The sequence below is a fragment of the Leptonotus elevatus genome, chromosome 1, assembly GCF_054856555.1.
Source record: "Leptonotus elevatus isolate MCC_2025b chromosome 1, RoL_Lele_1.0, whole genome shotgun sequence".
Lineage (NCBI taxonomy): Eukaryota > Metazoa > Chordata > Actinopteri > Syngnathiformes > Syngnathidae > Leptonotus > Leptonotus elevatus.
In genome coordinates this window covers 46491843-46635015 of record NC_141239.1, presented here as the reverse complement: position 1 = coordinate 46635015, position 143173 = coordinate 46491843, and the positions used below count along the sequence as shown (strand labels likewise).

At 39.0% G+C, this 143173-nt stretch overlaps 11 protein-coding genes across 19 annotated transcripts in view; 7 read left to right on the top strand and 4 right to left on the bottom strand.

Moving 5' to 3' along the window:
* usp7 (ubiquitin specific peptidase 7 (herpes virus-associated)) overlaps positions 1-21870 on the top strand; it is a 32339-nt gene extending 10469 nt beyond the window's left edge. For 3 of the 4 annotated variants that reach the window (XM_086058446.1, XM_086058618.1, XM_086058533.1), the window contains exons 8-31: positions 5971-6025; positions 6114-6194; positions 6443-6533; positions 6795-6877; positions 7644-7753; positions 9459-9636; positions 10126-10270; positions 10386-10516; positions 15598-15732; positions 16157-16258; positions 16332-16437; positions 16672-16764; positions 16837-16904; positions 17079-17179; positions 17267-17420; positions 17638-17705; positions 17968-18076; positions 18637-18714; positions 18800-18900; positions 19179-19278; positions 19362-19481; positions 19564-19635; positions 19729-19819; positions 20835-21870. In XM_086058446.1, coding sequence (XP_085914572.1) covers positions 5971-6025; positions 6114-6194; positions 6443-6533; positions 6795-6877; positions 7644-7753; positions 9459-9636; positions 10126-10270; positions 10386-10516; positions 15598-15732; positions 16157-16258; positions 16332-16437; positions 16672-16764; positions 16837-16904; positions 17079-17179; positions 17267-17420; positions 17638-17705; positions 17968-18076; positions 18637-18714; positions 18800-18900; positions 19179-19278; positions 19362-19481; positions 19564-19635; positions 19729-19819; positions 20835-20941 — 2479 coding nt within the window. In that variant the 3' untranslated portion in view covers positions 20942-21870. The remainder of the gene's footprint in view (positions 1-5970; positions 6026-6113; positions 6195-6442; positions 6534-6794; positions 6878-7643; positions 7754-9458; positions 9637-10125; positions 10271-10385; positions 10517-15597; positions 15733-16156; positions 16259-16331; positions 16438-16671; positions 16765-16836; positions 16905-17078; positions 17180-17266; positions 17421-17637; positions 17706-17967; positions 18077-18636; positions 18715-18799; positions 18901-19178; positions 19279-19361; positions 19482-19563; positions 19636-19728; positions 19820-20834) is intronic. The other variant, XM_086058363.1, reaches the window with a different exon arrangement.
* A 1539-nt stretch (positions 21871-23409) lies between these two features.
* litafd (LITAF domain containing) lies at positions 23410-33004 on the bottom strand. The gene is made up of 5 exons (XM_086058233.1): positions 32882-33004; positions 27149-27192; positions 26988-27062; positions 25539-25734; positions 23410-24213 (listed from the first exon to the last, which is right to left on the bottom strand). Exons 2-5 carry the CDS (start codon positions 27186-27188, stop codon positions 24093-24095), a joined length of 432 nt encoding a protein of 143 aa, XP_085914359.1. The 5' UTR covers positions 27189-27192; positions 32882-33004; the 3' UTR covers positions 23410-24092.
* A 9104-nt stretch (positions 33005-42108) lies between these two features.
* On the bottom strand, positions 42109-48785 carry slc2a6 (solute carrier family 2 member 6). Of its 3 annotated transcripts, none has more exons than XM_086081618.1 (9): positions 48671-48785; positions 47223-47293; positions 46641-46912; positions 45731-45827; positions 45142-45241; positions 44824-45017; positions 44491-44666; positions 44081-44373; positions 42109-43025 (listed from the first exon to the last, which is right to left on the bottom strand). In XM_086081618.1, the coding sequence occupies exons 2-9, from the start codon at positions 47274-47276 to the stop codon at positions 42700-42702; spliced, it is 1512 nt and encodes a 503-aa protein (XP_085937744.1). In that variant the 5' UTR covers positions 47277-47293; positions 48671-48785; the 3' UTR covers positions 42109-42699. The 3 variants fall into 3 exon arrangements, with proteins under 3 accessions (XP_085937744.1, XP_085937745.1, XP_085937743.1); XM_086081619.1 differs by having other exon boundaries at positions 46641-46872; positions 48671-48707; XM_086081617.1 differs by lacking the exon at positions 48671-48785 and having other exon boundaries at positions 47223-47971.
* A 2462-nt stretch (positions 48786-51247) lies between these two features.
* clcn7 (Cl-/H+ antiporter 7) lies at positions 51248-68262 on the top strand. The gene is made up of 25 exons (XM_086058110.1): positions 51248-51486; positions 53398-53475; positions 54714-54779; positions 54974-55039; positions 55134-55266; positions 55396-55505; positions 55579-55659; positions 55756-55818; positions 58968-59051; positions 59155-59248; positions 59657-59721; positions 60057-60173; positions 61417-61471; positions 61572-61632; positions 62159-62300; positions 63517-63610; positions 63694-63866; positions 63990-64041; positions 64142-64269; positions 64413-64498; positions 64585-64720; positions 65585-65644; positions 65728-65904; positions 65979-66059; positions 67122-68262. The coding sequence occupies exons 1-25, from the start codon at positions 51373-51375 to the stop codon at positions 67206-67208; spliced, it is 2403 nt and encodes an 800-aa protein (XP_085914236.1). The 5' UTR covers positions 51248-51372; the 3' UTR covers positions 67209-68262.
* A 587-nt stretch (positions 68263-68849) lies between these two features.
* LOC147182521 (rho GDP-dissociation inhibitor 2-like) lies at positions 68850-89466 on the top strand. 2 transcript variants are annotated; one of them, XM_086057909.1, is made up of 8 exons: positions 68850-68938; positions 71059-71178; positions 73491-73664; positions 81161-81334; positions 82148-82231; positions 86124-86200; positions 86963-87026; positions 87649-89466. In XM_086057909.1, the coding sequence occupies exons 2-8, from the start codon at positions 71136-71138 to the stop codon at positions 87846-87848; spliced, it is 816 nt and encodes a 271-aa protein (XP_085914035.1). In that variant the 5' UTR covers positions 68850-68938; positions 71059-71135; the 3' UTR covers positions 87849-89466. The 2 variants fall into 2 exon arrangements, with proteins under 2 accessions (XP_085914035.1, XP_085914122.1); XM_086057996.1 differs by lacking the exon at positions 73491-73664.
* Positions 89467-92094: 2628 nt separating this feature from the next.
* rpusd1 (RNA pseudouridine synthase domain containing 1) lies at positions 92095-95710 on the top strand. 3 transcript variants are annotated; one of them, XM_086080828.1, is made up of 6 exons: positions 92095-92179; positions 92799-92938; positions 93024-93147; positions 93771-93873; positions 94459-94560; positions 94657-95710. In XM_086080828.1, exons 2-6 carry the CDS (start codon positions 92853-92855, stop codon positions 95061-95063), a joined length of 822 nt encoding a protein of 273 aa, XP_085936954.1. In that variant the 5' UTR covers positions 92095-92179; positions 92799-92852; the 3' UTR covers positions 95064-95710. The 3 variants fall into 3 exon arrangements, with proteins under 3 accessions (XP_085936954.1, XP_085936937.1, XP_085936944.1); XM_086080811.1 differs by having other exon boundaries at positions 92738-92938; XM_086080818.1 differs by lacking the exon at positions 92095-92179 and having other exon boundaries at positions 92818-92954.
* Positions 95711-95786: 76 nt separating this feature from the next.
* Positions 95787-99607, top strand: slc25a17 (solute carrier family 25 member 17). Its single transcript, XM_086080021.1, has 10 exons — positions 95787-95832; positions 95906-95993; positions 96318-96378; positions 96474-96540; positions 96718-96869; positions 97261-97377; positions 97454-97602; positions 98252-98347; positions 99020-99105; positions 99300-99607. Exons 2-10 carry the CDS (start codon positions 95937-95939, stop codon positions 99451-99453), a joined length of 939 nt encoding a protein of 312 aa, XP_085936147.1. The 5' UTR covers positions 95787-95832; positions 95906-95936; the 3' UTR covers positions 99454-99607.
* Positions 99608-101710: 2103 nt separating this feature from the next.
* Positions 101711-109643, top strand: znf598 (zinc finger protein 598). The gene is made up of 12 exons (XM_086057792.1): positions 101711-102076; positions 102640-102752; positions 102900-103029; positions 104192-104403; positions 104482-104699; positions 104781-104871; positions 105006-105193; positions 105339-105417; positions 105500-106323; positions 106414-106579; positions 106663-106810; positions 108000-109643. Exons 1-12 carry the CDS (start codon positions 101903-101905, stop codon positions 108381-108383), a joined length of 2727 nt encoding a protein of 908 aa, XP_085913918.1. The 5' UTR covers positions 101711-101902; the 3' UTR covers positions 108384-109643.
* Positions 109644-110212: 569 nt separating this feature from the next.
* Positions 110213-121274, bottom strand: syngr3a (synaptogyrin 3a). The gene is made up of 4 exons (XM_086057664.1): positions 121057-121274; positions 119355-119589; positions 118990-119135; positions 110213-115817 (listed from the first exon to the last, which is right to left on the bottom strand). Exons 1-4 carry the CDS (start codon positions 121156-121158, stop codon positions 115605-115607), a joined length of 696 nt encoding a protein of 231 aa, XP_085913790.1. The 5' UTR covers positions 121159-121274; the 3' UTR covers positions 110213-115604.
* A 1215-nt stretch (positions 121275-122489) lies between these two features.
* On the bottom strand, positions 122490-125803 carry gfer (growth factor, augmenter of liver regeneration (ERV1 homolog, S. cerevisiae)). The gene is made up of 3 exons (XM_086079300.1): positions 125403-125803; positions 124547-124746; positions 122490-123267 (listed from the first exon to the last, which is right to left on the bottom strand). The coding sequence occupies exons 1-3, from the start codon at positions 125610-125612 to the stop codon at positions 123105-123107; spliced, it is 573 nt and encodes a 190-aa protein (XP_085935426.1). The 5' UTR covers positions 125613-125803; the 3' UTR covers positions 122490-123104.
* Positions 125804-127673: 1870 nt separating this feature from the next.
* Positions 127674-130999, top strand: drg2 (developmentally regulated GTP binding protein 2). The gene is made up of 14 exons (XM_086077270.1): positions 127674-127820; positions 127949-128041; positions 128281-128441; positions 128819-128908; positions 128992-129052; positions 129156-129246; positions 129335-129407; positions 129531-129621; positions 129696-129793; positions 129882-129958; positions 130030-130118; positions 130207-130265; positions 130352-130405; positions 130656-130999. The coding sequence occupies exons 2-14, from the start codon at positions 127978-127980 to the stop codon at positions 130740-130742; spliced, it is 1095 nt and encodes a 364-aa protein (XP_085933396.1). The 5' UTR covers positions 127674-127820; positions 127949-127977; the 3' UTR covers positions 130743-130999.
* The last annotated feature ends 12174 nt before the right edge of the window (positions 131000-143173 follow it).

Sequence of the window (143173 nt, the reverse complement as noted above, 5' to 3'; positions counted from 1 at the left end):
ATTATATGCATTCTCCACCAATGCCCAGATGAGTACAGAGCCCTGACTTTTTAACTGCAACTACATCTATCAGCTTGTACATTATCTTCCCTCTAAACTTGGGGTATGTAAACTTAAGAGCACAACCGTTTAAATGTACAAAAGCAAACTGTCTCTTGATGACACAAAAATGCTTTGAATTGTCACCAAAATTCACATGCACATCTCTACTCATGTCAACTCCAAACTCTTGGTTGGCCCCCGATGTTGACATTTACATTTAACGTTTTCGGGGCCAAGCGGTTACAATGGAACCATCTTTTAGAACCACCTCCAAGGTAATCTTAAAGCACCGATCGTCTGGGGCAGAGTGGGGCCGTGTCCTCACTGTCATCTGATGAGTTTACAGCGATGCAGCGAGCAATTCCCCGCGAGCGAGGGAGAGGCGTCGCCAAAGTCATAAAAATAAACAATCAACATAATAGTGTTTTACAACAATGCTGAACTATATTTACAAATTAATATGTACTAGTGGGTGAATTTTAATGGTTATGGTTAAAAATAAAAAAATAAAATCACAAGCGCACGTCGCTCGCCGGGTCGTGTGTTCTCATTCACTTGAATGAGAGCTTTAGCCACAGCTCGGAGCCTTGTCACTTCCCTAGCCCACTGTCATGTCGGTACCAGATGAGATCGGGCTGCCAGATCGTATCGGGGTCGCCTACCGAACACGTCACGCTACAAGATTATCCGGTTGACGACGTCAAACATTAGAAAGGAAATATTAAAGATGTAACTTAAATGTACGGACTGAAATTTAAAAAAAAAACTAAACAAACCTAAGAATATAAAAGCAAGATATTTTGATATAAAAGTCTCATCACACCAGTTGACCACCGCTCTCATCTGTGCAGCTTGGAAGTATTCCCTAAAATTTGGTAAAGCCATTCCTCCTTTGTCTTTCCTCGCCTGAACTAACTCTTGGTTTTTGGTTAATCCATACAAATTTTGAAATAACTGTTCCAATTTCGAAACGGTTTGGCAGGAATATTAATGGGCAAGGCTTGAAATAAAGGATTCTCGGGATTATGTTAATTTTTATTACCTAACCCTAGAGCTATAATCTAATCCAAGAATTTCCCACCTCGCAATATCATTCCTAATGTCTTCGTCCACCTTGTTATAATTTACATCATATAGTTCGTCCATTTCTTTCGTTAAAGTGACCCCAAGATATTTAAATTCTTTGGCTCCCCACTTTAAGCTTTAGTTGAGTGATACTTAAATGTCAACATTTGTGTATTCTTTGAATTAAGTTTGTAGCCAGAATAGAAACCATATAATTGCAAATTCTTAATCAGTTTTGGTAAACATGAGTTTGGATCCTCCAAGTAACAAATAACGTCATCAGCAAAGAGACCCACCATGTGTTCCCCTCCGCCAATCCGTATCCCTTTCAGCTCCTTGCCTTGTCTAATTAGTTGTGCCAGGGATTCAATAAAGATCGCAAAAAGGGTTGGTGAAAGACAGCAACCCTGTCTAGTAGACCGCTGTAGCTGTATGGTGTCAGTCAGACTGACGTTTATCTTTATGCGCGCAGTAGGTTTTTCGTATAGTGCTGTAAACACATCTGAGTGCCTTGTCATTTAATCCAAACATCTCTAAAACCTGAAATAAGAAAGTCCAATTAACACTATCAAAAGCCTTTTCGGCATCAAGGCTTATCAGTGCTGCAGTTCAATTGTTACGCACAATATAGTCAATAATATGTATCGTTCTCCTTATATTGTCATGGGTTTGGCGCCCCTTAATAAATCCCGTCTGTTCCGCATCAATAATATCACCCATAATATGTTCAAATCGTTTAGCAATAATCAAAGTATATATCTTACAGTTCACATTTAGTACTGAGATTGGTCTGTATCCCGAGCATGTTTCGGTATCTTTACCCTTGGGATTAATTGATACCAAAGCCTCATTCAGATGGGTGGGTGGTATTACCCCATGTTCAAGAGTATAGTTAAATGAGGATTCAAGTAAGGGTACAAGTTGTGCCTCAAATTTCTTATACCATTCAGAAAGCAGAGTTTTTTAATGGCCTTCTCTATTTCTAATCTAGAAATAGGTTATGTCAAAAGCCTATTCTGTGTCGTTCCTATTGAAGGAAGATCTAGTGTGTCAAGGAAAGATTCCATCTGGTCAGTAGTTGTTGACTCAGGTTGACTGTATAGCTCTTTAAAATAATTACAGAAAATAGTTTTGATTTCCCTCAGATCATATGTCCTATTATTGGTTTTTGGATCCCTAATTTTGCAAATCATCCTGTCTGCTTGTTTTGTTTCGTTTTAGTCTCCTGGCCAATAGCTTTGTAGCTTTTGATCCAGGTTCATAATAAGATTGTCTCAAAAACCTAAGTTTCTTTTCCACCTCCATACTATACATTCTATCCAAATTGTCCCTACATTCCTGAATTTTAGACAAAAGCTCAGATCACGAGTGTTTTTGTGTTGTTGTTAAGTATCAAGTAACCTTCCCCTTTCCCTCTTAAAATATTTTCTGTTTCTTAAGAGCTGTCGTTCGAGCTATATTTACAAGCTATATTTACCTCACGACAGCTTTAAGAGCATCCCACAAAATATTAGAATCGACCTTACTATTATCATTCTCTTCTAAATTTATATCAATAGCTTTTTGGGCTTATTCCACAAATGACTTAATGTTTAACAGTCCAATGTTCAGTCTCCATAATGTATTCCGCTTTTCTAATTTTAACTCAACTACAAGGTGCATTTCACATCATCTGATCTAATAAGTCAGCCACACCAATTTCGCACAGCTGTATTCTATACAAATCACTCATAACAGTAAAAAAATATATATATTCTAGCATAACTCTTATTGGGTGCTGAATAGTGGGTGTAGTCTTTCCTGGAAGGGTGTGGCTCCTTCCATCCATCAACAATACCAAATTCTCTCTGTATGGGTTTAAGGCATTTAGTAACATTAGTGGAATTTCTTCTTTTGTTAGTCGTATCTCGTTTGCTATTCATCACCATGTTGAAATCACCCCCACATATCAGCATTCCCTCCATCTCCAAAATAATCCTGTCAAACAATGTCTTAAAAAATCTAATGCCAGTCATTGGCGGAGCATATACATGAACTATATCACAGTTGTATTTTCCAATCTTCCTACCACAATACTAAATCTTCCCTCTTTATCACATTTTTTTTTTTAAATTAAAAATAAATAAATCTGACTCAAGTTAGAGATGAGCATAGTCACACCTCTTCGACAACCTTGTTGACAAATGCTATAGAATACATACTGGTAACCAAACTTTCTCAGTCAAACTTTTTCCGTTTTTCATTTTCCTGTTCAGACAACCTCATGCCTGAGGACCCAGCCCCCCCCCCCCCCTGTTTGTAAATAAACCCGGTGTCCTTTAAAAAACATTACATTTCAGAAAATAAAATGAAATTAAAAGAGAAAAAAATTATATAAAGTAATAATGTAAAATATTTTTCCCATTCCCTTTTTAATTAAAATAAATAAATAATAACAATAAACAAATAGACTAGCAAAATTATAGTATTCAAGCTTAGAATATGTATCGCCATCAGTACAAACACTAGCCCCATAAGCCACCCACAGTTATAACCCAACATATAAACACCAATAATAAAGGAACAATGGCTGTTGATTGCGTCTGAACTCGGTGAGCTTCTCCTTGGCCTGTTGTGCTGTTGTATCCCGCGTGTCAGACCGCTTCCATGAAAACGCCTCCTTCAAACCCTTTAAGAGCAGCTGCGGTGTTCTCCCTCGTAGTTCTCCTCTCCCTTGCAGTTGTAGTCACCTCGATGCCACATTTGGTCAAATCCATGGCCGCCTCATCCACACTTTCGTAGATTCAAAGTCCTGTATCCCAGTACATTCGCATCTTCGTGTACGGCGTTTGAAAGCGAACAACCTTTTCCTTCAATGCTTCTTTTATCGGGCCATATGCCTTCTGCTTTCCCATGACGTCCGCCGTGTAATCGTTGTCAAAGTAAACCCGCCTGCCGTTGACATCAATCTTTTTCCGCCATGCTTCCTTGAGGACCATTTCCTTAATATAGAACTGTAGGAAGATCGAGAAGCAGTTGATGTATTTGGCTTGGGTCCAAGTGCTCGATGCGCCCGCTGTATCTGGAACTCCATGTAATGCGGCAAAACGAGATTCTTTTTAAGTAAAGCACTCACAAAATCAATCATCAATGTTCCTTCTGCCTCCTCCGGCACCCCGTAAATTCGAAGATTATTCCTTCTAGAGCGGCCTTCCAAATCAACAATTTTCTTTTGCATGTCAGCCTTTTCTTTCACCACCGTAAGCAGCGTGTTCTTCATTGATTGGCAAACCGACTATGCGAGACTGCGCTTCAGCGATGTTAGCGTTATGGCTCTGCAGCTCTCTCAAAACTTTATTCTTGAATTCGACGAGGTCGTCTTTCATCGCCCGCTTAACATCAGTCTTAAAGTTGATGAGGTTTTGTTTCAAGTCGGCTTGGAAATCCTTAAACTCCTGGGAGAGAAGCTTTGAAGCATTACATCTTGAGTAGCCATGTTAGCTTCCGCCACGTTAGCCTCATTATCCTCTTCGTCGTCACCGCTGAGTTCGCTGTTTTCACGTACTTGACTTGGCTTCTTTCCAACATTATGACTCCGATTCTGTTTCCCTCATTTCATATTCTTCTTGAGCCAACAATAATGACAATTTGACTTAATTGGAGGTACTTTAGTAAACCGACAGTCAGGAGCTTGCAGTTACACGTCCATCTTGTTCGGTTACGCGGAAGTCTCTTAAATGACATCTTTAATATTTTCTTTCCAATCTTTTGACATCAACCGGATAATTAAAGCCAATCCTGTAGCGTGACTTCATCGGTAGGCGACCCCGATCATATCTGGTACCGACAGCGGTTTTGGCTTTGGCGGCCTCCAGAAGGCTTCGGATGCTGGAGTGTAAAAGACGTCGAGCTGTTGACTCGGAGAGGAGGCCAAATGAATGACACCGAGCTCTCCATTTAGAATTAACTTCGTGTGCTGGTTGTGAAGTCATGATCCCAATACTTCATCCATGGTGGTCCATATGAAATTGTAGATATGGTTCAATGTTTATATGAAAATGTTTGTACCGTGTATATATCGTGTGTTTTTGTTTTGATGCTGGCCAGCTGGCAAACGAGTGTCTTGTTGGTTTAAACCCGTAAATAGCTTTTTCGTCTATATGTGAAAATTTCTGTGCATTAGATGGTCCCTGCAAAAACGGTGGCAGAGACTTGCCACTCATGAAATGTTATGGCAAAATCTGTGAGTGTGCAAGCTTGGACAGTTCGATTGATCCCACCCTTATCCTGCCACGCGCTGAAATGCAACGGAGGCCGGGAAAGTGGCTATAGTTTCTTCTGTAATAAAACGCTACACTATGTTCTCAGAAAAACATGGTTTACATGAAACTTTAGACAAACCAAAGTTTGGTTTGTCTAAAGGTAACTTTAGGCAAACCAAAGTTTGGTTTGTCTAAAGGTAACTTTAGGCAAACTCAAGTTTGTTACTTTTGGTAACTGCCATTACCAGTACTGCTAGTACTGTGTGGCAGTGTGGTACTAGCAGTCTTTGTATTTATTTTTAATTTTTTCACAACTGGCCAAATGAGCATCAGTGTCCATTGTATACTTATTAAATTACGCTACATCGGGTTCTTTCTGTTTGTTAACAGACTAATAACTGTATGTCAAGTAGTAAGCTACTATTAATACATCTACGCAGTATTTTGCAAATGTTTTTCTCAGCAAAACTAAACCTGTACTTTATGTCTGCTCTTGCAGTGTGTCATTGTTCACATGAATGAATGGAGGGTGGGGCTTCAAACCAGAGGGAATTCTGTGTCCTAATCTGTACCAACTGTATCCTAACAGCTCCGTTGTTTTGTGCTTCCATTTGTTTTGCAGGTGGGAAACTCTAGATAGCTTCATGCAACATGATGTTCAAGAGCTCTGCAGGGTGGTGAGTTCTCTCAAAACAACTGTGGTAAATATCTGTGTGTATGTGTTTTGTTGCTGGGAATGAATATTCTGGTTTATGTGCATTTCAGCTCCTTGACAATGTGGAGAACAAAATGAAAGGCACTTGTGTTGAGGGAACCATCCCTAAACTCTTCAGGGGAAAGATGGTGGTATGTTTTCTCTCTGCGTCATTTTCTTTAACAGTCTTCTTGTTTGCAGTTTAGTATTGGTTAAACAATTTTGCCAATTGCCTTGAGAGTATGAACTACTTTGACAGTAATTAGGTGCTAGCAATATGTATGGGAAAAAAAGATGTTAAAGGAATATGAAGTCTTCCAAATAACCGTATTCGTGGTTGCAGAAAATTGGGCTTCTAGGCCGTTACGGTTTCATAAATTATGTATGTGTGTTTCTGCAGTCATACATTCAGTGCAAGCATGTGGACTACCGATCAGAGCGGATAGAGGATTACTATGACATCCAGCTTAGTATAAAAGGAAAGAAGAACAGTGAGTATGAGCATACCAACCTCTGGGCTTTTTTTTTTTTTTTAACTGGAAAAACGGTGTACCAAGATGTCATGGCTTTTCCAGTCATACCTGTTATTCCGTAATTAAATACAAAGTAAATGGTGACAGCAACCTAACCCTAGTCATTGTCGATCTGTGTTATTTTTAAAATCACCAAAATTGATCTCTTGATTTTTAATCTCACCACTGCTTCATGAATGGTTTCATGTCTAATCTCATGAACTCTCCTCCTTTCTCCAGTATTTGAGTCATTTAAGGATTATGTTGCAACTGAACAGTTGGATGGAGACAACAAATATGATGCTGGAGAGCATGGCTTGCAGGTAAGGTTTAATTGTCACTTGACCACAATCATTTATTCCCAGCTATGTCCTTTGCAAATTAGTTAATCCATGCACTACTTGAGCCCAGTGTTTCCCAACATCTAATATGGCACAAATTTTACATTATAATTTTTTATTTTTTTATTGGATACAATAAAAAACTGCGGCTAATACAAAGGTGCGGTTTATCCATCAGATCACAATGAGGCGCACTATAAAAGAAGCGCAAAAGTGTCAGGCAGAGCAAAACGAACCAAGTGAGCCCAAATACAGTAGGAGAGACAGAACGAGAGTGAGACAATTTGCACCATCATTATGGAAAATAAAGTAGCGGGAACCTGGTGCGGTAACATAAAAACAACCTGCGGCTTAGTCGGGTGCGGCTTATATGTGTAGTATTCCCCAAATTTAGCTAGCACGGTTTATAGTCAGGTGCGCCTTGGAGTCCAGAAATTATTGTATGTACCTTCTGCCATTTAGTGGATGAACATTTCATAGTTCTGCCAGTCACTATATTTAAATGCCATAGATAGGATAACAAAGATGAATTACTTGTGGTTAATACAATTTTCGGACGTATTAAGTGAAATTGGATAATTTCCTGTGGCACACCCGATGATCTCTCACAGCACACTCGGCTGCTGCACAGTGGTTGGGAATAGCTGCTCTGGCCTAATAAGGGCATCCTACAATCTGTCATGTGAGCATTCAAGTCAAAATTCAGAATGTGAGGTCCTTACCAGGTGCTTGCTTGTTTGGTCTGTAGGAAGCTGAAAAAGGAGTGAAGTTTCTCACTTTCCCACCAATCCTTCACCTGCAGCTGATGAGGTTCATGTATGATCCGCAGACTGACCAAAACATCAAGATTAATGACAGGTACAACATTTAGAAGAGACATGTTTACCTGTTTATCTCACACCATTTTATTATGGTTTTTTTTGTTTGCTTTTTTGTACTTGACATATTCTTTGTGTACATTACAATACGTTACACAGCTCACGTGAGCCACTAGATAACAGTGACACATTTTCATTTTATTTAATGCAGATCAGCACATTTGTAGTAGTAGCAGCAGCATCACTTCACTTCATTGTGGAGCAAGATGCTGCCCTAATGATTATTGTAACAATCCACTGTGACACTAGCTAAGCATACATTTGTTTTGTTTTGTTTTTTTGGCAGTTTTTTTTTATTTTGCTTTTTCCCAGCTTGTGAGCCATGAGTCATTCTTGTGATTACCTTGAAACCATAGAGCAGGGTCTATGGATTAAATTTATTTCAGGGCTCTAGACTTGGTCCAATTTGGGCACCCATGTATCCGTGCAAACGGCTTTTAAAGGGGTGGGGAAGGAATATTTTAAGGTTGGATTATGCTTGACGCGTGAGCGCTCCGTATGAAAATGAGACATACGGAGTCTGGCAAGCACACGTTTTGCTGCCCTCAACCTCCACACGGCTTGCCCCCGCTGTGGTCGATATTCTCCCAGACTATAGGCGGCAGTGAAGAGTCTCTGCGGCATATGATACACACTTCACCATCACAATAGATGTCGAAAACATCACATCAACCACCCCCAAAATGGTGTTTGCTTGTCCACCATGTTTTTCCGCGCAGACCATCCGCGTAGTTTACACATTCTCGTAAGTGTGCGGTGCAGAAAATGTAGGAAAAGCGGATGCCGCGTGGAGGCAGCTTTTGCATTTTACCACGTGGAGCCATGCGAAGCTCGCGGACACGTCAAGCATAAACCATGCTTTACTGACAATCTATACATCTGTTCCAAATGTTTCGGACCAGAATCTGTTATACAAATTTGTTCTCTCTCAACATGTTATTTATTGTTCATTTTATGTTATTTCAATGTTCAATATTCTTGACAATAACAAGTAGGGGGGGTGTAAATTGCATAGTACCAGGTGATTTGATCCGTATCTCGATCAGTGTCACGATTTGATTCGGTACAGATTAATCTCGATACGAATCTACGGTGGGGGGGGGGGGGGGGGGTGATTTTGTTTTTTGTACTCAAAGTTAGAAAATACTCATCAGCGAACTTGTGCATTTGCACTATAAAATTTGTATGAAAATGTATGTATTTATCTGATACTTCAGGCTTATTTAAATAAAATATTAAGGCTTAATTTCCATTAATATAACTTAGTTCCATGCTTAAAGTGCAAACCCAAACCCTAAGTAAGACGTTTTGTTGAATATTTCCATAAAAAATTGATATTGAAACATCGATTTGGCCGCAAATTGAATCGATACGAGAATTGCACACTTTAATAATAAAAAATAATAAATTGGGTGCAACCAGTTCAAAAAGATCATCTAGAGCCCTGTATTTGGCCCAGGCAATCATCAAAGTTGCCCATCTCTTCTTCACAGTGTTGACATAATCAAGAATGCAAAGCCTTTGAGGCACAGTTTAACTTTCGTCAAGCCTGCCTTTGTTGTCTTGATAGTAGACTCTTGTTTATTACTTTGTTGATCTTTTAAGCTCTGCTTTTCCTTTCTGTGGTGTTCTGTTTTTCTTCTGGTAATATTCCTAACGTGTCAGTATACTTTTGTCTTCCATAGATTTGAGTTTCCAGATCAATTACCTCTTGATGAGTTTCTTCAGAAGCCAGACTCCAAGGACCCGGCCAACTACATCCTCCACGCCGTGCTCGTGCACAGTGGGGACAACCATGGCGGTCACTATGTCGTCTATCTTAACCCCAAAGGAGACGGCAAAGTCAGTGTCAAGGAACCAATAGTGAGGACATTTTTATTATTTACATTTCACCGAAAATTCTGTGATTTTTGTATTTGTGTGTGAATTGTTAGTGGCTAATGTATCTGCTGTATTGTTTGATGATGAATTTCCACTATTTGAGATGCAGTTAAACAGAGTTTGGCATTCTGTCAACATTGACGGAAGGTCCTCAATCTGTTAATAGAGGAGACGGCCGTTTTGTTGCTGATTGATGAGAAACTTGGAAAAATATATATTTTTTTATAAATGAGATAGTTGCTTGAGATGCCCATAATTGAAACTACTCCTCAATAAAAGCAACTTTGCTTGCAAATTCTTATGCTTTGTCACCAGCAGAATATCACTGACAGAACATCAGCCACAGCATGATTTGTAACAAATTTTGAAAACATCTGGTAGTCACTTAACATATGTAAAATGGGTGCCTTAAATGCTCTGTGCTCTCTTCTTCCTACCCACCCTCCCTGGCTGTTCTTTGCTCTGCTGCAGTGGTGCAAGTTTGATGATGATGTGGTGTCACGCTGCACCAAGGAAGAGGCCATTGAGCACAACTATGGTGGACACGACGATGACCTCTCTGTTCGCCACTGCACCAACGCATACATGTTGGTCTACATACGGGAGTCCAAGCTGAGTATGTAACACAGAATTTATGGAGTTCAGCCATTTCCCATGCCCCTTGGACGGATGCATAAGAAAAAGAGAAAGTAATGGGTTTAGCCAACACACCCTTTTTCCGTTTGTCCTAGGTGAGGTGCTTCTACCGATGACTGATGTGGACATACCCCAGCAGCTGGTGGAGCGACTGCAGGAGGAAAAGAGGGTCGAGGCACAGAAGAGGAAGGAGCGTCAAGAGGCTCACCTCTACATGCAAGTTCAGGTGGGAAAGCAAGAGAAGTCTTCACATGGTTGTATTATAGACATGTCATCTGTCACCAGTCACCTTTTAATGGCTCATGTTTGTTTGGCCTCAACTGTCAACATGTCTTTCTCATTTGAGCTGCTTATCGTTCACTTTGAATTAGAAACTAAATTGTGCTATAGGATGTGTTGACACCATTTTACCTGAAAGGCACCTATTGATGCTAGTTAGCTAATAGTTAGCATTGTTGTTATTAATAGTGGTTCGTGCACATGCTTGCTTGTTTTGGTTTCGGATGGCGAGCTCAAGGTCATGCCATCATTACAAAAGGGCTGGTTTATAGGGTGGATTTGAATGAGTTGTTTGCTTTGAACTAGGGATGCACCGAAATGAAAATGTTTGGCCGAAAACCGAAAAATTATTTTTAACTTTCGTTGCATTTATTATATTTAATAAAAAATTATAATATTATTATTAAAATATGTATTTTTAGCACTGGCATTTTAACAAAGCACAATATAAATTTAAATATGCCCACACCGCAGACATGTTGGCTAATGGTACATTAAACATCAAACGAGGGTTGAGTATTTCCTGGTGGTGCGATTGCACTTTATAGTCAATGTAGTTCACGGAGGCAAGCGCCGGGCAGCGCACTTAAAATCGGCACATTCACATATTCACCAACGTTTAAAAATATATAAATACATTTGTTTGCACCAGCTAATCGACTTCAGGAACGGACTGCAAAGTCACACACAGCGTACTGTACAGGTCTGTCGCCACCCGGAGATAGCGGTAAGTATTTCCGCGTTTAAAACTGATAGCAATATTGCTAGCATTAGCTAAAGTATTTAGCACGGCCGGTGGAAGCGTTCGAGAGGCTCTTAAAAAAAGGGGGGGGAAGGCGCTGCATGAGAGTGGCTCACCTGTACTGCAGTACACGGCAGTTCTGTCTTTGTTCAACCCGCTTAAATGTTGTACACCAAGCGCCGCCCCTCTCCTCCGGTGTGCGCAATGACCCCAGGAGCTGCTGCAACCAGCTGGTGCAAACTCACAGTGAAAAGCCAGCAAGAGGAGAGGCGGACACTCAGCCCCCGGGTTCGCTGTTTTATTCAAACAGACGCTTGCTTCCTTGCAGCGTTTTTTTTGCTTGCGTCACCACAACCTATTTCGGCCATATTCTTTCGGCTTTAATTTTATTTCGGCCGAATGCCAAATATTCGGCGCATCACTACTTTGAACATGTTGCCTTTAAGCTGTGTGAAAAGCGCAAACAAATGATCAGGTGTTTTATGTACGTGTAGTAGTAGTCACCTGAGACCTTTTGTTTAGGGACATTTTTCTCAAACTTTTTAAGGATTTCACTAGTTTCAATATGTTGGAGTTTGCACACCCCTAAGAAACATAAAAACAAAGCATTTAAGGCAAGGCAATATTATTTCTATAGTAAATTTCATACACAAGGCAACTCAATGTGCTTTACACAAGAAAAAACACAACACCTACAAGCATCAGCAAACAGTTCACAACATTCAGAAGCGAAGCAGAGAAAATAAAAGTATCTTACAAAAATTGCACCAAAAAAACCCATTAACAATTCGGCATGGGACAAGATCTCGTACAACGAGATCTCGCGGGATTACAACGCTTGCTGGGTTTTTTGCTTGTTGAATAGGGATGGGAATTGAAAACCGGTTCTTGTTGGAAAAACGATTCCCAGTGTTTAAATTCTTTGGCATTGTTTGCTAAATGCCCTAGAAACATGGCGCCTAACATACGAAAGTTTGACATTTTACAGGAAGAGAAAATCACGGGGCAACTTGATATTTTGATCTTTGTGTTAATCACTAAAATTAGGGTTTTCCCGATCACACTTATTTGGGCCCCGAGTCGGTCACCTCATTTTGAGATCGGCCAATTCCGAGTCCCGATCCGATACTTAAGTATTTTATTAACCCATTAAGGCCGAGACCACGTGACCGAGCTTCTACTGTTAAAGCCAGGAGCGCATGACCGCGCTTCTCCCTTTAAACCTGGGAGAGTGGATATGTCATTTTGTTTTGACCAATCAATTAATGCCGACAAGTCCTCCGAGGTGTGCCCCCATCGACTCACGGATCATTAATCACATTCCAAATCGAACGCCCGTAAGGTGAGGTGAAGAACAAGAATATAGGTCGGCGCAGGCGCGGAGACGTTCAACTGGTTAGAGCTGCTCGCTCGCTGCGGCCCGGCCGGGTGCAAATAGCACAGGAGGCCAGCGTGAGGGAAGGCCATGCGTCACGTCTCCCGGCCTGCTTACCGACCTTCGCCCCTCCACATACACACGCACACACAGATTCAAACGAGAGCCAGAGCTTCCCTTAATGAACACTCATCATGTTCTGTTGATTTCCCTTTACTTCCAAGTGTAAGGTTGTCCACGCTTCTCGTGTGTCATTATCCAATCCATTCCACTTAATCATGTCGAAAACGTCCTTATTAGTAATGATCACTGTCTGCTGCTAGTAACAATTAGTTAGCTGTGGCCGCGGTCCAGCTAACAGCAGAAAGTCCCAAGCTATATTATCTAATAACAGTTCCTGGTTGTCCGTGGATGATGATACTAATTTAATTGGCAATACTAATCCTCCACCCATGTTGAATTGTAGGAAACAGCATGATGAGTAGAGAGAGCAAGTGTGGAGCTGTGAGTGTAGACAGTGAGAGTCTAAAAATCATATAGAATTCAATATGGATTTAATATTATGAATATGAAACATGTCAGTCAAGGTGCATCATTTTAGACTAATTTAACCAGAGCATAATGAGCAGAAAGTGGAGATATTTATACACAAATTTAAGGCGGAGTTATAGCACGTCATACACAAGGAAACTTGGTCTGCTTTATATGAATAAAAGTACAATATTTTAAAGCAAAACAAAACTCAAAAGAACTAAAAGACACATACAAAGTACGGAAATAAACGTTTACATTTTCGAGATAACTAAAATTAGTAAATAAAACTTAGTGTAAGAAAAATAATTTGGGGTTAAAAACTTTGAAAGATCTCAATCATAGATAGGCATGGTGAAAAGCATAGTTTTTAACCCAAAATGAAAAATATTCACACTTTAATCTATCTTTCATATTTAATTTAGAAGTCATTGAGTAATATTTTCCTTCTAGTCACATATGCACCGAAATGTAACATGTGACTTCAGAAGTATTTGGGAGCAAACGGTTACTGTGCTTTGAGCCAAATTCATGTCATTGGCCTTTCTGTTGATCAGTTAATATTTAATGTATCTTAATTGAAAATGATAGACTCACTTTATGACAACACAGTTACCTTTTTTTGCATACAGTTTTTCGTACACTGTAGACAATGTGTACATATATATATTTTTGGTTACTTTTATAAAAATGCTTCATGTGTTTGTGTACCATATTAAAATACTGACGGAAATAACACTTCAAGTGTAATGATGACTTTAAATTTTACACAGTATTGTATTCCTTTTATATCTGTGCATCTCTTAGGGCAGGGGAGGGCAAACAACCCCCCCCTCGCCCCTTCCATGAAACCTAGTGGACGCCTCTGATCAGTGCCATATGCAAATTTAGCTGTGCCAACGCGTGCTACTGGTTGGTGGGCTGGTACTCTATTCGCGGACGTGTTAGGAGTTGGATTCATGTGTCTTGCTTTCACAAATTATGCAAATTAAGCTGTGCGAACGCCCCCTCCCGATTGGTGGACTTTTTTCACGCTCGCTCATGTTTGGCTGCTGTCCTCTGCTTCCTCGAGCGTCAGTGTTTACAATCAGAGCAGAAACCCGTCAAACTCGTTTTTTTCCATCTCATAACGCCCGAGTAGCGAGGTTGGAAGAGGTAGAAATATTTTGGGGAAATGAGGGGAGACTGAATTTCTACTGTCGCCACAAATGTCAACTTTATGCTTCACGTTTCAAGCGTGATTCAATTAAAGACAAAATAAAAAGTTATGTTACTCAAAACAGCTTTGTATATTCAGACGTGTCAGTAATCTCCCTTCCAAGCACTCTCTCCCGCCCGCGCAGAGCGCATATCAAGCTTTTTTCTAAAATATGAATCGGATGCGTGAAGATGAGCGTTCACAGTGCAGACTCATCACACACATATCCGATTTATATCCACATACGAAAGAGGCCCAGGTCGGGTGTGAAAAAATCGGAATTGAGCTGCAGTGTGAACGCAGCCTAAGTCAGGTGTTCAGGTGGCAATATAATTGTGAGGGTCTCAATGTCGCCATTTTCAGACGAATTTGTATAGTTGTATGAAATAACTCAGCTTTGAGCATTTATAGCTTATACTAGTTTTACATTATAGAAGACAAGTCTGACGTGCTGGAGTTAAAGTGAATGTTGCTCTCAAAAGTGTTAACAGGTCAGAATGAGTGTCGCTGACATGGTGACTGTATTAGCTGTCAGTTCAACTTAGAACTTTTGATGTTCAAAAGGGTCTTGTCAGACTGTGTAAGCGAGCCGTCTGCTGTGGACAGTCAACCGCTCTGTTTGTCATCATTCATGCTACAGAAACTTAAGAAAGGAAAGGAAAGCATTGCCCTCTGATCATCATCATCACTTTAATAGAACTGTTAGCAGAATTAAAAGCTGCTTTTTACACAACCATTTTTTACATTCCAAATTCTTATATCCCCAGAAAGTGTAGTAAAAGTACAGTATTACTACTTCACCATTGTGGTTTGTTGTTCCCCATCCAGTGATTTTAAGATCAATAACATATTTGGATGAAATGTTAAGCAGTCAATTATTCATTTATGAAGTTATAGTGTGCTTCATTTCACAAGTTGACAGCAAGTCAAGAGAATACTGTGCAGATGTGTGTATTTGACCTTAAACCTTTGTGAAAGTTTGGCACTTAGTTGTTTTCAATCTGGATTCTTGTTAAAAGCGGCAGGTTTTATATGTATGCCAAGTGCTATGCAGTCCATTGGTAATGGCCCAAGGAAGCGCATGAACCACACTTAGTTCATCTACTGACTTTTGTCGGTCTGTGAACGCTTTGTAATCTGTGTACATTGTATTCATCCTGTAGCTTTCCCCCACGTGTACAGATGGTGACAGAGGACCAGTTCTGTGGTCATCAGGGGAATGACATGTATGATGAGGAGAAGGTGAAGTACACAGTCTTCAAAGTCCTGAAGAGCTCCACGCTGCAAGAGTTTGTCCAGAACCTCTCCCAGACCATGGTGAGGAATACTCTCAGACCAGGAGGCCAAGCTGCAATTTTTATCACTCTATTTCGTGTTGCACTGCAGAAATGCAGGCATACCAATATGCATCACTATGAAGCATGTGAGCTCACTCCTGTCTGTAATGAATCTCAACATTGTTTTGGTGTACTGGGAAAATGAGAGAGTGCTCTCAGACATAAAATGGACCTTTATCTATTATACATTACACCAGCAAGCAAGATAAATCGTCTTTTATGGAGTGCACGACTCAAACAAATTGTGCCCGTTCACACAGTGAAAAGAAGACATGCTGCTATCAGATGGCTGCACACACACAAAGATGCCGCTGTTTAGTCAACAGTCTAATCCGTTTGCATTACACCTGCACTTACGTCACGTTTTCCAATTGCACTATGAATGTAAACTGATGTGCTTGCAGGGTTTCCCACAGGAGCAGATGAGGTTGTGGCCCATGCAAGCCCGCAGCAACGGAACGAAGCGGCCCGCTATGCTCGACTACGAGGCAGACTGCAACAAATCGGTGAGTGATTGGGAGGGTCTGCTTTTCTGTATCGTTGATTGCGGCTTGTCATTTACTTGGCATTTTCTTTCAGATGATTGGCTTGAGTGACAATGAGAACCCGTGGACAATTTTTCTGGAGACGGTGGATCCCGAACTGGCAGCCAGTGGGGCCACGCTACCCAAGTTTGACAAAGATCGTAAGTTTCGGTCTCACGTTTTCACTTTTAATGTGTTCGCATTCAATTTGGATCTATCTTTTAATGACCAGAAGTATGAGGTTCCTGTCTTGGGTCCTGAGCCTGAAGTTTGGCATAAGCTGAATTTAGACAATATGGATTGTTCTGTGTTGAACTCGCTTGACCTCCATGATGAAAGACAATATCGTCACTCAGCATTGTTTTATGAACCTCTCGTCTGTCTCGTCCTTTCAGGTGATGTCATGTTGTTCTTGAAGATGTATGACCCTAAAACACGAAGCTTAAATTATTGTGGACATATCTACACGCCTATATCCTGCAAAATAAGTAAGTAGCAGCCTCATTTGGAAAACTCTGCATGCTGCATCTAAAAGTGTGTTATGTATTTCTGCTCTCCAGGAGACCTGCTACCAGTCATGTGCGAGCGAGCAGGCTTCCAGCAGGAAACTAGTCTTATCCTCTATGAGGTGATGTATTTCCGTAGCACGCACTTGTCGGCACAGTCCATCCTCTTTCTCACTTTGCTCCGTTTTGTACCAGCGGTCTCTGACATTTAGCACATTGTTTTCTCACAAATGTAACACAGCAAGCAGCACGTCTTCCAAAGCACTACATGTCCCACAATGCCTTGTTCTTTACAGGAAGTTAAGCCCAATCTAACGGAGCGAATTCAGGACTACGACGTCTCTCTGGACAAGGCCCTGGATGAACTCATGGATGGGGACATCATTGTCTTCCAGAAGTAAGCAGCGTTGTAAAATGCTACGTTGTGAACCAGATAAAGAAAGCCACACGTTCTTGACGCGTCCATTTTCCTTCACTTACGCAGGGACGACCCAGAGAACGACAGCAGCGAGCTCCCGACGGCCAAGGAATATTTCCGGGACCTCTACTACCGAGTAGATGTCATCTTTTGTGACAAGACCATCCACAATGACCCGGGCTTTGCGGTCACGCTCTCCAACCGCATGAACTATTTCCAGGTAGAGCACTGCTGAGAAAGTGGGAGGGAGGGAGACAACAGCTGGTTATTTTGAGTGACTTCAAATCAATTGTTGTGGTGCGGCGAGGCAGAATTCAGACAGTGGGCCTGTCATTGCTGTTGTGGAAGTGGAATATAAACAAACGCTTTGTTTAACAAAGTGATGATGGTGTGCTACCTGCTAGCAGTAATTCGCATGTGATGTTTTTGTGTGTCAGGTGGCAAAGACGGTGGCCCAGAGGTTGAACACTGATCCCATGCTGCTGCAGTTCTTTAAGTCACAGGGGTAGGAGGCTCGTCTCTCGCACACACACGCACACACGTGCACGCATGCGCATCATAATAATAAGCGGCCTTGCATGTGCTGTCATTGACACGGTTGACTTTGATGACATGACATCGAAATGTTGCATAACCTGTCCCCCCCCACCTTATTTTGTTGTCTCCCCTCTTCCTCCCACCTCTTTCTGCACTTTCCTCCATCGCCGCCGCCCTCTGCCTCGCCCTTTTCTCCATCCTCCCCCCCTGCCTGGTGGTGTGGTGGCCAGGTACAGGGACGGTCCAGGGAATCCGCTCAAACACAACTATGAGGGAACGCTGCGGGACCTGCTGCAATTCTTTAAGCCTCGGCAGCCCAAGAAACTCTACTATCAGCAGGTGACAATTTAGTGCGTTTGGGGGTCTTGCTCAATTTGAATGCTTGCAGACCAGATTAGTATCCTCATCCTCTTTGGCATCGTACAAATTGGATGCAGCTTTGTTATAAAGATATGTCCATAAAATGAGCTACCTTTCAACACTTTCTTTGCTCGGCATAGAGGGGGTTGAAGATCAGTTACCCGCCGTGCCTGCACAAAACATCAAAGTCAAAGTCCTCAAATCGAAAACGAGGCGATGAGATTCCACTGTACATCATATCTAAAAATAGACGTGCAAATTCCATTTTTAACCGGCGTGGGCACTTTTTTCTGGGAGTCCTTCAAATAGACCTGATGTGATGTGATTGCACAAAAATGGGGTCACGAGTAATGGGTCCATTGTTGCATACAGTAATTACTTATAAGGGCCACGAGATGGTGACAAAGCCTCACATGAGCTTTTGGCCCAGAAAAGTGCACATTTTCCATTGAAAGGTGCAATCAGTTCGCACGCACACACACACCCCACTTGTCTTACATAATATTCATGAAATGAATGTCCCCCTCCCACACATGCAGTTGAAAATGAAGATCACCGACTTTGAAAACAGGAGGAGCTTTAAATCCATATGGCTCAACAGCCAGTTCAGAGAGGAGGTAAGCAAGCACGCACGCACGCACGCGCACACATGAACACGCCGGCCGATGCATGATGTGAAGCGTACAGCCTTGCTCTCCGCAGGAGATCACCCTCTACCCTGACAAACACGGCTGTGTGCGCGACCTGTTGGATGAATGTAAAAAGGCAGTGGAGCTGTCGGAAAAAGGCTCTGAGAAGCTCAGGTATGTCCACTCACCCCGTCACGAGTGTACAAGCGTGTGCGTGTGTGTGCGTGTGTGTGTGTGTGTGTGTGTGTGTGTGTGTGTGTGTGTGTGTGTGTGTGTGTGTGTGTGTGTGTGTGTGTGTGTGTGTGTGTGTGTGTGTGTGTGTGTGTGTGTGTGTGTGTGTGTGTGTGTGTGTGTGTGTGTGCGTGTGTGTGTGTGTGTGTGCCGTTTTCCTGTGCTCGGACCCCGTTTGCTGTGATGCGCATTAATCCACCCTCCCTTCGTCCTCCCTGCAGGCTGTTAGAGATAGTAAGCTATAAAATCATCGTGGTGCACCAGGACGACGAGCTTCTAGAATGTTTATCTCCGGCTGCCAGTCGCACCTTCAGAATAGAGGTGTGTATGTGGAGTCCGTTTGTTTTTGTGCACCACAAATGCCCACGTCTAACGCACTCCATGGATTGCTTTTGGCCATCCAGGAGATTCCTGTGGATCAGGTAGATCTGGACAAGGACAGCGAACTGCTCATCCCCGTGGCTCATTTCCACAAGGAAGTCTTCGGCACGTTTGGGATCCCCTTCTTGCTCAAAATCAAACAGGTTGGTTGCTGTCTGGTGTTTTGGTTGTGTGTGTGTGTGCGCCATCGTCCATTTTCGTTTCATGCGTCTGCCCTCGCGACAGGGTGAGTCTTTTCGGGAGGTGATGAGGAGGATCCAGACCATGTTGGACATCCAAGAGAAAGAATTTGAGAAGGTACGACCATCTCCCTTTGAGCTACTCAAATGGCATGCCAAATATTTTCTGCTAGTTATACGTGACATGTTCCTTCCATTCTCCATGCTGCAGTTCAAGTTTGCTATTGTGATGATGGGCCGACATCAGTACATCACTGAAGACGAGTACGAGGTCAACCTGAAGGACTTTGAACCACAGCCAGGTATTGACTCATGTTGGGGCGTTTCCCTCACAGAAACACATTTTAATGCTATTTTGTTTAAAGGGACTGCAACATGAAAAATCTACTTTTTGGAGCTTTTTAGCCATGTTAAAATGCTAATTCCTCACCAAAAACATGACCACAAGTTGTGTTTTCCTCCATTCGCCCCTGTATGAGAAATTCTAGGTTATTCTGCTCTCCAAGCACCAGCCCCTCCCTACTTGAGAAAACGAGCTGTTGGCACAGTTTGACGTCATTGCGTGCGCACGGCCACTTTTTTTTATTTTTTATTTTTTATTTTTTTTAATAAACCTCCCTCCATGGGATAATGACAAAAGTAGCCTTTAATCAAACATTCTGTCCAAATGAATTCAAAGCAATCAATTATTCTTCACATTTGCAATGCCAAAGTGCAATTAAATGACAATTGGCTGTCTTCAAATCCATTGGCTGACACTGGTGTATACTACAAGTAAAACATTTACGCTGATGAATTTAAATGAAGGGCTGGTGTAGTGGAAAGTGCGCTCGACCCCTTAAGCAGCAGGGTGCGGGTGCGTGACCTGCTCTGGTGCATTTTGTTTTTCTCTTCCTTTCCTCTAACCTCTCTGCCCCCCTCTTCCACGATTTCTTGTGGCAATGACCCGTTTATTTTCAAATGTTTATTCAAGAATTGATGGCTTGCGTGACCAAACGCAGAAATCGAACAGTCTGCGAAATTTAGAGTCCATTTTAAAAATCGTCTTAAAACCTATCTGTATGTTTCATGGGCGTTGCGCGAGAGGGGCGAGGCGGGGGTTTTACTGGACCGAGCGTTTGACACCCGTAGCCAGCGAAATAACTCATATTTCATAAGAAATGACATTGCGATTGTGTCAAAGGTAAGATTTCATCATTATATGCCTATAGTTAACAGTGGAAGGGCTTAAAATACCATGGTGGAGTCCCTTTGAATCATGAAAAACTGCTGGCGCCCCACTGACAAAGGTGTGTCTCTCTTCTCTCGTGTGTGCAGGAAACATGTCGCACCCGCGCCCCTGGCTGGGCTTGGATCATTTCAACAAAGCTCCAAAGAGAGGTCGCTATACCTACCTGGAGAAAGCAATCAAAATTCACAACTAAAGCAGCCCGTCCTTCCTCCTCCTTCTCCTTCCGCTTCCTCCCTGCCTACTTTACACCATAACTGACTGTAACCAAGCTCACGTGTGCGCGCGTGTGGAAGTGTGCGCTTGAGTGTGTGTGCGCGCGTGTGTATGTGGGCGCTCGTACGCGTGCTCATCACTTTCAGCCTGGACACAAGCAAGCTCCGCACTGGCTCTTGTCTTCAGCCCATCTTGCTGCAGCTGATGGATTCTCCTTCAACTCTCAACATAAACTGCAACTACAACTTCCTGTTTTGTTTTTTTTTCCTTATTTTGTCTAGGGTATTTTTTTTTATTATTTTTTTTGCCACTCCCCTCTTTAATTACATGTTGTCCCCCCCCCCCCTCCCCTCCCTCTCTGGCTTCTCTTAACTGTTGACTGCCTGTGTTGTTGCCGGGAAGTGGCGAAAATGAAATTGGATTTTAATACGGGGAGAATTGTGACAGGATACAATATTATACTATAATGTATATATCTATATAAATATACATAAAGTTCTAGACTTCATTTTGCCCTCCTCTGCTTCACTTTTTTTTCCTCAGTATTTTTATTTTTTTTGGGTGGGTTGGTTTTAAATGAGGACTTGCTGCTGTGAGGAGTGTTGAGTAAAAAGTACGTTTGTGAGAACTAACTGGCAGGGAGGATGAATTTCTCCACAACAAAACAGTTGTGGCACCTGTTGGCATCCATCTTTTCATGCAGCTCAAGTGTGCTTCTTACATTTTCTGCTCTCGCCCTTTTAGTGCAACAACAGATTAAGTATTTCCACGTTTTACGCACAGTTGTCTGTTTTGTTGGGAGACTTCCTTTTTTTTTTTTTGTCTTTCTGCAGAACTTGTATTAATGATGTAGTAATAAGAATCCACTGCAAATGTTTAAAGAAAAAAATAAAATGGCGTTAAAAATGAGGAAGATAGTTGTCTGTATTTCATCTTGCACGCTGGCACTTGGCGGCAGAGAGCTCAGGACTGGAAAATGGTTGTCAGTATGGATTTTTTTGGGGTGAAACGCAGTCCCTGGGTTTGGCTTGTTTGTTGGCCGCTTCCTCAGTCATTCCTCTCGTGGAGCACCAAAGCAACTCTGGTTTCTCGCTATCCATCCAACCTTTTCTCCCATCTGCTGGGAGTATAAGTGTGTCCCTCTGGTGGTTGGGAGCAGGAAGTGCACTGTGCTTGTGTGGTGGGGAGCTGCCGACTTGAAGAGTTGGCACATTTGAGGATTGTGTAAAGGACAAAAACCAGCATTGTAAGAAACACTTAAATCCCCAATGATTTTTTTTTTAAGCACGGATGAAATGCTTATCAGTGCTTAGTGTGGCTCTGTAAAGACAACATTTAAGAATTGTATATTTAAAAATATGAACATGTAAAATTTAAAGAAACACTTGCCTTTGTTGTGGGGTACAGAAGGAGACAGTTGTTCATATTTCTTGTGTGTAGGTTTTTCTTTTATTTTTTTCTTTGCGTTCCTGATGTACGATTTGACAATTATTTTATGTTACATTTGCATTTGTTTTCCAAACTAACGCCATCGGTTTTGTCTTGTCTCAAAAGTGCAGTACAAAAATGACCTACAGAATCGCGTCTTTCCCCCCCCACCCCAATTGAAAATCCTCAGTGTAGCAGCAGTGTACGACAACTATTCCTGTATATTGCCTTTTTGCTGGAAAATGTATGTTGAATAAAATTTTCTACAAAAGACTTTGCTTCTGCGGTCCAGTTGTATTTTAAAAATGTGCAGAATTTCACAAGTTACTTCATGTTAAAGATTAGATAGCTCTTAATATGAAAAAAATACACTGAGCTGTCGTACAAATGCGATTATGCCATCTAGTGGTGGAAAAATGACCAACACAAATCAATATCACCTCGCTTTTTACAGTACAGAACATCTGTTTCATTTAAAACTAAATTTTGTCAATTATGACATTACTGTATCAATAACTAAAAGATGCAGCCATATTTGTTTCCACTTTTTATGTTAAGAGTATGAAAACTTTTCATTCATCACTTTTGTTGTACATTTAGAACAGATATAAAATTTGCAATTAATGCTGAGTTAACTATTGAAGTCATGCGATTAATTACGATTAAAAAATGTAAGCGCCTGACAGCCCCAATAATAATATAATTGGGCATTTCATGTGCCCACATAAAAGTGTAGGTCTGCGGGTTGGTTTCATTTTATTTAATAAGAAAAAATATTTATCACACGTGATTATGTTGAAGCCAAGAGGTAAGTGGAGTCTACCCCCAAGTGCAAGTCTTAAAGGACAAAAAAAAGTGACTTAATTCATTATAGACATGTTTAATCAGCCAAGTAATTAGCAATCAGTTTTTTCCCCTAACTAATATTGGAATCCACATTGACCTAAAAAACAATGCACATTGGTCGAGCCAAAATCAATATGAAAAACAAAATAAAATAAAACGTGACACACATGCATATCATTTGTATAGGCTTTTTTTATTTGACAAATATGGTTATGAAATAATTAGTACATGAGAGACATCTTACTGTGGGGTTCATGCAAGAGATTTATTTATTTATTTTCCTATTTATTAAGAGTATGTTTCATAACTTTAATTTTTCAAAAAGGTCGAAGAAAATAAGCATATTTTTCATATATGCAATGTGATTCGTGCGAAAACATGAAAGGAAACAAGTGTTATTGCTTTCATTTTCATCAGAAGGAAAGTTATTTTACATGTAGCTGGTGGGTTCAAACTCGCTGCTGTACATGACATCTTTATTTGGCATGAATTCCTTCATAAACGGAGATATACACTCATTGAATAGTTGTCTCTATTGCATTGTGGCGCACTGGCACAAACACGACCGCTTTTCAATATCACGGTTGATCCCTTAAAACACTCAATAGGTTTAAACGTATGTACAAGCCTTTAACTGTGTATATAATAATCAACGGTTATTGGTTGTTGTTTATGTAAACAGAAGAAAGAAGAGCATGAGAGGAGATGAATGGGATTGGCCCATTTCGTTTTAACATGGAATATAGAAATAAGTGACTTTGTTGTTGTCAATTGTGTGTGTGTGGTGGTGGTGGTGGGGGGTGGGGGGGGGGTCTTATTTTCCACCTCTGTGTGCGCGCGTGTGTGCGGGGCGGGCCTCAGTCACAGCATTTCCTCTTCTCCACGTGCAGAAGTCTATTACAACGGGGGCACGTGTGGTGCGCATCCTTGAATTTTTTGAGGAACAGGGGAAGAAAGCACAAGCAGCACACCCCCAACCTGTAACACGCACACGCACATGCATTGGTTGGAGCCCGTGGGGAAAAAACAACCAATCGGAGAGAGCAGACGCGATGGATGACGTGCACTCCCCAGGCGGATTCGATTTTCTATAGCGACCATTGTTGATCAATACTTTTTAATTAACTCATTCATTGCCATTGACGGCTATAGACGTCAAAAATGCATTTGAACTATTTCTGTTAGTTTCACTTTTGTTAACAAGAGTATGAAAACCTAAAACAAACAAAAAATATTGTACATTTAGAACAGATATAAAATGTGTAATTAATTGTGAGTTAACTATTGAACTCATGCGATTAATTACAATTAAAACATTTAATTGTCTGACACCCCTAATTTTTAATAATCTTTTCTTCTTTCTTTTTTTTAACTCATTCACTGCCATTGAAGGCTATCTATAGAAGTCAAAAATTAATTTGAACTATTTCTATTAGTTTAACATATTTTCCACTTTTGTTAACAAGAGTATGAAAACCTAGAAAACAAATGTATTGTACATTTACAACAGATATAACATTTGTGATTAATTGTGAGTTAACTATTGAAGTCATGCAGTTAATTACCATCAAAAATGTAAATCTCTTGACACGATTTAAAAAAGAAAAGAAAAGATTATTAAAAATGAGGGGCGTCAGGCAATTAAAATTTTTAATCGTAATCAATCGCATTACTTTACTAGTTAACTCACGATTAATCACAAATGTTATATCTGTTCTAAATGTACAATATTTTTTTCCTTGGTTTTCATACTCTAATGTGAAACTAATAGAAATAGTTCAAATGAATTTTTGACGTCTATAGCCGTCAATGGCAGTGAATGAGTTCATTACATGACTTCACTAGTTCACTCAAGATTAATCACGAATTTCTTATGTTGTAAATGTACAATATACATTTTTTAGGTTTTCATACTTTTGTTAACAAAAGTGGAAAAAATTGCGAAACTAATAGAAATAGTTCAAATGAATTTTTGACGTCTATAGCCGTCATTGGCAGTGAATGAGTTAAGATGCATTGTGGTATACACGAGGGCATTATGCAGGTGTATACATATTTGAATAGTACTACTGAATGGCCAACTGATTCGTGGATAGAGAGTGATTCTGAACACGTATAAGAGCGTTTTGCGTCTGTTGGGATGCGAAGTAGCCCGTGCAAAATAATCTTGTTTCATTGGTGTGTGTGTGTGTGTGTGTGTGTGTGTGTGTGTGTGTGTGTGTGTGTGTGTGTGTGTGTGTGTGTGTGTGTGTGTGTGTGTGTGTGTGTGTGTGTGTGTGTTTGAGTGTGCAGCTGTCGCTCACCCGAGGCAGATGAACAACAGAGCCATGAGCCAGGCATACGTTCCCGCCTTGTAAGTGACGTTGGTCATAACTTGCTGCTGGCAGGAGGGGCACGTGGTCATGCCAGAAGTATAACCCAGCGCCGTGTCGTAGCTAGTGTACTTCTTCTTGCCATCGTCGAAGCCTGCGCTTATGCCAGGGGATCCACTCGTGTGCACTGATGGAGAGGACCGACCAGTTAAATCATTAATAAATGATAGCATAGCATACACATATATATATATATATATATATATATATATATATATATATATATATATATATATATATATATATATATATATATATATATATATGTTAAAGATGTCAAACGATTATATTTTTTAAATCAGATGAACTCATTCACTGTCATAAATTCATTTTAAAAAAGATTATTGAAAATTAGGGGCGACAGGCAATTACATTTTTTTTATCGTAATTAATCGCATGACTTTAATAGTTAACTCAAAACGTAAAGAATAAAAAAAATCAAACAAATAGTTAACTCACGATTAATCGCAAATTTGATATCTGTTGTAAATGTACAATGAAAAAAATTATAGTATTTCATACTCTTGTTAACAAAAGTGGAAAAAAATGTTAAACTAATAGAAATAGTTCAAATCAATTTCCGACGTTTATAGCCGTCAATAGCAGTGAATGAATAAAAAGAAAAGAAAAGATTATTAAAAATTAGGGGTGTCAGGTGATTAAAATTTAAATCAGGTTAACTCATTCACTGCCATAAATTCATTTAAAAAAGATGATTAAAAATTAGGGGCGACAGGCAATTAAATTAAATTAAATTAAATGTTTTAATTGTAATTCATCGTATGACTTCACTAGTTAACTCACGATTAATCGCAAATTTGATATCTGTTCTAAATGTACAATGAAAAAAATTCTAGGATTTCATACTCTTGTTAACAAAAGTGGAAAGAAATGTTAAACTAATAGAAATAGTTCAAATGAATTTTTGACGTCTATAGCCGTCGATGGCAGTGAATGAGTTAATCACATCTTAGAATTGTTATTTATCACGATTAATCGCTTAATTAAAAAGGCTTTTTATCAAAAAGATCACCTGTTATGTTAATTAGCTTCTACATTTAATGTCTTCAAAAAATGGACCCACTGCACACGCTTTTTGAATCAGTTAATCACTTGCATAATTTAAAATGGGGGGAAAAAATGACTTCAATAATAAATAATAATAAATATTCTAAATGTGATACGCAAACATTTATTAAATGCTTTACTTGAATGCAAGTAGTTATGTTTATTGCTCAAACACAATCTGCGCTTCTTTAACCTTACCATCCGTTGTTAACATTAACAGTGTGATCAATTTGCGTTAATACATGATTAATGCGATCTTTTTTTGTGATTCGTGAATTACTTCATGCTTTGACAGCACATATGTGTGGTTACCTGGTACAGTCTCTGTGCCAACAGGGTTGAAGGGAGTATGGACATTGTAGACTTTCACCGGTCCCGGAGGATCCACTAAAGCATAAAAGAAACGGAGCACTGATGAGAAACGCAAAGGAGGACGATGACGACGGCAACGATGGTGTTGATGCTCAACATACCTGGGATGGTGTAAGGAGGAGGACTTTTAATGTTTGACATGATTCTACAAGAGAAGAGATGAGAATAATCAGTCTTTCATTTTCATACATGTTTTAGTGCTCATGCCGCTGCGGGCGCATAGCGTGCATGTTTGCTGCCAGCAGCCTGGACGAGTGCGTGGGCCGGGCGTGGCCCCCGATTGGCCTGCTTCCTTTTGGGTGTGGCTAGCTATCGGCACGCTGATCAATTAGCTTTAATTGCAGTTTTGTCTTTTGTTTCTTTTGCATACAAAAAACAACCGGCGCCGCACAAGGAAACTGATAAAGGTCATCATTGCGCATTTTGCAGACTGTCAATTTAATTGTTTTCATAAAGCACTCAACCCTAAACCACAAAAGTGGTCCTGGCCATGTTATTAATGATCAGACAGGCCCTTAAATGATTGAAAAGGACTTTTAGAGTTAAATAGTCACATTTATGTTTTTATCATTAACTCATTCACTGCCATTGACGGCTATAGACGTCAGAAATTTCAACTATTTCTATTAGTTTAACATTTTTTCTACTTTTGTTAACAAGAGTATGAAAACCTATATTTTGTCATTGTACATTTAGAACAGATATAAAATGTGTGATTAATTGTGAGTTAACTAGTGAAGTCATGCGATTAATTATGATTTAAAAAAATTATTCGCCTGACGCGATTTAAAGATTATTAAAAATTCGGGGCGTCAGGCGAAATAAAAAAAAAAAATCATAATTAATCGCATGACTTCACTAGTTAACTCACAATTAATCACACATTTTATATCTGTTCTAAATGTACAATAACAAAATATAGGTTTTCAGACTCTTGTTAACAAAAGTAGAAAGATTACATTTTTTAATTGTAATTAATCGCATGACTTCAATAGTTAACTCACGAATAATCACACATTTTATATCTGTATTAAAAAAATAATTCTAGGTTTTCATACTTTTGTTAACAAAAGTGGATATATTTTTTTAAACTAATAGAAATAGTCAAAAAGAATTTTTGACGTCTAAAGCCGTCAATGGCAGTGAATGAGTTAATTCATACATACTGTAGATGTCATCGACATTATAAATAATAATATATTTTTTTTATTAGAGACAAAATATTAAATGAAAAAAACCCAGCATAACTCTAAATATGAAATATGGTTAAGAGATTGATGAAGTTATACTTGTAAATTGGGGATTCACTTAAATAAGCACACGCTGATCTTTTGTCACCAAGTTATTCGTTCTAGCATTTACATTGATGGGTTGTTTTCATCAAACACTCTCCATTAACACACACACAATCACTCATTGTCGAGTACAGTGTCTTGGATGCTCGACACGAGACAGAGCGGATGACGCTTTACTTTACCCTGGCTTCACATGCACACACATTTAATACACACATCATCTGGTAAAAGAATGTGGCTGAACGACATGATTGTCACAGACGGAAGGGTGTGCCATATGCCAAATGCCTGTGACGAATGTGCTGGCTTAAATGCGTGCAGGATTTGATTTCAATGTTCTGATCTCACGGGCCATAATGACTGGTAAACTGACAAACAATTCATTCATAGGTTGATATCGGTATATATGTATTTCCGTAGCAGAATATGAACTGATGGTGTTTACATGCAAGACGGGGTTTTCTTGTCTTTCTTTGTGTGGCAAAATCCTTGAGCATCCCAACTTTAGTAAGTGGCCATTATTCTTCATGTGGACATTTCTGCTGCTGCACAAAAAGAAAATGCGAGTACAGAAATAGAAGGAAAGCTGGTTCACCCTCTTAACTCATTCACTGCCATTGACGGCTATAGACGTCAAAAATTAATTTGAACTATTTTTATTAGTTTAACATTTTTTCCACTTTTGTTAACATGAGTATGAAAAGCTAGATTTATTTATTTATTTTACATTTAGAACAGGTATGAAATTTGTGATTAATCGTGACTTAACTAAGATTAAAAATTGTAATCGCCTGACACCCCTAATTTTCACGATCACGATTAATCACTAATTTTGTATCTGTTCTAAACGTACACAAAAAAATGCTAGGTTTTCATACTCTTAGCAAAAGTGGATTTTTTTTTTAAATAATAGAAATAGTTTAAATGAATTTTTGACGTCTATAGCCGTCAATGGCAGTGAATGAGTCAAAATAATGGCCTGAGACATATTTTGACTAGTGATGGGAAAATGAAGCTTCATGAAGCACTCGTGATATATATTTTTTACTCTTACATGGTGCTCTTGGCTTAAAGAAAAGGGCAAGTGCAAAGGCAATTGATTAAATTTCCGCTGCTTCATTAATTCAAGAAAACCATCTAAAAAATATTACAAGTGCTTCATGAAGCTTCATTTGTCCATCACTAATTTTAATAATTTTCTTGCCTAAAAAATGAACTAAAATCAGCTACATCCTTTTTAAAGGCCATTCGATTCTACTCCTGAAATGAAATTATTAATAAATATAATGTAATCAGTATTTGGTTCCGTTTTGCATGTTTTCTGGGAATTTTTAATTTGAGTAAGGTGACGATATGATGTATCACGCCCTTTTTGGATGACAAACAGTTTTTGCTTTAAATAATGAAAACAATGAACTGCTTTGTCTGTTCTTTGTATTTTTTTAACCTCTGCGTGTGTTTAGCGATGAACACATGCTAACATCCGGGCTAACTGGTTGCTCCTTCACTCTTCGCCTCTCATGGCACAAAGCGAGCGGCGTGACGTGCATTATTGTGCTGAGATTCCATTACGTGCAAGAGATGAAAGGACGGGCTCTGACAGTTGCATGCAGCTGCGATGCGGATGCTGCCGTCACCAGGTTATTTACGGAGCTGCGGATAACGACTAGGGCTTGGCTCCCACAGATGTTCATATGCCACATTGCTTTAAATAAAAACAATTAACAGCATGAGCAACAGGCAAGGTACGCTCTAAAAACAGTTGGGTCAAAAATAACCCAACTATGTGTCAAAAATGGAATGATCCTCTATTTGGGTCGATTTGACCCAACTTTGAGTCAAGAAAATGGTCTTTTAGTGTAAAACAACTCATAAATATTGGTCAGATCCTTTACTTGGGTCAAAAAATTGGGTCATTTTGTATATCACACCCCAGAAAGTTAAAGTGGATTGGTCGATTTTTAAAAAATCCATAATTGGGTTACTTTTGACCCAACTGTTTTAAGAGTGTATTGGGGCCCCTATGATGGGCCCCTCAATGCTAGCTGGGCTGCTAGTTGCGGACCCTTGGAAGCATAATCTTTGAACCCCTTTATGATGAATGCAATACGTACAATATACGCATACACGTTCATAACTAGCCAAGCTGATGTGGATGACTTGTATACGTATATATATATATATATATATATATATATATATATATATATATATATATATATATATATATATATATATATATATATATATTTAAAAACAATTCAAGATCAGGTCAGTCTGCATTCTGTGGTCACGACAACAAGAGTCACAACTCCCCACCCGCGTCACCTTGCAAGTCATAGACATCACATCTGAGCCAAAGGTGTGGTCCAAATGCATGTGGCATCTGTGCTGGTTGAACCAGACTGAAGGAGGAATGTTCAAATGTTCATCCTCTTTAATTAGCTCACAAAGGAGCAGGCAGCCACCGGTAATTAGCTAATTAACAGTATGTGTTGTTTGACATCTAACAGCTGACTTTACAGGAAAAAAACGGGGCTTAAAATGAGGATTGTATTACTTAATTGAAGCAAGACTGTATATGCTAATATTTTATTTTGTATTTTTTTTCCTAGATGCTACTCATACCTATACAATTTGAAGATAAAAGTAATTATTAACTCATTCACTGCCTTTGACGGCTATAGACGTCAAAAATTCATTTGAACTATTCTATTAGTTTAGCATTTTTTCCACTTTTGCTAACAAGAGTATGAAAACCTAGATTTTGTTGTTGTTGTAAATTTAGAACAGATATAAAATGTGCGATCAATCGTGAGTTAACAAGTGAAGTCATGTGATTAATTACAATTAAAAATGTAATCGCCTGACGGGCCTAATAATTTTTTTTAATTAAAAATAAGGGACGTTTAATTGTAATTAATCACATGGTAATTTTATATCTGTTATAAATGTACAATAAAAAACATAGGTTTTCATAATTTTTTTTAATGAAATGATTAATAGTTCACATGAATTTTTGACGTCTATAGTCATCAATGGCAGTGAATGAGTTAAAATAATACATTCTTAAAACAAAGTTATAGTTTACCTATATATACCTAAAGTATCCATTTGAATAGTTTTAAGAGAAAACATGGTTCAAGCCATGTTAAATGATCTTATACAAATATTGCCTGGTAAGAAGAATTATCTTGGCAGACAAAGAAGAAAAGTGTTTCGTCTTTAAGGGAGAGATTCAATTTGGGCGAGATTTAATTTTTTGCATTGTACCCTGCCAAAGGAAAAATGCAAAAAATGGAATTAAAAAAAAAGGATAAAAATGTCAAACCCTAACCCTAAATAAGGTCAGTCAAGCTGAAATATTGCGTCCACGCATTCGGCCACAAGAGAACATGTATAAGTCTTTTCAAGTGAAGTTTTTGAGTGTGAATGTGTGAGCGCATGAATAACGTATCCATTGTAAAGGGTCCAGAAAAGCGCTATAGAAATCGGATGCATTATTATCATTAAGTTTTATAGTGCGCCAACAAACTTCACCGCAAGAATCCCCGTGAAAATGAGTATCACTTTTGGGCCCCACCACTTCAATGTCACAAATTAAAAATGATATTTTCGAGCAACCACATTAGAGACGGGACAATATCATTGTTTTTGAATCAATAGTTGAGCATGAGAATCCCCTTAAAATTGCATTTTATTTGGCTGGAAAAAAAGAAGATGAAATAACACAATTTCAAGAAGGCTCCCGTACCTAAATAAAAGAGAATATCACTTCAAACATATCAACTATTATGTTTTTACAAAACATTCATGCCAATTTATCCGCTGCTGTTCCCATACTATAGAGTGTATTCAATCTGCTGTATTACAATAATGCCTCTATTCTTTGACAATGTGAACTCAACCACTGTGTTCCAGTGCTGCCTTGAAGTTATGGCTGCGCCTTCAGAGGACAATGACAATGTTTGGATTGTCACTACCCATAGAAGGAATCATAAAAATAAAAAAATACAATGTTGGTATTGCATGATCACATCAGCCACAAATGTTCTGATAGACTTTAAGACCATCAAAAAAAAATTAATCATCAGTCTTTGCTTGATCGGTTTCTCATCAATACTGAAGTGAAATCAGAATGAAATGACAAAAGTCACATTTCAGCAGAAGAAATACATTCTGATGAGTAAAATCTGAGACGAAACAGTTTATCACGACAATCCACCTTGCGAATCAATTGGACACACTGTGTACATTTTCTATCTAAAATGATGTAATATTGATTGCAAAGTGAAACGTATAAGTTTCACATCGGCAAAGAAACAAACCATCTTGAACCTATCGCTGATTTTCGTCAACGGTTCAATCTTTTTCATTTGGCATATTTTGGTAATTAATCCTCAAGAACATTCTTATCAGTAGAACAGCATAAAACCTTGAAAGCCAATGATCAACCCCCTTTTTGACCTCTGCCACTCTAAATCCTCACCCCTACATGTCCATAATAAGAGAGGGATTGGTAAAAAAAAAGAGTCTCACCTGGTCCAGGTTTTGTTGTCAGTGAGCAAACTTGTGTGCGAACTACTACCACACAACTGCCGCTATCGACGGTCCAGACGCGACAACACTGCCAGGCGGAGCCGTGTTACCTGTACCTCACACCCAACCCGCCCCCAGGCTCCGCCCTCTTCGCCGACATGCTGATGGGCACGGGCTGTTCGCTCGCTAGGCGTAACTCACGCATTTCTACGTTGTTCTTTGTCTCGGGAAGATTATTGAAGGAGTTGTGTGTATGTGTCACTCACCAAAAGGGAGTCAAACCTGTTCCTGCTCCTGCTGGGGTGTGCTGTAAAACATATCGACTAAACCGGTGGATTTAAAGCTCTTTGGGCCCTAATTAATGTGACCTCGGGGGCCACAGACTCAATGATGAGAGTTGACTCAGTCAGAATCTGAGAAGAAGAAAAAAACATTTTGCTCTAACGCAGGGGTTTACGTTCCTGGATGGCATCTTTACTTTATTGAAGTATTTACTCTTCTGGTGACCTTTACTTTTTTTCCCTACAAAACAGTTTCTGTACTTTTGACTAATGACTTTGTTCAAATAGGCTCATTACTTTTTTCAACGTCTACAAATGACAATACAATGACACAATATAAAATAAGATGGAAATGCGCTATTCCACCAAATCTGCCCCATTAACTGCAAAATACACAAATTTGGAGTAGTTCCAAATAGTATGTGTATTATCAGATTTAGAGTTTCAACCCCCCACCCCCCCCAAGAAACGTTTATTTGAGTCTGTGTCGGTCATGCTTGAGATCTTGACAGATTATTTGCGATCTCGAGGATTGTAAAACTGACAACGGGTAGCAGTTAGCTACAGGAACACATTGTTTTGATAGCCAGGGATCCCCAGCCCCTACCTTTAAAACACAATTTTCCACTTGCTGTCAACTGAAGATGACATCACCAGTGCTGAGGAAGTAGGTAACGACCAATCATAGCTCACCTGTTTTTTTGGGTTTGGTCAGCAAACTGTGCCATGATTGGTCGTTACCTATTTTATTTCCTCAGCACAGATGATATCATCTTCAGTCGACAGCAAGTGGAAAAGTTAGTTTTGAAAAGTATTAATTGTAAACAAAAAATAATGTAGTTCATTCATTCTGGACAAAATATTAACTTTTTACAGCTGGAAATGGCTCAATGAGTCAAGTATCTATTTAATACGACACATAAAATGCTGCCATAGACATACTGTTGTTACTTCATGTTTAGGGGCTTCAAAAAAAAAAGAAAATCAGGGAAAATTTTCACTGGATGGTGAAATTGTGTTTGGCTAGTAACTTTAGAAAGTCACCAGCCATGTTGGCTAGTCATCAAACAAGTTAATTCAGAGCCCTGGGTGCTTCTACTAGCTTGTTTAGCTGCCAGTTAAGTAGAAGCAACTGTGGCTAAAGCCAATATGGAGCAGGGTTTTTACTTTCTGGATCCAGATTCAATATGCAGGTAAAGGGTCTGTTCTGTTTTTGTTGCTAGAGCACAGTTATAGTAAGCACATGGCTAAATAAATCGTTGTTCCTCATTAGAGTCGCAGGCCAACTGGAGTCTAGGCTACGTTCACACTGCAGGTCTTAATGCTCAATTCCGATTTTCTGGTGAAATCCGATTTTTTTTTTTGAGTAGGCGTTCACATTACCTATTAATTGCGACCTCAGTCAAGTGTGGACTTAATGCGTCCCCAAAGTGACCGCATGCGCAGAAGAAGATACAACGTCACTCACAACTCTGTGATTGCGGAAGTAAATACTATGTTCCAGCATGTCAGGGCCACGGACTTTTATAAGTCCGTCTTCGGGGCTCATGAATTGACCATCTACATCTACATATCTACAGAGGAGTGATGCAGGAGGCGGTAGAAATAACATTTTGTGAAAATGAGGCAAGCCTGTTCGAGCGCCTCATCTCACGGGAATCTCTCCCTTTTTACCCCTCCCTGACGATGACGTCATGTCATTGCCGCGCGTAATAAATGAGCCGTCTGCGTGGCTCAATGACGAATATCACCACCACAAATGTCATCTTTATACTTCAGGTTTCAAGTGGAATTAAATTAAAGTCAAATATAAAGTCACAACTGTTACTCGAAACAACTTTGCCGGTTCACGTACGTCTCCTGAGCCGTGCGGACCTCGCGGATGCGTCAAGCATAAATCAAGCTTAATGCCCCCGCCCGCGCGGAGCGCATATTGGACTTTTGATGACGTCAAGGTCGGATATATGCGACCTGGCTGTTCAAAATTCGGATACGTATCCGATCTAGGACTACCTATAAAAGTGAAAGGTCAGATATGAAAAAATTGAAATTGAGCCATTCAGACACGATAGACAGATACGGGTCGCATTTAGGCAAAGAAAATGGGATCTGGGTCGCATTTGCCTGCAGTGTGAACGTAGACCAAGGCCTAAGCCTATAATATTTAAATGACTTTGGGTGCTAAACTGTGTACATGCTGGACTGGTCCCCATCAGCCACTCGCATGGCACATACCCAAATAGACCATGGCCCGTTGTAGATCGTATTTTTGGAAAGCCCATTCTTCTACCCTTGGCTGCTTTTAAGCTCCAGCTATTAGAATGTGGATTCAAATCAACTGGTTACACACATGTGCAAGTGCAACACGAACAGAAGAAAGTAAGTCACAGTTTATGGAATCTCGTAAAAAGCTGTGAACATCCCACAGGGGAATATATGGCATTCCATTTGCAAGTATGGAAGGGGAGAGGTGTGGCAAACGTGACATAAGAGAGAATGAAGAGCGTCTGTCAACATAATATTTAGGCAAAAATTCTCTCAACGGGAGGTTAAAATCAACAGCAAGTGCTTGATCTTTTTAGTTCATTTCTGATGTTATACAGTCTGCTACAAAAAGGAGTCAAGAAGTGCACTATAGTCCATTGCACTATAGTCAGATTTTACAATAGAAAAATCTCACAGCACAACACCAAATTAAAATGTCACAAAAAGTATTTGTACTGAAATAATGATGATCTTCTCAATATTATTCTCACAAATGTACTTACTTGATGTGAAATCTTTGCAACTGAAAGATACCTACATAGATTTTCATTTTCAAACCAGTTAAGTGACATTGGACAGTTTCCTGCGGCACACCAAATAATTTCTCGCAACACATTAATGGGAATCACTGCTCAGACATTAGACATTCTTCTCGAAGTTACTTCTGGCTGAAAATAGGACGGCACTATTAAGATGTCAGATAAGGACACATTCGAGTCTTGTTTGGTGTGGGCTTTAAATGGACCCTAAACACAAGGCAGCAAGTCAACAGGAAGTTTTCATTTCATTCAAAGAAAGAACATGTCTGGGAGGCATGATGACTTGAGGACAATAATTAGTAGGCAGTCCAAAACAACCATCACGCGCCGCAAGACAGGCAACACAAGCAGTGGATAACCTTTTAATGCATATGCATAAATGCTCAACCTTTCAATACTTTTTGAGCATTATGCTGTTGCTGAATAGCAGAATTCACAACGTGAATGCACCAATATAATTTAAATATAATATTAAAGTCCGCTTTATCATGCTGTTCACATTATTACAACATGAGACCAAGATGACATATCAATTGATCATGCAACCGTATCTCATAATGCGGCTTCAAACGGGATGTTCTCGGGCCACTTAGCTTAGAGTGTCAGCGTGTCATTCTTAGGTTGCAACATAGATAAAGAGAGACTCGAAGAGTCAAAGAGTCGGCCTTGCACATTTTTATGGACCAAACATCTGTTGTGAAATTTGTTATTCAGCTTCCTTCTTTGAAAGCAAGCACCGAAACATTGAACAGTTGGATGTGCATTCAAAAGTTTAGAAAAAGTCCATTTAAGTTAACTTGTTTTTGTCCTTGACAATCGTGCAATGAGTATTATAAACTAAAACCCCCCTGTGGAGTTCCATAGGGTTCTGTACTTTAGCAGGTGACCGCTAACTGTATTTGGCAATAAAGCTAAAGGTGCTTTCACACCGCACTTGTTCTGCGTGGCATTCAATGTGGGGTAGGGCGCAGGGAGGCTGTCGGCCCAAGCTCAACATACTTGTCACTGGTTGCTAAGCGACCACACAGGAAGAAAGCTAATGCCTATTTCTTATTTGTTTGGATATGAAGTAGGCTACCGCCCCAACTAATAACCCTGACTTACTTTTACTAAAGAGGAAATAATGAGCGTGTCATGGTCTGTGTTTTTGTTGTTGAGTTTATATTTAGTTGTGTTTCATGGTATGTCCTATTTTCTTGTGCTCCATCTTCATGTCTTGATTTGCTCGTTGATTTCCCCCCCCCCCCCCCCCACCTGTTCACCTGTCTTCTTCGTTGTCTCGTCAGTTTGCTTGTATTTATAGGCCCTGTTCGCACGGAAGCAAAGCCGACTTCGTTTCTCAAAAAAATCTTGTACACACCGAAACGTTTCAAGTGTCCAAAAGAAGACACTGAGGACGTTTAACGGCTGTAATGTATATGCCAAGTCTGGAGTGGCGCTACAGCGCAGCCACAGGGAGTTAACAGAAAGCATAGAAGAAGAATCAGCAAAAAAGACAAACTACTGATCTGATAGCCGATAAGCCAAGACTTTTGAAGCCGGGAGGCCGCCATTTTACTCCTCCCAAAAAAAGTTTCTCAGCATACGACCCAATACATTTACAGTATCGAAATTGGAGAGCATTTGAAACAGTACTTAGTAGAAACAATATGATTTATGATGTTTTAAATTTGTTAAACATAAACAAGAGGACTTCAGACATTTTACAACTTGCCTTAAATACATGTATACATGATATCCTTAATGATGTTTACAGTAGGAAACTTGTATATTTTTCTAATTAAAGAATTATAACTGTAATTCAACAAAAGATGACTCTGTCAAATCTAATATTGGGGTCTAAGGAACTGAGCGATAACAGAAAAAAGGGGTCTTCAAAGCAGCACATACCGTCCACTAAAAAATATGGACCACCCCGCGCCCCGGCCCTTTAGCTCTTATTAAAGAGCCTATGAGCTGTAAGGTGGGAGGAGTAAGATGGCCGCCCTGTCGTTTTAACGGCTTGCCATTAATATAAACAGATCAGTGAGACGAACACAGGAGAAGTGACAATGGCGGGTGATTCAAGTACAATAACATCACGCAAACGGGGGGGGGTTGCTGTAGCCTATCCCAGCTGGCTTCGGACAGTAGGCGGGTTAAACCCTGAATTGGTTGCCAGCCAATCGCAGGGCACACAGAGACGAACAACCATCCACCCTCACAATCACACCTATGGACAATTTGAAGTGTTCAATTAAACTGCCATTCATGTCTTTGGAATGTGGGAGGAAACCGGAGCACCCAGAGAAAACCCACGCAAGCACGGGGAGAACATGCAAACTCCACCCAAGAAGGCCGAAGCCCGGACTCGATCTCACGTCCTCTGCACTGGAAGGCGAACGTGCTAACCATTCCTCCACCGTGTCGCCCGCTAAAAATATATATAACAATAAAATGCAAGGGCATTTGTTTGTTCATCATGATATAGAAGAATGATTACACCTTGAAGGGATTTTCAGAAATGCTCTCTGAAGGAATTCATAACTACAACGTGGCTTGCGGTGAAAATGATTTTGACACTCTTGCCTTAGATAATTACAGCTAGCCTTACTCAAGGACGAAAAAAAAAAAAAAAAACACCATGGCCTGCAGTTGACGTCAAAAATTAAAATCAGAAAAACGGTGGTTTTTGAGAGTAAATAACCCTGGGCAAGGTGTAACTATAACATTTTTTCTGTACAATGTCTTGGCCTCCAGCAACATTGCAAGGAATGTCAAAAGTTACGGATGACTAATCTTCCACCTGCGTAATGTCGGTAAGGACACTTGTAGTCTGTAAAACTAGACGTACATGTGACAAGTTCCCCTCTCGACTATAGCAATTCTCTTCACGTTTGTACAAACTCTTCAAATAGCCCATGTGAAGAAAAATTCAATTGTTGTGACCTTTGTGACTTTGCCGTGCTCGGTTTTGTGGTACGTCTGTCCTCTAAATACGTCTTCAGAAGATTGTATGCCTGTTCAACCACATTTTTTAAACACTTGTCACTGGATCAGCATGTACAACACTAAGCACACATTTTTCTTTTCATTTTTAAACTTTGTATGCACTGCAAGCTAAAGCAGGGAGCGTTCACAGATGAATATTTATAGTCATAATGGGAAATGTCACATTATTTTCGGGGAGAATTTTTCACACCTCTGGAGAAAAATCACATGAGCAGTGGCATCCATGTCGGTGAAGGCGTGTGAGAGGGTGTTGCCTGTGCATGATGTCAAATGGGTGAGGTGGTGGTATGTGTGTGTCTGTTTCGACGGGCCTGATGAACAACATTCCTGACAATGGAGCTATTCTCACAATGCTGTACATTACATTGCAACTGTTGCATTGTCAAGCGTTGAAAGACACTCGCAGGCTGACCCTCTTTTTTGGCTCAATGAAAAGAAAACTATGCTCGTCAAACTTTGTTATACATTCGCCAAAAAACATCAGCAAAAATAAACTGCAAGGGAAATATTTAGCTTTGAAGGGGACAAGTGGCGCTTATCGTGCTCGTATTCCAAACGTGAGCAGTAAAATGGGTCAAAACATTCATGCTAAAAATTTATGGAGCAATTTAATTAAATTTTGCCACGCATCCAGCCTCAAGAAGTGCCTTAGAGCAGCCCTTGTAATCAGAAGGCAACTGTTTACACCAAATATGTTGATGTTAATCTGCAAAACGAGTGCAGGCAAAAGGATTGTTTATATTAGTATACTAGCATGTCTGACCCTATTTCGCGAATGAGCTGACGTAGCGAGCAAAACAAGGAGAACTCTGGGCACCACAATACAAAAAACATCTTCGAACAAAGACATTTTAACTATACCAGCACAATCTAATACAAAAGTTTCATCTAAAACTAATATCCCTCCGGTAGCCATGGTGAGAGGAGAGGACAGCAATTTAGGAACACACAAGGTGGGTGGAGTCACAAAGGCAAAAATAGACTCACTCAGCGGGTATATAAACTCTGAGTAACTCATTTAAATACACCTCTGTTCATGTGACTTCCACCTAATACTTTGTGTCCTTTTCTTTACTACTGCTTTTTAACATCATTTGTGACTTGCTTGTTTGTCATACGTTTTCCTTGGCGCCTTTGTTGGGGTTTGAGCAAAACAATGTGCAATCTTGTGTGCTGTACATTTGACACAGCACAGAGATGAGTGTGGATAGCAACACTGGCAAGTTTGAATGTTTCAAAAAATTGCCAAGCCTAAAAAAGAAAACAAAAATGAAGCACTTATCTCTGCTCTCAAATGCTGTGGGCGTGTCCACTGAATGCTAGAAACCACACTCTGCTGAAAAATGTAGGCTATGCTACTTTGTCTAGCAACTTTCTCAATGCTACACGTTACTACTAGTGTTGTGTCGTTCACGTACGTTTCGTTCAAAAAGAACAAATCTTTTCAGTGAACGTGAGTAAACGGATCACTTCCTGAAGTGATTCGTTCTTTTCTCAGTTCATTTGAGCTCAGCCACGCTCATGTCGTCAATCTTCGCGAACGACCAGTCAGCAGCCAGCGTCAGACACGGGCGAACGTACTCCCATGCTATTGGCGTTAGCGAGTGAACGAATCGTTGAGTGAACCTGTTGCCAATTCCGGTTCAGGAATGATTCAGTGAGTGAACGTACTTTTGTTTTTGATAGAAACACACTCATGACAACAAATATAGCAACATAACATTTTATTTTTATTTTTTATTTTTTGTACGTCCGTGCCGGTGGGAGGGGAGGGGGGCTGGGTGGGGTGTTTAGACGAACGATTTGATGAACAAATCTTTTGAACGATTCTTTTTAATGAACTGATTCTAAAGATTCAGTTCACTTAAAAGAACTGTCATGCCCATCACTAATTACTGCCTACATGCTTAAATAAAGCCTCCGGTGGCTGTAATAATTAGGTTTGTTGGTTTTCTATAACGCGACAAGAGGTGCTTGCCACCAACTAGCTTGCAAGCTAACAAGCTTCCGGGGCTCCCTTCAGCGGACAGACAGGCTCTTCTGAAGAGTCACCGGCCTCACTTGGGAATTTAAATAACGGCGTTGAGCTTTGACAGTAAACTTCAAATGGGCATGGCAATAAACAGGATTAAGGATTGTTTATTATCTTCCAAACTGATCTTGTAATTATGAAGTGAGTTGAGTTCACCTACACCTTATTGTGCTTGTATCTCATATTTTGTCGTCGTCACAAGTCAAGGCATTAAAAAAAACAAAAAAAAATTAAAGCATTTCAAAGCAGTCCCAGAAATCCAAAATTTCACCCTGTCTTATTAAAATAAGGGAGACCGTTAAAATGTGTATATTTTATTCTTGTCAGAAACATGCAAAAATGTCACGCATTACACACACACAGACATACATTCGTACTCGTGACATAAATCAAATTGACAGGTGCCAACATATTTGTTCTTAGGATTGGCTAACCTGCTGGATGTCATTATGCGAATATTTTACAATGTTTAAAATGTGTTGCTGGCTTTTGGTATGTGTGTAATCCACAAAGGAGTCACACCGCGGTGAGGTTGTCTTGTCATTTCCTGTTTTATGTTGAAAATTCTGACTCCTTTCGTTTTAGGTCATTTGCCCTTCCTCATGTGGCGTCAGTGTCATTCCTGATTGTGTCCACCTGTTTCCCATTACCCTCATGTGTTAAATGGTCTGCGTCTCCCCTGTCTTGTGCCGAAGTGTTTTTGTCAGAGCCAGTCACAGTCCTCAGCCTTGTTGTCCTGTCTCTTGTGTGAACTTTGGTTTGTAACTTTGTATAGCCACAGTATAGTTTTAGTTAAGGAGTGATGTTGTTTTGTTTGTAGTTTAGACATCCTCCCTTTTGGAGCGCCTTTAGTTTAACATTTAATAGCCTTTGTTTTTTCCCTCTAAACGAGGAGGTTTTTTTTGTTTAATAAATATCTTCCTTGGCCTCAAACTCTTATCTCTGCGTCTGAGTCCTAAATCTGCCATGTCGTGTCAAAAGGAATAAGGGCCACAAAAAAAAAGAAAAAAAAAAGCAATGATGATGACATTAGCGAATGAACAATACTGAGCTCTTTAAAAAAAAAAAAAAGGAATAAGGGCCACACTGCGTAATTTATTTATTTTTCTTCAGAGAAATTCCGACACAAACGCAACACTCTGAGACCAGTACCCATTCTCTGGCATGAACAGACTCAAACATCAGGTTTCAAACACTGAACCCTTAGAACTGTGTGTCATGCATATCAAACACTAGTCCACTATACTTCCATAATGATATTATTTTAGCATAAAATTCCTCAATTTTATGACATTATTCTCCTAAATATTACAGCTTTTTGTAATTTTGACTTTATTATTGCGGATATTACATTTCATTTTTTTCTTTTCAAAGTGGCCCTAGTATTCGTTCATAGCCACTAAATAACATACACGGTCAAATATTGATAGTTTCTTGACTCCTTATCACTGTGAAATCTATACAGTACATGCAAAAAGTGGATAAGCCTTTTTTTCCCCATCTGGGACCATTTCAGTTTTTTTTTCCTTTTGACTCTTCCAAGGGCCATAGAAAATGTAATTACAAGATAGGATGCAGCAATCGTTCTGCATAGGAAGTAGTGTATGAAGGACAATAGGAGACCATGCCACAGAAATATCCAAGCCAGGAATCATATGGTTTAACATTCCAGTCATCCCCACAGAAATTCATACATCAATTGTATGCCTTTCATGTAGCATGTGCATTGGAATGATCATGATCAATAGTATATCTGCGTGTCCTGAAATAGTTCTCGATTTCCTCCAGAGACCGGCCCCGAGTCTCTGGGACGCACAAGGCGGTGAAGAGCAGACACACGACGCACACCACCGTGAAAAAAAAGTACGGCACATACAGGCCGTAACTGTCTGCCAGGTGAGTGAAGGCGTCTGTGAGCACGAAGGCTGTCAACCAGCTCACAGTCACACACAGGCCAGAGGCCACGCCCCTTACGGCCAGAGGCAACACCTCTGACATGAGCAGCCACGTGATTGGCCCCCATCCCATGGCGTATCCTGGGAGACAAAGAAAGGGTTTGTATCAATGCAGTGAAACAAAGATGTCTTTCACTTGGCCAATTTTAAATTATATTTTCTTTGTGTGTGTGTGTGCAGATCGTTTGAATGACTTGCCACACAAACTCTGATAAATAACAACAAATTATAGATAATTTTTTGGGGGGGCTTTTTAAGATGGAGGTGTCGTTGTTAAAGGAGTAGCCAACCCAACATTTTCTTTATAATATTTTCCATGCAGCCCCACTAGTCTAAACACGGCATTCTGCGTTTAATCCACTGGTTTTTGTCCATCTCAGGGGGCGGCCATTTTGTCACTTGCTGTTGACTGAAAATGACATCACAGTTGATCAGGGCTCACGTAACGACCAATCACAGCTCACTTGTTTTCTGAAGCTGAGCTGTGATTGGTTGTTACCTGAGACCTGAGCAACTGTGATGTCATTTTAAGGCGACAGCAAGTGGCAAAATGGCTGCTCCCTGAGATGGAGAAAAAACAGTGAATTAAAGGCAGTATTAATCAGAATGACGCGTTTAGACTAGTGGGGCTTCATGGAAAATATTAGTGTAAATAAAACTGTTGGGTTGGCTACTCCTTTAACAACACCTCTATCTTAAAAAGCACCCCAAAAAGGTCTATAAATGTGTTTTTTGTTATTTATCTGAGTTTGTGTGACAACTTGTCATTCAAACAATCTGCACACACAAAATGGCCGCCCCGTGAGATGAATAAAACAAACTGTGGATTTTTTTTGTTAATTCATATTTCATTAACAATTAACATTCTTTAGCATTTTTTTTCTTTATTTGTCCATTCAAACATCTTTTTTAATGTCATGTCATGCGCACCACATTTAATTTTGTCTAATCATATATTTATTTGCGTATTAGCATTTTTTATTTCAAGGTATTGAGCCAAAGGACGTGTGTCAAATCTCCGGCGAAAGATGCGCAACGGACAGTATTTTCCGCTGGAATTATTTAACTTCATAATTACACAGCATGCAGCGATGGATATAGTCATTGAAGCCACATATTCAGGTTGTATCACTCACCAAATATAAATACCACAACGCTGATGAGTGGAATGGGGCCTGCAGCCGTTTGATTGCGAGCCAGCCGAGCCACGTCAAAGTGGAGGTTGCGCTCCATAATTGCGGTGAGGTTCGGAGGGGCGGGCTCTGGATGGTGAGGTGTGGTGTGTGAAATCATGGTCAGAGTCAGCGTGGACAGGAACATCAGAAAGCTGGAGGTGTACAGCAGAGCTTTGCGCCCTGCTTTGTCCATCAAAACTGCTGCCAGGCTGACAGAAACGAGGCGAACCAATCCCACAATGGCAGCATCATACCTGACGTGGGGTGAACGGGTACAGGTAGCGACTAATTACAGTATGTGAAAAATGGTCATTAATTAAAGATAATGATGTGTCATGCGCAGAATGAACTAGTCGGGTAGCATTTCACACCTGGGCTCCAGTGAGACGTTGCTCTGAGAAAAGATGGGTTCCAAGTAGACAAGAATGGGGCTGATGCCAGTCAGCTGCTGAAGGAAACGCATGGCCACCGAGATGAGGATTGGCCGGTAGTAGACGGGCTTGGCCAGCTGGGACCATGTGACCCGGCTCTGCAGACGGATGCTGTGCTGCATTCAAGAATGTCGTATGTATGAATATATGAATGCTGACAGTCGAGATCTGATAACATGATACACTGTGACCTAGTCATCAGTAACGTAAGCCCTACTTGCAGCATGTGTTTGACCTTCTGGTCCACTTCTTTATTGCTATTGTTCTTCTCACCTTGATGGCGTCGAGCTCGCTCTGTATGTCGTAGTCAGCTCCCCTCAGCCAGTGGAGGGCGTGCTCGGCCTGCCCATCTCTGCCCAGGGAGAGGAGCCTTCTGGGGGAGTAGGGCATGAAGACTAAAAGTACTACCATTATCAATGCTGGTAAGCCTCCTGCCACTGCAAGCCACCGCCACGGTAACACCAGACCTGTGCATCATATAATACAGAATAGTACATGCACTACTCATTTTTTGGCTCATTCTGAAATTTCACCCAAAAGCCAAATATAACAAAATGTTTGTGCGTTGTATAGCTTTTATGCCAATTTTACCCAAAGCGTAGAGTGCCAGCGCTCCGAACACAGCAGTAATCTGAGGGCAGGTTCCCAGGGCTCCTCTCAGGGATTTATGGGAGATCTCTGAAATGTAAACCTGGGGAACAAAAAGCACAAAATGTACATCTCACTGATAGAAATTCGCTAGAATATACTACATGTGAACAGATAATAATCTAAAAGATTATCAAAAGTTATTTTTAAGCACCCGCCTGTCCGATGTAGCTGTAAACAATGCTGATCACGAGGATTATATTAGTCCTATTTATTTTTGTTGTATGTCAAAAATGTCTGTAGTAAATAAATAACCCACTTGGGCTAATAATGGGCTATTTACACAAATCCACTACTTCCTGAACTCAATACCTGATTAATTAATTAATACTGATTGATCCAGGTGTGTTTGGCCATTGGCGTCGTGGTTACTGAGGTCAGGCACACCAGGATTAATCAGTTTGTCCAATCATGAAAGACAGGAAATTAAGGAGTGGTGCTGAGTTCAGGAAGTAGTGGATTTGTGCAAAGGGCCCATTGGGACAAAGCTGTTAGCTGCATAAAGGATAATAATGTAACCATGACAACCTACAGGAATGGACGCCGCTGTCACGCCACCGGCGACACCTGTGAGGAAACGGCCCAAGTGGAGCATCCACAATTCTACAGCCCCTCCCAACAATAGGTATCTGAAACACACGTTAAAAATGGAATATCATTTATTTATTGTCATTTATTGTCGTTATACATCGTAGAATGCCATTAAGAATGAAGTATGTTTATGAGATGTGTGATAAACAATAATTTCTAGTCATAATTAATTGTGTTTTAAAAATTAAGTTAATTAAAATCATTTATGAGATAAATAAAAAAAAATTAAGTACATTTTCATACATTTCAATTTACACATTTTAGGGGGCAAAACTAATAAATTCATGTATCTTGATAATGTAAATGCTCCATAGGTTGGTTTAAAGAATACTTATCGACACCTTCTTAAAAATAATCGCCTAAGTCATTTTTTCAGATTTTTCAGGAAATACAAAAAATTAAACATTTGCAGCATGAGGAGATCATTTAAGCATAAAACATTTTTTTGTAAGAGAAAAAAATAGTTAGGCAAATAGTTTAAAACTCATTCACTGCCATAAATTCATAAAAAAATATATATTATTAAAAATTAGGGGCGACAGGCGATCAACATTTTTTAATTGTAATTAATCACATGACTTCTCACGATTAATCACTATTTTTATATCTGTTCTAAATGTACAATAAAAAAATTAAGTTTTTCACACTCTTGTTAACAAAAGTGGGGAAAATTTAATACTAATAGAAATAGTTCAAATGAATTTTTTACGTCTATAGCCGTCAATGGCAGTGAATGAGTTAAGTTATGTGACCTGCATGTTGTCCTTTGCAAAATACAATTAAGCGTGCATTGGCTACAATAAACCATGCGTCATCAATTTCTTTGCTTTCAATACAGTTTAATATCTGACCCGATAGCAGAAGGGATGGCCGACACCATAATGCTCAGCTTTCTTCCAATCAAGTCATTAAGCAGCATGGCCCCGAGCCCACCACTGGCCATGCCCAGCATGTAGACTGAGCCAAACAAAGCGGCTTGGGATGTGTCCATCCTCAGCCGGGGGTCTGCATCAGGACCCTGGAGCACTGGCAGGACGGGAGATGGATAGACCAGGGAATAGCCAAAATTGAAGTTCCCTAAGACTGCCGCAAAAACAGCCAGGAACAGTTTGAATTTGTTGAACTGGAATAGAGAGAAGTGGATGAATTAAAACATGATGACATGGTGTACAGCTGTGAGCAGTTTGAGCATTCCTGTCCACCGAGCTACAAAATGTTGCTATTAAGGTCTACACACGTTGCCATAGCATTCTAGTCGTTAGCAACCTAGCTGTTAGCATCTTTAACATTCTCTCACAAACACACTAGCTTGTAGGGGGTTAATTTAAACTTGTTTTAGCTCTAATGGTAACAATGACAATGTTAATTCCACAATTTTGTAATGTACATTATAATGAAAGTCATATATGTAGGGTGAGTTTTCTCTCTCTTACTGTGGGTTCTGGTGATGGCTCCCTTGGGTTCAGTAGAGGTCTTTCTTCATCCATGTCAGCACAGAACTAGCCTTCATGAAAGATCACAAATACTTGTGTGATGAAGCAGCTAGTATAAAGTGTATCGTTTGTTTCAAATCAGTCCTATTTCCAAAAAAAAAAGGAGCCCGTGAGAGGTGTGCAATGCAGAAATGTCCTGTTTGAGAAGAAATGAACACACTGGCTGCTGGGAAAGAAGTCAGCATGAAAGTGAAAGTGAGAAGTTCAAAAGTATGCCATCACTGGACTTTTGGAAATGACAAACAACTGGAAGTTTTGTGATGACAATTACTTAGACACCACAAACAAGTTACAACATAACATACATAAAATACATCAATTTCTTTCTTTCTTTCTGTCCATTCAGTGCTTGCCCATTCCAACCTATGTAGAATTTAGAGTAGGGGTGTCAAATGTGGATCAGGCCCACAAAGGGGTTAAACCGGCTCACACGGGCCAACAGCCAGGGTTGGGGGGAATTTAGGTCCAAAGAGAACAAATCCTGAAACAGGTGCTTCTACTCAACAGGTGCTTCTACTCAACAGGTGCTTCTATGAGCTTGTTTACCTGCCAGTTAAGTAGAAGCACCTTTGGCTAAAGCCAATCTGTGCCAGGGTTGTTACTTTCTCGACCTGGATTCCCCAACCCTGCCAACAGCAAAATATTTACACTGGTAATTTCACAAGCAATCCTCAAATGAGCAATGGAATTGACCCGGATGTCATTATTTTACACACAAACTAAAGTTACGGTTTATTGAAAAAAAATAAAAATAAAAACGTAGACCAACATAAATCAAACACAAAGGTGCTGAATATGACACACATTCAGCTACTGGTAACACAAACACATATGCCATGGATTTCAAGTCCGGTGTTGCTTTCTATTTACATTTGTGCTATTGTTTTGGGAACAATATATTTACAGTTGAGCCCTGCTATTTAGGTCTGGCCTCCAAATAGCAAAACATCTGTGTATAACTGACGCCAATTGTTGTATACAATGTTTTTACCGGTCCGGCCTACTTTGTAATATCTTTTACAACACAGAAAATATGTCCCCCCCAATAAAGATAAAACAAAAAACAAAACAAAACCCCACAAGATTTGTAGATGCCTTTTGTTGAATAGCAACAGTTCTCAATCCCTGCTCTTGTGTGTGCAGTGCCTGGCTGTTTTGTGCAAGTATTGTAATAAAAGTGTGATCTGTAAGTAGAAAGCACAGAAGTGTTGGATTCCTTAATGTAGCCACACAAGTTGAAAGTAAAAGCAGAAGCAAAAAGTCCTGGTTGAGTCAGGAGACAAAAAGTACAGTTGCTTAGCTCACAAAATCACATTTACCACTTCTTTTTACACGCACGTACACACTTACGATCAGGTCACAAACTCACACAATGGAAAATAACTCACATGCAGCCTGAAAAAGATGCTTATGGTCATATGGATCAGAAAAAGACAAAATAAGTAAAAATAAAATAACACAGTGTTCAAATTCGAGGGAATACATGCAAAGGGGGGCATTAGAATAACCATGGAGCTACGCTAAGAACACATTGAGATTAATTAAATAGGTCAACTGAAAGCCCATTGAAAATTAAAGGGGAAATTACAAATTTAAAAACAAATAAGCAATGGCAACAAATAGGAACAACAAACAGGATTTTTGGTGCAATTGTAAAGAAATTCAATCCTAAGGACTGGTTACTGTAAAAATTGTTACATGCAGTTCATTGAAAGTAATAATTTCCATTCAAAACAGGATACAGTTAATGATTTGATTGTGAAAAACATATATTTTGTATTGACAGACATTAAGTTTGATTTCTAAGGAACTAAGTATATGTCCAAAGGACCCGAAATAAAGATTTTGATTTCCTTCCAATTATATTTTTCTTCATGCCCTCCAGGTAATATATTTAGTTTGAGTCAAATGGACTTCCGCACGCGCATTGAAAACGACAGCACATCAGTACATTTAAGGCTATGCTATATTGTTGGGCTTTGAGTGTTTTGAATTTGGCAGTTGGAGGGTCAACTGCTTTCACAAAGCAGTATTTCATTGTCTAATTACAGCTCAGATTGTGTAGGCCTGCTACCACGTGTGTGCTCATTTGCTTGTTAAGACAATCTGTTTTGTTGTTGTTGTTGTTGTCTGACATCTTTCGAAAGACTGCCCGTGGGATATTATAAATGGGATATTCTGCCTTCTCCATCATCTTCTTTCTCCTCTTCTCTCTCCATCCTCACCTCATCTCTAGTTCATATGTTGCATCATATGTTGCATATGTCTCATGTTTTAAGATTCATAATTATAAATATATTCTGAGTATACTCTGTTGGCCAAGTCTTTTTGCCTCTTTATAAGATGCGCAATACACATTATTGTATTATTATTATTATTATTATTATTATGTCTGGGTCATACCAAATGACTATAAAAATTGGACCCATTTGTCTCCTTGCTTGACATTTAGCGTTATGGTTTGGAATTGGGGGGTTAGATGACCAAATGATCCCCGAGCGCAAGCCCCTGCTGCTGCTTACTGCTCCCTCAGTGGATGGGTCAAATGTGGAGAATGAATTTCACCCCACTTAGATGCGCATGACAATCAGTTGTATTTCAAACTTTAACTTTATCAAATGCGAGAAATATGATTTGGTTATACATAAGTTAATTAACTGGTGTCAAAGTGAATATGTTAATTCAGTTAAAAGTAAATAAATAAGTTTGGTTCAGTAACTAAAATGTTAAGAAAATAATTTGGATCAAGGCAAACATTATTATTGTTTACATCAACATGAAATGATCAGTCACTCGGTTTCGGAGAAGTCAAATATTTTAGAAGTAATATCTGGACATCATTTTTTTTGTTTAAGCAGGGTTATCATTTTTACAGTGTACAGTGTTGAAAGCCTGTCATGACTAGTCAAAAAAAAAAAAAAAAACTATAGATCGATAGCACCAATGCAGTTATAGCAAGTGAGCCCCACATTCGAAATACCATGTTTCGAGTTTCCATGCAAAAAAGAGAATTGTTGAACCAATTTAAGATCACAAATTGAATTGTTGACCAACTTTTTTAAAAAAATCGCTTCAATCGGTAACACACGATTAAATTAAGTTAGTCCAAAGTGAATATATTAAGTTGAATGAATTATGAGTTCATTCAACTTAATATATTCACCTGAATTAAATCAATCCAAAATGAGTCCAATCTAAATTATTACATTTAAGGAACTCATAATTACTTCAATTTAATGTACTCACTTTGGACTAACTTAATTCAATCGTGTGTTACCGACTGATTTTTTTTAAAGTTGGTCAACAGTTCAATTTGTAATCTTAAATTGGTTCAACAATTCTCTTTTTAGAGTGTGCTCTTGCCGTGCTTGCATGGATTGTTTTTATTCTTCCCATATTGCAAATATCCATATTGCATCCAAGGTTACATTGCTCATTGGTTTGAATATGAGTATTAAAAGTATTTTTTTCCGAGTGGCCTGCAATTGCCAGCATGGCGACCACCGACCAGTCTATGGTGTTCAGCCCCTGTTTCACAAAATCAGATGAGAAAGGTTTCAGCTTACCTGCTAGAACCAAATGAGGACAAGCACTATACAGAATGAATGGCTTTGCAGTAAATTGCTTAAAAACAATTCTCAATGCAGTTGGAATATATATGCCTAATATGTCTGTCCAATTAAATTATGGCACATTTAAAGGTAAATTAAAAATTACATTAAAACTATTCGCTATTAAATTCGGCAGAACTTAATTCAATATTTCTATACATTTTAGGATTTTTAATTACTTAATTTCCTTTATCCAGAAGTAAAATGTTTTAAATGTTATATTTATAGTTATTAATTACTCATATACGCATTGTTCATAATATCATAAGCACTGTATGATCGCCTCCCGTCGACTTGTTAGTTAAAAAACTACAAGCCCCATCATTCATTGCGACAAACGTACATTATTGGTCCGGCACGCGACCTTAAGCGTCACGAGTCACAGGAATGATGGTCATGGGGAACTGAGAGGAATATGGCTCTATTTAGCCGCTTATTACTATTCATGAAGTAACACGGCAACAGTTGGAGGGGCCGCCATGGCTAACATCACGAAGAAAGTGTCGTGGTCGAGCCGAGCTGACGAGTCCGGTGGCGCTGGCGAAGCGACGCCGCTGCTAAACGGCGATGAGAAACGTCAACAGTCCAGAGAGGTCTGTATAGTACAGCTAGCATGCTAAGCTAACAGCTGTTTAGGCTTACAAATGCATGTATCTTCTCACTGAATTGTATCATACAATCTTTAAAGCTACATATTAGCACCGTGTTTGCAACGACACACATTGCATTGACGTGTATTATTTGCAAACCAAATGTTCCCCATATGGGTGCTGCATGTTGTTCGAGGGAGTAAATAAGTTTAATGCCAAAAGGCTACAATAACGTGATGACAGAAGAGTAATGCAATGAAATAATTTTATTTTGAATTGAATCGTTGCTTCCCTTCATTTATCCTCAAAGTTGATTAAATGGGAGGATGTTATTGACAGGGTAGCTTACTGGTGTCAAACTCAAGGCTACGGGGCCAGAATTTAGCCATCAAATCGTTGTTTTTTTTAAAAATAAATTATAACTATAAATTAAGCTATAAATAGCTAACATTTCTAATATTATATAATACAATAATACTAACATCCCCCCACGAAATAGTATTCATATTTGCATCAGCATGTCACTATTTTCCATGACTTCTGATTTCAAATTAAATTTATGTTAAAAATGCAGTCAGACTCATGATAGCCCGCTGAGGGAAACCATAACTATGATGTGGCCTGAAATGAAAATAACACCCTAATTTGTTTATCAGCAGAAGCTGTAACTTTAAATTCAGAATATAATTTTGTCTGTAAATGTTTTATTTATTAAAGTTAATTAATAATGAAGGTCAGTGGTTAATGTTAATATATATTGATGTTAAAATTAGACAACATTAAGATAATTACATACATTAGTTTTAATTTGTCTAAAAATCAATTATTTTATTATCGTAACATTTCTCGCGGGAGAATTTCTGACGGCCCATTTGTTTCACAATTTTGAAGTTGGGGCTTCAAATTCGCGCTCTGGCCTTCCTGTGTGGAGCTTTCATGTTCTCCCCATACTTGCATGGGTTTCTCTGGGTAATGCGGCTTTCGCCCACATTCCATAAACATTCACTAGCATGTTTCTTAGGTCAACTGAAGATGGACTAAATTGCCCCTAGATGTAAGTGTGAATGTTTGTATCTTTGCCCTGCGATTGGCTGGCGACTAGTTTAGGATTCAACTACTACTCGGCCGAAGTCAGCTGGGATAGGTTCCAGCTCACCCACGGCCCCACTGTAGACAAGTAATGCAAAAGATGGATGGATGGTTGAAAGAAATTCTTTCTGAATGCACAGTTTAGGCCAGTATTGTGCCAAAAGGATAGATGTGTCTGCTGGTTGCAGCCAAGTAGATCTTACCATTCCCCTCAATCGCCCCCACAATCAACCATAATCATAATCGATTTCTAAAATGTGTTATTGCCGTCCATGATATAAGATGGCACAATTTCATTCTGTTAAATCTTTACCCAAATTGTTTCAGATTGTCTTGATTTGTCTGTTTTACTGTTTACATTTTGCTATAAGAAGAAATGAAAGGATTGTTAAAATAGATGAGTCATTCATCAAATTTCATATTCACTGTTTGTCTGCTACATTCGTTGTAGTCAGTTGTTCCATTTACGTAACAACACTGGAAAATGAGCTGTACTTCCACCAGAACTATTCATGTCACTCTTGTCCTCACGAAAGGTGGAAAAGGTGGAAGCACACTGAACTCTTTGTTATTTCAGTACATAATATTTTCCATGCAAATTCTTACTTCTGTCTCATTGAGACTGTGCTTAATTACTGAGGCTAAATAAATTATTACTAAAAATGTGTTGTTAAATGCTGAAATACAAGTTTAAGTAAGAAGAAAAGGCATGAATTGTAGTGCTACGGTAATGTTTTTTTTCTTCGTAATTGGCTGTTGTTGTAAGTTGTCATTCACAAATCATTCATAAACAGATGTATTTCTTGTTTTTTGTCTTCTCTGTAGACATCAGGAGGAGGTGCTGTATTTCAAATAGGGAGACTCAGCAATGTGGATTTAGAAGAGGAGATCACATCAGATGAGGTACAGAACTTTTAAAATATGTCAATTCAGATCAACTATTCAGGAAGTTTATTTCTACAGGTTGGTGGCTCTGTCAATGCACTGTCGTGGATAATTTGTGTAAAACTAACTAGTGCTGGTGCAACCAAGAAAAAATGTTAGACACACAACTGCAACCAGTGCAAAAAGTTAGTCTACACCTGGCTTATTTTGTGAATGAAAAGGCTTAAATCTGATCACAGTATCATTCCTTAAATGAGTCTTTCTTAAACCAATCTTGTTCATTAAAATGCAATAAACGTTGAAATTCATTTAAAATATGTGCGTACGAGAGCATGATGCGGTAAGTTGCATCTGAGGGTCACATGACTGTCCTGAGGCATGACACCATCATTTGGTTTAGTAGAACACAGCAATCATTTCCCTCTGAGACTGAAGATAATAGATTCACGTGATTCTTGAATATCTTCGTGCTCACCCTTTTCTCAGGCAGGAGTTTGTGAGACTACTATCTACTCGCTGTAATAATGCTCATACGCTTTTGCAACCTGAAATTCAGTGTTTTCCGTAAAAACATTTTGCATTGGCCACACTGGCCAGGATGTTTGTTTGCTCAAAGCAGAGATTACCTGGTGACCCTTTCAGTGGCGGCTATTAGGGTTATGTGTTTCCTTGTGCAGAATGCACGGCTCCAGAATTTTTTATCTCCCGGAGCTAAATGGGGACTTGACTGATACAAAATTGGGCTGAGAAAGGGATTTGTAAATAATATATTTTAGAATGTCAAGTAAAATGCCGGAGGGGCTTAACTGGTTGTATGCGAGTGGTTGGACGTGACGCACTTTGAGCACCAAATGGTGTAGAACGCACTATATAAGCTCAGTCCATTTACCGTTTACACAGATTTCTGATGGGGCCATCACCCCCTCTAGCCCTGCTGGTGTAGCGCCATCCCTGTTGTGCACGTCTTTTTATATTTGATATTTCTCATCTTTTCAACAAATGTATTATGGTACAGTATTTAATATAGTATAGTATAGTATAATATTATATTTAAGTTCAGTAATTCAGACAGTAACCTTTTGTCATATAGTTTTACACTCTTCCTAAACACTGTGCCTTTGAGCAAAACACTCTTAAAAATCACAGCCTGTTGACGCAATGCCCACTATCCAGGTAGTATACAAATAACGACCGTAGTAGGGGTGGACTTAACAGCTATCTAATTGAGTTTTCATGTCTCTCCCCTCCACTTGCAGGAGTCTCATCGGGGTCATCCCAAAGAAATCCCCCATAATGAGAAGCTGCTGTCACTCAAATATGAGGTAACCCTTTTTTCCCCCCCTAAAAATTCCTGCCGCAGTCATTTGGATGTTTGCAAAATTGACTTTTTGAATGTGACCCTTTAGTAAAGTTGATTTGCTCTGTGTCTGGAATCTCACCCATGAATGATAACAATAACAAATATGACTTTCATTTGCATATGACAACGTTTATTTGCATTTCTTTATGTGTTTAGAGTCTTGACTATGATAACATCGAGAACCAGCTGTTTTTAGAGGAGGAGAGGCGTATGAGTTACCTGGTGAGTGGGTTGGAAACCCCGCTTAAGTGATGAATGAACATTCAAACGTATTCTGATGTAAGCGCTGCCCCGCGTTCTTTTCTCATCGTGTTAGGGTTTTCGCTGTTTGGAGATCAGTCGCTGGGTGGTCTGTGGCCTGATCGGCTTTCTGACAGGCCTGATTGCCTGTTTCATTGACATTGTGGTGGAGCAGCTGGCTGGAATCAAATACCGAGTTGTCAAAGAAAGTATCCTGATGCTTCCTCTAAGATGCATTTCAATAAACTGGGTGGTTATGAGTTGATAGTTAAACATTTTGATAGGTTCTTACTTCTCAGCGCAAGCTCAGATCTTCCCTTAACCATTGACCTTCACAGATATAGACAGGTTTACAGAGGTGGGTGGACTGTCTCTCTCTCTCATCCTTTGGGCTGTCCTAAACTCCGCTATTGTCATGATGGGAGCAATCATTGTTGCCTTTTTTGAGGTAAGGGAAAGATTTAAAAAATCTGAGAAGAAATGATACCCATCTCATTGCTTCTTCCATCCACTATATTAAGCCGATAGCAGCAGGAAGTGGTATTCCGCAAATCAAGTGTTACCTGAACGGAGTCAAGATTCCTAGAGTGGTTCGACTCAAGGTATGCACACATGAACTTGAGATTGCCAATTAATAGGGGAAAAAACCCAACAACACACATTGTAATGTGTATTACGTGTTGTGTGTTCTTTGTCAGACTCTGGTGGTGAAAGTGTGTGGTGTTATTTGCTCAGTGGTGGGTGGACTTGCTGTTGGAAAGGTAAGAACTCTTCCCAAATAGTTGGAAATGTAGGCTTCATTTAGTTTAAATGAGCATGATAACACTTCACAGTGAATGTCATATCAAAATATTTATTCCTTGTTCATAAATGTTTTACAATAATTTCAGCCCACATGTTCAGATGATCTCTTCTTTCACACTTGAAACAACATTACTGCAGTAAGGCGCTTATAAATAAAATGAACAGTTTGATTATTAATATTGTTAATATCATTAATATTATTATTGTTATATGTCAATCATTTAAACATAAACAGATCCCCTAGGCCTAATTCCGCTTAATTCTTTAAAAAAATAATCTGTATATTATGGAGGACCAAACCTGCCAAAATAAATGACTAAATAAATAAATTAATGAATAAAAGTGAAAATAAAAACAGATATAAAAATATAATTCAAAAATTCTATACAAAAATAAATGTAAATAAAAACGACAAAATATACAGTGCTGCTAAAATGTTTGTGAACCTCTTGAGCAATTTTGACTTTCCAATTGTTTCAAGCTGATTTTGTTGTTCAATCTGAACCATTACATTTGATATAAAATAACAGGTGTAGGTTTAGCATTTAAATGCATTGTTCTTTTTTTTTAATCAATTGCGTAGTCAGAACTTAATTAAAAATCGTTTTTGATCAATTCATGTAGGTGCAAAAGTAAGTGAACCCTGAGCTGCATTGCTTAAAACAAGCAGTCAAGTAGGATCAGGTAGGACACATTGGTAGCGAAACTAACCACTCAAATTGACCAATGAAATTTAGCAAAGAAATTGTGCATCACTGACTGAGACAAAACCACGTCACTTTAGTCTTACCCAGGTGAACCCATACAGGTCAGTCATGCTGAGAGGAAGAGAAATTTCAGGGGACCTCAGCAAGTGGGTAGTGACAGCACATCAGTCTGGGAAAAGCTATAAAGTCATCTAAAAAAATTGAGCTTCATCATTCTACTGTGAAGCAGATCATCTGCTACTAGAGAACACTGAAAATTACTACAATCCTGCTTAAAAGTGGACGACCTTCTAAAATATCAGCAAGAACATCAAGAAAAATGATAATTCAGGTAAAATGCCACTTGAACATCACATCAAGGGATTTGCACACATGTGCATGCTTCAACAATCAGAAGAAAAGTCCATCGACAAGGCTTTCATAGAAGGCTTGCTAGGTAGAGGCCTCTGCTCACAAAAAAGTTTGGTTACAACTAAAACAGTCATGTTTGGTGAAAAGTCAACACTGCATACTAGCAAAAAAACCTTCACCCTACAGTGAAGCAGGGTGGTGAGAATGTAAAATTCTGGGCTGGCTTTTCATCCTCAGGACCAGGACAACTCCACATAATCCAGGGAATCATGAATTTAGAGGAATATTGTGAAATCCTGAGTCATAACCTAAAGCCGTCCTTTGTGAAGTTACAGCTTGGTAGATGATGGATCATGCAACGTGACAATAATCCAAAGCATTCCAGCAATACAACCAAAGAATGTCTGAAGATTCATGTTCTGGATGTGCCCAGTCAAAATCCTGACTTAAATTCTTTCAAAATACTATGGCGGGACCTGAGGCGGGCAGTTTATGCTAGACTCCCATCCAACCTCTCTCAACTGGCTGCATTTTGCAAGGAAGAGTGGCAAAAATTCCCCCAAAATAGAAATAAAGTGTTTGGATCAAGTTCTCATTGCAAAAGGAGGTGCAATGTCCGATTAAGTGAGAGGTTGACATACTTTTGCACTCATGAAATCGTTTTTTTCTTAAATCAACAACATTTGTTCAAGAATGAATGACAATATTATCATTATTTTTGTTCAAGTCCATTATTTTCAATGTCAGCGTTGTAGATTGGGGTATAACTAAACATTTAATAAGGTTATTTTAATATTTTATAATTTGAAATAAATCTGACCATGCCTGCAGGGTTCACAAACTTTTGAGCAGCACTGTATATCCCTAAATAAATAAATAAAAGTAAAAATGAATACAAAAATAAAAACGAGATTTAAAAATAAAAATGTTTAAATAAATATATAAATAGAATTAAACATCAATCAATAAATAAAAAGGCTCTGCTCGCACATTTATTTATTTCATGCTGCAGACGCTCTGTCAGGTTGAAATTTTATTCAAATGAGGGGGCGGTCCTAAGCGTGTCTTGGGTTGGGCTCCACCATTGCAAACTTCGTAAGAGTGAGCGGGTCGGCGAACAAGGAAGTCTTGCCGGCTTGCATTGGAAAGTTCCAACGATGGACGACTATCCACAGTGGTCAAGATAGTCGTCCATTGTTGGAACTTTCCAATGCAAGCCGGCGAGACTTCCTTGTTCGCCGACCCAACACGCTTAGGACCACCCCCTCATTTGAATAACATTTCGACCTGACAGAGTGTCTGCGGCATGAAATAAATGTGAGAGCAGAGCATTTTTATTTATTGATTGATGTTTAATTCTATTTATGTATTTATTTAAACTCTTTTTTTTTTTTTTAAATCTAAATTTTATTTGTGTATTTTTTTTTTTGCATTATATTTATATATTAATTTTTGTATTTATTTCGACATTTATTTTTATTTTTTGAATCTCGTTTTTTACTTACTACTTTACTTTTATTTCATTTATATTTATTTTCTTGAACTTAATTTTTGAATTGTATTTTTACATCCGTTTTTATTTTCACTTTTATTCATTTACTTATTGATTTAGTCATTTTAAATGTTGGCAGTTTTGGTCCTCCATAGCCTATGCCAGTGATGTATACATTAGTGACAGACAGAAGAAATTGAATTCTCATCGATCATCGTGTGTATCCACATTGCTATTCATACACCAAAATAATAGCTTTGAGGTTAACTCGAGGCCAAGATTTCCACTCAGTTTGTAAATATCTGAGTACCGGTAACTTGACAAAATCATTATTTTGGTATGCAGCAATAGTTTTGGTGACATTTCTTTTTGGTGGGTTGCTGTTAGATTGTTCTAATGTAAAATATGAGCCTTGGCTCAATTTGCCTTGGTTGTACCATTTTTATTTTTTTCCTTCTTCTTTTTTTCAATGTAATTTTACTTGGTAGTACCATATATATATATTTTATGTATCCCATCAATTTTATGGTGATACCTTGTCTCCCCCAACCTATAGGAAGGTCCTATGATCCACTCCGGTGCAGTTGTAGCTGCAGGCGTCTCCCAGGGCAGGAGTACCTCTTTAAAAAGAGACTTTAAGGTTGGTGTGTGTGCGTGGACGCGTGTGTGTGGTTGTAACACCATGCCAGCCTTTTTGTTTTAATTGTAGTACGTGTTGAAAATATTTGTGTGCCTGTTTGCAGATCTTTGAATACTTCCGCAGGGACACAGAAAAACGAGACTTTGTTTCTGCTGGAGCTGCTGCTGGAGTTTCCGCTGCTTTTGGAGCTCCAGTTGGTAAAATCAACAAGCTTATCAAATTGGAGTTGGGGCGATATTAATAGTCGCAGTCTCAGAGATGTTTAGTGAGAATCAGTAGAGCCGCAGTTCACCCAGATCAAGCCGATGTAGAAGGTTCAAAGGAAAGGCGTGTGCCCATTAAGAAATAACACTGACATTTGTGTAAATTGAGCAGCAGTTTTAAGTAGTTTAACTGCGGGCACTGATATGCGAAGTGTGAGACCTGTGTTATAGGCACTTGCCTGTTTTTCCTCCGTCAATTTGACTTTTTGTGGCAAAAATACGTCCTTTTTCAACTGAAATGTTTCCCAAACACTTTTTTGCATTGGATGAGAATGGCCAGCAACATAACAACAACATTCACATTTGTCCGAGTGTCTGAAATGTTCTGTCTTGGGTCTACAGGTGGCGTGCTTTTCTCTCTTGAAGAAGGTGCTTCATTCTGGAATCAGATGCTCACTTGGAGGATAGTAAGTCACATACACGTCAGGATTTCTTAATAATAACATCGAAAACTATCACAGTAATGGAAAAAATATAAAATACAGCATTATTTGAATACACCCACTTGGCAGTCATCCACCAAACAGCATCTGTTAATTGGCAGCCTTACATAAACATATGCTGCAAAATAAGCTGCATATTAAGTGCCAATGCTGCAAGCATAATACTGTGTGCACCCTCATCATCAATTTATTGGCTTCTTTTATGGAATATGGGCAGATAAGAAAAGCTTTTGCAAACTACCAATAATTACTCTTCTTTTTATCTTCACCTATGTGATGTCTTTCCTTTTCCTCTGCAGTTCTTTGCATCTATGATCTCCACCTTTACCCTGAACTTCTTCCTCAGTATCTACCACAATAACCCAGGTGACCTTTCCAACCCTGGTCTCATCAACTTTGGACGATTTGAGAATGGCGTAAGTACCTAAATGTCATAAATACATTAACCCATTAGAGCCGGAAGCGCTCTAGCGCTCGTCTACCTTTAGATCCGGGAAAGCGGGCACGTCTTCTTCTGTTGATTCTCGGTTTCTTAGCCGATGAAATGCATCAGAATATACATGTGAGGGTGACGTGTAGCATGTGTTGGAATTTTATTCGAGCATTTATGGCTGACACAGATATGCAGGAGTTATGAAATAAATGATGCGATTGACAACAGTGCGGGAGGACTTCGAACTAGTGTAACCGTCGACATTGGCATATTGTTAAGAAATATGTTTGTAGACAATGAGGATGTGCAAAATCTAGACGGCTTTGTATTGGAATGGATGACGAATAATTACCACTCGATTTCCTGAGTTTATTACAACTGCGCTGTGTTGAAGGTAAATATAACCGCAGCTGCAACACAGTTGTTTGTTGAATTATTATTTTTTTAAGTCATTTAAGTCGGCTATTGACGGCAAATATTCATTTGAACTATTTCTATTAGTTTAACATTTTTCCACTTTTATTAACAAGAGTATGAAAACCTAGAATTTTTTTTATTGTACATTTCGAACAGATATAAAATTTATGATTAATCATGAGTTAACTATTGAAGTCATGCGATTAATTACAATTAAAAATGTTAATCGCCTGACGCGATTTAAAAAAAGAAAGAAAAGATTGTTAAAAATTAGGAGCGTCAGGCGATAATTTTTTTAATTGTAATTAGTTGCATGACTTCACGAGTTAACTCACGATTAATCACAAATTTGATATCTGTTCTAAATGTGCAATACAATTTTTTTCTAGATTTTCATACTCTCGTTAACAAAAGTGTAAAAAAAAAAAGTTAAACTAATAGAAATAGTTCAAATGAATATTTGACGTCTATAACCGTCAATGGCAGTGAATGAGTTAATATTGACTGTTTATAATAATAAACCTAGGTTTGTGTGAATGCCATAGGTGAAAGCTCCAAAATGTTTTTGGAATTATGTTTCTATCTACTTCAAGAGCTGATATATCAAATATTTAGTAGGCATTGGCAATATTGTTAAATTTCCAGGAAAACTTCAGCTTTTCGGGGGTGATTCTAAAGTCACCCATAGGTTTTAGAGCCATATTTTGCCAGGCGCTTTAGGCCTTAATGGGTTAATACTGTTTGTTTGTCTTTTCCGGATAATGTTAAATCTGTATAAATGACGACATATCATTTGATTCTTTTCTCAGAGTGTGGCCTATTACCTCTATGAAATTCCCTTGTTCATTGCCATGGGTGCTATAGGTACAATTATTATATTATTTCTGCACGCATCGTCTCAACAATCAGTTTGATTGCAGTGTGGAGTACAAAATAAACTTATTTTAACCTTTTCATATACAAGGTGGACTTCTGGGAGCTCTGTTCAACGTTCTCAACTACTGGCTGACCATCTTCAGGATAAGGTGAGGGAGGGGCAGCCAACCCCCAGCCGGTAAACACTTGAATGATATTAACATCAAAAGGTCAGATGACGCATGTGTTCTTGGTTTGTGTCTGGCAGCAACAATAAAAATTTAAAAAATGTGCCCGTGCAGGGTACTTTCTTGTTTGTGCACACATCATCAGGAATCGTGTGAGTTAAGTGTAAAAATAGTCACACTGTCAGAACAGGTAAGATCACTCTGGATGTAAGTTGACTTCTGCAAAGACACTTGTTGTTAATACTTTAAATTTTTGTGTTTGGATAAGGTGGTCATATTTATGAACAGTTCCAAATACGAAGAAAACAAACAAAAGCATGTTTGTGCTAGGAAGCAAAAAAAAAAAAAAAAGACAGGAAAAGCCTACCAGAACAGCTCAACTTGATTTGGGGTTAAGCAGAGACTGCAAATCCCTGTCATGCTTCATAATCTTATATTTGTTTTATAACTACTGTGGCTTTAAAAGCATGTTTGTCAAAATCACGGCGTGATCCCGTGTGTGCATCAGGTACGTCCACCGGCCTTGCCTGCAAGTGATGGAGGCTATGTTGGTCGCTGCGGTGACCGGGACAGTGTCTTTCACCATGATTTACTTCTCCGACGACTGCCAACCTCTCGACCCCGACCACATGGAGGAGTACCCTCTGCAGGTGAACGCACACAATTCAGCGTTCTATGGCCGATCATTCTGAAATCCAAAAAAGATGCTTTTGCTTCATAAATTAAACTGACATGCAAAAGCAGATAAAGTACCACTTCCTGGACTATAAGCCGCTACTTTTTTCAACATTCGACCCTGCGGCTAATACAAAAGTGCGGCTTATCCATCAGATCACAAGGGGGCGCACTAGAAGGAAGCGCAAGAGCGACAGACAGAGCAAAACAAACTAAGTAAGTCCAAATACAGCAGGAGAGACAGAACAAGAGAGAGACAATTTGCACCCTCATTATGGAAAATAAAGTAGCGGGAACCCGGTGCCGTAACATTGAAACACCTGCGGCTTACAGTCGGGAGTGGCTTATATGTGCAACAAACTCAAGTATTCCCCAAATTTAGCTAGCGCAGCTTATAGTCAGGTGCGCCTTATGGTCCAGAAATTACTGTAGTACTCGATTACAGTGGTTCTCAAATAGGGGTACGTGAGATATTAAAATATATTTCAAAAGTTTGTTAATATTTCAGAAAAATATTAAGTTCATAAAATGACTTTTATATTCAATAGGGTATTTAATTTCAGTGTCCCAAAAACCCAGCATCTTTCCCATACCAGAATGGTTCGACCCAACTTATATCATATGCCACCTAGAATCACCTGTCAATCACTTGAAAACTTTATTTAAAATTCTGTTAATTATTTCTTTTTGAGAACACTCTGTCTTTTTTATTTCCTGTTTTGCGCTGGGGGTACGTCACTGGAAAAAAAGGTTGAGAACCCCTGCTCTATTAAATCATTTTAATTGGACTCATTTGCCTCAAGATGTGTTTTGATAGCAGACATTTACTTACTTTACTAATCTTACTGGATTGTTGTTGTTGTTTTTTTTAACACAATTGTAATTATTGAATTTCAGCTATTTGTTAAGGTACAGGGGGGGGGGATGTTTTGTGAATGTGTTATGCAATCAACTTCCTTTTTTTTTTTTTTTAATCCTTGTCTTGTGCGGTGCCAACCTTTCAGGAAGTAACCACACGATACACCAGTGCTTCTCAATTATATTTTGGTTACGCCCCCGGAAGGAAAAAAATCTCTTCTGTGACTATACATAGTATCATTTGTTTATAATTTTTGGGGAAGTACACCTCTGGTGGGGAAAAGCTGTATTTTCCTTTTTGTCTTCTCATATGTTTTCTGCACGTACCTACAGCTGTTCTGTGCAGATGGGGAGTACAATTCCATGGCAACAGCCTTCTTCAACACTCCAGAGAGAAGTGTCCGTAGCCTCTTCCACAACCAGCCAGGTAAATAGTTGGGATGACTGTTCAGAAGGCATATTAACAGTATGTGAAGAAAACAAGTGTTGAATATGTCTCTTTTTTTTTAGGATCCTACAACCCTCTGACACTGGGCTTGTTCACCCTCACATACTTCTTCCTGGCCTGTTGGACTTACGGCCTCACTGTGTCGGCTGGAGTCTTCATCCCCTCTCTGCTTATTGGAGCAGCCTGGGGAAGACTGTGCGGAATTCTCCTGTCTGCCATCTCGGCCAAGGATTCGGTATGTTTTCATCTGGAAGGGATGTCTTGTTCTTTAGTCGTATAGCGCTTTAAACCTAAATTTAACTTATTTGTAGCTGCACAAAAAACTATACCCTCTTTTATAACAGTAATGTTTGTGTAGATCTGGGCTGATCCTGGTAAATATGCCTTGATTGGAGCTGCAGCTCAATTAGGTGAGTAGATTTAACTTCTAATGGGTAACAGCACTCACCAGTTTGACTTGATCCACGATCGTGTCAAATGCCAAAGAATGGTAACCAAGTATGTGTGCAGGCGGCATTGTGAGGATGACTCTGAGTTTGACTGTCATCATGGTGGAGGCCACAGGCAACATCACGTATGGCCTTCCCATCATGCTAGTCTTGATGACGGCCAAGATCGTAGGAGACTACTTTGTGGAGGTACGCACAGTCTAAGCGTCACATCAAATTGGTGTCAGATTGTACAAATACTGCTACATTTCGTTTCAGAACGAAAAAAAAGCACAGTTACTTTTCATAGACAAAACACACAGTGAATGGGATCTTGTGCCTTTTTCTGTCAGGGTCTGTATGACATCCACATTAAGTTGCAGAGTATTCCCTTCCTGCATTTGGAAGCTCCCGCCACCTCACACTGGCTAACAGCTCGGTAACATCCTCTTTCCTCTGGAGAAAAACATACTGAAGTTCAAGCATGCTAAATCATCTAATGTGACTTATTTCCATGTCCCTTAGAGAAGTGATGAGCTCTCCTGTCACATGTTTGAACAAGGTAGAGAAGGTGGGAACCATTGTTGACATCCTGAGCAACACATCGACCAATCACAACGGTTTCCCCGTGGTGGTGGTGCAAGGTGATTCCGGTGAAGAGGTACGAGGGATTCTTCTCTCTCCTTAGTCTTTGAGTGTGTTTCACAAAGATAGTCAAGTGGAAATGTTACCATTTAAGCTTGTACTCATCAAATTAGCGTACTTCACTTTAGAGGTGGGAATCTTTGAATGTCTCACGATTCGATTCCGATTTTTGGGTCTGCGATTCGATTCGGAATCGAAAATGATTTGATTGACAATGATTTTTGCTTCAATCTATAGATGTGCAAGGAATTGTAATGATCTACTCCAGTCTGACTCGCTAATGCTAATTAGTGCGCCACTCGCGACACTTTTATCACTCAAAAGAACGGCTCCTCGCTAAAAACAACTTTTATTGGAATAACTTGATCGTGACTTTTTCCTTCTACTCTCTAATGTGGCTACAACTTAACAGTGTATATGAACCACACTGCCCCTCAGTGGCCAAACTGGGTACAACATGAACAGCGCTCCAAATAAAGGCACACACAGACAAAGGCAAGACAGTATAAAATAATTTAAATTCAATCGATCCTGAATCGTACTAAATGAGAATCGCGACTCTTATGAGAATCGATTTTTTGGGCACACCCCTACTTCACTTCTTATGTATATTGAATATACAGTATTACAAATAATTCATACTTCATTTGTAATCCAAAAATATATATTATTACAAAAGTCGAATAGCCTCTGGAGTGATTGTGTTCTACTTCCAAGGGTCCACTATAACATCCATATTTGTGCCAGCTGCTATTCCCTTGCTAATCCTCACAGTCAGCAAAAGCTAAACTCCAGTCCCTTATGACACATGATCCAAATATTTCCCATGTGACTGCTGGCCCTCAAAATGAATTCCTTCGACTTCTTCCCTTCCGTTCAGCCAGCAAAGCTCTGCGGTCTCATCCTTCGCTCACAGCTCATCGTTCTCCTGAAGCACAAGGTCAGTGGCAGGAGGCGGGCAGGCGTGGCAGGTATTTATATATGCAGAATCGGCCGTGGCTAGTCCCCGCTCTGTGCTCGCAGGTGTTTGTGGAGCTGGCCCGTTCGCGGCTGACCCAAAGGAAACTCCAGCTGAAGGACTTCAGGGACGCCTACCCACGCTTCCCGCCTATCCAAAGCATCCACGTCTCCCAAGATGAGCGAGAGTGTATGATGGACCTCTCCGAGTTCATGAACCCAACACCCTACACTGTTCCACAGGTATTGCACATGTTTGTTGTCTGTGGCTTTGAAGTGAATGGAGTGGGAATTAGAGAGTGGCTATTTGTTTGCAGGAAACATCTCTTCCTCGTGTGTTTAAGCTGGTGAGAGCGCTGGGCCTCAGGCACCTGGTTGTGGTGGATGATGAGAACAGGGTAAGCATGGACAATTGTCTCTTTGGCCAAAAGGCGGCGGACACCCTGGACTGGTTGCCAGTCAATTGCAGGGGGAAAAAAACTTTACATCGGAAATACTAGACGACACTACTCGGAAAATGACTTCCTGCATTTGTATGCAGATTTACTGCTAAATGAACTCATTTACTGCCATTGACGGCTATAGACGTCAAAAATGAATTTAAACTATTCCTATTAGTTTAACATTTGTTTCCACTTTTGCTAAGAGTATGAAAACCTGGGGGGAAAAATATTGTACATTTAGAACATATAAAATTTGTGATTAATCGTTAGTTAACTAGTGAAGTCATGTGATAATTACAATTTTAAAAAATGTAATCGCCTGACGGGCCTAATATAAAAAATAAGGAGCGTTTAATCGCATGATAATTTTATATCTGTTATAAATGTACAATAAAAAAATTCTAGGTTTTCATAAAAAAATTAAATTAAATGAAAAGAAATATTTCACATGAATGAGTTAATGTATTAGAGCCGAAAGAGAAAATTCCACCTACCCATATTACATAGTGTGTGCTTTCACACGGCATCTTGTATTCAGATAATGAAATGCGTGTTGACATCAGTGCCAATGTCTAGTGTGACATATAAAACACAACTACGGTAACTGTTACTCCATTTTTGAATTAATTTATTTATTTTTTACATTTGTACGCCAAAATGCAAAGCACTTTACTGCCACCAACAGGACTTGAATGGTTGTAACATTATCTTGTGAATTTAACCACAATTTACATTTGCTACTAAGCTTGGCGGTTCATTTTGTTGTTTTGTTTTTTAACAAAGGAGAATATTTTTACAAGCATCTAAAGTTTTACACCAGTCACTGAGCTGGGTGGGAGGAATTTACTGCCCACTGGCATTATTGTTCGGCCTTGGAGATTTGCGCTTCACTGAATGTTCTCTTACTTACTCCCGAATGTGCTTTTTAAAAATCTTCGCCCTTGGTAGCACTGTTGGTGTTAGTGTTTACATTTGGGATGCTGATTGCCTGTACTGCTCGTTCTCTGCAATCTGCAGGTGGTTGGACTAGTGACCAGGAAAGACTTGGCCAGATATCACCTGGGTAAACACGGACTGGAGGAACTTCAGCTGGCCCAGACATAGTGTACACACAACACGCATGCATGCAAAAAACAGTGCCATCAAGCATTCCCCCGACTCTGACAAGTGCCTAACGTGATGGTCAAAGAGGGTTACCATGACAACCAAAACATCTGCAGGCAAAGGGCTTGATCACCCCCGTGTTTCTTTTCCCACACGCTGAATGGAAATCATCCAGTAGCTTCCTCTGCACACACACTTTGTTGTTTGTCCGTCTCAAACGATCTCACGCTACCTTGTTCGCATCTTCTGTTTTTGGTTCAATATTGTCAACGTTTGTTCTCACCCGTGACGGATGATTTTGTTTCAAGGAAAATTCTCATAATCCCTCCGCTATTTGACAGGTAGTGAAGTGGTGATGATGAAGTTGTTGTAATGCAGACTAAGTAGAGTTGAATAATTTATAACAATGCTTTTGTGCACTACATCAATTCTAGATTTTGCAATTGGACAGTAAAACGGTACTAAAAAAAGTAGGTGTTTGTTTCATGTTTCCCCCCCCCCCCCCCCCCCTCCACTCATGTTCTGTAGTTTTGCACTGACAGACTTTTGTTATTTATTCCTTGTTTTAGTTTTAACGGAACATGCATGAGAGCGGCAAAAGTCTTGAGTTTCATACAACCTGGCAAGTGTGTTTTTATAGTACATTCTCATTCTTCAGTTGGTCTGCTTTATTTTCCACATCATGCTGACTGGAGAGAAAAAAAATCGACTTTACAATTGATTATACATATTTATCACCAAAAGATGTTTGCACTGTGGCTACTACTGAAAACTACTGTGTGACACAGAAAGTTCAATATGAATGAATGTAAGCATAGTTTATAACTCAAGCAATCTTTATCTGTTGATACAATGCAGAATTTAAAAAATTTGATTTTTAATTTTTATCCTATTAGAACATTTTGTCTCTGCATTGTCATACTTGTCACTGTTACCGTCTTTCGTTTTACGCTTGTCCCATTTGTGTTGTACAGTTCTCCATGTTAAAAATAAAGCCCATGTTCTATTTTATAACTGCAGGATTAGACTTTGTGAAATAAAATAAATTATATCATAAAAATGAGTTGTTTCATGCTTTTGTAAACATATAAACAGACTGAATCCAGCCCTCTGTGTATCAATTTGTGTGGTGGGTGCATCATTTAAAAACAGCCTTCCTGGGTATAGTCTGTGGATGAGACTTTTCTACAACATGAAGCACACCTTCGGAATAATATTGCATTTGTTGAGCATGAGTTAAGCAGTAAACTCTTTTTATCCATATCAGGGGGCGGACATTTCGCCACTCGCTGTCGACTGAAAATGACACCAAAGTTGCTCAGGGTACAGGTAAGGTAACCACCCTTTTTTCTGGGTTTGGTCAGCAATCTGAGCCTTGCTTGGTCCTAGCTGTTTCTTGAGCATGGGTGATATCAGACAGCAAGTGGCAAAATTACTTTTTAAAGGTAATTGTTCATGAAAAGTTATAATCACATTAATTATAGACAAAAAAAAAATCTACTGTTGAAACTAAAACGAAATTAAAGTTGTAAAACAAACAAGATTCCGTTACTTAAAATGTATGTGATTGTTTTTCATAGGAGTTATAAAAAGTGAAATAGGTTAACCGGAACCAATTTAGTGCGCGATCTGCCGGAAATTCCCAAGAAGAAGAAGAACCGGTAACAGTGTCATACACTTCCCGCCTTCGGGCTCCAGTGGCCTGGTTTAATGCAGTTGTGCACGTGGTGGTAAGTAATCCGAGACATATGTTGTATAATTACTCACAAATGTGTCCTAACTGTGCTTTTATATCACATCACATCAATATTAATTCATTTGTGAGGAAATATACGTAGTTTGAGATTATTTTACACAGTTTTGTCAAAACACCGGTGGCCGCTAGCATAATAGCTAACAAGCTAGCATAATAGCTAACAAGCTAGCATCTTGGCTAATTTTAAATTCTTTAAAAAAAAAAAAGGTTTGAATCTGGATTTCTAAACATTCACACTTGGGGCTGACTACAATAGGTTAAACTGTGTATTTTTTAGGAGGCGTTGCGTTGTAAAGAACTCACTGAAAATGGGAAAAGCACTTGCCAATATCGATGAGGAATGGCCAATGATAATGATATCCTGATAATATACAATATGGAATAATTGTAAGTGTAACTTTGATGTCCAGTTTTGTGGGATGAACTTGCTTCTACAGCGAAAGTGATATATATTTTTTATGCATGTTCGGTTGCTAGTTTAGTGATATGACTTGAATCAAGCTCAATATAGATAGTCAGGCTTTTACCTTGGAGCAAACGTAGGAATGCTTTTGTTTATCTTGGACACATTTAGTCTGTGTAAACCATTGAATCCATTGCTCCACTTTGTTTATTCCTCGTGTCCGATTTACACAATCTAAATGTACTAATTAACAATTCCGAACATTTGGGCATTTCTGATATTTCTGCAATGCAACTGCTTCCTTTACACGGTAAAAACAAACAGTGTATTGTATTGCTTTTGCCTGTGACTCGCTTACAAACCGGGCAGATTGTTATAGTAGTCAAATTACATTTCTTTACATTTTGAAATCAAAATAATCCTCACAAATCAAATTCCAACAATCCAAAGTCCATTGCTTTTCAATAAGTGGAGAGCTTCCTTTCACCAACTTGACCGCTATTTGGACTTGTGACCTCATCTCGGAATTGTCAATATGTACTAGGTGTGTGACAAAAAAATTGATTCTCATAAGAATCGTGATTCTCATTTAGTACAGTTCAGAATCGATTTTAAATGTCCCAAAATCTATTTTATTTAAATTATTTTATACCGTCTTGCCTTTGTCTGTGTGTGCCTTTATTTGGAGCACTGTTCATGTTGTACCCGATTTGGCCACTTAGGGGTAGTGTGGTTCTACGCGGTTTGATACACTGTTAAGTTGTAGCCACATTAGAGAGTAGAAGGAAAAAGTCAAGATCAAGTTATTCCAATAAAAGTTTTTTTTTGCAGTGTGGAGCCGTTCTTTTAGTGACAAAAGTGCCGCGAGTAGCGTGCTAATTAGCATTAGCAAGGCAGACTGGAGTAGATCATTACAATTCCTCGCACATCTATAGATTGAAGCAAAAATCATTGTCAATCAAATCATTTTGAATCAAAAATCATTCTTAATCGAAAATCGATTCTGAACCGAATCGCAGGCCCAAAAATCGGAATCGAATCGTGAGACATTCAAAGATTCCCACCCCTAATATGTACGGTTTATTCTACTTGGCCTATGTTAGCATTCACTTTTAGCATTTTGGACCCCTATGCAGTCTTTCACGTTATGATAGAGTAGACTCTTTTCGTTGGCTGTTTAGCTTTTACTTTCATGTTTCAAGCAGTGGCGGGTTTTGCCCCACATTGGTACTTTAACAGTTTTGTCCCATTTGACGAAGAAAATTGTGATAATGCACAGTTTAAGCCCCAGGGTCCTTTACACTGACACACTCTTTATGACACCATCCAGGCTGCTGAGTTCAGGCACACATTTTTATAGATGGGCCCCCCACCCGGGACCACTGCTGTCTCTGATTTATATTTCCATAAAGCAATAGGAATATAATAGCTTTATGCTCCGCTTGCTTTAAGACAGACATGAGAAAGACTCACTGCTGCCACTGACAGGCCAATTGATAGAGTCAGGCTGTTCCATGACATTCATTTTAGTTGCCGTTAACCATTTTAAGATATTGGTTTAGCACGTAGTGGTTTTAAGGCGACGTTTTCATCGGCAGAATCAGCGCTAGGTTTATGTTTGCTCCGCACTTCACAATGCTGTTGTATTTCTAACACTAACAAGGTTTTTCGTCATCTGTGTTGTTTTACAGGGTGCGCCATCCTGATAAGGAGACAGCAGGATCACCTGAAATCCGCAGGCTGCATTTGAACAGAATCTGGTGGAGAAATGCAGCCTGGGCCACATATTGGACCTTTGTCTGGCTCGAAAGGTAACGAGCTCAGTGCTCATACATCTCACCAGAGGTTGAGCTAGGGATGAATTGTTTTGAAGGCCTTAATGTGACCGGCACATTACCGATCTTCATCTATCAATCATTAAACACAAGAAGAAATGCCATGAAACACTAATTGTTTGTGAAAGCAACCAGACAGCGGAAATCCCCAACACTGAGAATGCCCGAGCCACTGCCTACGTGATTGTCACATGGAACGTAACAGTAGCGAATATGGAAGACAAGATGAGTGAAGCACAAAAAAAAAATAATAATAGCAATCCAGCAACAAGCAGGTGTAATTAGATGAAAGGACCAATTGCATTTCTCTACTATCATCCAATCAATCCACTTGCATTGTGGCCAAGTGGTGCAGTGATCTACTAGACCCACCCAGCAGACAGGGCTGCAGCTAAAGGTCTTGAATGGGAGACGAGGACTAGGGCCCGACCAATATGGATTCTTTTTTAAACTGATGCTGTTCTGATATTTGGCCGAATAATCAAATTCATAATTTCTTTATTTGGTCCCTGAACACTTACATTTGGCTGTTTTTCAATACTTAATTATTTAGTATTTGTAATTGTAACTTTACAACAGAGGTGGAAGTAATGTTTCAATGCAATGTCTTCATATATATCCTATTTTGTAATGTCTCAAAGCTACTGAACGTAGAAAATTGAATTTCGAATCGCTACTGCCACCTGTGGCCTGAAAAGGAAACTGCATTTTCCCTTTGCGTACACAACACGCACATGACGTCACATCTGCAGACCGAGGACGAGAAATTCTAACCCGAATCCTGTCTGAAAAGTATTGGCCAGAAGCTTGTAGGAGTACCCATTGTGAACAGCTATGGTCTTAATCTACTAATTAAAAATGTTTCAGTCAAATAAAAAGGCTATTGTAAATGTATTTTTTGGGTAAATTATTACAAAGTACAGCTTTAAAAAAAAAAATATTACAAAAAAAGCGGTAATACATGCCAATGAAATTGGCTGGCCAATTAATTAATTAATTAATTGATTAAGACTGCATGTCATGATTTTTTATTCAAACAATTTTAGACAGAAATGTTAAAGATCGGTTAGCCTCGGCGAAGGTCTTTGTTTATAGTGACCAACCAGCATGACAGAGGGGATTGAGTTTGAATTAGGATATTCCACACTATTTAATTGACTGCTTTTTATATAGCACTTTCATCTACATCATATGGCACTGATATTGGATGGATGGATTTATTTGTTGTTTGATTAATGAGTAGAAACAAAAATGATCCCAAAATGTGGTTGCTAGAATTTGTTTTCAGTACACCAGTTGCTTTCCCTTCCCTTTATGCCTTTTTTATTTTCTATCTCAACCCTGCAGCAACCTCATTCATCACCCTGAAGACTCTTTTTTTTTTTTTTCTTACAGAAACTTGAAACCCATCTGGCTTCTGTTTCCTGGCATTAAATACTGTATAGTAGACTGTCCATTTTGTTTCTCTCTAAGAGGATTTGCACATTTTGAAAGATACAAAGCCACTCACCTCGTCTCTGCCTAGCATGAGACAAGAGAATATCTAATTGTCTAGTGGCAGATGTAACCCCCACCATTTTTGAGGATGAGTTGAGGGCGCACAAGGGTGTGGTCGCCCACAGGCAGATAAAGAAGATGTGGGATGAAAGGAGACGGTGATGACGGGGTGACAAATGGCTGGACGCAGGGAGAGGACACCTCGCGTGATAATAAAATATGGAGAGGGAAGTCAAAGGAGGCAAGAGTGCGTGAGAGGGAATGAGGTGTAAAGAGGTGAGGGGAGGGAGGGTTAAAGGATGAGCTCATTGCAGTCTCTGGGCTCATGACAGAGGTACCATGAACGATGGGGGTAGCAGTCGTGCGGGGAGGGGTGGACGCACAGCTGCGAATCGATAGCCAGCGTCTGAGTATCACACACACTACCGCAAACAGCCATGCTGCATACACACTAAAAAGCATCTCCCACTTTGGATTTGTGCCTGATTTCTTTCTTTTTGTGTGACTGGGCTGCACAAGAGGAAAGAAGCAGTGGGAAGAAGTGTGGGAAGCTGCCTCACCCTCTTCCTCTCCCTCTATTCTCTCTCTCTCTCTCTCTCACTCTCTCTCTCTCTCGCTCGCTCTCCCACACATCCACATCACATCCACACCCAAGGATAACCTCCGTGCCTCTGCTATCTTTCCCCCCTCTAACATCTTTCCGCTTTCTTCCCCCCAAAAAGCTACCTTTTTGTTGTATTTGAGGTGGAGAATGCACGCCTGAGCTTGTTCTTTTCCTCCCAACACTTTAGCGGATGCTGTACTTTTTTTTTGCTACCTGTGGAGGTTCCCTGCTTGTCTGGTTCTTCCCTACCCGGTTGTCACGTTGAGCGCAGCCCCGCAGAGAAGCAGCATGCTGGGATTGGACGCGTGCGAGTTTGGGGGTCAGGTGCTGGAGCTGCTCTGGCTAACTATGTGCTACAGAGGTGAGGCCATGGAAGAGAATGTGTGTGTGTGCGTGTGTGTGCGCATGTGTGGTCTCTTTTAACTAGTACGGTACAACTTCACTGATTCAACGAGATGTATGACGTGTTAAAGACAACTTCATAATTAGGTTTTATTTGCTCTTCACCATGCGCGTGTTTAAAGGGTGTGCATATATGCTCTTAGTGTGAGAGTGTGTGTGTGTGGGTGTGGGTGTGTGTGTGTGTGTGTGTGTGTGTGTGTGTGTGTGTGTGTGTGTGTTAGTGTGTGCGCACACGCGCCATATGTCTCAATCGTGGCGGGTGTGGACATTTTTATGTCCGACATGAAACGCTGCCAAGACAAGCCAAAGATAGCAAATCAATAGCTATTGATCACGTGTGTGTGTTGAGTGTGTTTGTCTCGCTGCATCATTGTGGTTCTGCCCATACAATTTTTTTTTGAGAAAACATTGAATTGTCTTCAAATGTATGCATGGGGAGTTGCTTTCTTACCTCCAAAGGGGAATTCTTTCACGTGCAAATAATTCTTTTTGTGTGCTTGCAAATGTGATGACACAGCGTATCCGCCACACAAATGATGTCACCAACTTCTGAAGCCGGTTTGTGTGGTGGGGTGGGGGTGGGGGGTGGGGGGTGGGGGGTGTTTGATGGCCTCTCTGCAGTAGTGCTGAACAGTGACAGATGGCGGAAGGTTCCGGGGTTTCCCCTCACACAGGTGTGTGTAGGGGACTTTGAGGTTTATGGCAGATGAAGACAAAGGCTCATAAGAAACAGGGAAGTGAATGACATTCTCAGGATAGAGAGAAAATAAGACGCTACAAAGAAAGCTCAGCCCTTCAGGAGAAGTGACACAATTTATATCATCTGTTGCTTTTTCTGTTTAGAATTTATTAATATTTTATGTAGCGTCCAATATAAATAAAATTGATTGGAAATGTCTAAAACTAATTTGCTCTGGTCAGACGCACTCTTTTGTATCAACTTTCAATGTAATAATTGCGATGTAATAATTTATTTAAGAGAATCTTAAAATGACCTCTAAAGTGTGCAGGCAGCCAGTGAAGGGAGGCCACAATGGGAGGTATGTGCTCCCTCTTACGAGCTCCAGTTCGGAGGTGAGCAGCAGCCTTTTGGACCAAATGGAGACGCTTCAGGGAGGGCTGGCTGACTCCAAAATAAAGTGCATTACAGATCTGGATTACTGTTGAGAAAGAAGAGGCTTTACCTTAGCCATCTGCCTAAAATAAAAATAAAAAGTTTAATTTAAAATTTAATAACTAATTAAAAGAGACAGTGTGTAAAATTTAGTGCCATCTAGTGGTGAACTAATAGAATGCATTGACCTTAGTTGGAAACGTGTGCATTTTGAACAGGCGAGAGAGGCCACACCTGGCAAGCCTACCTATTTGCAAAGTTCTTCTCTTTCGGGTATCCGTAGCAGAAAGATGGCGGCGAAACATGTCAGCCTCATGTAAGGCGCGGTGCAACTTATGTACCGGTAATATAATAATTAGTGATTATTCGTAGACCTACAATTATATAAAAAGAAATGTATGTTGATGAGGTTTTTATTTTATGCATATTATTTAAATTAATTGTGTGTGGGTTTTTTTATGAAAGCACATTGAAAATTTTAAAAATTCGACACATTGTGCCTTTAAAACCAAGTCTGTTGACTTTAGTTAATTTAATTATATTACTAAGATTTCATCCATCTTAATTTACTTGGGTTCAATTAACTTAATGTATCAAGGGTAGTCTATTAAAATTAACCCAGGTAAAATTCACACTTGCAGACCTACCTATATGCTTTTCGGAATAGGTGAGAAAACCAGAGAAAGCTGCACAGGTTTTTGTTTTACAAACACGAGATTATTTATCACCAATTAAGTGTTAGATTAGATAGCCAATATCCTTTACTTGAGTGATTTGGACTTCAGCGTCACTAGCACCTATAGCTTAAAAAGTCGTAGCAGCTGGTCGTCATATTGCCTGAGTGATGATAAGCGTCTTTGCATACTGATGTTTGCATTTAAAGCTCTATACCCATAAGGCTTTGTGCAGGCCGCATGGAGCCACTAAAGCCATTAGCTTGCAGTAAAAAGCTCCGACATGCTTTTGAAGACGGCACTTTTGAGACTGAAAGATTCATTTCATTCGGTGGTTATAACTAACATGATGCAGCAAGAAAAGGAAAAGGCCCCACCCTTCCCTGCCTCTCTCAATCATTTGACATGATAATAATGTCCTCCCACCCGCCATCATTTTTTGACCTAATTTTCTCTCCTATTCATTCTTTATCTTTCTTTCCCTTACTATCACCTACTGTTGGAGCCTCCATACTTATGAATCCCTCTTTCACACACTGTATGTGTTATGTGCCTAATTTCTGTAAAATCCAAACGCAACTGTTAGTTTTGAATGTTAAATGAATAAACAGACTCAGTTATGAGACCCCGAGGACTCATTGAGCATAAATTCAAATTTTTTAACGACACAGTCCCAAGGCGCGAGCTTTGTCTCATACAGGTCTTATGTATTGCTGCTAAAAAACTAATTTAAATACCAAGTGAGAACTAGCTGCATTTCCTCCCTGCTCGTAAACAGTATCGACAAGTGCGCCATAATAATAAAAGGCTATTGAACTGTGCTGGTGTGTTTCAGGTTTGTGTAATAAACAGGCTGGAGTTCTGTATGTGAGTCATGCCATGCGTGTGCGTTGTGTGTCACTGAGATTTGGGGTGTTGCTTAGAGTGCTGACGGGGCATCTGCAAGCTGGCATTCAGCAGATCGACGGTAGTCTTCTTGTCACGTTGTTTCAGTGAAGGCCACATGGCCGGCAAATGCACTTGCATAGACCGTATGAATGTAATCTCCTGTCGATCTGATTATTTTGGTTCGGCAAGATTTGCTTCCAATTGGTTTTACTTTCTCCTTTGTGTCTTTTGATGTGTTTGTGCATGCACAAACAGGCCATTATTATTATTATTATTATTTTTTTTTAGAACAGAGCCATAACGCTAGGCTTCAAAGGACTATAACAGGGGTGTCCAAACGTTTTCCTCGTACACACATACAGTAAAATCAAAGGATGCAAGGGCCACTTTGAATTTGTATTAATTCAATTTAACAAGCTCATTAAAATCAGTCAACCAAGCAGTTGCTTATTGTTTATATGTTAGTGTTTTTGGAAAAACTGGGGGCAGGTTGAGACCTTGTAACCCACCAGAAAATGTCAGCCCCTGCACTGAACAACAGCCAAATCCCAATATCTACATTCAGAACCAAACAAGGAGCAATCTGTCACAAGCTGACCATTTACTTCATGTGATATTGTCACAATTTGGACCTTAGACTGCACAGAAATTCAAGGAAACCATTTTGCTTGTAAAAAATGATCATTATTCACCACAGTGTTACTTGTTTCGTTTTAAAAAGTTAATTTGCATATTTAGAAAAGCTCTACAGTATTTAAAGCAAGTTTATTAGTAGCATATGTCATTTTTTGTATTTGCCACGGGCCGCTTAAAAGTGGACGACGGGCCACAAATGGCCCCCGGGCCATAGTTTGGGTACAAAAGGTCTACTTAGTAGAGAAAAAAATATGACATACAAACACAAATTGGAAAGTCATTTTTTTGCTGAAAAAATATCGATTTCTCGTCTTGCTGTCATCTACTAATAAAGAGATCTTAACTCATTCACTGCCATTGACGGTTATAGACGTCAAAAAATCATTTGAACTATTTCTATTAGTTTAACATTTTTTCCCACTTTTGTTAAGAGTATGAAAACCTTGACAAAAATGTTCTATTGTACATTTACAACAGATATAAAATTGGTGATTAACACGTGAGGTGTTTTTTTTTTTTAGTTGATCAGGGGCAGACAAAACAAGTTTGACTTCTTTCTGTCCCCTTTTATTCTATTGCTTTACTTGAATTTGAATATTTGTTTCTTCAAAAAAAGATGATTAAAAATACAAAAATTTAAATAAATAAAAAATAAAGAAGAAAAGATTATTAAGAATTAGGAGCGTCAGGGGATTACATTTTTTCCGTAATTAATCGCATGATTTACGATAACGATTAACTCACGATTAATAAAAAAAATTATATTTGTTCTAAATGTACACTATTTTTTTTTCTAGGTTTTCATACTCTTGTTAACGAAAGTGGAATTTTTTTTTTTCAATCTAAATCTTCTGAAAAATATGCCTAAAGAGTCAAACAAAACCTGCTGTTTGTGATGTCAAACTTGTGAGACTTCACCAAAAAGGCATGTGTGTGTATGTGTGTGTGTTCTTTTTTAATGCTTCTCTTGGGCTATTGTTTCATGCCTCCACTAAAGGGTACCAGTGATGGCCAAGAGCATCTTAATCATAACCATCAAACCTTAAATATTATTTTCCACATACGAAAGGCTTGGGCTGTTCAGTGCAATATGAACAATGCAATTAATCAAGTTACATTCCTAAATTTTACCAAGCAGATACCATGCGGTCTCACTACACAACTAGTTGACCGTATCACATTATCATTGTATACTACAGTGGTTAACTTATCTTAACGCAATTAGTTGACATTTTTATTAAAATATTGTATGCATTCTTAATCAATTTACATGATGGTGACAGCTTTAACGTAGAAAAAAGTTTATTTGACATTATTTCCTATGATTTGTTTTTAAATTTGAACAACTTGGAAATCGGCGAGTGTCACCAAATGGGTCATGTTCCACTTTGGAGGCTCCAACACATGTTCATTAGATCATGCGCTTATTATTTGGACCAGCAGTAAAAAAATAAAAAGCATATTTAAACACACTGTTTATCACAAGAAGGATACTTTTAATGTGTATTGTTGCAAATAGTGTTCCATGGTTCTGCTTTCTTATGTGAGCATCATCTCTCACTCTCCTCCGCCTCAAGCCATCTGTTGCCTGCCAAACTGTGTGTTGATTTTACACAGCATGTTGATTTAACTAGAAAAGCCAGCAGCAACACTCGGTCTCTTAATTTGTCATGCAACCAAGCAGGCCTTTTTTTCTTTTTTTGGGGGGGCTAACAAGACTTGATTTGGCAAGAACAGTTGCTGCACTTCGGAGCAGTCATTTCAGTACACGTGGGCACAAGTGATGACAGTGAAGATGGCTAATTCCACTTCTGTAGTTATTTGTTTTCGGCACTTAGAATGTACCCAAAGGCAACATCATCACTTAAATTATTCATTTAACTGTTTTAGCTGTGTGTTTTAAAGTGTATCTTTTGTTGTAAAAATGCTGTACCCTCCTTTCTACAGTTAACCATATGCTGATTTCACAGCTTCACTCACTGGACATTTTATTAGGTACATAATCCAAGAGCTGTATCCAAAATCGGTACAACGATATGAATATTACATTTTTAAACAGATTTTTTCATGTGTGACAATTTTGTATTTGTAGGCATACCAATGATCATTAGAGTATAGTTTAAGAAATCCATGTTAAAACACATCAGACAGGATTTCTGTAAAGGCCTGCTTTTTAAAAAATAAATGAGATGCGGTTGTGTGCCAGGTCAGCAGCCTGGAGACCAAAGAGGATAACATTGTGAGAGTGGTACGTTTACTGTGCGGAAGGGGTGAGTGTGAATGCTCAGGTGTTTGATATGTAAATGACGGCGAACAAATAATTGATCAGGTAATGTTACATTCATACCTAATTAACAGCAATGCATGTATACAATATTTCATAATGGAATTGGCTTGCATTGTTTATTAAGTTAGTTTTAGTTGAGTGGCATTTAAACCCATTGTCCCTTGTAAGGTGTGTTCCCCCCTTGGAGTCTGCTGGATTTTATAAAATAAAACAAAAAACGAATCCTTTGAAATGAGTGACAGTTTATGTCGAAAATAGAAAGCAGACAACATTGAAGTTTTATTATAGCTGTTCACCTGAAATGAACCTCATGAATTTCAAATCAGCATGTAGCTTTTGATAGAAATCAGGAATTCCGTCAGTATCCAGATACTCTGACCAAGAAATGTCAATCATCTTGGCTCTTTACGGCTCATCCATTTGACTGACAGGTGATCTGCCCCACCCCTAACCCCCCCTAGCGACCCTGCTCATGACACGGGGTGTAGATATAGATGATGGCTGCCTGGATGGATGGATGTTTTATTGCGTCAAATGAAAATTAATGTCGTCAAGAGCGTACCTTCAGTCACATCCGAAGAGAAGCAAAGCGATGATGTCACCGTGGAGGGAGTTGATAGGGTTGCCATGGTGACGGACAAAGGCAAGCGTGTTTGGCTGAGAATGGGTGTGGTGCTGCTGTAAGCAAGCAGTGCAGGGCTTCGCGTGCGTGCGTGTGTGTGAGAGAGAGAGAGAGAGAACACATTAAGCTAATATATTGACTGAATCTATAACACACAGTGATTAGGTGCATTCCTTCACACTTTATTGTTTGTGTGCATGTTTGTGTACTTCCTGTCATCCAATTACCTCTACATACTGATCTGATGTGCGATGACAGTCTCATTACAACTCAGATACCAGAGTAAACAGCAGCTTGTCTCAGTCCTGTGGTGCACACACACACTATGAAATGTGTGAACTGATGTCATGTTTTATTTCCTCAAACGATCATACAAAGAGATTCAATTGTCTCACTGTGGAATGGATCACACGACAATATGTTTGCAATGTTTTGCCAGCACTAATGATGGCATCGCGATACAGCCATGGCTCAATAATTGAAATAGGAGAAGAAAGCGTTCATTAGGGATACGTAAAAATGGAAGATATTGAAAACTACATTATTATTATTATTATTATTATTATTATATCTCTAGAAAGCTTATGATCACTTTATCAATGCAATTACTTTATGGTTTATTTCATAGCTCAATAGCTAATTTAGCAGAATTTGACACTGTTCAGCATAGTTTAACCTTGATTGTTGAAAACAATACTTTCATTTTTCATAGATGTCTGCTCTTAAAAAAAAATTTTTTTTTAATGCAAGACAATCAGCTTTCATTTTGACGGTATGGCGATTCTTAGCTTTAATAAAATAAGATGATATAAATAGTGCCACAAATCATATAATCAGCTGAGCTAATTATTAAAACGTGACATAATAAAACTACAAATGCTATAGTCACATATTTACATTATCCATTATATCATATTATATAATGAATACAATGGTCAAAGCAGGTTAAAAACAAGTACACCAAATTTTTAAACGATGATATCAGGACGAATAAAGTGAGTTCTATTGTTGGTAATAGAGCATTCCATTTGTTTGCGGCAGTAAATTTGAAAAGAACATCAACAGTAGTGTAGAGTAGACTTGGAGAAGGAAGAGGTTAATAAAACTGCTGAAATGGAGAGGGTGAGGTCTTGCCAATAAGGGTTTTAAAGATAAACATGATCCAGTGAACTTTATTTGGATTTTTCTCCAACATCATGCATTGACATTTGTCATCATTCCTTCTTCACGAAAGGTTTCCTGATGGACAAGAGGGATTTGCCTATAGAGGAGGAAGAAGATGACAGGAACCTCAACTACAATCCGCCAGCTCGGAAAACTTTGCGGGAGATTCAGGATCTGGACAAGGACGACGAGAGTCTGGTGAAATACAAGCAGACGCTGCTGGGGGCCCGACCCAAGATGGCAGGTGTGTGTGTGTGTGTGTGTGTGTATGTGTGTGTACTGTATACATAGGTTGTTACGTGAGGAAAGCAGGATTCATGCCAGTGGTCATGTGACTGCAGCTCTAATTGAATCATTGTAACAACTCCCGTGCGTAGATGCAGATGAAGTCATCAAGTTCTGATTTCGCACACACACTAACACACACTAACACAAACCTCCTTGCTCAGCAGCATCTCATATCGCACAGGCAGGCTGATAACTGATATCAGAAGAACAACACAGACTGGAACTTAACCCAACACAATGCACAGTACATGTTGGATTGATTTAATTATGGTGTCACTTTTATTTACATTACCCTTAACTCATTCACTGCCATTGACGGCTATAGACGTCAAAAATTAATTTGAACTATATTTGTTTCCACTTTTGTTAACAAGATTATGAAAACCTATAAAAAAAATGTTTTGTGCATTTATAACAGATATAAAATTTGTGATTAATCAATTAACTAGAATTGAAAAAAATGAATGGTCTGACGGCCCTAATTTTTTTATAATATTTTCTTTCTTTCTTTTTAATTAGGGGCATTAGGCGATTAGAATATTTAATTGTAATTAATCACATGACTTCACTAGTTAACTCAAGATTAATCACAAATTTGATATCTGTTGTAAATGTACAATACATTTTTTTCTAGGTTTTCATACTCATGTTGACAAAAGTTGAAAAAAAAAGTGAAACTAATTAATTTTTGACGTCTATAGCCGTCAATGGCAGTGAATGAGTTAAATAAAAGGAAGAAAAATGGTTTCATAAATGTGATGTTCTGCAGACTTCTCAGGCCCAAACGTCCAGGTGACCAAACTGACCCTGTTATTTGACGAGCCATCTGGACCAGCCACCATCAACCTAACAGGTACACACGCCACCAAGTGCTACACTGTGCTGCCAACATAAATGCACAAATCGCTGGGCTGCCCTGGAGCAAGGCATCTCACTAAGTTGTGCTGCATTCACCAGCAGAATGTCTGCATTGGGTGTGTCCGAAGAGAGAGACAGGCAGAGCGAGTGAGAGAGCTAAATGTTTGCTTAGTGGGCATTATTGACATTTTCCCCTCGGCGCGAGCGGAGGCAACAGCTAGGGAGGTTGTGTGAGGTGTGTGTTGGCCTCCATTCATGCATGTATTCATGTACTGTACAAGTTTGATAGATTTGCTTGCAACAGGACTTTCATATTCACACATTTGCTTTAGGTTTGATTTGCAAAGCAATTACGACTTTGTATGGAACAATTTCCTGTCATGCAAATGGGCCGAGCACAACATAAAGTGCAGCTTGTCATGTGTAATGTAACGTTTGCTGACTTGCACAATCGGGAAATGATTGCGCTGCTCTTCTAGGATGGGAACGATACAGAGCTGCTGCTCTCTGTACGAGATGATGCAAACAAACAGGGCGGCCGCGGAATATATTTGGAACCGTTACTCAAAATAATGCACTTTGTAACTTTTTTCTATGTGTGGTGGAAAAATTGATGGAGAGTAAGAAATAGAATATACAGTACAGTGGTGCCTTGAGATGTGAGCAGGGTTGTTATAGTTTGGAAAGTTTTCATTTTAGTTCGTTTTTATTTCGTTTTGAGTTTTGTTTTTTAAATGTTGTTAGTTTTAATTAGTTTTTAAGGTGATTCTGTTAGTGTTTATTAGTTTTAGTTATTTCATAAATGCTTAGTTTTAGTTTAGTTTAATTAGTCTCAGTATTAGTTTTAGTTTTTGAAAAAAAAAAGTGTATTTTGCGCAATATTTAAAAAACACCATGGGAGCAACGTCATCCGAAGGTGCTTTTCTATTGGCTGCTGCTAGATGATGTCACTTTTGTCCTTATTCCGGTTAATATCCAAATAAATCGACTTAAAATCACATTTAAAATCATCCCCAAAGACTCATGCATTTAATTAATTACCAAAGACTAAAACAAAGGACATTTTTACTATTATTATATTTAGTTTTAGTTAGTTTTGTAAGTTTTTCGTTGTTTAAAAAGCATTTTTAAAGCATTTTTATTTTATTTCGTTAACAAAATTGTTTTGGGGATTTTAGTTTTAGTTTTCTCATTAGTTTTAGTTAACTAAAATAATCTTGGATGTGAGTGGCCTCAGCTGTCACCTGGCTATTTTTTATTTTACTTCTTGCTTTAACTTGCGAGCAAAAAACAAATTAAACTCGTTGGCCTAGTATATGACTAACATGCGCTAACATGCGCAAACGCAGTAGTAATAATTACAGTAAATATTTGTCTAACAACACTGTTAGGTTGTAAATATAAAACAAATGAAAAACAGTAAGTATGGTGGTAAGTGAGTATAACTGACGTTTTCTTAGGCTGCTATGCAAATTTTGTACCAGATTAACCTTGAAATGTCTTAAATTGGACGTCTGTACCGCTGCTTCTTCATTTACAAACAAATACATGCATGCGTTATGTGCACGACAAAGCAAGCTTAAATGCTTACATAGGTGAGAAGATTCAGGGTGAAATCTTCAGTAGAAACACTAAGTGTTTCAAATATGAGGTGCACATGAGCAGTCTGCATGTGTGTATGTGTAATGTGTATGTTATGAGCAATATGTCTGAGGAGATCAGCTAGACAGCGTGACCTATTTTCTCGCTATCTTCTCTCTCCTGTGTGCCTCACCAGACGAGAAAAATGTATGGGGGGGCGAGGGGGGGAGAAGGGGGAGAGTAAACGTGCCACAATCCTTGGGAATGTGAACAATTGAAGCTGAGATTCAGGAGCTTTAACATGAAATGGTAGAAGAATAATGTATGTATGCTGTGACTTAAATGTCTGAATGGGTCACATGGACATCTATTTTTAATATGTAACCTCTAACCTGCAATACCCAATTTAATCCCTCATGTGTGTGTGCGTGCGTGTGCCTGTGTATGTGTGTGTGTTATCAACACATCCCCGCTGTTTTTATTAGCCTCATTCCGCTATCGTACTTCCTGCTTCACTGTCCATTAGGAAGCACTCAGGACCAATGCTCCGATTTAAATTGAGATATAAAAGGATTAAGCAGTGAATCCATTTCTGGTTGCTTTTAAAACTTCCTCTCCTTCAGCATGAAGCCATTGAAGCCCACAGTGAAACAAAGTTAACCTCGCTTTTACACACAAGAAAAGAGAGCTCTGTTGTAGTAAATAACAAATATCATATACTGTACATCAGGATAGCATGTGCAGCGTTCCCTCGCTATAGCACAGTTTGGATATTGCTTTGCAGTTTTCTCGTTATTTTTCTTCCTTCTAAGTCCAACTGGTCAAAAGTTTGATTGTTTCACGGGAAACCGTTTTACAAATTAGACCTCGTTGCACACCCATGTTGCCTAGCTAGCAAAAAACGTCAGCTTTCGACAAGCAACATAAAAGTAATAGAAATCCGGTATGATGACGATAATGATGATGATAATAATAACAATAATAATAATAATAATGTGTTGATATTGAGTGTTTAAAGTAGAGTTGGGCTACTCAGAGAGATTGGGTGGATCAAACCATTTTTGGGGCAAAAGGGGGTAGTGCTGAATTTTTGTTGAAAAATATAACATTTCCTCCAAGTATTGTATGGTTTCCACATTTCTTCTCTCGATTGTAAAAAAAAAAGGACATACAGTACAATCCAAAAATGTGGACACACCTTCTCATGCAATGCATTACAAATGTGGAGTTATGAACTCCAAAAAAAAGGTGAAATAATTGAAAACATGTTTTATATTCTACTTTATTCAAAATAGTCACTCTTTGCTCTGATTTTTATTTTTTTTTGCACCTGAAATGGTTTTCCAACAGTATTGAAGGAGTTCCCAGAGGTGAGAATGCCAAGAGTGTGCAAAGCAGTCGTCAGAGCAAAATCTGGCTATGTTGAAGAAACTAGAATATAAAATTTGTTTTCAGTTATTTGACCTTTTTTTTGTTAAGTACATAACTCCATATGTTCATTCTTAGTTTTGATGATTTTGGTGAGAATCTATAATGTAAATAGTCATGAAAATAACGAAAAAACATTGCATGAAAAGGTGTATCCAAACTTGGCCTGTACTGCACATAATAAAATTTTACATTTCTTAAATTTGGAAGGTGTTTGGATTTATTTGTGGTGCTTGAGCAACCCTGAAAACGAGCTAGAAAAATGAACTAGACACCTCTTCTAGTACATGCTCTGTATTTTTATGTTGTTTTTGTTTTTTGGGCCAATCAGATTTCAGCATCAAGCTGCTGCCGTGCCAATATAATCCTCCCGTGACCTTCAGAATCAGTAGTGCTGGCCCATGTAAAGTAGACCATATATGTAATGAGGTTATTTGTTTGCCAGCAAGCTATGAAGCCTTGGTGCCAAATGCACACTGACAAATTTGAGTTATTTTCAAATGTTTAATATTTACACTTCCATTTTCCCTTTTCATGTCTGACTTTCTTACTTACCTTCTTTGCTAATATAATACAACCTTTGTTTTGTGTCGTATTTCATTTCAGGGCTATGCTATAATGTACCTAGAAAGTGTTGACATCTCCTGGCAGCCTCGACAAATTTACATGAAATTTGAGTTTAAAAACAAACAATTTATACTGAATGAAATGCTACAGTATCTAGCCCTTATCTACAATAATGATTGTGTAGCCCATGTGAAAGGATTTATTAGGCCCTTCATTCAGCAGCAGTGTGATCACAGCACAGTGAGTCACCAGCATGTGGTCACCACTATGCAGTCACACATCTCGACAGCTGAGGTCATGTGTTTGTCCAGGAGACGTTATCATCGCGAAGGAGAAGACGTTCGCCTTAAAAGAAGGAGTCAAATACAGGCTGAAAATACATTTCAAGGTAAGAGGAAAGTGACGCTTGTGAGCCAGCTCGGCGTTCGTATTTGATGTAACGCTAAGTGTTCCTAATGCTGTGGCCTTTAACACAAGCACCTTGCTGCACAACTGTGACGTCGGCTGCTGGACCTCGCTGTCTTGCAGCAGATTCACATGATTTGTGTGCATTGTTATTTGCTCAGATGAGAAGATTATGTTCTCACCGGATTGACAGGATTTCTCACAAACAGAGGCTTCATTTCATCCCATTTTTGTGGAGCACATGCCAGCGAAAAAGCAATACAACAACTTTATGTGATGGAGGAAAAAAACAATCTTCTTGAGCTCGATGCCTATAATATCATTTTAAAACATTCAGATGAACTGCAGCAGCCGCCCCAATTTATTCTCAAAGGCGTCTTTATTGTAGAAGTGTCTGAAGTGACTTCTCTGGTCTGGATAGATTCGAGTGTTTGTTTTTTCGGAGTCGTTATTGCACATATTTAGCACTTTTGTATACATCTTTTTTATGCTCCATATTTTGCCAAAAGACATCCAGTTTGATCAGGGATGGGTTCATTTCAACAAGATTCTTAAAAGCACAATAGAAAACCCTCAGTATAATCAGAAGCCCAAAAATATAAATGAGTCTAATTCACCCATTGCTCAGTGAACTCGAAAGCAATTTCCAGAATTTTGATGATGATTACACAAATTCTTCATCTCAGATTCTTGAGAGCGTAGAAGGAAAGTTACAAAAAAAACGTGTGTGTGTGTGTGTTTGCAGGTGAACAAAGAAATTGTCGCTGGTTTGAAGTACCATCATGTGAGTTTCAGAAAAGGAGTCAAACGTAAGTTCACATCAGTCGTCATTTATGCCCATAGGTTGCCAAATGAAACAAACATTAATAAAATAAACATTTAAAGAAATAATAATGTTGTGGCTGCACAGTATATATTGACATATATATATATATATATATATATATATATATATATATATATATATATATATATAACTGTCTTACTAGTGACATTTTTTCCACTACTGTATGAAATTTTTGCACACTAGTAGAATGACCAGCATGCACTTGTAGACCAACTACATGTAACCATGCAGTGAGGTAAAAAAATTTGCACTAGTTAACATCTGCACACTACTAGTACTACTTGTGAAGCATTAGATGAACTGGTAGAATTTCAAAACGTCACTCGTGTGCATTTTTTGCCTCTCTAGTAACATGTAGTTGTTCTACTAGTGCGCAGAAATGGCAGAACAGTGAAAACATATACGCGGCAGATAGCCACCTGTGCACGTTTCCAGTAATTGTCTTCAAGCATGTACATTATAATTTATTTCAAAACATATATATATATATATATATATATGTGATTAGTGAATGTCCTCCGATCGAAGGATCCACATTTGTTCCGTAAGCCATTGTTCTAATTGTCCACCTTTTGTGCCTGCAGTGGACAAGGTGTCCTACATGATGGGTAGTTTCTGTCCTTGTGAGAACGAGCACGAGTTTGTGTTCCCCGCTGACGAGACGCCTCAAGGCTTGGTGTCGCGCGGCCTCTACCAAATCAAGTCCCACTTCACCGACGACGACAAGAACACCTACTCGGACTGGGACTGGAACCTGGACATCAAGAAGGACTTGGATGAGTAGAGGTGCTCTTCTTCTTCTCCATTTTCTCGCTCTTCCACTCGCCTCCCTTTCTTGAAGACAGTCTCGTCTCTTCTTGTCCCCCCAAAGAGCGTCTTTGTGACGACAGGATGCTTCTCTTCTTCTATATTGCGCATCTATGTACGCAACTCTCCCAAAACACAAAGGGACATTCAGAGAAGTGTAGCCCCTCTCGTCTCCCTTTGTCCTGCTTTAAAAGCATTGTGAAATATCCATATCGTATCGGCTTAGGGAAGGAATTCTCCTCGTCCCATCATATGACGTCACTTAGCAACAGCGGTTGTTATGAAACTGCAAGCAGAAAGAGAAAATCTGCGAAAAATGAAATGATGCTATTGTTGCGTTTGTTTTCAGTGGCCTGTATGGTCTGTTTATTATGTCATAAATTTCATAAATCGTTATATCCAGGTGTGGTGGACTGGAGTGCAGCACAAAACAACAACAAAACACAACACAAACATTTAATAGCAACCTAGAGAGAAGAAACAAAAAACTGAGAGACGTGCACAATAACCTCTATCTTAGCATTGTGTTGAGAGGCTAGTTTTATAGTTAATTGCCATAATTACAGGTCATTATTCTTCTGAAACATATTTCATATAGATAAGTACAAAAACTCAACTTGCACATGACATATTATGAGAACCACTTAATAGTGATCGATACAAAAGATGAACATTTCGCGAAGAGCTAACCTCATAATGTACACTTTTTCTTTCAATGTGTTTTGCTTCCAAAGCAGCAGTTCGTTCGGGCCTTTGTGAAGCTTTTGGGGCCGTGGAAAGACTTAAACGGAACAGTTGGACTGTGTATATTGTAGAACGAAATGCATGTTTAGGATTTGATGCCTATCACACACTCACATTAGCTAGCGATTAGACAGCAAATGTATAGCAAGGGCACAAGATGTGAATATGTTTGCTGTGAATGAACACTGGCCACCATGTTAGGTACACTGGCATCATCAAATCATATCCAATGCAAGAGCTGTATCCAAAAGTCAGCAACAACAAAAAAAGAAGTTCCTTTCACATAGCGGTATGAATTTAATATATTATGGTTGAAGTTCCAGTGATAGAACTGCATTACGTCATAATGAGAGGCTATACCATCTGATTTGATTCTGACAGTGTGCCAAACGTTGCTATGGAGACAATTTTTAGTGATGTACTGTATATAGAAGACATACATTCAAGTGTGATTTATTCATCCCCAGTAGAAATACGGACTCGTGTGTTAGACAGGATATTGTCATTATTGATGAACATAATGAAAAACAAATTCATTCAACTTGTTGTAATTTGAAGAATAATTGTAAACGTTGGCTTGTTTGGTGTTGCATGGTTTACTAAGAGAGTATCTCTTTGTTTTTATACAACTTAACTGTAAACATGTGGTTTAAAAAATAAAAAAAACACTGTGGCATATCCAGATGTTGAAGGTTGACTACAGGTATGGTGCAATATTCAAATGGATCTTCTTTAAAGCAGGGCAAGCTGAACAGCAGCAGTCATTTGAAATGTGTACCGATTACTGAAATGTTCAATATTGGTGTCAAATCTTGTATGCTGTATCTTTTAATAAAGGCAATTGAAAAGAACCAACGAAAAGCCTAAAGGAATGACTCAAGGTCCTAGACAATATCAAAAGATGTAGCTTACTATGGATAACACACACCGGTACTGATGGACAAATGAAGCTTCATGAAGCACTTTTTTCACTATTCTACATGGCACTCTTGATTTTTAAAGATGCAGTGGAAATGTAATCAATTTCCTTTTGTACTCAACTTTATCTTTAAACCAAAAGCATCATCTAGAGGAGTAAAAAAAATATTACAAGTGCTTCATGAAGCTTCATGAAGCTTCATTTTCCCAGCGCTGCATACTCGTAATGAACAAATGTCATAGAAATACAAAAGGACAACTTCTTTGATGGTTACAGCCACTTTCTAGCACAATACAAATAATTTTACAAACCTAGATAACAGAGAATAAATACCAGACATACATAACACACATTGCTAAAAAAAAATGCAGTACTGTGTGCTTCGTATTATTTGCGTTGTGTTCTAAAACTGCACGCTTTTGAGTGTCCTTGCCATATAAGCATCCTTGAAGACTTACTTACTGTAATAGTAACGTACAAAAGATCGTCCTTGAAATCTTACTCTTCAGAGAGCCAGTCCTCTTTTTCAGGAGACGTGAGCGCAGTGGTGTTGTTGCTGCGGATGGCCTGCTCCAGCAGGGCGCGGTGGGCTACGGCAGGCAGATAGAGGAAAACGTAGAGCAAGGCGAGCAGCAGCAGAGCCAGCAGCAGCAGGAGGCCCCAGTCTGAAGTCATGATAGGCTCCTCACAGCGAGCCTGCAGGAAGGATTTGTTATGCATGCTCGAAGAAAACAACGGCAACCAAAGGCGTAAAAGTTTTAGGGCGTTGTCTTTGTTATGTCACAGAAACTCCTGTAAACAAGTCTTGGGTCGGTCATGACAACATGGACCCAAAAAAAGAACAACTTTTTTTCCTGACTCCACTTGAGCTGCAAAGACAAAGGATTTCAATTCCAACACAAAGAAAGTCCGAGTGAGCCACATGGAAGTCAGTGAAATCCAGGAAAACCAGCAGAAAAAGAGAAAAAAGTTCTTGTCATTGTCTCTCCACAATTACGCAGGAATCTGTGGGGAAATATTCAAACGTATTTGACAAAATCATCTTCAATATCTCCCTTCCTGGGAGGTGTTATGCAACATTCACGAGTAGACTTAGTGGAAATGTAGTTTGGATTATGAAGTGCCAATTGTGAAATAATTCCTCGTCGGCACCGGCATACAGCGTGAAGAGATTATCCTCTGGAAGAACAATATGTTCCTAAAAATTGTAACATTGACATTAGATCACAATAGAACCGTGGCAGGAGCCTACGTGAGCATTTCATTTACTGTGCACTATAAACATTAGTTCTACCATTGAAGAAGTTCAACAATGTTAAAGTAAAAAACAGACACGGCTGGTGCCACGTCAGAGATTTCATCCATGCTGTTGATTGCGAGAGGTGAGCTCGAGGTGAAGGATTATGAATGTGGTAATCAATTGGTGCCTGACAAGGAACACTATTTACCGACACCACACGCAGATTAAGTACATTCAGTGAACATCATGCCCTTGAAACCAGTGAACGTTTCATTTTCATGTGTGTGGTTGAAGAAGTTGAAGCTATTTGTTACTCTAAAGAAGTAATAATCAGCAGCTACTTTCCATTTTCTATAGCTCTTGTTCTATAGGGTCCTCATAACATTAAATGTCAAAAATAATTAACACATAACCGGTGCTCTTCAAATTTGGCGGGGGAATTTTTTTCCGTTTTTGTTAAGCGATTAATCGTGATTAATAAAAATTCTAAAATGTGATTAATCTGATTAAGTAATTTAATCGTTTGACAGCTCTAATATATATATATATATATATGCGTGTATGTATGTATGTATATATATATATATATATGTGTGTGTGTGTATATATATATATATATATATCCATTTTCTTAACTGCTTTTCCTCACAAGGGTCACGGTGGGCGCTGGAGCCTATCCCAGCTGGCTTCGGGCAGTAGGCGGGGTACACCCTGAACTGGCTGCCAGCCAATCGCAGGGCACACAGAGACGAACAACAATCCACACTCACAATCATACCTATGGACAATTTGGAGTGTTCAATTAACCTACCATGCATTTCTTTGGAATGTGGGAGGAAACTGGAGTACCCGGAGAAAACCCACGCAAGCACGGGGAGAACATGCAAACTCCACTCAAGAAGGCCGAAGCATGGACTCGATCTCACGTCCTCTGCACTGTATATATATATATATATATAGAGAGAGAGAGATTCATATATATATATACACACACACACATATATATATTCATATATATATATATATTTATATATACACACATATATATACACATATATATATATATATATACATATATACACATACATCCACAGACAGACAGACAAAACATTAATACAAATACTAATATTGTTAAAATTACAATTGACAAACTAATTATTTTCCCTTCCTAAGACATGCCAATTAAAACTGAGCTATTATATTTGTAAAGACGTTTTTTTTAAAGACAAATTTCCATAACAGCTTTGTTAAAATGGTAAAAATGGTACTGCATTTACTCTCCAAAACGGTAGGTGGCAATCCATCTCTCAATCATGTTAAGTTGGCGTTACAGCTACAAGCGGAAGCACAATCACCATCAACACCACTACAGCAACATGACATGAGGACGAGGATTTGAAGTTTGGTATGTCTGAAAATTTATTTTTACTTCACCATGTGTCCGGGATAAATAACCGCGATCGTGATGTTATGTGAATAAAACATATTCGGTGTTAGTTTAGAGCATAGTGTTTGCTCCTAATTGCAACCAGTTCATTTGCTTTTCAAATTCATGCCGTTTCGTCAATAAAAGTTCTTTCCATCCGCGGAATAGTCTGAAAATGGTGGATGTTTTTAACTATTTTTAACCTTCAACCCTTTTTTCACTGCCGGCATTTTGAGACAACAGCACAATACAGACGAGTCTGAGTGGTGAGAAAAGGAGCCCCCTGCTGATGGCACCTGATTTAAAAATAAATAAATACAAATTTAGCTGAGATGCGAACACAGAAGCTCTCAACTGTGTAGCAGGCATCCTAACCTACATTGCAGTTTAGCATCACATGAACAACAGCAAAAATCCCCAATTATCTAGTCTGTACATATTCATAACACAAGAAATTAAATGTAAGTTACGAGTGGGGAATGTTTCAACTATACATGCGTAAATAAAGTAATTCTAATAAAGAGATGTGTTTGTAAGGTGTGTTTTGTGACACCCAATGGAGCCGGCCAGTGTGGAGAGACTTGGTGTGCTCTTTCAGAGTGACGATTACATCGTGGTGGACAAGCACTGGGACATCCGCATTGATAGCAAGATGTGGTATGAAAAGAACACGGTGCAGGCCCAGCTGCGTCACCACTTCCCTCAACTGGCAGACCCCAACACCTACTATGGATTCAGGTGAATTGTTACTAAGGTAAAAGCGGCCTCATTGTAACACAAAAGAGCTGCAAATGAATGGTTGCTTTCGCTGTCTCCATACCAGGTTCTGTCACCAGTTGGATTTCTCGACCAGCGGCGCCTTATGTGTGGCACTCAATAAGGCTGCAGCTGCCCAGGCATATCGCTGTTTCAAGGAGCGCACTGTCACCAAGGCCTATCTTGCTCTGGTTTGTACCTTGGTTATTATAGTTTTGGAGTTAGTTTTGAGTTTTGTTTTTCAAATTTAGTTTGTTTTAATTCGTTTTCAGGGTGGTTCTGTTAGTGTTTATTAGTTTTAGTTATTTAATAAATGCTTAGTTTTAGATTCGTTTTAGTTAGTTTCAGTATTAGTTTTAGTTTTGTTTTTTTAAGTGTATGACTTGTGCGCAATATTTTAAAAACACCATGGGAGCGACGTCATCTGAAGGTGCTTTTCTATTGGCTGCTGCTAGATGACGTCACTTCTGTGACAGACTTTCAAATGTCCTTATCCCAGTTAATATCAAAATAAATCTACTTGAAATCTCATTTAAAATCAACCCCATAGGCTCATGCATTAAATTAATTAACAAAGACAAAGGACATGTTTTCTATAATTATAGTTAGTTTTATAAACATAAAATGTAGTTTCAGTTAGTTTTTGTAACCATTTTCGTTTTTATTTTATTTCGTTAACTAAATTTTTTCTGAAATTTGGTTTTTTCATTAGTTTTAAAATAACCTTGGTTTGTACGCCGTTAAGCAGTTCTTAACATCACACTTGGGTGCGTGGATATCAGTACAGTATGTATGTTGTTGTTGTTTTTCCCAGGTCCGTGGATTGGTGGAAGAAGAGATACAGACTCTTCATTTGTCCATTGGCAAGAACACTTCAGAGGGAAAAACACATATGATGTGTATTGAGGGAACCGACGGTATGCTTGGACGATGCATAAATAGAAGATAATGGGAAAATAAGTTTATGTAGATGCTGCTGCTTGAATCCCATCCTTTACAGTATTAAAATACATCGAAATAGAGCAGAATAAGCCTTTATTAGTTCCACACTGAAGAAATTTTGCATTTTACCACAGCAACATGGACATTAGCAAAACATGATTAATAACCATTTAGTGCAATTGTAGATATTGCTGTGTAATGACTAATACAGTGAGATGTGATTAGTCCTACACTAATGGGTTTTTTTTCAACGGCACACATAAGTATATGACAGAAATAAATACAGTATAACGGTTGATATTGGTTGAAAAAAGTATACAAAGCATTTATTATCGGCATTGCAGGCAATGCAATTTTGACTCAGCTCAGCCGAAGGAACTATGTGACTAAAAATATAAAATGGAAGAATATGGTCAATCAATAAGAGAGAATCCAATTTTGCTGCTGACACCTCCCCACTAGATGTCACTACTTTCTGCACGTGTCTTACAGAAGATGAAAGATACTGTAGTACAGTACATATACTTGTTTTCTTCAAATATTCCATTGTCTCTCATCAGGTTGTGAAAATTCCAAACCATGTCAGACTGCGCTGACCGTGTTGGAGTATGGCTTGTATGATGGTGAACCTGTCACAAAGGTGCTACTGCAGCCTTTTACAGGTAAAACAAAAAGCTCTTTGTTAGCCTGGCGACACATAATGAACTTTGTGAAGCACCAGCGAATGGTGCTATGAATAATACATATGTGTGCACCAGGTCGAACCCACCAGTTAAGGGTCCACTGCAGCGCAATAGGCCACCCCATCGTCGGGGACTTCACCTACAGCTCAGGAGCCGACGACAGCCCCTTCCGCATGATGCTTCACGCCCACCTCCTCCACATCCCCCTGGACCCCGAACCCATGCTCGTGTGCGCTGGAGACCCCTTTCTGCCCTCGGTGGACGCAAAGTGGCTCCCGCAGCGCTCCTTACGCCCCTTGAAAGCCACCGTGGATGCCCTGCTGGAGCACAGGATGGACGAGCAGAGACAAGTGAAGGAGATGGAGAGAGACCGAGTGAGACAGGCGGAGGAGAAGAGGGCAAACAAAAGCAGGAAAGAGGAGAGTCAGGAGCAGACGAGGCAGTGTGAAGAGTGGCTCAGGGAATGGGCTGGAAACTCGTAGTTTTGTTTTTTCTTCTTATTATTATTATTAGGTATTAATTATGCTAAGCATGTATTATCCGCACCCAATACAAACTCCCTCAAGATACAACAAGACAAGGTTTTTAATAACCTTTTAGCATGATGATGATAAAAGAGAAGCTACTGCTTAGCTCACATCATACATAAGCCAAATACTGTATCTCTTTTTGTGCATATTGCATGTTCACCAAATATTTGTCATCCTTTAAAGGATAACTCTTAATCACCTTTTTTTTCTGATTAACTATATAAACTGGTGTCCACAAATGCTGTCTACATGTCCTGGTCATTATTTTTTTTACATTTTAGTACATGTTTGTTTAAAGCTTGATTTGGGGGCAAACAGCCAAATTGTGTTTATCCTAGTGTTCAACCTTAAGATGGCACCAAACACACGGTTTTTGCCCCCAAATCAAGCTTTAAACAAACGTACTCAAATGTAAAATAAATGACCAGGACATGTAGACAGCATTTGTAGACACCAGTTAATACAGTTCATCAGCACACAAAAAATTGAATAAGTGTTGAGTTATGCTTTTTAAATATAATTGTTTAGCTTGTTGAATATACAAATCTGACAATTTTAATTAAATATGTAATAAAAGTCAACTACACTGTAAATATGAATTTTATTGTGTAAAAGTCGATTATTTCTAATTGAGTGAGTTCTTCCATTCACTTGACACTACATTACCCATAATGCCGCTGTTGTAGACAAGGCATTGCAAGCCGCTGGAAGCAGTAGATCGGTAAGGTGCAGTAAACGCTGGCTTTATGTTAATTTTGGGGGTAAAATCAGACCTGTTGTTTTTTCCCTTTTAGTGTGGCAAAATTTGCTGCTAATTCTGTCAACATGAGTTATGAGGTTTTGTCTTACGAGAGTTTGGTGCATGCTGTGTCCGGAGCAATGGTAAGTTAGCTTGAACACGTCCTGTTCTGTATTCTTGTACCGTTGTAGAATATAGCTCGTTTTGATACACCATACGCACAATACTGACTTTTATGTAGTCTACGGAGAGTTAGAAACATTGCAAAAAGTTGTTGAATGGATATCTTTATTCAAATTCGGGTTCAGTTTTAATACTAGTAGGTTACGGACCGGCATTTTTGCTTATTCATACAATTTATACATTTAAAGAATGCCGTTTATGTAGACTATGGATTTTTAAATGTATTAGAACCTTCCCATTAGGAGTGCCGTGATGCTTTCCATTCCACTAATAACTTCTTTTAGGGGAGTGTGACAGCCATGACAGTATTCTTCCCTCTGGATACTGCCAGACTAAGGCTTCAAGGTAAGAAAATATTTATCGCATTAATGTCTCGTGTATATATTGAATGTTGTTTAGTGTTTATATATTGATTTGTATTTTCTGTGTTTGTGTTGAAGTCGACGAGAAGAGGAGGGCTACGTCAACTCCAGCCATTCTAGCAGAAATAATCAAGGAGGAAGGATTGTGAGTGACTTTATGGAAGTATAACCATCCATGCATCATTTTTCCATTGCTTTTGTCCTCATTAAGGTATCTCTTATTAAGATAGTTATGAACCTACTTGTCCTGGCTTTTGCCATATGAGATTCACAAGCTGTAAATACCCTGTGACAACTGTGTTTGTTTTGTGCCATTCTGCAGACTAGCTCCATACAGAGGTTGGTTCCCAGTCATCTGCAGCCTCTGCTGCTCCAATTTTGTCTACTTCTACTGCTTCCACAGCCTGAAAGCGAGCTGGCTGAAGGGACATCAGTCAGCACCTCGCACCGACTTGCTGGTCGGGATAGCCGCAGGTAACAGGCTTTGTTTTGCACTCAGAACATTTTGTTTTTGCATTCAATCTTTAAGACACTTGTATTACACATCTCAATACATATCACGCAAATTGTGGCCACTGTCATGCCTCAATTTCACATTTGAAAATGTAAATGCCACTCTACAAATTCTTACCCTCGGAAAAAAGGTGGTGGCACAAGATGAATGTGCCTGATTCCCTTCACTTCATTGGTGAAAATTGTGAACAAATTACAAAAATTATGCTTTATGCCACGTGGAGCATTCCATAGTAACAGCTGCTGAATATTTCACTTTTAACTTGATAAGAATTGGGAGCTGGGGAAAAAAAGCCATGATAATATTCTAATAAGTGATTAAAAAAAATAAAAAAATCTTTGTCTCTTTCAGGTGTTGTAAATGTACTTGTGACCACTCCACTGTGGGTTGTCAACACGCGGCTGAAACTTCAGGGCTCCAAGTTTTACAACACAGATATTCAACCCACTAACTACCGTGGTATTTGGGGTAATCTAAATCTGATGATATTGTTATTTATTCTTGATTCTCCATTTTGAGTTGATTTTCACTGACATTTTTCCAGATGCATTCGTGCAGATCATCCGTGACGAGGGTGTTGGGGCACTGTGGAACGGCACCTTTCCATCGCTACTGCTGGTGCTCAACCCTGCCATCCAGTTCATGATTTACGAAGGTCTCAAGAGGCAACTGAGGAAAGGAGTTCCCAGGGAGGTGAGGAGCACACGGCGTCCTGTCTCACCATGTTTGCAAAAGGTCGTCACCTGCAATACATTACTGCTTATCATTTTGATTGTCTCCATTCCAAAAGCATTGCCATGAAATAAGTGAAGGGACACCAAATGACCCTTGCTGTTCCCGCTCACGTGATTCTTTTGAGGATTAAGCAGACGTCAAGGGGAATGTTGGGAAGTGTGTCTGATCAAACGGGGTGTGAAAATCCCTTTTCATCTGCCGGCTCAGTCACAGTTTATATGATCAAAGCACAATACTACTAAGTATAGTATAGTTAGCTCCAATGCGCATCTGTATAATCAAATCCACTGATGACTTAAGTCATGCAAGTAAGTACAGTATACAGTGGATATAAAAAGTCTTCACACCCCTGTTCATATGCCAGGTTTATGTAATGGGGAAAAAAATAAGACTAAGATAAATAATTTTACAACTTTTTCCTCCACTAATGTGACTTATAACCTGTATAATTCAGAAATAAATTTGTGAGGGAAATAAAAATAAACAACTGAGATGATGTCATTGCACAAGTGCGCCCTCCGTCTTGTAACAAGGGAAGCAGCTGTTTTCAGAATTAATTTGCATATACAGTATGTTGACTACAATATTTTTTTCTCTTTCTCCTCAGCTTGCATCTTTTGAGGTTTTCATGATTGGTGCAGTGGCCAAAGCTGTTGCCACCACTGCGACTTACCCACTGCAGACCATACAGTCAATTCTCAGAGTAAGTGATGCGCATGTCTTACTGCAGGGGTGGCCAAGTTCGGTCCTCGAGAGCCACTATCCAGCGTGTTTTCCATGTCTCCCTCCTTCAGCGCAGCTGAATCTAATGATCAGCTCATCAGCAAGCTTTGCAGAAGCCTGATAACGATCCTGATCGTGAATCAGGTGTGTTAGTGGAGAGAAACATGGAAAACAGGCCGGATAGGGGCTCTCGAGGACCGAACTTGGCCACCCCCTGTCTTACTGCTTTTTCCACACGTGAATAAATGTCTTGACGTTTCTCAACTAGCTAAAACTGAGTGCCATTCATATCATATCAAGTTCATTTTGAACTTTGAATTTGAATGAAGTTTGCAACTGTAGATATAGGGTCGGAAGCTATCAAATCAAGCGTGATCTTGACCTCATCTAGTTTCTGCATTTTGCTGTAAAATTTACACAGAAAAACAATCACATTTAAAGCGTTGAAATAATTAATCACTAGGAAAGCTCATCACATTGGGTTCAAATTTATTGTGGTTGCAAGTGTCTTAATTACATTTTGTCTCCTTGCACCCAGAAGAAAGTCTGTTGAAAGCTCATTTCAAATGCAGTATTGAGATCCCAGATTATAGCGAAGAACGAATTTTTGCAGCTGACACATCTCTGTTTATTTTTATTTTTATTTCCGCAGTTCGGTCAGTTCAACAAGTCCACAAGCAAGTCAACACTGCTGTCTAGTCTAATGACAGTCAAATGTCTGCTTCTCAACAGAGTGAGGTGGGTACACATCTGACTTCATTTGAAAATGACTCCTAATATAACAACATATACTTTTTAAAATAACACAATAACTTGATTAGATCCATGCTACATTGGTCTTGTATAATCATGCATGAATCTGCAGTTTGTTGTGTGCGGACTAGTAGTTTTACAGTAGACATTTATTAATTAATCAATGTCCCCTTCCATAGAAAGTTTGGTCTGTTGGGTCTGTTTAAAGGCCTGGAGGCCAAGTTATTGCAGACGGTGCTGACCGCGGCCCTCATGTTCCTTCTCTATGAGAAGATATCCAGCTGCACCTTCAGAGTCATGGGATTGAGCAGCCACCACAAACGCGCTCGATAGCAAGATGCTTCCAAGCCTTGGACGTTGGCCCACTCACAGATACGATACACTATTGTAAACACCCTGTCATAGAGCACGGGGATCGGGAGTTATGCTGATCACAAATCCCTCATTAATTTGCAAATCAGATCAATAAAGGTACCCTCTCAATGAATCTGAATTACTCATTTTCTATGAACATAGATAGAGGACAATCTATCCTCGGTCTTCGAGTACCCTATCCAGTTTGTTTTCCATGTCTCCCCAGCCAACACAGCTGAAGATCGTTATCAGAGCTTGCTGATCATTTGAAACACCCATGTTGCTTGTGGGAGACATGGAAAAAAGGCTGGATAGGGGTACTCGAGGACCAGGTTTGAGAACCGCTGTTCTAGCACATTTCCTGAAATAGAAAACACCACACCTCAAATAAGCACCTACTGTATACTTTTGTCCTTTCAGGGAAAAACAGTAACGGCCTTTATTATACCATATCATATCATACCTTCATGTGTGGTAGAAGTCTTTACCAAAACCGGTACTGCTTGTACAGCAGATGTGGCTTTTGTAAAGAAGAAGTTAGAGAAGTGCTGTGTAATCATAGTATTACATTAAAAAGCTGCTAAAAATGGCAACACTAATAAACTAATTAGGGATTTTAAGGGGGGGTTCTGAAGTCCACTGACAAGATTAAAGCACCTTCCTGGAAGGGAGAAAAAGTTAGTGAGTTGTTGGACAGAACCTTTAGTGTGGATTTAATAAATGCATCCATCCACCAATGCAATGTAATGCTAATGCTTCCTTTATTACGCCAACAACAAACGGCATATTGTATTGTTTTTGCCTGTGACTAGCATACAATCCAGGCAAATTGTTATAGTTGTCAATCGACATTTTATCACATTTTGAAATCAAACTAATCCTCACAAATGAAAATACAATTCCAATGTTTTTCAATTAGTGGAGCTAAGGAGCTTCCTTTCACCGTCATTTGCCAGTCAGTCACTGGGAACATACTGTTTTGACATACGACCAGTCACACTCACATTCAAATCTATGGACAATTTTAATGTTCAATGAAACTACATATATGTTTTCAAAATCTATAATGCCTGGAGAAAATTCTGAACCGAAACTGAGTGGGACATGCCGACTTCTCGTCTACTGTGCTGCTCCCCAAACTATTATATATTTTTATTTGAATCATTTCACAATGTTTATTATTGTGTTTGTAGTAGGGATTCATGATAATATCGGTGGCAAATAATCATTGACAATTATCGACCAATTTTACGTCATACAGATAAACCAGATAATAAAGAAATCCGCCGATAATAATAGACATGCCACGTTGGTCTATCTGTTGTGGTTGTGGCTCAAGTTGTGCCCAACTCCTCCACCCCTCATATAGTAGTGTCACATATTTGTGACGTCATAATGCGCGCAACCTCGTGTTCACAGAAGATGCATCATGGCGACATGGCAGTCGCCAGTGTGGGCTTTCTTTACGTTTCGTTATGCAAAATAACTGCTTAACATAAGTTTATACTGTATTGTGGACACCTGTATTTTCTTTAACAATGGGCTTTTCACTTCTTGTACATAAAGCAATATTGAAGTGACCTTGACTGATAAGCCTGCTCGGAACAGACTGCTTGCTTTCCTGTCTAGCTCACCCTTCTTTTCTCCTCCCAAAACCTAACCAGGCTGCATAAAAATCTTCCCATGATAATTTATTGCACACACTCTCTCTTCTTCGTTTAGACTGCTCTGTAAGACTTGTGATGATTTGAAGCTTCAAAGAAAACCAAAAGACAAATTGTCCCCAAATGTTACCCTTGCAATTTGTTGTTGCATTTTTAAAACGTGCCTGTTGTTTTGGCAAACTCAAAATGAGTTACTGGTTGTCTTTGAAGCAGAGATATCAATAAAATTCTGCTTCATAGTGCATTAGCAGCATTACACAATATTTCAATGTATTTGTACATGTTGGACTTATAGTAGGATTCAAAAGTATATTTGTATTCAAGTTAATTTAGCAAACAATTATCGGCTTACTTATCGGTTATCGACATCGGCACTTTTATAGGTGTCATGAAAACATGTCTGTTGGCCTTTTTAATAATGTCAACCATTTTGTTTTCTCTGTAATTTGAAATTCAATTAATGAACTTCATAGCCGTTACGTCATATTTGTTTGACCATTTGTATAAAAGCGCATTACCCAAACCCGGATGAAGGCGCATTCAGCATGTTGTCTCCCACGTGGAATCGCGTGCGCAGATTTACATATGATATGATAGCGCAAAGCACCACTACTGTGGGCGGGTAACAGTTCATCCACATGACATACAGGTCATAAGTAAAGCGTTGCGTGGCACGTCATTAGACTTTTCACAATTACGTAAGCACTACAGCGGCAGCGACTAGAACCATTGGGCATCTCCCCCCTATTTGTTACTCGAACATCATGGATTCAACAAACCCCAAGGAGACGGAAAAGCACTGTGTTCTGTGCTGCCAAGATATCGACATCTTCGCCTTCGGAAAATGCGACCACCCGGTGTGTTTTCGCTGCTCCACCAAAATGAGGGTGCTTTGCGAGCAGAAGTATTGCGCCGTCTGCCGGGAGGAGCTCGACAAGGTACGGATTTCGACATTATTGTGGTTCGAGGACGCCGCCCTGGCCGTGCTAGCTAGGCCGCGAACATTCTTTGAGTGAATATTAAAAACCTCCGTTAAAAAATTATGTGGGAACAAATCTTATTGGGATCGTAATCACCACGGCGGAAAAAACAGTACACAATTTACATAGACAACAGTCACAAGTCATTCATGTTAGCCTGCTAGCTAGCTAGCTTTGTGGTGTGGCCAAACCAGCTTCTTGTCTAATATCGCGACTGCCAATGACAACCAAATCTCTGCTTGTGTATCTTTATTGTATGCAGAAGTGTTGCTCACTTTCAAAGTAAACATGCCTGGCGTTTATGTGTGTTAATGGATAGCCGGCTACCATATCTGTGTACCTGTCACTCCCTTCCTCTCTGTCTCCAAAGCTACAGTACATGGACTTTAAGCCCCGACTGGACAATCACAAATTACAATGTCATACCAGAATGTCCATCACCTCAATTTGTTACATGACAATTAAAATGTCACATTTAAGAGTGAATGTTAATGTACTTACCTCAATGTTGTTATTCTCAGGTGGTGTTTGTGAAGTCTGCGGAGACCTTTTCTTCTCTGCCACATCAGCAGTTCCCCTGTGACAAGAAGCATGACATCTATTTTGCTGATGAGAAGATCCATGCTCAGTACAGGTCAGCTATGTTACTTTAGATCAGACTGATAATGATATTTGTCTATGTGGCTTTCTTCATTTTAAGCGAAACTCGTACAAGACTTCCCCCCACCCCATTAGACATCAGTGTAAGTGGTGGTTTACTCTTATCTGCGTGTTTTCTCAGGCACCTGCTGTTGCCACAGTGTCCTTGCTGTGCTGAAGCTAAGGTCTTCTCCAAGTTTGTGGAGCTGGAGCACCACATGAGGAAGCAGCATGAGCTTTTCTGTTGCAAGCTCTGCACAAAGCATCTGAAGGTATCGTGACCCTTGCTATCCGAGTACCAGTGGATGCGGTTTTAAAACACCACAAACAAATATAAACAGTGTTCTGAAAATTTCAGTAGTTAGGTGAGATGTATGAAACAGTCTGGGAGAAAATGTCTTTTGGGTTTCTTTATATTTGAAGCTTCAAATATACACAAGTCTAACAGAGCAGTCTACAAGATAGTGGTCTGTGGGAGAGTGCGCATTCAAATGATCATAGGCAGTCTGGTTAGGTTTTTGGGAGGAGAAGGGGCGGCAGGAAAGCAAGCAGTCTGTTCCGAGCAGGCTAAGTCAAGGTCACTTTGATATTGCTTCATGTACAAGAAATGAAAAGCCCATTGTTAAAGAAAATACAGGTGTATTTTAATAATAATTATTTTCCATAACAACAGAAATAAACAATTGAAAACGTCAGGTTGTGTTGTATTGTACAATTTGATTATTGTGCAATAGCAAGACTTAATTGGCAGACAGTATTAAACTTAAGTGCATTTGGTCATTGTTTTGTTTAGAACATGTTTGTGCTTTTATAATGGAGCTTCAGATTTCAACTTTTGCTAAAGAGTTCCCACTGTGTAGAGCAACTACACTCTGCCTTAGCAGTTTTACTTTTTAGTACATATAGTCAATATACTGTTTGGCACTAAAATAGCATGTTCCCTAACATTAATCATTTGCTAATCTGTGTTAGTTTTAACATAATTTTGATGAGTATAATAGTTCTGTAATTGAGGGCATTAGCTGCATTACACAGTATAACATGTTGTGGTACGCATTTGTTGTATGTTGAGGAGTGTTGTCTTTAAGTTGGTAATTGCCGTAATTTTTGTTACTCTGGCTGTGGTGTGTCACATTTAAGTGAGCAGATTCTTGAAGTGTAAATCTCTTTGTTTTATGCTACAGTTTTACAGTAAACTTCAACTGGGAGTGACAAATGAACAGCTTTGCCTATTATTCAAAAAATGGTTTATTATCGGTCAAACAGCACACGTCAAATTGTAAAAATACTGCTACTAATAAGATGTAGGATCAGATTGTTTTTGACAGTGAGGTGAGGTATTACATTTGCAATTCTTTTTCCAGACTTTGATGTAAAAACCATATCTCCCAGTGCTATGAATCAATCCTGAACTACCCCACCCACCACCCACAGATTTTTTCCCATGAGAGGAAGTGGTACAACCGCAAAGAACTCGCACGCCATCGAGCACACGGAGACCCAGATGACACCAGCCACAGAGGACACCCGCTGTGCAAATTCTGCGACGACCGCTACCTCGACAACGACGAGCTGCTCAAACACTTGCGAAAGGACCACTACTTCTGCCACTTTTGTGATGCTGACGGCTCCCAGGAATATTATAGGTGTGACGGCAGCACATGAGCATGAAGTGTGCACATTTGCAATCACTCGTTTTTGTGACTAAAATGCTGTGTCGACAGTGATTACCAGTACTTGAGCGAGCACTTCCGAGAAAGTCACTATCTGTGTGAGGAGGGCCTCTGCGCCACCGAGCAGTTCACCCATGCCTTCCGCACCGAGATCGACTACAAGGCGCACAAGGCTTCGGCGCACAGCAAGAGCCGCGCCGAGGCCCGCCAAAACCGCCACATCGACCTGCAGTTCAACTTGGCTCCAAGGCAACAGAGGAGAAATGAAGGTTTGACTCCTTCGCATTGCTGCGATGCAATGGATCTGTCGCTAGTGTGAGAAGTCAAAGAGGAGTGTGCGTTTCTATCAGGCATGGTGACCGGGGAGGATTACGAGGACGCTCGTCACCGAGGAGGAAAGGGAAGACCTCAGGCGGGACAGAAGAGCTGGCGATACTCTCGGTGAGTTTTAACCGGACACAATCAAGTGGCCATCTGGAAGTGTTTTTGCCTCATCCGAATATGTCCGTTTGTTGCCGCTAAGCCGAATCGCAGCCATTCATCGGGTTGTTTTTGTCGCATGCTCGTCTGTGCAGTGAAGAGGAGGACAGAGAGGTGGCGGCTGCTATGCGGGCGTCAATGGCAATGCATCGACAAGAGGATCGAATGGCCGCGCTGGAGAGGAGCGCTCCCAAATACTATAGAGAAGAGAGGACCGAGAGAACTGAATCAGAAGAGCCCAATCCCAGGATTGGACCAATCAAACCAACAAGCAAACCTCCAGGTGAACAATATCATTTGTGTTGAATTCACTCTGAAGTTAAGATAATATAGCTTTATGTATTTTTTTTATTGCAAATGGTGTGCAAATCAGTACTGATCATCATCACCAGCAGCAGCCGTCATGCTTTTGTTGTCCCTTTTTGCAGTCAAGACAATGAGGAGTTTGAATCCATTGGAGGAGGAAGATGACTTTCCAGCATTGGGAGCCGCTGCACCGCCTGTCATGTAATCAATCACAACACGGCACAAACTCAACCCCACAAATTGAAATGGATTCAAATGTTTTTTGTGTTGTGTGTCTGTACAGTGTGAAATCTTCGTCACCGGTGGTTCCTTCAGCTCCCAGAACTCTGAAGGAAGATGATTTCCCCAGCCTGTCAGTAGTTAATGTCACGGCCCCCCTGACGCCATCTTATCCCGCCCAACCAAAGAAGTCGTCGTCTTTTCAAGAGGAGGATTTCCCCGCTCTGGTGTCCAAAATCCGGCCCCTCAAATCTTCTACAGGCAAGAACTCTGCATGGTCCACTCACACTGCTCCGGCTCAGCCCCCGCCTTCTTCCAGGCCTCCCACTTCAATCTCATCAGCAATCCCTGGCCCCCAACTCCTGACCTCCTCAAGCTCCTCGTTGTCAAGGAGGAAAAAGAAAGTTGGGGACAACATAAAAGTCGCCCCCATACGCTCGCCTCCTTCCTCCGACGACGAGCGTGGCGCAATGACGCAGCAGCAGTTCCGCGCGGTGCCCACCATGCTCGACATATCGTCCCTGCTTACAGTTAAAGGAAGAGACGGTAAACCTTTCATCGCGGCCGCCAGCGCTGACCTCCCGACCACTAAAGCCAGCAAAAAGAAAAAACAAAAGAGCACGGCCTCACCTTCAAACTCTTCGGAATCAGGGACGCCGGCACCTGCAAAGACGCTTTTGGTGGAAACAACGGCTCAAAAGGAGAATGTTCCTGAAAAGACCAGGAGCAACGTGGGGGCAACGGCACCGAGCCGATTGGTTAATGGCTTCAACGAGAAGCCAGTCATTAGCAAGGAGACAGTCACGGCACCGCCACAACCCAACACAGATGCTCTTGTAGACCAAGAGGAAGACTTCCCCGCCCTCAAGACTAAGAAGCCACCTCCAGGTATACGTCATATTTGTAGGCCTGCTTTCTAACTGAAAAATTGTATTCGGGTTTGTTGCCGATGGTAAGACTGAGCGTTGTGTCGCGCAGGCTTCAAGAGCTCCTTCCCAACAAAGTCATCGACCCCGCCTCCATCCTCCTCGATTCCCCCACCTCCACCCGGCCTTGGTCTCTTGGCTACGAAGCCCCCTCCAGGCTTCACAGGGATACCCCTCAACAGTAATGTGGTGGAGACCCCGCCTTTGCCAGTTAACCTGTAAGCCCGCCCTGCACTTTTTAGGCATCATCACATCTTTATTTCTACGAGCCTTACAGTACATTGTTTTATATCTCCGACAGCCTCCCTAAAACATCAAACGGCGATTACCTGGTTCCAGACGACTTCCATCAAAGGAATCTAGAGCTGATCCAGTCCATTAGGAAGTACCTCCATGATGATGAGTCCAAGTTCAATCAGTTCAAGAACTACTCGGCACAATTCAGACAGGTACTAAAAATGAATGATTTTGTACACTTCACAATGTAAATATAGGTTGCATATCATTAAAATGTAGTATACTCTCCTCTTTGCCGAAAAAAATATGCAATTGAACAAATTATGACATAGGAGGTTTCTGCCCAACAAGGACAATATATTAGTTAGCCACATTTTAATCATGCAACCCATGTGCATGTTCAATTTAAGTGAATTTGAAGGAATATGCCGTAAACGACCACCTTATTGCATAGCAGGGAAATGATGCATAAATGTTCCGACATGCTAAGTGCAATATGCTCAACATTAGTAAATATAGAAGAATGAAATAAACATTTTTGGGTGGGGAAACTCCTTCCGCTACATTTCTTCATACTTGCTTCTTCTTTCTCATCAAACTTAAGGGTGAGTACACATTTAATTATTGTTGTATTACTAATAATTAAACCTACTTTTACACTTATGACTGTTTAATGATTAGAGACATTTAACTTTTGAACATTCTAAAGTTAAGGGCTTTTTTTTGGTCATTTTACTCCGAATTAGGCCTGAGCGATATGGCCTTAACATTCTCTCCCAGCCATTTTCACTGAAGCAACCCCCTTCGCTACCGGCTGTTTTACTGGACTTTGACCGATTTTGCAAGGCCCACAGAATATTGTCTTCTGTTGCTATAACAACATGGAACGTACCAAAAGAAAGATTAGAGTCTCTTCTTTCATCAGGGAAAAAAAGTAGATTTGAATCGGTTTCCGTTTTGCAGTAATTATCATTAGAATATAGCTAAGTTTCATCATTATTCACAAATCTGTTTAAAACACTGTGGAAAAGAGCTTTGTTGCAACATGGCCCTGGTTTATCTCTTATACTCTGCTGCCACCTACTGGCCGTTTTTTGTATTAACTACCATTACTTTAAGCGACCTCTTCTGGTCAGAGGCTGCATCAAAGCCTTCTGTATGCTCTAGCATTAAAAAAAACTTATAAATACGTTTTTGGGACCATGGTAATATTTAAAATGGAAAGGTTTTTTTATAATTTTTTTGGGAGCAAACAGTTGTACAGGTGAAACAAGACAACCTAATGTCAAAATTCTGATGCAGCAGTTTTCTCGAAGGGATTGCGATGGTCTCCGCCGTTATTGAAATGATTGCATCCGTTTGACTTTGCCTTATCTCCTGACGCTCTCCTTCTGTTTCCAGGGTGTCCTATCAGCAGCCCAGTATCACCGCAGCTGCAAGGACTTGCTAGGCGACGACTTCAACCGCATCTTCAACGAGCTGCTGGTGCTTCTGCCGGACACCGTCAAGCAGCAGGAGCTCCTGACGGCGCACGGGGACTGCAAGGCTCGGGAGAAACAGCCTGGAACGGGAGTAGGAGGCGGCAAGAAAAGCAAGAACAAGAAAAATGCCTGGCAGCTGCCGAGCACGCTGGCTAATGCTAACGCTGCCGAACTGGACTGCCAGGTTTGCCCCACGTGCAGACAGGTGCTCGCCCCTAAGGATTTCAACTCCCATAAGACGCTGCACATGAGGGACAACGACGAGTTCCCTTCCTTGCAGTCCATTAGCCGAATCATCAGCTAGCCCCGCGGCGCCATTAAGTTCTCCGTTGATGACTCTTGTCGGCAGCTGCCAGCATGGAAGACGGCAGCGGTGGCTCACGGCTCAAAAGGGGGACAACGTGCTTCCTGACGGACATTACATTCAAATGTGTGCCAGGGTAAACTGCCGTCTCAAGTTGCGTTCCAACTGGGGGGTTGCCAGTGTGCAACCGCTGCTGTTGGTTCATTGCAATAAGAGGGAAGATGCAACCTGATGAGCTACTTGAAGAATCCCTTGCTCCTGAAAAGCTCCTCCCCTCACCTCTTGAGGAATTACACTTTTCCCCCTTTTTATGAACTTGACAGCTGATGATAATTCAGTATCACATCAGGATGCCTGGTGCGAAAATGAAATCGGTTCTGAATTAATTGATTCATCTCATTGTGTTAATGTAGCTGTTGAGCTCCATTGAGTTGTGACTGTATGCAAAATTAATGTAATACAAATAATTATTTTGATTCTGTTTAGATATTTAGAGGGCGTTAGCCATTTTGGGGAGAGAAAAAAAAAATATTTTTGTTTAATCAATTGACAGTAGTACATGATAAATCAGCCGTCTGATTGGACGCACAAGAATTCAAAACACAAGGTGTGACGTTTCATCATTTGTCACACATTTGTGTGACTTCGGGGTGACCTGTTGATCCAGAAAAGCACCTTATTTGTAATTAAGTGTGCAGTTTGAGGTTTTATTTCTTTTGTTAGACCATGTGGGTGTTAACGTAAGTCGCACCTTTACGTCTCTGATTGTTTAATTTTCCTCAAACACATCATGGGGCCAATGACTGCGATGGTTCGCCCCACTGATAATATTTATCATGTGCTACTGTCAAGTTATGATGTTGTTTTTTTTTTTATTGCAAACTCTTCTAACGTGAGCGATGATTAATTAAACCAAAGGGCCAGTTTGGACCAGATTTCTAATATTTAAATAGAAACAAAATCACATTTTTGTTTCCTTATTTTCTGTTTAAGTTATGTACTTTAAGTTTCGAAAAAAGTAGGTTAAATAACTGTAGCGTATTTTTATTTTGGCCTCCTTGTTTTAAACATGTAAAAATGTTGTAGTTCAACACTTAAGTGGCACTTGGGACTGTGACACAAATTAACTCCCCTCTGAGCAGTTTGTGCTGGTGGGCTTGTTTGTGTTCATCTTCATGACAAACGACAAGTAGTCATCATACAGCTGCAGCTGTTTCTATTTTCGGTTTGGCTCCAATAAAGCCCTTTCTTTCAGATGTATGTTCCTGTGTGTTTATTCATTCCAGTGGCAAGCTAAATTCTAACATTTGTTCCTTGAAATGTTATTAATTTATTCCCAACAGACAGTACGTGAATATATTTTAACGTTTTGTTCTCTGGATACACGTCTTGTATTGGGTATCACTAATACTGCATTAAGGTTGTGGCTGGTCAATTATTACCATTTATGCACCAACTGAATTCGACTCACGAAAAGAAGGGCAGCCTAAAAACATATTTTCTTGTCTTTTTTTAATTGTTTTTATTGGGAGTGATGCCCAGACTGCAGTCCAGAGACATTCAGGAAATAGAGACACATGTCTGTACACAGCGTTTTTCTTTTTTTTCCCGAACACTGTCAAAACAAGAAGAAATTAAAAATTTAATAAAAAAACTCAGACATATCATAAAAGGGCAGCACACAAAAATGAAAACTCACTTGTTAGTTCATGGGCTTATCATTTCCATCATCAATGTGATGGGGGGGGGGGGGGGTACATCCATGCAAATAATTATACTGGAACCCTCACAATTAACAGCACCAGCGTTACTACATATCACTTTTATTATATCTCAGTCCAACAAAACTACAGCATGATCACAGATTTTAATGTTTGTGTCCATGACTCATTTAGGAGTGCTGAAATTATTTCTGAAGAAGAGTGCATTCTAGTTCATAATCATTTATCATGTATAGAGAGATTTTTTTTCTTTAAAAGGAGTACAGGACAAACCAAACCCTGGACATCATCACATACATTTTCCATGTACTTAAATAACATACAGAATTGTACAATCAACCAACACTAGAGCAGTGTACATGGGCCAGAGCACAAAACACAGAGAATGTTGGACTTTTTTTTTGTAATCTACCACACTGACGGACAGAAAAAGAACAACACAACCTGACCCGACCATCAGTCACACCCAGCCACACTTTACATTGCTCTACTTCTTCTACATTGGCTTCGAAAATGATTTCCTATGTGAGCATGGAAATGAACTGGAAAAGACTCACAAAGTTGGATAAATTCACGCACCATACCTCTCTGCGTATGTTGACATTTTATCAGCAAAATTGATATCAGTGGCTGTTTGAAAAGTATGGAAATCAATTTACCAATATTTATGCAATTGGTGGCCGGGGGTGTTTATTTCTTCAATTGCAGATGAGGGAGGCCTTTATTTGGACATCTATCCATCTGTCCCTGTATAGTGAAATAATTTATGTCTTGTTATCAACCCTGCCAAATTCCTCTGGTTGCTGGAATATATCCTAGCAGGTTGTCACAGGGCCACAACAACGGGGCACTCACTTTGTAGCAGCCATGGCAGCATGAAGCCCATTCAGGTTGATGTCATGTCTGATTATTTTTTTTGTTAGCTTGCTTATTCACCTTATCCCGGTTACTTGTGCACACTCATGGCTGACAACGGTGCTCTCTAAATCCCCCTCCTGGCTCTTCCCTCTTTCTCTGGTTGACATTGGTGCGCTCACGGCTGACAACGAGGCGCTCTAACGCGGCCACATGAGTGGACTATGCCAAGGGAAAATAATGGCATAATGACCTAGCTAACTGCATATTGCAATTGTGAGGGAAGAGTACTTTGCCTGAGCTCAAGTGTGTCACTAATAGGTACTGTTTGAGCCACACCCAAAACATCTGAAAAGGTGAAAACAGTTTAATGATATATCTCCACAATTCAGTACTACGTAGTTCTCAGTCTTTGTTTTCGATAATTAACTTCAGACATGTGTAGTATATTTAGAAACAGATCTCTGAATTCACTTTACCCGGTCTTAACTCAGTCACTGCCATTGACGGCTATAGACGTCAAAAATTCATTTGAACTATTTCTATTAGCTTAACATTTTTCCCCACTTTTGCTAACAAGAGTATGAAAACCTAGATTTTTTAATTGTACATTCAGAACAGATATAAAATGTGTGATTAATCGTGAGTTAACTAGTGAAGTCATGTGATTAATTACAATTACAAAATTTTAATCGCCAGACGCCCCTAATTAAAAAAAAAAATTAATTAAAAATAAGGGGCATCAGACAATTAAATTTTTTATTCGTAATTAATCTCATGACTTCAATAGTTGACTCACGATTAATCACAAATTTTATATCTGTTATAATGTACAATAAAAATGTTTTTCTAGGTGTTCATAAAAAAAAGAAGAAAAAAAATTAAAACTAAGAGAAATAGTTCACATGCATTTTTATTTATCTATAGTCGTCAATGGCAGTGAATGAGTTAATATTGTTCGTGACTTTTTTGTGTGCGTGTGTTGGCTCAATAAAGGTTGGGTACACTGTTTAATTAGAGGCCATTATATGAAGAAATACAGTAAAAACGTGCATCAGCATTTAGTTGGCAGTTATATTCGCTACACATAGTTTCAACATGAACAACCACCAACCAGTACGTTTGGAAATGGACCTAAAATAGACTAGAAGCATTCAGTTTTGTAGCTTTTATCTGTTTTAATCAATGATAGGAAATAATGCAAGTTGATTTTATGTAATATTTAAACAAAAATATACGTTCCACTTGCAGCTTCCTGGAAGTAGGAACCAATGCAATTTGGTGAATGAAGGCCATTGATTTTCTCTCCATCTCTCAAACTGTCCCCTTGAGCATCTTTGACCTTACTTATTTAACTTCCAATTGTTTTTCTTTCATTGGCACTCAATTGATGAGATTGTGACATCAGTGAGGTTAAAATTGAATAAAGAGTCAGCAAGCTGTGGCACTAAAAGACTCATTGGCCCATTTTTTTGTCGAGGAGCCTTACAGATAAGAAAACACTTTGAGCCAATTTCCCCCCGAAGCTTACGGTACACAGCACAGCATGCACTTATTTGGATGGGGCGCATTCATGCGCAATCTAACTATTACTCAGTTTTAGTAAAATGAGTGAAACAATAGAGGACGCTGCCAGCTGCATTTTTGGCTGTTGAATTTCAATTTACAGTGTTAGTTTCACACAACAATATCATGCATTTTCCCATTAATGTATGTTAATTTTAAAAGAGCCCTGGTTGACCCTTTGCATCTGTACCAGCTGTGTTCAGCAGAGGGCGATGTTGCATGGGAGCAAATTCAGCACAGGCAAGTTACACGCCAGTCTGGCAATAGCCAGATTGATTTGTGCTTCACTCGAGGGAGTTCTCCACAATATCAATCTTGCTCCGCGTTGATTTGCTCGGGAAAGGCGGGGCATGCTGTACAACACTTCGAGCTGATTGGGCGAAGCAAAATCGTGTTCACTCTTTCCTAACGTTTGTTCCGACCAATCACGGCAAAGGTTGAAAATGTCGTCACCGACATGCGACTGTTGTGACTAGCTGATATCATGGCGTTGAGTTTATGTTGTCGGTTTTGCAATGTTGATATGGGGATACAAGAGACTAATTCATCGAGAACAGAATTAAATGCAGCGTCCACGCATTCGTCCACAGGTGTCGCCATGTTCGGTTTGTTTCTTTCCACGGCTTCGGCGCCCACAGCTGCATATCCCGCCCCCCAAATACAACGTCGCTCTGTGATTGGTCGGTGGAAATCAAAGGGAGCGGTACAAGATGGATTCTCGGGAGTTTGTGAAATCACGAATACCGCGAAAATACATCTTGCGAGAGCACACGCTAGTGTGGTAATAAAACTTAAGATTTGGTCAAACATTTAGTGTAGCAATGTCCCTGCTCAGTCCTAAAACTTGTTCTTGAAAACAATTTTAACACAACACTTTAACGCATTCAGACACTCAAGCATACAAACGTGGCTGTCACGATCACACCTTAGCGCTGATCCTCTCCCACTCACCACCGCAACAGAACGCCAAAGGATTAAACAAGGAGACTCTAGTTTAGCATGTGACCATACGACATCCTCCCAGACAGCAGTAATGTGTTCAAAATGAAGAAAAGATTCATAAGAACATAGGGCAGTTTGGCAGCTTCTAAAACGTAAACAGAAACGCACCTGACGTACAAAAGATTCTCCCTATTCACTCAAGAATCAGCCGAGGACGCCGTCACAAATGACACACTACCTCAATCAGGGAACACTATGTTGCATTTCACTGCTACATGCATGACAATAATAAATACTAATTTAAATCTTGAACTGGATTCAGAATTCTACAAGTCAAATTTGCCTGAGGTTTGTTAGTACAATTCAAAGCTGAATCAAGTGTGTCATTTGAGGCAGAGCCTGCGATTGGTTGAAGGTGGATATACAGAAAGTGAACACACCTGTTATAATACTGATGGACTTTTTGCCAAAGATAATGTGACAGATAACCAGTGCTTTACAATTGGAAACATTGGACTATATACAGGTACTCGTGCATGTCAATAATATATTTCAATATCATGGAATCCCCCCCAACTTCAACTCATTTTATACAGATTCATTAAACACATAGAGGTCATACTTCAATCATTTAGATTTGATTTTTTTGGGGGGGCTATATGCGCCGTAATCATCAACATTATAAAACTGAAATCAGTACAATTTTCATGAAATTTGCTTTTTAAATTAAACTACTGAAAAAAATGCTTTCCAGTGGATCTAAAAAGTCTATACACCCCTGTTCAAATGGCAGGTTTTTGTGATATAAAAATGAGAACAATTATTTCAAAACTTTTGAGTGTATCTGGGATGTCATGGTGTTCAAAATTAACCAATTACAATGAAACTCATTTTAATGGGAGTCAGCACACATCAGCTACCATTTTAAGTGTCTGATTAACCAAAAATTTAGTTGATGATCTAGTAGGCTTTTCCTGCCACTTTTTTTTTCTTTTTTGCTTTCCTAAAGGTTTTGTGCCAACAATGACTGACATTTTGTACCGGTCATAATTTCTTTAAAATTCCAGTTCCATGCTGCCAACCTGCCACCACCATACTTCACTGTCAAGTTTTTTTTTTATGACCAACAATTTCAACCTTGTTTTTATCCGACAATCACACTGAGAAAGTTTTCTGTCAGTTAAGTTCAGATAAATGGTGGAAAAAGTTTTGTCCCTTTTAATCCATATAAACCTGAAATTTGAACAGATGTGTGTAGACTTTTTATACCCACTGTATATAATGTACAGTAAGCCAATTAAAAATCAATGTTCACATCCTGAAAGACAACACTTGCTTGAAACATACAGTACACAAATAACTTTTTTTCTTCTTCATTTGTACAGATTATAGGTCACATTATTCTTTCAATTTTTCTTTTTCAAAATGTCATAGTGATTTTGGACCAGGATGTGATTTCACTTTCTATATACACCGCAAAGAAGTCTACTTACACCACAGAACAGTATAGTACACAGCAATCTGCATGAGGATGTGAGATATTGCACTTAGTCACAAAAACATTGTCGTCGTGATGATGATAATGATGATGTTCGGCATGTGTAAATCTACTCAGTTAAGTCACTGTCAGTACAGTATGGCACTTAAGTTGCTATCTCTAACATTTGGAAACATGCAGATTCAATACACATGACCACTGTTTAACTGCAGCGAGAGAAGAAAACAAACTGAAATGAAATCAATAAAAAAAACATTCCCCAGAACAGTTTGGCATGAGAGGGAATAGCTTAGATTTCAAGTGAAGGTGCTTTTTGTCATACTGCTTACTAGTTGATATCCTATTTGTGTGTGAATACTGCAGCATGACCTCATCTTCTATGGTTCCTCCTCTTGTTTTCTCTTGTTTTCAAATGATTCTTATCCTAATCTGCATGAAAGTGAGTGTAGAAAAGTGCAGACAAAGCTGGAATGTTCACGTAAACAACAAGAGGAGGAAACAAAAGAGCAGGATGCTTTTTTTTTTTTTTACCACCATTGAAAATTCAACCCACTTTGACTGCGAGTGGACCATGACATAGAACAATTAGATTTGACTTCCCCTCACCTCACCTTTTTTTTTCTCTTCTATGTATCATTTCTAGTAAATGGGAACCTGGTATGTGGGTGCTGCGTTGTTCTCTGTAAACGGAGGGTTTTGGTAGGTGTCTGTGGGCTCGGTGGTGGTCCCTCCCCCTGGCGAGTTGGAGGGGCACGGCTGGGTGGGAGCTGCGCCGTCCAGGTGCTCTGAGGTGAACAGGGTCATGTCAGTGCCCAGCAGGTACTTCTGCACCGCACGCACTGTAAGACCAGCCTGGAAGCACAACTGGACGTTAACTGTGGTTTGGTCCAGCGGGACAAGTGTTTACATTGTCAAGTGTCATGTAATATGTGTTGCATTCATTTGACCGTTTTTCATTAAAGTTTCATTCAAGTGAAATAAAAAAAATCTTACCCAAATCTAAAAGCTCCAATTTGAGAGCAGCAGCGATTGTTTTGTCCAAAAGCCGATTAAACTTTTATTTAATGTATATTTTTTACATTTTACATACCACAGTGGTGCTTTGAGATACACGCATAATTGGTTTAGCGAACACGCTTGTGACTCAAAAACGCTCAAAAATGATTTTTTTCCTTATTAGGTTCCAGGCCCGTTCCCACAAAAAACTAATATGTCTGTGTTTGTATTTTCTGAAAAGAAAATGTAATAGTGTAATAGTGTACTTTATGAAAACAATGATAGCATACATGTAAATAGGGATGTCACGATCACGTGAACGGAAATCAGGCCCAATCCCGCCATTTTAATTTAAGATAATCAGAATCGTAGGAAGGATCGGGTTTGAAAAAAAAAAATCATATATTTTTTATTATTTTTTAAATTATTTTTAGGGGCTAAAAAGCAACAAAAATAATCCAGATTTACACAGATTAGGAATGTTTGATAAAAAAAAAATTCTAGCCCGATAGCAGTACTCAAGTATCGATACCACTAGTACTTTTGATACATACATTTCCCCCCCAAAAAACAATGACAGTTCATTTTATAGAACAACTGTATCCAAGTATATGAAAATAATACCAATTTTCTGTTCTTCTAAATTTTAGTTTTTAGTGACGAGTATTGATACCTAAATTGAATTAAAGGGGAAATCAACCTTAAACATTTCTTTACAATAATATATGTGACATCACTAATCTAAACATGACATTCTGATTAATATTACATTTGTGGAATATGAGTTATGACGCAAAATGGGGCGGCCATTTTGCCACTTGCTGTTAAGATGACATCACATTTGCTCAGGGCTCAGGCAAAGACCAATCAGAGCTCACCTGTTTTCTGAAGCTGAGCTGTGATTGGTTGTTACCTGAGTCTACAGCAGTGACAAAATGTCCGCCCCCTAAAATGGATAAAAACAGGTGGACTTTGCTGCTAAACTCATATACCACTAACGTAATATTAACTAAAAATACCGTATTTAGACTAGTTGGGCAGCATAGAACATATGATTGTCAAAACATTTTTGGGGGGTTGACGTCACCTTTAAGGCTGGGTATAGTAATATTGGCACTACTACTATCCCTAAAAACAAAAAATAGCAGCAAAAGAAAAAAATATATATATCAAGGTTTTATACTATGCAACACTGCAACACAGCTGTAAACACTGGAAGTAAACAAAGCCAGTGGGGGAATGTTCTGGTAATTGTCGTGGGAAGCTAACGTGATGCTAGCATCATGTAACAATGATAATGACTGCAATGTGGAAATATTTTTAAATTAATGTGGAAAGCGGTAACTTGCAATGTGAGCAAATTGATAATTTCACATGTCGGAAAGGATAGAGCTGTGTTTAACTGATGTAAAGAAAAAAAATGAAGACAATTTGGTTGCACTTTTTCCCCCCTCCTTACTGCATTGCCGAGGTAAGACTCAAGACTCTGTATCTGCAAATCCTCAAATTCAGGTGATTCGGACTCGGGTGCTCAACAACGTCATTGGGACATCCCCATAGTATAAAAGGCTTATGAAAAACTAACCAGCTATTTTGTGAAATGATTAATTTCAACTCTTCCCTTAATAAAAATGTCAATTTATGGTGAGCAATTATGATTTTATAGCACTTTTATTTTAAATATGTTGGCATTAAGTATAGTATCGGCCATTTTGGACCAGGCGGACCTCAAAGGTGGAATTACGCCCTATGGCAAAGAAGCACTTCTTCAAAAGCAGTACAGCCACGGAGGACTCGCCAAAGATTTGTATCCAGCCGAAGGCGGGGATGAAAGTGGCCAATAACAACTCATTCGCTCATAGCAAGTCGGAGTTGGGGACCGTCTACAAGTTGCGTGTTACAGAGGCTCAAAATACCAGTCAAGTCACCATTGGCATTGTTGACTCTGGAAATGTAAGTTGTGGACGGTCCCTAACCTGCACGGTAAACATCCGGGTGACTTTTACTCTGACAGGCCAGCTACATGTCATGTGCACTTAAACCCACATTAGGAGAGCACCCCCCACGGAATGACATGGAAACTGACGTGCTGACGATTTTACTCTGATCAGAATAGGCGCAGTAATTGGGATAGAAGACGGTCTTTTTCTTGCCCATTACGCCAGCAAACTCCCATTCAAGTGAATGACGACAGCTGTCGTTTACGTACGGGATACGTCATCGCGGTCACGTGACCAAGATATTGGCGTTGCTCAAGGTGTTTTTATTTTGATACTTAATCGGTTTGAAAGAAAATTCAGGGAATAAGATGCCAGAGATATTTGCACTTTTATTCTTTATACACAATGACTAATCCAATACTGGAAAATGAGTTATTAGTGGTGTGTTCTTTTAAACAAGACAAGATTTAATGCTGCGATTCATTGGTGTGTCCTCCTATGCCACGGGATGGAAGTCTAATATACAAACACAAACGAGAATAGACTTCTACTACTACTAAGAATGACTCAGCAAGATGCTGTAATATTAGTCATATTTCATGGAGGATAAATAACATACAGGTATGTCTGTATGTTCAAATAGTCGTTGCTTCTTTGAACCTGAACTTGCTGGTTCAACTGTCATGTCATCAGCCTCCAGCATATACAGGGAGTCTGCTAACCAACCTGTTTCCCGGGTTTGGTCACATGACGTCCACGAGGGTAGTTGTAATGTTGATTTCGGTCTCCAGCAGAGGGTAATGTTCCTCCACATGGCGAGCTCCAGAGATTGATTCATTATTATTCCATTTAATTCTTATTCCAAGAACACAATATTAACCAGAATTCTGTGTTTTCAGTAATGTGGCTTTAAAATGGTCTTTTCTTTTTGTGTTTGACAGTAAACTTCAACCGGCAGCAATAAACAGCTTAAATCTTTTTAATGGATTGTTCAGTATTTACCAAACTGCTGCTTGTGAGATGAAATGAATCCACTGTCACCATAGAGCAAAAATGATCATAATGATAGTATGATTTCATTTTCTTACCCAAGTGATGATGGAGAAGAAAGAGAAGGCGATAGCAGCCCGAGCTGCGTCAGCGCCCTGGTTAAGGGGCAGCTCAGCGGTTGTTGTTCGAGACCACTGGTTGGCCAGGAAGCAGAAACTTACAAAGTACAAGAAGGCCCAGAAACCTGCCCGGAACACACACACAGCTGCTTTGTAATGAGAGAAACACACGGTCCAGACTAGGGCTCATCAGCTGATGTTTCATCATAGAAACTAGAAAGGTTTCAATTCTCTCATCTTATCTCATGTTGTGGCGTTGATCAGAAACAAGGAAGCGGGACAGCTTTGAGCGCATGTGAAAGGGGAACCCCGAGCTATTTGAGACAGTACAAGTGCGTCCTCACCTGAAAAGCCGATCTCAAGCATGACGGCCTTCTTGCGGTCTTTGACCGAGCTGATGGAAGAGAATTTGTAGTCGAGCAGCATGAAGAAAGAGCAGGCCAGAAGACCCACCAGGCCCACGAACACGCCATAATTGCACGCGTCGGCGTTCTTGTTGAAGACGCAGTAGAGACGCTCGCTGCCTATGTTGACGTAGCCCTCGTTCACAATCGACGCGAACACCACCAGCGAGAAGATCTTGACAACAGGGACAGGAAATGAAAGACAAGGATTTTATTTTTTATTTTTACATTACCATTACCACCTCTGTAATTCACAAACTATTTCATCTGATCTATATTCTTCTCTCCTTCGTAAGACAGACAGAAATTATTTGACATCTCTCTGTTGCAAGTGAACGTCTCATTGCGCGCGCGCAAACCAAAGACATTAACCTAATTTCCATCCTCTCTGTTACGACCGACCAGAGAGTTTGATGCTTCGCTTCCTTTCCAGAATCAAACAGTCCTCAGGCTTTGTGTGTGTGTGTGCGCGTGTGTATGTTGGAAAAGCATGAGCGATACAAGTTGCTACAACGGTTAATCGACTTTCCCTTCATGAGTATCAACAACTTTCTTTTATAAGTCTGTCTTTATTCTTCTCACACATTCACATACTGGTCACTTGAGTAACAGCGGATGGCAGAACAGGGCCATGTGACGCACCCACCCACATGGGGGTGTGGGTCATATGATGGCGGAAGGACACACAAAGCGAGAATGTAGGAGCCACAATCACGTGTGTGCTTCTAATCTGCTTAGATACACAGGTGGCTTGAATGGCTCGGTGCTTTTGCAGCGAAGCAATGCACCTGTAAATCACAAATGTCGTTAATTAAAATAATTTCAATATTATTGGTTGTATAAAATAAGGAAAACTTCACATATGTTGTATGTCTGTACTGTGTGTTTTGTAAAACAGAAACATGGATGGATGGATGGATAGATAGATAGATAGACAGACAGACAGACAGCCCTCTCGTGTCTAATATTTACGCCCATTTCACGCCGTTACGTCACAGACATTCCCAGTCCCACAATGGTCGTGTTGGTGGGAGGGAGAAGACCTTCTCCGTGTCACCCTGAAGTGACGCTTCCTTTCAAACGTCACGCCACTAGTACGCGAGTTTGTGGGCCTGCGTGCGTGCGTGCGTGCGTGCGCAGTGACGTTCACGGACCAATCACAGGTGGGATGACAGACGACGACGTTTAAGGCAAATCGGCAGCTAATTTTGCTGAACAATATGGCTTTGCGTGAAGACTATACAGTATATGATAATTTAAAGGTTACAAATAACGAGGCTTAACGTGAATAAGGATGCAATTGGCTCAATAAATGGCACGTTTATTGGATAAGAAAATGGGGGGGGGGGGTTATGGGGGCACTGAAAGGTTTGCATCTCCTGAACATCTGTAATAAGGCAAACGATCGAAACTGGGCCTTGGTTTCATCCTCTGCATTTAACACACCAAGGAACAGCATTTATCACCCCTTCCTCACACTATAGGTCGTCTTTTTGTTGTTGTTTTTTTAACGGTTGATATTGTCGAAGGACCACGTCACGAGGCTCGCGCAGCTACGATAACAGATCACCCACGCGCACAAACAGCAGTAGCGTAACTAATCATGTATATTAAACAAAATAAAGGAATGAACATCTCTCACCCACGACAAGGCTCTGAGGATGGTCTGTGGCTGTTTGGCGAAGCTAATAGGGTCGATAGAGGACCCGGCGCGGCCCGCTCCGAACGATCCCACTCCGTCCATCTTCGCTGGTTCCGTGAACGCTCCTCAACGCTCGCTCGCACTCTCCTCTCTCCTCGCGGCTCTGGGGCACGCGCTGCCCAGCTCTGCTCTGCTGCAGGGACGCTCCTGCGTGCGCGCTCACAACTCCTGCAGCGGTCACGCGCGCTACAAGCACGAGGGTTGCTTTCGCCGTCACTCGGAGCGCATTAGGATCAATACTGCACTGCCAAATCATGACTGTGGAATATTTAAATGCACACCTAATGGCTTTGACATTTAACACACATATACACACACATACACACAGTTTGGAAGGAAAAATAGGCATGTATTTATTTCATTCAGGCAGTGGCCATCAAGGCAGAGTGTCCATTTGAGCTGAGGCCATGAGGAAGCAAATGGAAGGAAACGGTTCTCCATCATTCAATGGATTAATCAAGCCAGGGTTGGACTACTTGATCCTATGGCTTCCTCGAAATCTATTATAGGCTCCAAAGTCCACATTTTCATTTCCTGTAGGTGGATGGATGGATAGCCTATGTAACAGTGTAGATGTATTGCTCTTTCAAAATAACTTAAAATTCAGCCATTAGTAGCTGTCTTGGTCTCATTAGACCACACAACATGGTCCCAGCAATACAGGTGTTGGATTCTTGGCCACTGTGCTGTAGCTCACTTTCAGGGTATTGGCATTTTATAGCGTCCGCCCTTTTCATAAAGAGCAACAGCTCTTTTTTCAGTTCTTCAGAAAGTTAATTGCCACGACGGGCCATTTTGAACTTTCAGTTATCAGTAGGAGAGTCTGTGAGAGAGGTAATATGAAATTTATCATATTATACCCAGAATGACCCGACTGAGGAGTTTTTCGAGATACAAGCCTGTTGCCATTTTTTTTTACGAGTTATGAGTATGAGGTAGTGGCAGCAAACCCCACATCAATCAGCAGATAGTGAACAATTCTTCGCCCCCCAAAAAATCTAAACTAAACTAATTAGATAAAAAAGCCACACAGCTTTGCCTTCTGCTTCTCACACATATACGAATTAGTGCACGTATTCACAAATTTGTGAACGCATATGTGTTGTGGGATTACTGTACTAGAGTCTTGTATCCTTACACAGGTAGCATGTAGTGTCCCCCTTTTAGAGTCTATTAATAGCTTAGGTGTATATACATCCACACAGACAGATGACATATCGCAATTGACCTTTGAAGTCTTTTAGCTTGTAACTAAGTTGTCATGATCAATCAATATTTCTTGAACATTTCATATTCCCATTCTATTTACATACAAACATGTTGTGGATGTTATTTGATGGTCTCACAATGCAGAATGACATCAAACCGCTTGATAAAATAACACACACAAAAACTTTAATGTTTAATTTGTTGCAATGAGAACAAACACACAGCATGGATGTCCAGACTCAATAGTGTCCTGTCACAGTGTGACAAATGTTTCAGTATTAGGGTTGGTCCACAACATAGTTTGTTTGTGCCCTTAAAGATGGGGTCTTAAGTTTTCACTCAGAAACAAACACTTCATAAACACTGGACGTATACATGTGAAATCCTTCTCAATCAACACCTTTGGGCTTTCGTTAATGTGTGGTGGTCATTTTGCCATCAACCACCACCACCACCGAGCCTGTATTATGCCATTTTGTTGTGTTTTGCCATATAAGGGACGTTTCTGGGCGGAGAGACAATGTTTACCCCTCCAGCCAATCACAGGGCGGGGGGCGTGTCGCTGAAGGCAGGCGCAATGTTGACGAGAAGAGTGGGGGAGTTGAGCCAAGTGAGGAGTCCGTTTTGAATTGTTTGTTTACAAACGCAAACGGTCAATACTTAAGACCCCACCTTTAATTTTATTGATGGGAATGACAATCCATGAAAAATGTATTAATTTGCTGTCACATGATGTTCCAAAGCAGGCAGCATCCACACTCAAAAGTTCCATGAGAGTTTCAATCGCAGGAGCCGTCTTTCCATCCATCCTTCCACCTCTCATCAACTCGAGAGCAATCGAACTCAGCCTTGCCCAGACGCACATTGATGTTGTTATGGAGTCGACAGAGCCACTGGGACAGAGCATGACGGCTCCTGGTGTCCGGCTGATTGGTTTTTAATCTGCGGGGAGGAAATGATGTCATCTAAAAAAAAATGCCTCTGACAAAGACAAGATACAGTATTTTCTCAAATTGGCTAACATCGATGATTATTAATTGCAGTTACTGTTTTTTTCTTCTGAGAAAAGTGGAGGCCCATAATGGAAATTTGACTTTTTAATTACATGTATGCAAGTAGTCGGGTCTGCAGTGCCCATCGAGTGTGAAACTGTACAACTAAGTAAATCTTTTGTTTCTTAAAAAAATGTTGAGTTGTTCAAAATTTGTTCACGAACTAGTATATTTACATAATACTGCCACCACAACAAGTTTCTACACCCATGATTTGGCAGCAAAGCTGACACCTTATATCCCTAGTACTCTGCAGTTGAGTAAATCCATAAGGAAATACAATACACCAGAGAGCCCGAACCCCTTTTTATTTAATTCCCACCATGTAAAGTTGTGTTGTGTTACTATGCATTGATTGGAGCTCTGTAGTCTCATCAAGTTTAACTCATTCACTGCCATTGACGGCTATAGACGTCAAACATTCATTTGAACTATTACTATTAGTTAAAAATTTGTTTTCACTTTTGCTAACAAGAGTATGAAAACCTAGACTTTTTTTATTGTAAATTTATAACAGATATAAAATGTGTGATTAATCGTTAGTTAACTAGTGAAGTCATGTGATAAACTACAATGAAAAAAATTTAATCGCCTGACGCCTTATTTAAAAAAAGGGGCGTCAGACGATTTTTTTTTTAAATCATAATTAATCGCATTACTTCAATAGTTGACTCACGATTAATCACAAATTTTATATCTGTTATAAATTTACCCCAAATTTTTTTCTAGGTTTTCTTAAAAAATTTAATGAAAAAAATGTTAAACTAATAGAAATAGTTCACATGAATTTTGATGTCAATGGCAGTGAATGAGTTAATATACCAGTAGTTAACGAAAACTAGCAAAAAAACAAAATTGGAAAAACAACAACAACCCCCAAAAACATTATTATTTAATAAAAATAAAAACTAGATTGTTTTTAGTCGTTTTGGAATTCAAGTTTACTTACACAATACCTAGTGAGCTTCTTTTTTTTCTTGCACTTCACAAATACTCCATATACTGTACATAAAAAAATTCAAAACTAATACTAAAACTCATAAAAATTCAAAACTGTATTTTTGAAAAAACAACAAGTAACAAACCTTCTCTATTACAACTAATTAAAATTAAAATTAAAAACAAAGTTAAAAACTATAATGAGAAATCCAAAATCCAAAGCGTTTTACCTGTTCCTAAGGTCTTCTGCACATTCATCACAGGGGAAGAATTTGGAGAAGAGGTTAATGAACTGGCCCATCTCTTGCTGCTGGCTGACAGAAGGTTTATCAGGATAATATGCAGCCATGGTGTGCAGAAAGGACCAGGTGTTACGTCCCAACTCTTGCCTGTCCAGCGGACACTCGGGCTCTTGCTCAGCTTGGGACTCCTGAAACGGATTAAAAAGGAAATTGAACAATGATGTGCTGAACAGCAGAATTTGCTTTCAGTTGATTTGTGGGAGTTAGTTGTAGTCTGCCTTCAACTGAAAGTTTTACATTTTGAAAACCAGCTGCGCTCGCCTTGCCTGTGTCACATGATACTGTAGTAAAAAGCAAGCCCAGAAATTGGCAATAATGAGCTTAGAACAAACCCCTTTGGAGAGCTTGATTGGAAAGAAGAGAACGTTAAATGGTCAGAAGAGCTGACAACTTACAAGAACAAGAAAGCTAAATTTAAGAGACACTATTGGCACCTACTATTGACTACTAGTATTGACCCATTAGATGCCACAGGATGGCAGCCAACTGTTTTTGACTAAATGAGACTCCTCAACTCAACTCACTTCAACATAGCTCCTTCCACGTGATATTTTCTATATTAAATTCCACAACTCAAGATTGGACAATCTTGTTGAAGAGAAGCGCATAGTTCCCCAATAATTATACCTAATACATTCACCGTAATGGTGAGTTTTTATTAATAATGTGGTTTTATTCACGTCTATGCCGTTTCCGTGAAACCAGTCCTTCGCGCAAAACAAAAAAGAAAAGGTTGACGACCGGCCGACCGCTGTTCTAAACACCTGCATTGATCTCATGTCACCTGCACACCAGTTGTCGTCTGCTGCTTTTGTATCTTCAGCCATGATTTAAAGTCCGTACAAGCGCGGCACGGCTTCTTCTTCACTCCATTTGGCTGCTGCTCCCCACTGGAGTTGTCCTCTTTAGTTCTACCGGCCACCGCAAAAGGAAAACCGTCAAAAGCAGGTGAGTTGGAGGCTGCTGAGCCTTTCTGGGATGAAGACGCAGACATGATTGTCCTCCGACCCGCTAAATTAAAGTAGTTATTTGTTGACTGGTTGTCAGTCTGCAAAATGATCCATGTTTTTAAAGTAATATTCTTAGTAGTGAGCCAAAATGCGTAATCTGCATGCTTCCCCGTATGATGTAAGTCCTGTAGCCTACTTGTCTGTGTGTCTTTGACGGAAACGAGTGTCCAGAAAGTGTTTACGGCTTTCCGGGTGTGACGACATAACGGGGCGGAGTTGACATGTGTAACGTTGGTAAACAGTACCACCTAGTGACGGTGCATCGAAATTAAATAAATCACGTAAATGTGGATAATGGTGGCTCCCTTGTAGCAGTAGTGAGATCAGGGTGACAAAGGCCTTCCCTGCCGGCCTTTAAGGAGACGCACTGATTTACATTTACAACCCAATTTAATTTAATTTTTTATTTAATTTTATTTCGAACATGTATATAAAGAAAAAACAAGTACATGTGTAAAGACAAAATATAAAAAAAACATATAAAACAAAACAGCAAACACAACATTCAAGCAACAAAAGCAACATGAAAAAGTTCCACAGTGTTTCACCTAGTCATGAGCTACACATACATGTTCGAAAAGGAGTAGGAAGAAGCATAAACTTATCAGGTCCTACTCCTTTTAACATAAGTTACACAATAAATAGTAGGTATGTATAGTAAACAAACAAAAAAAACTGCTAGCATACAGCTAATATATCTTGATTATTAATAACAAACAAAGGTTATTATAGTAATTATTAATAGTGAACACATTGAACAGTGTGCCTATTTTTTCCCTTATCAATAGCAACAATACTAATAATAATACAATAGTAATAATAACATCAACCAATGTTACTTTCCTTTGAAAAACACTTCTTCTTCCCTATACTTTTCAAAAATGTTGATTTTATATTTCCTTTTGAACTGGTCTATGTTTGGACATTGTTGTAAATCAGTATTCAGCCTGTTCCAAATTTTCACTCCACATACAGATGTACAGAAACTCTTCAGTGTTGTTCTTGAATATTTTGTCTTTAAGTTATGAATTCCCCTCAAACCATAACCTCCCTGTCTCTCTGAAAACATATTTTCAACATTTCCCGGAAGTAAATTATGTCTAGCTTTATACATCAATTGTACAGTATTGAATTCCACAAGATCAAATAATTTTACAGTTTTAGATTGTTGAAACAGTGTATTGGTGTGGTGGGAATGTCCTACATTATGGACTGCTCTTGTAGCTCTTTTTTTGCAACAGAAACAGAGGTTGCAATGATGTCTTGTAAGTGTTTCCCCAAACTTCTGAACAATAATTTAAATATGGTAATACTAGAGAGCAGTATAGAATGTGGAATGTTTTTTGGTTGAGAAAATGTTGGACTTTTGTCAGAATGGAGATGATTTTAGAGAGTTTGGATCCATTATATTGTATGTGTGGTTTCCATCAGATTTTATTATCAACAATTACTCCCAGGAATTTAATCTAATTTACTCTTTCTATATCTACACCTTCAATTTGCAATCTTGCGCAGTTCCCTATTTTAACATGACTAAACACAACTAATTTCGTCTTGTTTACATTTATTGACAACTTGTTTTTACTTTTTTAAATTCGGAGGTAATTGTATCCAAAATAAACTGTATTTTCTCACCAGAAACTAAAATAGTTGTGTCATCTGCAAATAACACAAACTTCAATACATGAGACACGTTACACAAATCATTAATATACAATATAAACAGTTTTGGCCCCAACACTGACCCCTGAGGGACACCACATACCATATCCAAACATTTTGATTTAAATTCCCCCAACTCCACAAACTGTTGTCTTTCTTGTAAATACATTTGTTCCATTACGTTGAAATTAATGCAGCTTCAGACAAAAGTTAATTCTCGTCATTATGTTCTTCTTCGCGTAAAAAATTAATAACACGATTTTATTGTTGTTGTTTTTTTACAATAAACCTTTTACGCATTTATTTCAACATTTTATGTCGTTTCACACTCCCCACACAAGATGGCAGTATTGTACTTTAAGACCACGGAGGCCAATGCCGTTGCAAACGAAGAAGCATTGCCCCCAGTTGCACTAGGCTGCCAGGAATTTGGCCATCGGGAGCATGCCGAGCAGTGGAGCTTATGTTAAAGTGTAAACGTGTATTATTGCAGCCTTTTAAGCTGTATGCGGATCCTCGTTTAAACAACTGTGGGTTTGAGTTATCATCCTTTGAAAATGTGTTTTCCAACTGTTTCAATCTTCTTGCGTAGCTTTTTAGCGGTTTGGCTAACCTATCTGCATTGACACGTTTTGTATGGGTTTTCTTCATTTGACAGAGCAACTTCAGTCCAGCTAAACTGACAATATGGGGATTCTGGAGAAAATCTCCGAAATAGAGAGAGAAATTGCTCGGACGCAGAAAAACAAAGGTAACGTGGGAGCAAGTGGCGAGGTTACTGCTAGCATAATGGAAGAACTTTGGAGTGTTTTATGGCAATTGTATATCATTGTTAAACCTGACTTGAAAACAATAAAATAATGTTGCTATGTGCTATTTAATCAAAGTGACAACTTTAACAATTCGTTTTAGCCTTGTCGTTGCACCAACAAGTGAGGTTGATGACACTTGACTTGGCCTGCACAGTGATTTCCTTCCTTTCTTCCACAGCCACTGAGTACCATCTGGGCTTGCTGAAGGCCAAATTAGCAAAATACAGGTCTCAGTTGCTGGAGCCCTCCAAGTCGGCAGGGGCAAAAGGCGAAGGCTTCGATGTTATGAAATCTGGAGATGCACGTGTTGCTCTTATTGGGTTCCCATCAGTGGGTAAGGTATGTCTTCCTATTTTGTTGATGGAGTTGTGGTCCCGTAATGAAAATCTGAACGCTGGTGAGAATTTTTTTCCCCACTTTAATAATAAAACTTCAATATCTGCGTAAATGTGCCGAAGTTTGCATACAGCTCATTTACATTCGTAGTCCCCTTTGAGTGAAACCAACAGGATGCTCAAGAAAACAACCTGAAAAAAAACAATCAATCAATCATCAATTAATTTTTTGGGGGCACACCCCTAATGATCAAGTATCGGTACTCTGTATTGGCAAGCACTTAAATATAAGTGCTCAATCTGCTCATAAGACCACTTGTAAAAATTATCAAAAAGAAGATTTCATGTGTTAAATATTGGGACTACTTTTGTGTGCCGCAGTCAACTTTCCTCAGCTTGATGACGTCAACTGCCAGTGAAGCCGCCTCCTACGAGTTCACCACCCTCACTTGCATACCAGGTGTCATTGAGGTACACTCATTCACATCATTACACATCCAATGTGTTATCGTGGCTCTTGTTCTACTCATACTTGCATGTTTCTCTACATTTAGTACAAAGGGGCCAACATCCAGTTGCTGGATCTGCCAGGAATCATCGAGGGTGCCGCTCAAGGTACTCTACTACTCGATCATGTCTGCTGAGTGAGCAGCTGTAATCCATTTCGTCAGACTGTCCCAGTGTTGATGATTATTGCACGATTGTCATACACTGACAGGCAAGGGAAGAGGTCGTCAGGTCATCGCCGTCGCCAGGACAGCGGACGTTGTCATCATGATGCTGGATGCCACCAAAGGCGACGTCCAGAGGTTACTGCCGCAAAGTGTTTGTTTTTGTGTGCGCACATCTGTGTGTCAGGACTCGATTACAGCTGTGGCAATTGTCCTTTTTCTCTAGGATACTTTTAGAAAAAGAGTTGGAGTCAGTGGGCATTAGGCTGAACAGGGAAAAACCCAATATATATTTCAAGGTATGCTGTTTTTCTGGATTGTATGACCTGGAAAGCATTAAACTTTAGATTGTCCACTCTTCTGTATTCCAATTGACAAACTTAATGTGTTCTATTATTTTTTCCTCCCCTATGTCTGTGCAGCAAAAGAAAGGCGGTGGCCTCTCTTACAACTCCACAGTACCTCTCACCCACTGCTCGGAGAAGCTCGTTCAGCTCATCCTTCACGAGTACAGTATCCTTCACAAGCAGGAACGCAGTGCAGCAAATGAGCGCTTGATGCTCTTATTTTCTTTGACCGGCCACCAGAAATCTTTAACGCGGAAGTCCTCTTCAGGGAGGACAGCACGCCGGACGAGTTCATTGACGTCCTTGTCGGGAACCGAGTTTACATGCCTTGTCTATATGTCAGTTGTTGTTTTTTTTAAGACTCTTTTTGAGTCGCTTTGTGTTTTTTTTTTCATGTATGCATATTGGTGTCTGTGCGTCAACCAGGTGTACAATAAAGTGGATCAAATCTCTATTGAGGAGGTGGACCGCCTGGCTCGCAGACCTCACAGCGTTGTAATCAGGTCAGCCAATTTTATTTGCTGCTTTTGCATGTGTGGGTTTAGTGGTTAACTGACTGCCGTTCGTTCACTAGTTGTGGGATGAAACTCAACCTGGATTACCTTCTCGAGACCCTGTGGGAATACTTGGCTTTGATTTGCATTTTCACCAAGAAAAGAGGAGGTACTGTGTACAACACATTGCCGCCTGGCTTCTCAATCTTTTCTGCGTTCATTTTCATCAAGCCGTGTCGTTTTTCTCACCCAATCAGAGCGCCCAGACTTCACGGACGCCATCATCATGAGAAGAGGAGCAAACGTAGAACATGTGGTCAGTAGTAGATTCCCAGCAGATCTGCCGCAGAGAGCCACACGTTGGGGTTACTTGAGGCCATCATTGCATATGTTTGTTTGCAGTGCCATCGCATCCACAGAACCTTAGCGAGCCAATTCAAGTACGCACTGGTTTGGGTAAGTTTTTACACAGCACTCCAGTGTGTTTGACTCAGGGGGCGGCCATTTGGCTATATTTTGGGAAGGTTAACAATCAATTCATGGTTATATTTTTAAATGGGGGAGAATCTCTGATTTTAATGACCTATCAATATTGATGCACTTTGAAATACTTGTTAGCTAATCTCATCACTTTTAACGCTAATTAGATCAACGTGAAGATGTTTTAAAGAAGTTACCCAGAATAAAGTGTTGCGCCGGTTTGCAGGGCACCAGCACAAAGTACAGTCCTCAGAGGGTGGGCCTGACGCATGTCATGGAGCACGAGGATGTCATTCAGATCGTCAAGAAGTAAAACGTCCTTCGCTCATTTTGGACACTCTGCAAGAGCTGTCACTGGCATTAAAATGGACGGAGAAGGTGGACTTACACTGGTCTGCAATGGAAATGCACCCACACATCTCTTTATACTCTATTAGTTTTAACAAAAAACAATTACAAAGCAGGTCGGAGTTGGGCTGAAGTTGATTCATTTTCCTTTTATTTCTACGACTAAATTCATTGATGAAGAGAGACATTAGGAAGAAAGAATAAAGTCCATAACTTTAAAACAAAAAAGTGCTTGATTGTTTTATGCTTGAAACATCTCACATGGTTTATTACTTGCTGCCTTAGACCTCACGATGCAGCAGGTAAGGGTCTCTCACCTTTGAACCCTTCCCCCACGCTTCCTCTCCCTTCATCCCAACCGCACAGCTGCTTGTCTTTTTTTTTTCTTCTCAAAACTCCCAGCCAACACACACACACGTTTTTTTTTATACTATATTTGTGGGGCCATCTCATTGACATAATGCATTTCCTAATCCCAACCATCAAAAATGATTACCTACCCCTAATCCTTACCCTAACCTCAACCATAACCCAATTCAAACATAAACTCTAAAACTAAGTCTTGAGATGAGTCCCAGCAAAATGGCCCCACATGGAAGGGTGGGCCCCACAACTTTGTGAAATCCCAGAATGTTGGCCCTACTATGTGATACAAACAAGACCACACACACACACACACACACACGAGCCCACATGCACAATGGCAGCATTAAAAATTGAGCAGCATCTCTTGGATGAAGAGGAAGAGAAGCGGGGAAACACTTTGCCAAAGGGAGAGGGGCTTTATGAGTCCCCTCTGCCTTCTTTCAAGATTTATCTAATGAAAGATGTCTTCAATATGTGTAGTAGTAAGGAGCCATGCAGCAAGCACTTTGGAATAACCTGAGTGGGAAGAGAGGAATGATGGAGGGATGATTGCTGGAGGGAGATGAGAAACAGGTACAGTGGACTGAGTAGAGCAGACACTTGATGCTACTTGAATGCTGTGTGTGTGTGTTGGCAGTGGACTCGGCTACAATTGTGCTCTTTCATGGGCATTCTCATCACAGTTTTGTCTCAGTGTGTAAAGTTAATTTCAAGAAGTACTTTTTGGTTTAAATGACTAAAAACATTTAGTCTGTATAGCTTGTTGTATGTTGTCTGTTATGAACTAATGTAATGAAAGTGTGGTCTGCTCTATCCTTCAATCCGGCCCACTGAGCATTTCTATTAAGTCGTGTAATATTGCATTCATTGTTTTCTCCAAAAATTCGTTATTTAAAATGTTTCATTCATTTTTCCTTTAATACATTATCCTATTAATTTTAATTTATTTATTATAAAATATGTTTGTGTGTATTTGTATTTTTTAACTAATCAACTTGACCTTTAAAAAGAAAATAAGTAAATACAAATGCAATCTTTTTTTTAATTAAAAAAAAATCTTCTATACTGTATCCAACTCTACTAATGATCGGGCCTATCTGCCCCTTTTGTAAAATCAGAACAAGTTTGCCCAACCCAGCTGTACTAACCATAAAAGATTAGTATACTAGTCTTTGAGTGATATCAACCACATAATATACATAACGTTCCTCTCCTCTCATCAGTAAAACAATTTTGTGCATCAATTTCAGACCACAAGACCATCGAGCCACTGTACACATACTGGAAAAGCGAGGCAGCTTTATTTCTATATCATATTTCATACACAAGGCAAATCAATGTGCTTCACACACGCGAAAAAACGACTAGAAGCATCAACAAACGCAACAGCCAATGACGTTCAAAAGCAAAGCAGAGAAAACAAAAGAAGCTTACAAAAATGACCGAAAGAATGTACATTGACAATGATTAAACATGGTAAAAAATAAGAAATAAGAGTAGGTTTCTAAAATAACTAAAAGGAAAAAATGATTGACATGTTTAGAAGACCTTAATCAAAGGTTTGGGTAAAGGAATGAATGTTTTACACTCGGGGCTGACTTTGCTTCTGTTGCCAGCTTATTCCATTTGTGTAGCATAACAGCTAAATGCAGCTTCACCATGTTTACTTTGAATTCTGCTATAGGTACATGTATAGTTTTTACCCCCTTCATTTATTGAATGGATGAATATATGTAGTGGAAATGAGGAAACAATCCTTTGCTCCAATCCTGTGCCCTGCTGTTATGTACATACCGTGTGTTTGGTTTAGAACATTGCATGAATTGAGATGTTATGCATCATTTCGTACATGGGAAAATAAGAAAACAAGGACATTGCAAATCATTTAAAGAATATCTTGTTTTTCCTGTTGAATTACACCTATTTGGGACATATACGATAATGAAACTATTAGAATAACTTCAGCCAAGGTGTGAACAGTTTCAAGTTCGACTGTACAGTATAGAAAATACAGTCTTGTATTACCATTTGTTTTAGAGAATCTTTATGCAAGGATCTTCATTTCACCAGAAGAGGGCAGTCCTGTATTCATTCAGTTGCACTACTCAAATGTTTACAGCTCACTATCAATGTATAGGTTTTAACAGTGCATCTATTTACATTACCATTACATAAGCACATATATTACATACATACATACATTACATACATTACATACATTACATACATTACATACATTACATATATTACATACATACATTACATACATACATTACATACATACATTACATGTATAACATACATAAATACAGTACATGCATACATACATATATACACACATTACATATATTACATACATACATACATACATACATACATACATTACATTACATATATTACATACATTCATTACATACATACATTACATATATTACATACATAAATACAGTACATACATTACATACATACATACATACATTACATACATTACATACATTACATACATTACATACATTACATACATTACATACATTACATATATACATTACATATATTACATACATACATTACATACATTACATTACATATATTACATATATTAAATTACATATATTACATACATACATACATTACATTACATATATTAAATTACATATATTACATATATTACATACATACATTTCATATATTACATGCATACATTACATACATTACATACATAACATTACATACATTACATACATACATACATTACATTACATATATTAAATTACATATATTACATACATACATACATTACATTACATATATTACATACATTACATACATTACATATATTACATACATACATTACATACATTACATACATTACATACATCACATTACATATATTACATACATACATACATTACATTACATATATTAAATTACATATATTACATACATACATACATTACATTACATATATTACATACATTACATACATTACATTACATATATTACATACATACATACATACATTACATACATTATATACATTACATTACATATATTACATTACATATATTACATTACATATATTACATACATTACATGTATTACATACATACATTACATACATTACATACATCACATTACATATATTACATACATACATACATACATACATACATACACTACATTACATATATTAAATTACATATATTACATACATACATACATTAAATTACATATATTACATATATTACATACATACATTACATATATTACATACATAAATACAGTACATACAAACATACATACATACATTACATACATTACATACATTACTTACATTACATATATTACATACATATATTACATACATTACATACATTACATACATTACATAGATTACATTACATATATTACAGACATACATACATTACATTACATATATTAAATTACATATATTAATTTACATATATTACATACATACATACATTACATTACATATATTACATATATTACATACATACATTACATGTATTACATACATTACATACTTTACATACATTACATACATTACATACATTACATACATTACATTACATATATTACATACATACATACATTACATTACATATATTAAATTACATATATTACATACATACATACATTACATTACATACATACATACATTACATTACATATATTACATTACATACATACATACTTATAGCCCTTAATCACAAAAAGAGTCTCAAATGTCAATGTATAGGTTTTAACAGTGCATCTATTTACATTACCATTACATAAGCACATATATTACATACATACATACATTACATACATTACATACATTACATATATTACATACATACATTACATACATACATTACATACATACATTACATACATACATTACATGTATAACATACATAAATACAGTACATGCATACATACATATATACACACATTACATATATTACATACATACATACATACATACATACATACATACATACATTACATTACATATATTACATACATTCATTACATACATACATTACATATATTACATACATAAATACAGTACATACATTACATACATACATACATACATTACATACATTACATACATTACATACATTACATATATACATTACATATATTACATACATACATTACATACATTACATTACATATATTACATATATTAAATTACATATATTACATACATACATACATTACATTACATATATTAAATTACATATATTACATATATTACATACATACATTTCATATATTACATGCATACATTACATACATTACATACATAACATTACATACATTACATACATACATACATTACATTACATATATTAAATTACATATATTACATACATACATACATTACATTACATATATTACATACATTACATACATTACATATATTACATACATACATTACATACATTACATACATTACATACATCACATTACATACATACATACATTACATTACATATATTAAATTACATATATTACATACATACATACATTACATTACATATATTACATACATTACATACATTACATTACATATATTACATACATACATACATACATTACATACATTATATACATTACATTACATATATTACATTACATATATTACATTACATATATTACATACATTACATGTATTACATACATACATTACATACATTACATACATCACATTACATATATTACATACATACATACATACATACATACATACATACACTACATTACATATATTAAATTACATATATTACATACATACATACATTAAATTACATATATTACATATATTACATACATACATTACATATATTACATACATAAATACAGAACATACAAACATACATACATACATTACATACATTACATACATTACTTACATTACATATATTACATACATATATTACATACATTACATACATTACATACATTACATAGATTACATTACATATATTACAGACATACATACATTACATTACATATATTAAATTACATATATTAATTTACATATATTACATACATACATACATTACATTACATATATTACATATATTACATACATACATTACATGTATTACATACATTACATACTTTACATACATTACATACATTACATACATTACATACATTACATTACATATATTACATACATACATACATTACATTACATATATTAAATTACATATATTACATACATACATACATTACATTACATACATACATACATTACATTACATATATTACATTACATACATACATACTTATAGCCCTTAATCACAAAAAGAGTCTCAAATTTCTTCACAAGCACAAAGTTGCCAAATATTAACGACATCCCCTGAACTAAACCCTCCAACCAGGCTCGGAAACCGCATAACCTATTCACTTTTATGGTGTGGACCCTTCCTCCATTTAAGAATTTCCTTTAAAATGAGCCCATCTTATTTTTGGGCATTGTGTTTTAAACAGTATATGAGTTCTCCACCATTGGAAACTATCCATCCATGTATTTTCTATAGTGCTTGTCCACATTAGGGTATCAGGAGCCTATCCTAGATTTTGGGCGAGAGTCTGTGTTGTACACTGTGGACTGGTCGCTGGTCAATGGTGTGGCACATAGATAAGCAACTATTCACATTTACAAGCTGTACTCTGAGAAAACATACAGTATATAAGCACAGGAAGAATATGCAAACTCCAAAAATGAAGCTTGTTTATTCAATGTTTAATTAGTACCTCTGACAATGTCAACCAAGACTGACTTTTATCATACAGTCTTTCTAAAGACAGATTTTTTTATGCAGCTCTTGCTGTTGACTCTGCTTAGAAAAAAATGTATCCAATATTGTGGCTAATGTGTAATGGAGGAGATGGTTTGCAATGTTGACTGTTCCAGACAAATGACATGCGAGTAGTTCTCATACAATGTCTGATTATCCTTCTTTGTGTATTATTTAAGACGAGCACATTTTTATCACATCACTGTTGACACTGTGCAAACGTGGATGTTGTGTTGTGATGTGTGTGCTTCAGCAGACATATAGCGAACCTCTGAACAAACACATTAATAGTCTGTTGTCAGCCTGTTTACTCACCTTTCCTTACAAACTATAGTAGGCTTACTAGAGTCAGATAGGTTTAAGCGTGGCTTGCGTGTCACATTGACACACAGTGTCACATTCATAAAACATATCTGGCAATAGCGATCTAAAAAAAAAAAAAAAAAAAATATATATATATATATATATATATATATATATATATATATATATATATATATATATACCGATTTTTTTATTATTATTTTTTCTCAACATGAAAAAGCTGTCCTGCCATTGATTCAGAGCATTCAAGGGCCAATAGGATTTCTTAGCTCGGCATGCAGTGAACATGACACACATCACACATTAGTGAATGTCGGGCATGAGCAAGACACAAGATGCTGCATCCAGCGTCAAAATTAATGGTATTGGCATGTTACTTGTTAGCAGGGTTGGGAGGGTTACTTTTAAAATGTAATCCATTACAGTTACAAGTTACCTGCTAAAAAAATGTAGTTAGTAATGTAATACAAGTACCATAATATTAAAGTAATTTAACTGGATTACTTTTGGATTTCTCCAATATTGAGTATGCTCATGAAGACAAAATAAAAAGAATATCACCACAATATATATTCTATACAATTATAGAGAGAGAGAGAGATGCGCGTGACATCAACTGCAAAATGAACTTTGATCCCACTCACAAGTTTAGCTGTGTATATGTTGTGTATGATGTTTAAATAGTGAATTGGTGGGAGGAAGATTTGTTTGGAAGGTGTAATTCACATTATGGTGTCTTTTGGAACGCTCTTTGGTTTTGCCCATGGTAGCAGTGCACATGTGCTTTTATGCACCTAACAACTTCAAAAAGGTGCTGCTAAATTAGATTAATAAGTAAGATCGGAGGTGGACATTTTGAAGGCACAGTAACAGGACTTTGAGGGCCAGAAAAATTATTATTATTATTATTTTTTCATTTTAGATTGTGACTCTCGCAATGGACATGCACCTATGAGGGAAATTTCAGAGCCCTCCATGATTTCAAAGTGGGAGAACTTGCAAAATCACAGGGTGTTCAAATACTTATTTTCCTCACTGTATCTGTACGGGGGTACAAACATCCATCCACTGTTTATGTCTATTGTCTCTATGTTTACCCTTTACATCCCGCATTTACTGCGACATTTTACCCTGTGTGTGTGTGTGTGCCAGAGAGATGTCTTTTTGCAGCAAGTGTATGTGTGGTGCGCTGATAAGCAAACACACACCAAGTGCCTTACAACCTTCTGTCAGGGGGGGTTTCACTTCAGGCTTTGACATTGGCAACCAAGTGTGGGATGATGATAGCTTGGTTGTGTGAGTGCGTGTTATCCCACCTATCAACACACAATAGGGCTGTCCACTTGTTTACCCAGGCTACATGCAAACATGTATAACTGAAGCTTGTTTACTAAGAAATGGCATTGAAGTCATCTGGCATTGTATATATTTTGCAAATAGAAGGCCTTTGTTGTATGAATGCTCATGTAATCCATGAAACCTTGTTCTCTCTCTTTGTGTGTGTTTAGAGAGCTATAAAAACGTGAGTAGATGTACCAGAGAAGATCTTCGCGGTCCAGGCAGAAAGACAGGCACACTGTGTGGACAAAGCAAATGCTTCGATGGATATTGGCGCACAATGACCAGTGACGGTGGCTCAAATTAAGCAGGATGGTAAGTCAAGATTATGGTTACTGTTTTGTTGTTGTTGAAAGGATGAGAGATGGGCTGATGAAGGTCACATATGTGTTTTTTTTTCATCTAGTTTGCTACATTTCTGCATACAAAAAGGGTAATATTTTGATGTCAGATATCAGTGTGTGACATTAATTATGTTAAAGCCCCAAAATGTTTAGTTAAGGGAATTTTGTAAGTCATTCTGGTTGGAAATGACAAAAGAAGGTGACAAAAAAAATGTAGACTTTTCTTAGATATTTTAGATATTATTTGTTAGATACTGTATTTGCCATTCTCATTGTTTGGGGAAAAACATTAATATCCTTGACATTCAAATGTTTTTACATTTAATATGTATTCATTAAAAATGAATAATAATAATATTTGACATGGAACTTTTTCTCCAAATTATTATTTCCCTCTGTTTTTCAACTTTCTTGTGAAATATCAAGTTGAAAAATAGCCAAAAAGAAAATCACTTAACTTGGTTATAGGTCAGAAGCAAATTTGAAAATCAATGCCAAGATCAAGTATATAATTTAATAATAAATTTAACATAAATTTATGTTGGTGATGAATAATATCTACAATATTTCTTAGTGACGTCCCATTTATTTATAATGTTTAGTAGCTAAGATTGCGTAACTTATTTACAACCATTTTCTATTATGTGAGTCCTCATTAGCATCAATGGAAAATTATTTAGCACTATATAATGTATTTTGGAAAGTTTTGTAAACAAGCGCTCAGATTCATTTCCATTATGTGCCCATTTTTTGGTATGAAATTCCAAATTCTAAAAAAAAATTATTTTTCCACTGCTCATGTTTTGAGCGCTTCATCCGACCCTCACTCAAAATAGAAGTAATGTAACGTCATAGTTGTCCAATAACCACTAGGTGGCATCACACATTTACATTATCACTCAGGCATTTCTCCCCCTTTTACAATATCATTGAAATAATTCATTAATATGTAAGCAACAAATAATGATAGAGAAGTCTTTATAGTTTTATTATGATAAAATACTTTGTTAACTGTGCGATTTAGAGCATTGCCACAAGAAACTGAATTTGAAAACACATCAACTTAAAATAGTGTATTGTGACTGGTACCACTACCCCAGCAAATTTGTATCTTTTCATGTTGAAACGTGCATGGTGGCTTGAATGCCTGCCAGCGCAAAAGGAGTTAGTCTCGTTAACAGCAGCAGGTGTCCGTCATTGTCAATCTAATGATTGAATAGATGACTCAGGCTGTAGTTTTTAGCAATTATTTATGAAGGCCTCATTCTGTGTGCACGTGGGTGTTCCTGAAATTGTTGTTGTTGTTTCTGGGGGGATAGATCCTCATGAAGTGGTGCTTTGTGTAAAAGCGCAAAAGAAGTCCAGCTAAGCTTTGGTCTGAGTACAAAGACTTGACAAGTGGATTTGTCGATGCCACGAACTTCTGATTTACGGGTTTTACACATCAGCGACGTTTCTGGCTACGTTCCAACACTTGCACCCCCACCCCTGCGCCCCCCAACCGCGCGCTCCCGTTCATCGGCGGGAGGGCGTTTCGGTTATCTGAAATGCTTCGGACACTGAGATAGACACTACACACAGCCTCGCACCCGTCGACGGCAACGCGCAACCGAGGGGCACAAAGGCGGAAGCGCAAGTACTAGGACGCGGCCCACACGTCGCAAACTGGAAATGGAAAGTTGATGGGTGAAAACCCGGAAATCGGAAGTCCCACCTCCTCCGTGGCATATAGTCCATAGAATACAAAAATATATAATAATATGAGTATTAGGTAGACTAAGAAAAATTGAAAAAAAAGTTATGGGGACACTTAGTGTTATTTCATTGCATTTTAAAATTATAGTTGTATGACTTAATTTGTTCGTTTTTTGTTGTAATTTTACTGTTTGTGGTGTGGAACTGGTTAAATATTAATTCAGTGTTGGTGGTTTTGTTGTTGTTGTTGTGCCCTCTATGAGTATGTTTTGACTCACAAGACACAATGTCCCTCAGATTGTATCACATAATTTTGGACAAAACGTGTGTGTGGGTGTGTGTGCGTGTATGTGTGTGTGTGAATGAGTGAATGTGAGGCTTTGTAAAGCACTTTGGGCACCATATAGTAGATAAAAAGCGCTATATAAAAAACTGTCCATTTTTACCAAAAGCTAATATTAGCTAATGTTAATCAAATAAAAAAATTATATATTTTTTGGTACTGTGGTAAATTTCCTTATAATATAGTTTAATAATGTTATGACAATAATTCTCATAGTCTGCCATCAGTTTATGTTTGTCAGGTCAACAAAGTCAACACAGTACATTGCCTGACACCAATTATCAACTAGATCTCTTTGTCAAGCTCTTTACCTTACCTGGGTGACTCGTGACCTTTACAAGCGTGTGTGTGTGCGTGCGCGCGCCTGCGTACTTTCCTGGTCATTGCTTCTTGGGATATGTGATGAAGATGTCAAGATCCTATCTTACAGTAGGTCCTTCCCAGGCAGTTCACCCTTTGAAGCATGTTAAATTGTTAGCTAACATAAAGTATATAATGAGTGTGTCTAACGCTTGTATTATTTTTCAAATAATTCCATGTAGGCTACTTTATATTTCTTATTTCTTTAACTGGCACTCAGAGAATATTGTTTGAACTGAAACCAGCAACTTCAACTCGAAGAGCATAAAGATCTACCCACACTACGTTAGAAACAGTAGCTCACAATATATGTCCATCTATATACAAATCTTTTTTCCCCATTTTTCTCGACACGTTCGAGAAGCCCGAAAAAAAGTCCTGTGCATATTTTTGATCTGTATCTTGCTTTACATTTTCCAGGCTCTGCGATGATGATTCCCCACAGTATTTGGCGACTATCGCTTCTACTGCAATTACTGCTACTACTACTACTACTACTAAAACTCATACTAATATTGTATTCATTATATATTTTTGATTATGATCATTGTCAGAAATCAGCATGTTACAAAATGAATTCATATACTAGTTGACCGTTCAGTAATTAGCTCTTTCCTTTTGTTCCTTAGCTATCTACCTTCCATCTGCTCTGAGCTATCTGGCAGTTAACCCCTGACACTTGCCCGCATGTATAATATGTCGATCGGGGAGTGTGTCGGGGTGGGAGGTGATGCTTTGTGATATATTTAGAGCGACCTGCGATGAATGTTTTATCCGCGCTGTGTAGGCAGAACACAGTGGCAGTCATCAAACATTCATATCTGCCACTGAGATGACCTCCTTGAATATCAGCCCATCATCAATGAATTAACATCATGCAGTTTTCAATAAAACCTGGTAGAGACAACTTATATAATGTTTTGGGATATGAGTCAAGTATGACTAGAAAAGGCTTTTATTTTTTTGGGTCAGTTTTTATGTGGAACTTGTATGTGATTGTTGAGAATGTTGGCATTTCTGGAAATGTCAGAAACTGCAATATTGTATAATGAATGGGGATCTGCTGTTCATATAGCGATGTCACTTTCATTTGATCAAGTGAGTAGAAAACTGATGTAATTTAAAGGATTAAGTTGGATGGAGTGTATATTCAGCTAGCCATAACTAAGCGTAAACCCCAAAGTGTGCAACATTGATGAGGGAGAACGTTTATGTAAAGAAGAGAATGGGCAACAAGGTGTTTCTACTCAGTGTCCACCACTAGGCCTTCAGGTGTTTGTGTTTTGACTCTGTGTGGCTTACCTCTCAGACACAGTTTAGCAACAGCTCAGTCAGCCTGCATTATTTATAACCAAACGAGTCCGCAGATAAGGTTACCCTGAGACAGTATAGCAGGTACATTAAGGTGCTCTTTGCACCAGGGGCCACACTCTCACACAGATACTGTCAGAATGATCATATGATGACATCAAATCAGGATTAAGTCGCCGTAGCAGAGAGAGTTACAAAAGGCAGCAGCAGGTCTCAAAGCTCTGACAGTGGGAGGGCGACCGCGCGCAAACACTTACTCTCGGACAAAAAAGAACGCACCCTTTGTGGGCCAAGATGAACTCCGCTATCAATTTTCTTTGCTGAGGGAACGTCCCAGCAAAGATTGCATGGAAGCCAAGATGAGGATTCACTTCAGGACTCAGAGGACACAATGACAATGGGAGCCACACAAAGGACTACTAAGACTCCATCGCTAGGCATTTTATTCTCTGTGTGACCTTGTAAATTAATTTGAATTACAAAGACAAAC

Bases quoted from the DNA above. Each gene is read 5' to 3' on its own strand.
- syngr3a (XM_086057664.1), bottom strand. From the start codon at position 121,158: ATGGACGGAGTGGGATCGTTCGGAGCGGGCCGCGCCGGGTCCTCTATC. The intron at 119,590-121,056 runs GTGAGAGATGTT...CCTGTTGTCAAG, and splicing joins TCCTCAGAGCCTTGTCGTGG to ATCTTCTCGCTGGTGGTGTT. The intron at 115,818-118,989 runs GTAAGAAAATGA...TTGTGCTTCCAG, and splicing joins TCTTCTCCATCATCACTTGG to GCTGGTCTTACAGTGCGTGC.
- LOC147182521 (XM_086057909.1), top strand. From the start codon at position 71,136: ATGCAGCCTGGGCCACATATTGGACCTTTGTCTGGCTCGAAAG. The intron at 81,335-82,147 runs GTGTGTGTGTGT...GATGTTCTGCAG, and splicing joins GGCCCGACCCAAGATGGCAG to ACTTCTCAGGCCCAAACGTC. The intron at 82,232-86,123 runs GTACACACGCCA...GTGTTTGTCCAG, and splicing joins AGCCACCATCAACCTAACAG to GAGACGTTATCATCGCGAAG.
- slc2a6 (XM_086081618.1), bottom strand. From the start codon at position 47,276: ATGGATGAAGAAAGACCTCTACTGAACCCAAGGGAGCCATCACCAGAA. The intron at 44,667-44,823 runs GTGAGAAGAACA...TCTTGAATGCAG, and splicing joins GCGAGCTCGACGCCATCAAG to CACAGCATCCGTCTGCAGAG. The intron at 43,026-44,080 runs GTGAGTGATACA...TTTGTCTCCCAG, and splicing joins CGTTGTGGTATTTATATTTG to GATACGCCATGGGATGGGGG.
- rpusd1 (XM_086080811.1), top strand. From the start codon at position 92,757: ATGGAGCCGGCCAGTGTGGAGAGACTTGGTGTGCTCTTTCAGAGTGAC. The intron at 92,939-93,023 runs GTGAATTGTTAC...TCTCCATACCAG, and splicing joins AACACCTACTATGGATTCAG to GTTCTGTCACCAGTTGGATT. The intron at 94,561-94,656 runs GTAAAACAAAAA...TGTGTGCACCAG, and splicing joins GCTACTGCAGCCTTTTACAG to GTCGAACCCACCAGTTAAGG.
- litafd (XM_086058233.1), bottom strand. From the start codon at position 27,188: ATGTCAAACATTAAAAGTCCTCCTCCTTACACCATCCCAG. The intron at 27,063-27,148 runs GTATGTTGAGCA...TTTATGCTTTAG, and splicing joins TCCTCCTTACACCATCCCAG to TGGATCCTCCGGGACCGGTG. The intron at 24,214-25,538 runs GTGAGCGACAGC...TGCGTGTTACAG, and splicing joins CTGTTGTTCATCTGCCTCGG to GTTGGGGGTGTGCTGCTTGT.
- clcn7 (XM_086058110.1), top strand. From the start codon at position 51,373: ATGGCTAACATCACGAAGAAAGTGTCGTGGTCGAGCCGAGCTGACGAG. The intron at 62,301-63,516 runs GTGAACGCACAC...ACGTACCTACAG, and splicing joins TGGAGGAGTACCCTCTGCAG to CTGTTCTGTGCAGATGGGGA. The intron at 64,499-64,584 runs GTAACATCCTCT...CATGTCCCTTAG, and splicing joins TCACACTGGCTAACAGCTCG to AGAAGTGATGAGCTCTCCTG.
- gfer (XM_086079300.1), bottom strand. From the start codon at position 125,612: ATGTCTGCGTCTTCATCCCAGAAAGGCTCAGCAGCCTCCAACTCACCT. The intron at 124,747-125,402 runs GTGACATGAGAT...AATCCGTTTCAG, and splicing joins AGACGACAACTGGTGTGCAG to GAGTCCCAAGCTGAGCAAGA. The intron at 123,268-124,546 runs GTAAAACGCTTT...TCCTCCCCGCAG, and splicing joins GCAGAAGACCTTAGGAACAG to ATTAAAAACCAATCAGCCGG.
- znf598 (XM_086057792.1), top strand. From the start codon at position 101,903: ATGGATTCAACAAACCCCAAGGAGACGGAAAAGCACTGTGTTCTGTGC. The intron at 104,700-104,780 runs GTTTGACTCCTT...CGTTTCTATCAG, and splicing joins GCAACAGAGGAGAAATGAAG to GCATGGTGACCGGGGAGGAT. The intron at 106,580-106,662 runs GTAAGCCCGCCC...TATCTCCGACAG, and splicing joins CCGCCTTTGCCAGTTAACCT to CCTCCCTAAAACATCAAACG.
- drg2 (XM_086077270.1), top strand. From the start codon at position 127,978: ATGGGGATTCTGGAGAAAATCTCCGAAATAGAGAGAGAAATTGCTCGG. The intron at 129,408-129,530 runs GTATGCTGTTTT...ATGTCTGTGCAG, and splicing joins AACCCAATATATATTTCAAG to CAAAAGAAAGGCGGTGGCCT. The intron at 129,794-129,881 runs GTCAGTTGTTGT...TGCGTCAACCAG, and splicing joins TTTACATGCCTTGTCTATAT to GTGTACAATAAAGTGGATCA.
- slc25a17 (XM_086080021.1), top strand. From the start codon at position 95,937: ATGAGTTATGAGGTTTTGTCTTACGAGAGTTTGGTGCATGCTGTGTCC. The intron at 95,994-96,317 runs GTAAGTTAGCTT...AACTTCTTTTAG, and splicing joins ATGCTGTGTCCGGAGCAATG to GGGAGTGTGACAGCCATGAC. The intron at 96,379-96,473 runs GTAAGAAAATAT...TTTGTGTTGAAG, and splicing joins TGCCAGACTAAGGCTTCAAG to TCGACGAGAAGAGGAGGGCT.